Source organism: Cavia porcellus, unplaced genomic scaffold (assembly GCF_034190915.1).
Source record: "Cavia porcellus strain 051 isolate PalLab524CR breed Dunkin Hartley unplaced genomic scaffold, mCavPor4.1 scaffold_4, whole genome shotgun sequence".
NCBI lineage: Eukaryota > Metazoa > Chordata > Mammalia > Rodentia > Caviidae > Cavia > Cavia porcellus.
The window spans coordinates 23,513,872-23,616,074 of record NW_026947487.1 but is presented as its reverse complement, the minus strand read 5'-3'; the positions used below and the strand labels follow the sequence as shown (position 1 = coordinate 23,616,074).

The window sequence follows — 102,203 nt, the reverse complement described above, 5'->3', positions numbered from 1 at the left end:
TTACTCACCGCGTGAGGCCCAAGGAATCCGCCACTTACGCGTGAGCCTGAGGGGAGTCTAAAAGCCCTGTAGGTGCGCGCCACCCAGAGCCCAGGCTTATCCCCAACTCACCTGTCTCGCAGCTCTGTACTGGAGCGTTGTCCACTTCCACGTCTCGGGGGTGATCAGTCCCCGGGCGGGCCTCCAAATGTCGATGTCCGCTCCCGGCCGGCAGGAAGGACACACGACAAAGTCTGGTAGTGGACAACCTTTTCTTTTTATTTTCCTTCTCCGTACAGCCTGCCCTGGGTTCTCCCAGCTGAAGCCTCCTCTGGTCCGCTCCCCGCGGCTCCTTTTGTGCTTCAGTCTGCCCCAAAGCCTCTACCGGTCCGCTCTCCGCGGCTCCTTTTGGGCTTTTACTTCTGGGCTTCTACCTGGCTTCTTCTTCCGCCCAGGGGTGGCACCGGTATATATACGGGTACAGTGTCCAATCATGTTAAAGTAAGCAAGGCAAGCTGATTGGCTAACATCATCAGTTGCCAGGCAGACTATATTGTTGAGCGGGTTGTTTACGCGGTAAGCAGGAAACTAACATATTCGATGGGAGGGGTAATCTACCTCAGGCTTTGCTCTTTACCACAGGCCGCACGTCCGCCGCGCAAGGCGAGCTATCACAGACTCGGCTCCCAACAGATTCCAACCCAGGCAATTTAGAAATTTAACAAGACCATGTCTCAGAAAATAAAAACAGTTATGGATATAGCTCAGTGCAAAGACGCTGGATGCACTCCCCAGCATTGCAAAAAATAAAATAAATGCCCAAGTGATTCTGCACACCCCCACACCCAACTATGAGTTCATCTCTCTTCTTTTCTCAACAAGTGATTTAAAAGAGGATTCTCTACTCCCTGAATCCGTTCACTTCTCTACCCACTACAATGTAATCACCTGTATTTTACTTCTGACTACAATGATATGCGAAGCACTATCCTTGGCTGTGGTCCAATAAATAAATGCTGTGGTCCTTATCCTCTCATGGCTACTACTGAAATTGTACTCAGCTCATGACCAATTTCCTAAATAGTTAATTTCAATGAATACCTTACATTCATTATCAGACAGAAGAACCCAGCTGACCTAAGTCAGATACTGAAACATTTTGCTAAAACTAGAAAACAATGCTACATGTCTTGTGAAAGAAAAAAAGCTATTTTTAAGGAATTCCACTGGAGCCACAGCCCCATTTATTTGAAAAGTCAGAGGTTCATCATATGAAATTATACGTAGCCATTTCCCTCTAACCTGAACAACACTCAAGAAAGACAGTCACACAGTATGCATTTCAGAGGTCTGGAGTTCTGCAAAAAAAGTATTTCAATCATTTCTACTATGTCTATAAAACTAACCCTATAGTTCTATCCAACCTGCACTTACATGAACAGGATTTGTCTGTGGGTTAAACACTAAATATTAAGTAAATTTCCTTGCATAGATTATTCATTTCATCCACCAAAGAGGTAGAGTTAGGTACTACCAATGACCTAGCCAGAATCAGTACTTTTCCCTCATTGCTGGGACAAAATACTCACAAAGTTAAGGAAGGAAAGTTTTATTTAGCTCATAGTTTCTGGAGGCTTCGTCCAAAATCAGTTGGCTCCAAAACCAGGTGACATGGCACAGAGGCAACACTTCAAGGCAGCAGAAGACAGCAAAAGCGAGAGGGGGAAACAATCCTCATTTCTTCCCTTATATTGTAAGCAGGCTATCCCACTGCCAGAGTAGGTGTAGCTTTCACAATCTCTGTGCCCTCTTCTTGCACAGGATGAAGATGTTTACAAAATGAGGACCCTGGCTCCTGGCTGAGTCCCTTAGTTAAACTTCTAAACTTTTCAAGTTGACACAATGTAGGAACCATTACACAAGACTTGAAAAAAAATGCACATGATTCCTTCTTTCTGACCCCATGGAAGAAATTTCTGCATGCGTTTCACTTGGACTCGTGATTACAGGGAAATTTGGGGGCCTTCTTTGAAATGACTTGGCCTTGGCTCTCTTCCATTGCTACAGGGATGCTCATCCATATTTTAGCTCCAAAGTAGATTCACAATACATAACTTTCAGAAAAGAAATCTATGACTCAGTATTTGGGTACCAACTGGAGACAGTTGCAGATATCAGATCAGGGAATTTAGGAGATGCTCAGTAGGTGAACTGCAGCCTGCTGAGTAGCCCAGTTTGTCCACGTTGGGATGGCAGGCCAGCTGTACCATCGGGGTGGCCAACAGAGCAGCAGCACATCATCCACTAGGGAAGGCAGGTGATCCTGGATCATGTTACTATTCACAAAGAGCCGACTGCAGGCCCAACCTGCTGGGACATGGTCCAGAGTGAGCTAGAATTTAGAATGATTGGGATATTGGGCCTGCAGTTCCTCCAGGTTCTCCCATGGGATTATGTCCTTTTTAGTCTTATTGGAAAAAAAGCAGAAAGCACTGGGTTGGAGCTTCAGGGACTTTCAAAATGACCCAGATCAGTTGTGGCATTGGAGTGATTCCTGTCCCTTTAGCAATCAGTCATAGATTTTTTGTTTGGTTGGTTTTTGTTTTTTCCCTGGGGAGAGGTGGTTGTGTGGCATTCAGAACTCATGGGTATTTCTTGTTTGACTGAATATTAAGATACACTTAATGAAAAGATCTATATAGTCTTGGCTTTCATCACTGGTGACAAGTGTGTAGTTCAATGACCAAGCCACAGGCAGCCTTAGAATGTGACTAATAATTTAGTATTGTTCACAGAACAAAGCAGAAGCTTTCGGCATTGTGGTTCACAGTCATCTTTTCTAAGAATTGCAACAAGTTCTCATCAGTGCCAGGAGAAGGACCTACAGCTGGTAGGGTCTTTGGACCAAATTGATGGCTATGGCTAGGCCTAGCAGAATAAGCAGTCCCAACCCCAGTGAGGCCATCAGGACTAGGCTCTGCAGGTAGAGGAGGCAGCATGATGGTCACTCTGGGTAAAAGCTCGGGGCATGGGTAGAGAATGTTCCATAAGACCAGTTACCCCAGGAGTAGAGACCCAGATCCAGAGCTAGAGAGACACAAAGCTGGCCAGGGTCTCCACCTTGGAGGGGTAGCACTGGGACTTCAACATTCAAAGAGGGTCCAGAGCCCTTCAAATTGAGGCCTGTGGTAAGAGTTCCTAGTCCAGAACAGAATGCCTAGAACAAATGGGCTGGGGTCCTGTGTTGCAGCATATGAGATGAAGGTCTCACCAACCATCTTCAGAAAGAACAATTAAAATAATGTTTATGTTAAAAAGAAATGAGATAAAATAAATAAATAAATAAAATGAAATGAGATCAGTTTTCCAGGGAGAACATGATGGATAGATAACAGCAGCTATGGAGGTTCTCTGAGATAGCCAGCTTAGATTCCAGGAATGGTGCAGTGTGGGGAGTCCTAAGCAGGGGGAGATATACCCTGCCAACCCAGCAACGAACTAAGCTGAGAGAAACCAACTGGAAATGCAATCCCAGTTCTACGACGGGAACAGCTAAAATCTCAGTGTCGAAGCTAGAACCCATGCTCTGGAAAGTGCAGCTTGAATTTCCTGCCGCCACTGCTACATCTGAATCAGCACAGCAGGGATAGAGACACGAAAGCTCTGAGAGTGGGAATCAGCGAACTGAATTGAGAGCAGAGCTGGCGGGGAGCCCTGCATCAACCTGCGGTGAGTGAGAGAAACGGGGACCCTTCAATAGACTAGCAGGCTCCAACAGAGGACATTCTGGGACCAGGCAGACTAGCCGGAACAGGATGCTGCAGTGACTTCAATCACATATTCCCTCTCAAGTGGGATTGATGGGGAGCACTTGACCTGGGTGATGCCACTGACTAAGACCCAGTAGGCTAGCCCAAACCAGGTCCCTGCGCCTGGAAGTGCACCCTAATGCAGTGAAGCCTTCAGCAGGTTGACTGACCTGGAGGGGCGGGCCCAGCATAGGCTGCCCAGGTCTGTGTCTCCCTAGTACACTGCAGTGGGCGGAAATAACTAGCCGGCACAATTCAAACAAACTGTAACCGACAAAGAAAGAAACTGGGCCTCCTATATGTGATTGTATGGAAGGAACAAAAAGTATGGGAAGAGGGAACAACAAGAAAGGGTCCTCAGTCCCAATCCTGAGAACACTGATCCAGGAAAGGTAAATGTAAAGAAGAATGAGGACAGAAAACATGCAATATCAGTAACAGCACCAATAGACATAAAGCAATATCTCCAGGACCTCATAGAGGAGTTCAAAAGAGTATTTAACCAAGTAAAGCAAGATATAAGTAGAATAGCTAAAGAAATGTGAAGCACCTCCCAAGAAAAATCAGATGGTGGAATGGAAGAACAGAAAAAAAGAGTAGAATTGTTTGATGGAGAAAATGTAGAATATATGCAGCAGGTTCAAAAAGAGTACCAGGAAACTAAAAACTTTATTGAAAGCTGGCATAATAGCTTGAAAGAAACTAAGGATAGATTATCTTAACTGGAGGACAGATTTGTAATGTGGGAACACGAAAGGAAAAACTTCTTAAAAATAACAAGGAAACAAGTGGTAGTACAAAGGCTAGAAGATGATAAGAGGATCTATAACTTAAGAATTAAGAATGTAAAGGAAGAAGCAGGGATACAAACAAATGAACTGCAAAGGCTATTCACAGAAATAATCAAGGAGAACTCCCTAATATAGGAAAAGGTAAAGATACTCAGATGTATGAGGCATACAGGACCCCAGCCACCTACAACCCAAACAGAACTACACCCAGGCATATAATAATCAAAATTCCAATATAAGAGCAGAATATTAAAAACTGTCAGAGACAAGAAACAGATCATTTACAAGGGAATACCTATCAGAATTACAGCAGACTTCTCAGCACAAACCATCAAATCACAAAAAGTGTGGGGCAAAATAATTCAAGTTTTGAAAGACAATAACCTCCAGCCAAGATTGATATATCCTGCACAACTGTCCTTAGAAATTATTAGAGAAATAAGGTGCTTCCCAGATAAAGAGGAACTAGTGGAATTTGCAACCACCAATTCAACTCTACAGAGAATACCGCAGGACATTCTAAAAGAGAAAAATACCAACATTCCAGAAACAGTGGCAGAGAAGCCACAATGAATGGAGCAGAAAGCAAAATGAAGGAGACAAACTGACAACTAATGACAGAAAAAGAGCTCAACAGAAATGAGGCAGAGAAGGTTGGATGGCATGAACAGCTATTTTGGAGAAAATAAGACATCATAATAGCTAGTGCTGATTTAAAATCATCTTGTTTTAAAGTCCCATCAAGCTTTTGTTCTTCTGTCTCCATCAGTGTTAACATGTTGTATCTTATTGGATTTTATTATATGTGATAATATAAACAAAAACTTTTATAGACAAGGAGATAATACAGAAACCATTTTTCATTTTCTGTTAGTTGGTTCTAAATACCCCGTAATACTGTCATTCTCTTGAATGATTTTGCATTGTCTTAATATATTTGCTGCTACAGTATACGAAGTTATACTCAAAGATTTCAAGGAAAGAGACACTATGGTAACTATTTTTATGTCAGAATATCTTGTGGTGAAACACTATTTTGCTTAAATGGTTGTGTTCTTATCTGTGCTATTTTGTTGTTATGTCCTCTTTTATCTCAATCTTTTTTATTATTTATTTTTTTATTTTTATCTTTTTAATTAAAGGAAAAAATAAATAAAAATTAGCAGGATATATTATAGTAACCCACATTGATTTCCTATTAACTTGATTTGAAACCCTGTATTGCTCTCACCATCTTGTTTTGACTGATTTTATTCTATTCTGTTTTGCTTGATAGTACCAAGTTTGAGAGTATAGGCAACAACTGTGAAGACAATAAGATTCACTATGATGCCCATTCTGGTTTGACTATTATCTTCTTTTGAAATCCTGTAATATCTCCAATGTTTTGGTTTTATTGGTTTTGTTCTTTACAGTTTTGTTCAATTTTATTATAACTGATGATATAGGCAATTCTTTTTAAGATAGCAAGAGGCATTATGGTAACCATTGTTGATCATCTTGTATTCTGTTTTTACATTATGTACTATGTCCATCCTTTTGATTTGACTGATTCTGTTTTGTTATGTCACATTTGGTTTTATTCTCTTAAAAAATAACCTAATAAGAACTGTGGGAGTAATAAAACCCAAAATGTGTAATTGTCGTTGTAAAAAGAGAGGAAAAGAAAGTGCTCTAAAGGGTATAACTGCATGTATATTTAAGCGTATAAGATAGATAACCTTATTATTGAGTTTTGTTGGATCATTGAACATAACTGTTTGCAGTCTCACTGTTTGAATGTCCACTTTATATGCTTTAATTTTGTAACTTGAACAACTATTTCTAAGATGACAGTATGTAATCTATTAACTAGTGATTTCTTACTGTTTATTTTTTTGAAATTCTGTATAACTTGTACCCTCTTTCTGGTTTTTTTTCCTCCCTAAATAAAATTTTTAAAAATTTAAAAAAATGAAATGAGATCCTTCCACTTCCATCATTGGAGAGAGAACTCAAAATCCTCTATATTCGAAGTTCTTCCATGTGTTTATTAGTTCATTAGTTTGTTTCTTTGTCAAAATCTCACTAAATTGCCCAAGTGGGGGTTGAACTTAGTATTCTTTTACTGCAGTCTTCCTCAGTATATTTTTATTTTTTAAATGAACAAGTATTCTTAAAATGTTTTAATCTGTAATACTAATAGGTGAACAGTTCTCTGGGATACTCAATGATTTTGACAAATGTAAGTGGCTTCTGTGACCAAACAAATTAACAATTAGATTTTATTTAGATTAAGCCACAATTGTAGACACCACTGTGGGTTTTGAGGCAGAAAGCATGTGAGTTAGAAACCAATCTGGGCAACCTGAATCTATCTTAAAAATAAAGCAAAGTAAAACACAGGTTTAATTGCTCAGTGTATCCCCAATATCTACCAAGGTATCAATTATATAACATTGGATAGGTTTAGATACATTGATGTGTTTTCTGTCCTATTTAATTTAGCTAAGTCACTTTCCCTAGCCGCTCTTCATGAGGTCCTCAAAAACAAAAACAAAAAAAATCTTTCAAGAAGATACCTAGAAGGGGAAGAGCTGGGTTTAACAGAATTTCTAGATTCAGTTTTTTGAGGAATTTACACATTTATTTCCATCATATTATAATAACAGCAGCACAATTCATAATCTTAAATCTTAGAAGGATACCGTATGTCTGTTAACAGATAAATGGTAAAGGAAATGTGTTATCTATACACAATCGAGTGCTACTCTGTCATAAAGAAAGATAAACATGAGTCACTTATTGGAAAATGAATGCATCTTGAGATCACAGTGTTAAGTGAAATAAACCAGTCACACAAATTTAAATATCACATGGTTTCTCTTATATGAGAAAGCCAAAATAAAGATAAAGAGCAAAATAAAATATAGATAAAATATAGGAAATAGGAAGTAGTACAGAGATACATCATTCTCAAAGGGGAAGGGGAATCAAGACATGGAAGGAGGGGAAAGATCAAGAAGGGATGGGGGTGAAAATAGGAGCTGGTATGTCTATGAATACGTACTAAGTGAACACAATGTAGTCATTATGTACTGCAAACATGTGTAAAACAAAAACAAAAAAGCAAGGGGATCAAGAGATAGCTGGGGGGGGGAGGGAAAGGAAAGGGAATGAATAAAGAAGATGTGTTATGTAAATGAACCAACTTCCCACAAGGAATGTCAACATTATGTACTACACACATGTATTATTAAAATTTTAAAAAAGAATTCTTCACTGGATTATGTGTAGCCACCAAAGTACATGTTTAGTTTTTTTTTTTTTAAGGAGAAAAAGAAAAAAACAGAAAGAGGGTACAAGTAATACAAAATTTAAAAAATAAACAGTAAGAAATCACTAGTTAATAGATTACATATTCTCATCTTAGAAATAGTTGTTCAAGTTACAAAGTTGAAGCATATAAAGTGGACTTTCAAACACTGAGAGTGCAAACAGTTTTGTTCAATGATCCAAAAAACACTCAGTAATATGGTTATCTATCTTATACACTTAAACATATATGCAGTTATATCCTTTAGAGCACTTTCTTTTCTTTTGTACAATGACAATTACACATTTTGGGTTTTATTACTCCCACAGTTCTTATTACTTTTTTTGAAGAGAGTAAAACCAAATGCGACATATCAGAACAGAGTGAATCAAATCAAAAGGATGGACATAATGTAAAAACAAAATACAAGGTGATCAACAATGGTTACCATACTGCCTCTTGCTGTTTTAAGAAGAATTGGCAGTTGTAATAAAATGGAACGAAACAGTAAAGAATAAAACCAAAGCATTGGAGACATTACAGGATTTTAAAAGAAAATTAATAGTCAACTGGAATGGGCGTCATAATGATTCTTATTGTCTTCACAGTTATGCCTATACTTTCAAACATGGTACTATCAAGCAAAACAGAATAGAGGAAAATCAGTCAAAACAAGATGGTGAGGGCAATACAGGATTTCAAATCAAGTTACTAGGAAATCAAAGTAGGTTACTATAATGTATCCTGCTATTTCTTATTTTTCCCTTAATTAAAAAATTAAAAGAAAAAAGTAAATAATTTTTAAAAAGGGGATTGAGATAAAAGAGGGCATAACAACAGAATAGCCCAGGACAAAACATAACCATTTAGGGGGCTGGGGATTTAGCTCAGCAGCATAAGTACCTGCCTTGGAAGCAGGCGGTCGTGATCCACCGGTACCGATAAAAATGAAAAAGACAAAAAAAAAAAAAATAATAACCATTTAAGCAAAATAGTGTTTCACCACAAAATATCCTGACATAAAAATAGTTACCGTAGTGTCTCTTTCCTTGAAATTTTTGAGTATAACTTGGTATACTGTAGCACCAAACATATCAAGACACTATAAAACCATTCAAGAGAATGACATTATTTTTTTTTTTTGTCTTTTTCCTTTTTATCGGTACTGGGGATCGAACTCACGACTGCCTGCTTGCAAGGCAGGCGCTTATGCCTCTGAGCTAAATCCCCAGCCCCTGAGAATGACATTATTACAGGGTATTTAGAACCAATTAACAGAAAATGAACAATGGTTTCTATATAAACTCCTTGTCTATAGAAGTTTTTGCTTATATTATCATATATAATAAAATCCAATAAGATACAACCTTTTAAGACTGATGGAGACAGAAGAATACAAGTTTGATGGGACTTCAAAACAAGATGATACTAAATCAGCACTAGCTATTATGATATCTTGTTTTCTCCAAAATAGCTGTTCCTACCTTCCAATCTTCTCTGCCTCATTTGTGTTGAGCTCTTTTTCTGTTGTTTGTTGTCAGTTTGTCTTCTTCATTTCATTTTCTGCTCCATTCATTGTGGCCTCTCTGCCACTATTTCTGGAATCTTGGTATTTTCCTTTTTTAGACTATCCTGCAGTATTCTCTGTAGAGTTGAATTGGTGGTTGCAAATTCCCCTAGTTCCTCTTTATCCTGGAAGCAGGACATTGTTTTTCCATCAATTTCTAGGGACAGTTGTTCAGGATATATCAATCTTGGCTGGAGGTTATTATCTTTTAAAGCTTGAATTATTTCCCCCCATGCTCTTTGTGATTTGATGGTTTGTGCTGAGAACTCTCCTGTAATTCTGATAGGTGTTCCCTTGTAAGTGATCTGTTTCTTGTCTCCAATGGCTTTTAATATTCTGTTCTTATATTGGATTTCTGGAATTTTGATTATTATATGCCCGGGTATAGCTCTGTTTGGGTGGTAGGTGGCTGGAGTCCTGGTCCTATATGCCTCATATATCTGAGTATCTTTACCATTTGCTAAATTAGGGAAATTCTCTTGGATTATTTCTGTGAATAGCTTTTGTAGTCCATTTGTTTGTGTTCCCACTTCTTCTCTTATGTTCTTAATTCTTAAGTTATAGATCCTCTTATTATCTTCTAGCTTTTGTATTGTTGCTGGTTTTTTTTGTTGTTGTTGTTGTTATTTTTAAGAAGTTTTTCATTTCATGCTCTCATATTACAAATCTGCCCTCCAGTTCAGGTAATCTGTCCTTAGTTTCTTTCAAGCTGTTATGCCAGTTTTCGATAGAGTTTTTAGTTTCCTGGTAATCTCTTTGAACCTGCTTCATGTATTCTATGTTTTCTCTATTTTCTCCTTCAAACAATTCTCCCCTCTTTTTCTGTTCTTCCATTCCACCATCTGTTTTTTCTTGGGTGGTGGTTAGCATTTCTCTAACTATTCTGCTTATATCTTGCTTCAGGTCATTAATAACTTCATTCCTGAACTCGTCTATGAGGCTCTGCAGATAGCGCTTTATGTCTATTGGTGCCAGTCTGCTATTGCATGTTTCTCAGGATTGGGCCCGAGGACCCTTTCTTGTTGCTCCCTCTTCCCATATTCTTTGTTCCTTATATATAAGCATATATAGGAGGCCCAGCTTCCTTCCCTGTTGGCCACAATCTGTTTGAATTGCACCAGCTAGGTGTTCCCACCCACCGCAGTGCACCAGGGAGACACAGACTTGGGCAGTCTATGCCGGGCCGCCCTTCCAGGTCAACCTACTGAAGGCTTCACTGCCAGGGTGCACCTCCAGGTGGACCTGGGTTGGGCTAGCCTACTGGGTCTCAGCCAGCATCGTCTTGCAGGCCAGGCACTCCCCACCAATCCCACTCGAGAGGGGGATATGTGACTGAAGTCACTGCAGCATCTCATTCTGGCAAGTCTGCCCATTCCGAGTATGTCCTCCGCTGAAGCCTCCTTCTCTATGGAAGGGTCCCGATCTGCTCACTCACCATAGGTCGATGCAGAGCACCCGGCCAGTCCTGCTCCCGACTCCATTCAACGCTTCCCACTCTCAGAGCATTCGAGCCTCTCTCCCCACCGTGCCGACTGGGAAGCATCAGCAGCTGCAGGAAATTCAAATCGCAGTTTCCAGTGGTGCGGGTCCGGCTTTCATGCTGAGACCTTATCTGTTCCTGCTGTATCACCGGGATTACATTTCCAGTTGATTTCTCTTAATTTAGTTCGTTCCTGGGTCAGCAAAGAATATTGCCCCTTGCCTAGGGCTTCCTGCCCAGCACCATTCCTGGATATCAAGTGCGGTTTCTCAGAGAGCCTCCGAAGCTGCTGCTATCTCTCCGCCATGTTCCATGTTTAGTTTTCTTAAAATGGAAAAAAGGTAAAAACTAAAACAGTAAGGCGAATAGTTGGCTTCCAGTATTCTTTTCTGTGAGTTTGTTTTGCCAACATGCCATGTTTTCTAAAGTTCTTAAAGTGATATTGTTAGCCATGCATGGTGGCACATACCTGTATTCCCAGCACTTGGGATGCTAAGGCATGAGGATCACTTCAATTTTAAGGGCAGCCTGGGCTACATAGTGAGTTCAAAGCTGGTCTGAATTGTATAGTGCGACTGCCTAAAACCAAACCAAACCAAACCAAACCAAATTGGTAATGTTATGCTCTTATCTTGAATACTTCATGTGTACCTGATTATCAAGCCATATCATAATATTGCTGTTAGAGTGACTATTTGTATCATATTAAAATGAAAAATATTTAAGATATTTACACTTTATTTATAGAAGAGACCAATTCTTTAAGAATGCATCATTTAAATACCACAAAATACCATGCTTTTGACTTGAGGGTAAAAATACTAGCAGTGTAACATTCACATTAACTGTGGGGGCTGTGGTCAGATGTGTATACTTCTTTAGAGGGGTAAAAGAGAGAAAGCCTCTGGCTTTAAATACCTGGCATTCAGGAAGAATAAGGAAAAGTGTCCCTTGTAAACAATTACTTGTATTGCTTATCCCTAGAGGAAAGCTCAGATACAATCTTTTCTCCTTCATCTTCTACCACACATAGTTAAATTCTCAGTAAACAATGCAACTTTTCATCAGACAGGTTTTATTGCATTTTAAAAACACAGTCTAATTTACATCTTTCACCTGTGCCCCAAGTCTTTCTTGCTTAGGCCAAACATAAAGTCTCAAGAAATATGTTTTCATCTTGTAGTCATGTTTTGGACACAGATATGTCATTCTTTAGCTCTTAAAGAAAACATTATTAAACACAACTTATTTTATATCAACTATGTTTACATGTTGATAAAGGTCACAAATTTTAATAAAGCAGTTAAAATGTGTCATTCGTATCACTTGAGATTATTCTTACTCTTTTTTTGGCTTAGTTTGGTTTGGTGCCAGGGATCAAACTCACAACTGCACACTTGCAAGGCAGGCACTTATGCTACTGAGCTAAATCCCTGGCTATTGTTGCTTTTTTTTTTTTTTTTTTTTTTTTTTTTTTTTTTGAGACAAGGCCCTGCAGGCCTTGAACTCACTATGTAGTCCAGGCTGGTCTTGAACACACGGATATTTTCCTACCTTGTCTCCCCAGTGCTAGGATTACAGGTGTGTACCATCATGCCTGGCTACTACTTAGATTCTTATTTTAAAGAATTAAACTTTAGCTCATATCTACCTTGTAGGCTAGAAGGGCTCCATTGTATAGTTCTAAGTAATATATTTGGGGGGGGTACAAGGAACTGAACTCAGGGTCTTGCGCTTGCCAGGTAGGTGCTAATGCCACTGAGCTATATCCTGGGCCCTATTCTAAATAATATTAATTCATTCATTTTGTAAAATATATTTCTGTATACACTGAATACTTTTAGTGCACTTACACCAAGCATTCCCAAACACTTTATCAATTACACAATAAAGGATTGCTTATAATATGCAGCCTGAACTGTCTTTATAGACTCCTGTATCTACCTGTGGCCTACGGAAATAGCATACCCTTACCTGTAAAGTAAGTAGCAGTTCAGAACCATTATAGTGAACAAAGTTGAGAGAAAGATTTAGAGTAATTTTTATTTCAAAGTAAAAACAAGTGAGGATATGCATGAAATCAAAGCAAAATAGATTGGCCTGATTCCCTGGCACCAGGAAAATACATGCCTTAAATTAATGGTGGGGCTGGGGATTTAGCTCAGCGGCATAAGCACCTGCCTTGCAAGCAGGCGGTCGTGAGTTCGATCCCCGTTACGGATAAAAAGTTAAAAAAAAATTAATGGCCAATCTTCTACAATTGTTTTTGTGCACCTTAAGGAGGTTGGATTTAGAAATCAAAACCAAAGGAAATCACAACATATTTTCCATCTGAAAAAAGTGTATTTCACACTTAAGTTTTAGAAATAACTTTGTGATAACATGAAGAACCTCAGGGGCTGGGGGTTTAGCTCAGCGGCATAAGCACCTGCCTTGCAAGCAGGCGGTTGTGAGTTCGATCCCCGGTACCGATAAAAATGAAAAAGACAAAAAAAAAAAAAAAAAAAAACCAAAAAACCATGAAGAACCTCATTTTATAATCTTGCCAAAGAATCCTGTAAGATAAAAATATTTACTATTTGTATATAAATTCCTTTATTTTAAAAAAGTTACTAGTACATGTTTGCACCACATAATTTTTATTTTTTGTGTGGAGGTGGTACATATTCGAAACACATCTTAATTTAGTTTTTCATCCCTTTCCTGTCCTCTTTTTCACCCTTCCCTCCATCTCTTGGTCTCCTTCCCTTTTGAGAAAGATCTATCTCCTTGCTTCCTATTATCTTTTACTATGCTCTTCATTTATAATTTGGGTTTCTCATACAAGACAAAGAATGAAATAGTTAAGCTTGCATGTCTGATTTATTTCACTTAATATCATGGTCTCAAGTTACATCTATTTTCCTAAAAATGACTTGTCTATATATATAGCAGAGTATTACTCCACTATGTATAAATACTACATTTTAAAAAATCTATTCATCTGTTAGTGGACATATAGATTCCTTTAAAGATTTAGCTATTATGAATTGTGCTGCAATAAACATGGACATGTATGTATCACTATAATACTATGTCTTTAACTCTTTGGTGAAGAAACTTAGAAAAAGAATAGAGGGGTCAAATGAAAGTTTTGTGGAATCTCCATATGGGTTGCGTAGTTGACAGTCCCATCAACCATGTAGAAGGGTTTCTTTCCCCCCATAGCCTGGGTAGCATTTATTACTATCTTATATTTTGATGATGGCCATTATTTCTGGGGTAAGACAGAATCTCAGTGGTTTTAATTTTCATTTCTCTGATGTTCAGCAATGTTGACCATTTCTTCATGTATTTATTGACCATTTGTAGTTTTTCTTCTGTAAAGTGTCTATTTATATCATTTGCTCATTTTTTGATTCTTATAATTTGGGGGGGGTCTATTTTTCTTAGTTCATTATATATTCTACATAGTAGTCCTCTGTCTGAAGAATAGCTGGCAACAATTTTTTCCCTTCGTGTAAGCTGTCTTTTCACTCTGTTCCTTGTTTCTTGTGCTGTGCAGAAGATTTTTAATTTGCTGTAATCCTATTTGTTGATTGTTGGTACCATTTCCTGGGAAAAGGGGTTCTGTTCAGAAAGTTCTTGTCTGCACCCATGATTTCAAGAATTTTACTTATTTTATCTTCCAGCAGGTTATTTGTTTTAACATTTAGTTCTCCGATCCATTTTGATTTTAGTTTAGTACATAGTGGGATGTAGGTCAGCTGCTTTGGATAGCCAGTTTTCTCAGCATCAGTTATTAAAGAGGCTATCTTTCCTTCGGCATGTTTTTGGCTCCTTTGGCAAAGATCAAATAGATGATAGTGCCTGGATTTTTTTCTGTTCTGCTCCATTGATTCACATGTCTATTTTGTGCCAGTACCATGTTGCTTTTATCACTCTACCTTTGTAAAATAACTTTTAAGACTGGGAATGTGATACTTTTTGCTTTTCTTTTGTTACCTGAGATTGCTTTTGTTATTCTGAGTTTCTTCTGGTTCCATATGAATTTTTGGATTGTTTTCTGCGTTCTGAATGCTGTTGGTATTTTGATTAAGATTTTGTTAACTCTGTATCAATTTTGGAAGTATGGCCATTTTGGCATTGTTTCTGCTTAGAGAGGAACAAGGGATAATCTGTTCATTTTTTAAAATTTTATTTTAAAGAGGGTAAAATAGAACAGAGCAAAACAGAACATAAGAAAGCAATGTAAGAGACAAATTTCACAGCAAGACAATCAGAGATCTTCACTATCTATCATAGTCTGTTTTCTTCCAAATAGTTGACCATATCCTCACATTCAGAGAATTTACATGAAACAGCATTGTATAGAACTGATCTGAACAAGACGAGGAAGGCATTTTAGGCCATCAAACTCAAACAGGGAGGTCAACAATGGCTGTCATTGTGCTCTCGTTCTCTTCAAAATAGCTGTTCATACCTTCATATATGTTAAGATTAAGCAAAACAAAACAGGCTAAAATCACTTTGAACAAAGAATAATAGTATTTCTGGATTTCACATCATGACACTACGGGATCAGCACTGGGTACTGTTACTGTCTCTTTTTCTTCAAAATAGTTGTTCATCATGGGTTATGTCAGTTCTCATAAACTGTTCATAGGTTCAACGCATGCATGAGTCTCTAAATTATTTCTATCCTTTCTATATTAGAGGGAGAAACAAAATCAAAGCAAGACAAAACAAAACATATTCCTATAAAAGTGTGAAACAAAAAAGCCATATAAAACCACAGTACAAGGTGTTCTACAATGGTTACTGTGTTGTCTCCTGTTATCTTCAATAGAATTGTCTATATCATCAGGTATAGTATACTTGAATATAGCAATACATAATCATATTAATAAAAAAATTGTAGATAGTGTAACACTTCAAAAACATGTAATAATCAAACCAGAATGGGTATCCTAGTTAATCTTGTCATCTTCAGTATAGTTGCCTATATTTTCAAAATTGATACTATCAATCATAATAGATTTGAATAAAATCTATCGATACCAAACAGCAATCTAACAAACCAGATTCAACTAAGATCAGTCACGGTAAAACAGTACAAGTTATACAGGGCTTCAGATTAAGTTAATAGGAAATTAAGGATGATTAGCATACTATATCCTGCTATTTTTGAGATAGCTGTCTATGTCCTCAAATGTAGTGCAAGAAGACAAATTGGGACAATCTCCATTTTTTGAGGTCTTGTTTGACTTTCCTTTCAGAGTATTATAGTCTTCATTGTAGAGGTCTTTCTACTTCCTTAATTCCTATCATGCTATTATGAATAGTATTTCTTAACTTATTTCCAATAATGTGTTCATTATTAATGTACAGAAAAATGCTATTGATTCTTGGGTTGATTGTATCCTAGTTCATTACTGTATCTGGATACTAATTTTAAGAGTATTTTGGTAGAATCTGAGGGTCTTGTATGTTGAGGATTACATCATCTCCAAATACTGATAATTTGACTTATTTACTTTATGTATCTTTTTCTTGTCTGAGTGCTCTTATAAATACTATGAGTAGTATCTTGAATAACAGTGGTGATAGCGGACACCCTTGTCTTGTTCTTGATTTTTAGAGTGAAAGCTTTCAGATTTTAATCATTTTATGATATTGAAAGCAGTTTTGTCATACATGGCTTGTATAAGATTTATATAATGTCCTCATACATATATTTTCCCCAGTAGTTCCATCATGGAAGGATGTTGGATTTTGTTAAAGATTTTTTTTGGTCATAGATTGAGATGATCATGTGATTTTTGTCCTTGCTTTTGTGTGGTGCACTACATTTGTTGATTTGTGTATGTTGAATTATCCTTGCATACTTATGATGAATCCTACTTTGTCATGATGTATGATTTTTGATGATTCTGGCATTGTTTGCCAGTACTTTGTTGGGAATTTTTGCTTCTGTATTTATTAAAGAGATTAGCTCTTTTTTTTTTTTTTTTTTTCTTAGTTAGGTCTCTGGTTTTGGAATCAGGGTAAAGATAGCTTCCAGGAGTTACTTTGGGAGTATGCATTCCATTTCAATTTCATTAAAGATCTCGCTTTGTTCTAAAATCCTTTTGCAATAATTACTCACTTTTTAAAGTGTGCTTATCTAACTTGCTAAGGACTTCAGTTATTTTCAAGATATGAGTGTATGCAAACGTGAATGTATATATTCATTGTCCAGTGTCTACTGGGGATGAGTTAGAGTGCCCATACCAAGGTCAGAGGACGCTTAAGTTTCTTATATAAAATATAACTCACATACATCCTCTTGTATCATTTTTTTTTTTTTTTGGTCTTTTTTCCTTTTTATCAGTACCAGGGATCGAACTCAGGACTGCCTCCTTGCAAGGCAGGTGCTTATGCTGCTGAGCTAAATCCCCAGCCCCTCTTGTATCATTTTGTATCAGATAAATGTCTTAAGTAAATGTAAAAACTATGGAAATAGTCATTGTACATTGTGTAAGGAAAAATGATAAGAAACTTGTATATAAACTTGCATATAAGTGTAATTTTTTCCCAAATATTTTTAATTCACTGTTGGATATGAGGACACAAAACCTACAAAGGGCTAGCTGTAAATAGACATGTATTGCACATAGGTATGCACAAATGTGTATGTATACATACATAATTCTTTTTTTTTTTTTTTTTTTGTACCAGGGATCGAACTCACGACCACATGCTTGCAAGGCAGGCACTTATGCCGCTGAGCTAAATCCCCGGCCCCTAAAAATGTTTTTCTGTAGTTTTTGTAAATACTGAAACTATACGTGTATATAATTTTTACCAGCACCAATAGAGGACTCTGAAGTTTATTGGTGCTTCTTTTGAAAGCTCTATTAGAAGAACATTAATGGCTAAAATCTTATTGAAAAGAATGTAGTATTAACGAAAAAAATGTAATATTCTTTTCATTAAGTAGGTTATATGTTATACATAGCTAAATGATAAAGCTTAATAAGTATTGTACACAAATCAGAGACGCAATAAAATCATTTTAAATTAATTTGCTTAGTTTATAAGGAATTAGAGGTGATTTTCATTTGAGGTATCTTAAAAGTTTGATTCATTACAGAATAGATATTCATAAATGAACACAGAAGAAATCAGAGGTTAATATGTGTTGTAAAAACAATATATATTTAGATAAAGCAAATCATTAAATGTATCTGGTGAAAGATGATGTTTAGCCAATTCCCAAAAGTCCACTAGGCAAAAACATTTAGTTTCAATTAGTATTTTTGTTCCATTTCTGAAATATATCATGGTCATTAATAGCATTATAAAGAAGTTTTCATACAAGTAAACTTCATTTTTTCAACAAGTGCCAGGTCTTAAGAAAATTACTGAAGTACTATAGGAAGCAGATCTGAAGAAGGAATAAAGTTACAGATACAAATCAAAAAAGGAACAAAAGAAAAATTTCAAGTTATTTGTTCCTCAAAGGACAGTTATAAAATTACAGGAGGCCACTGTTTGGACTGAGCTTCTGTACTAAGTTACAAGAGAACAAAACAAAATGGAGTCACTTCTGCTAAATGCCACACAAACTGAAACGTTAAGGAAGCAGACAAAAGCCCAGAAAGGTCAGTTTTTCTTGAAATAAGAGTCCAGTCTACCTTTAGTGAGTTAATGTTGCTAAGGAAATTCCTTCTACTTTGGTCCTCCTAAAAGAGTGACCTGAGGTTTACCAACCAGTTTTTTCCACTGTTCTTTTTCTTGTTTTCACCTTACAAAACCCACTCTTAGGTGTTGCTCAGTGGGTACTCTCATTCTGCCTTTCATATGGAAGCTGCTTTGACTCATAATTCTTGAATAAAAGCATTGTATTTATAACTATTTAATTGTCTTTTGACAGAACTATCACCCTTCAGTGTGACAAAAAAATGGTGGTTCTGTGGTGGTTCTAGTCTTCCTAGTTGCTCATAAAACATTTATGAAATGTTATTTACAGTATAGATTTTTTTTAAAAAAGTGAAGGGATTTGACCCCTCAATGTCTCTAACTGTAAATAATTTAACTTAATGTTTTCAAAACATATTTAGTGTAAGAAAATAGGTGCATCTTGAGATATTAAGGGAAGTAAATCAGATGAATTGAAGTATCTCATAGTTTCTCTTATATAACGAAGTCAATACATAAATGAAGTGCATAATAAGACAGATCATAGGAAAAAAGAGGGAAAAAGTTATTGTAATCCAGCATGGACAATGTATCTAAGAGTGTACCTTGATAGTTTAATTGCCTTATGTGTTTTGTATGCTTTTTAGCCTGTACAGCTAGTTGCTAATACGTTTATATAATAACTTTTTGATATGATAAATAAATGAATCTGAGGCTGGTAAAATGGGATGGAGGGAAAAAGAATCAGACATGTTTCGTGGAAGAACTGATCTGCCACAGTGAATACCATCATGTACTGCAAACATGTACTAAGAAAAAGAACACATACACATCAAAGATATTTGCCTTCATAATCTCTCTAGCCTGTTAATAGCCTGCAAAGCTAGTGTTCTTCATAGGAAGTTCTAAGAAGCTATAAATTCTAAGTAATGTGTCATTACTTTTAGCATCTATTAAGAAATTGTACAATAAATTCAGCACAAGCAGCAGCAGAAAACTTAGAAATATTTAATATACAAGATATGTGTATAAAATGCAAATAACAAAAGTACTTCATTGTTATTAGCATGAGAAAAGCATCATGCATATAATTTTAATTTATCCCTGAGTCACCATTTCATTCGTGCTCATCTCACCACACAATGGTGGTAAATTTAAAAATCTTTCAAAGTGACCTTTTTTTTTTTTTCATTTTTATCAGTACCAAGGATCGAACTCATGACCGCCTGCCTGCAAGGCAGGTGCTTATGCTGCTGAGCTAAATCCCCAGCCCCTCAAAGTGACCTTCTTTATCATGATATATTTTTTCTTATTTATTGTTCCTAAACTCAATAATATGAATCACTCAGGTATTGTGTTTAAATGCAGGTTCTAGGCACAGGGTCTAAAATTAATTTTGAACAGTTTCTCAGGTAACAATGACTCAATCACACTTAGAAAAATGAAAATCAAATTCAGCCCACAAGTAGCATTGCCACATTACTTTTTCTAAGTCACTTCACATTATTGCCATAGCAATCCACATTAACTCAATGAATCATGTATAAATCCAGAATTTCATTGTAGACTATCTAGCTGTTCTACTATAGTTGTTCTAACCCAACCACTTTTGTTTTTCTTGTTTCTGAAGTAAAATGTATATATAGTGTTTTAGGGATTTTAAATGTGGGACCCAATGCATTTTGAGTAAAGCATATACCTGAGAAACCACTATTCCCTAAAAAGGATAAAATATTCCCATTCAAACCATATTCTCTGACCCAACTCTTTCATCTTTCCATTGGCTTCCTGTATGTGTGTTTCTATTTTTGTGGTGGTTCTGGAAATTGAACACAGGGCCTCTGACAAGCTATGCCAGTGATAGCAACTACGTGTCAGTAATTAGGTTTGCTGCCACTGTGCTAAGCAAATGTCTGTAACAGCTATTCCCTCAGCACTTACCTATCCTGTAAGACTGAAGCCCTTTCTTCTTCAATGTACACCCCAAATTCACTAACTTGCATCTAAATGAGTCTTACTTTTAAGATCCTGTCATCAACATCTCTCACTGTACTATAGAGCTCCTCACAAATCCCTCTACCTCTGTTCCTCCATCCCCGCCTCCTGCCATACATTATGCTCAGAGTTGTCAGTGATCTTTCAAAACTATATTTCAAATCAAGCTACTTTCTGCTTAAAACTTTCCAGTGGCTTTCATCACAAGCCTGAGGTAAATTCAAATGATTTTTCCTATATTATTAAGCTCCCCCTTGTCTGACCTCATGTCTTACTACTTTCGCCATTACTTTCTAATTTCTGGTCATATGAACCTTCGTCCCGATCCATAATACAGCAAGATGCTCCTACATCTTGAGGAAAGAAAATCTAAAGCCTCAGCAGTCATTCTTCTTTCTGCTCTTCACTACCACTTTTATGACGCGTACTTTTTGCCACTGAGGGATCAACTTCAAAGTCACCTCTTCACAGAAGCCTTCCCTGATAACAAAATCTAAAGAGTCTACTCAGCCACTAACAGAATTCCTAATTTTCCAAATAGCAATTGTCCTTGGTAATGTATCTTTTTATGTGTATTTGTCATGTGTCTCTTCTTGCAAGAACATAATCTCTGACTACAGAACCTGTCAACAGTGTTCACTACTTTAATTCCTGCACCTAGAAAAGTGCTCGTCTCACTATGAGATGTCTGACATGTATTTCCTAATGAATATGTAAATATGTATGGCAAAGTATTCATATTCTGCAGGTGGAAATTGTGTCTGGTGTTCCAAGACATGATCTCTCATGAGATCTAAAAGGAATACAAAATCTATTGTTAGTAATCAAACAGAATAAAACCTTGACAAAGAAGAAAGGGCAAGAAAGAACTGCAGTTTTAACTTGGGGGGAAAAATAAAACACATGTTAAGTCAAAGTTTAATTCACATAAATTTTAATCAGTCAAGTTAATGAAAATATCAAAATTTTTGAGTTAGTGTATGGCAGCGGAAATTTAACTTCTGTTGCAAATAATACAGTATTTAGTGTTTCCATTGACAATCTATGCTGCAGAAAGAGCAATTGCATTGAATCTTAATTCATCAGGGTCACGTTCCATAAACTTCTTGCAAACTTCTATGGCATCCTATAGGGAGAAACAAGTATAACTTTTCAGTTCATAAATGTCTTTTATTTACAAATGTGATAAATAAGAATTTTATAATTTCTAGTTTATAGTTAATATACTTTTAATCTAAAAATTATGTACTTCGTTGATAAAAAGTCATGTAACTTGTTATATTTTAAAATCTCTAAAATTCAAATCAAGATACAATTAATGATACCACAGATTCAATGACATATGGGGTATAACAACCAATTCTTTCAATACTAATCTTATCTTTTTAAAACGATACCTATTCCATAAAGAACTCTGGAAATTTCATCTTACACAGATTTTTTTTTTTTTTTTTTTTTGGTCTTTTTCCTTTTTATCGGTACCAGGGATCGAACTCACGACTGCCTGCTTGCAAGGCAGGAGCTAATGCCGCTGAACTAAATTCCCAGCCCCTCTTACACAGATTTTTAATGCTTTAAATTTTTATTTTTGGGTTTTCTAAAATGAGCAAGGACAAAAAAAAAAATCCAAATACACAAAACCTTTAGAGATGTTTTAAAGATAATAAAAATATCAATAACATTTAAGCTGGGCCAAGAAATTTTATCGTTACCTCTAGTAAAGTCTCATCACTAGTTTTCCCATGGTTAATTGGAAACGGTTTCCGCCCATCTGTGGAAAAGAGACCAACAGTTAAATGCTTAGCTCTTTTTACAAAATAATGTATTTTTTTCTTCCATTTTCCTCTTCCCAAAGTGAGACCAAAAAAGTAAAAATATTTTTTAAAATTTATTTTTGCAGTGCTGGAGATCAAATTAGGGCCTCCTGGGTGCTAGGCAAGTATTCCACCATTGAGCTACATTATAAGCCCAGAAAATTCTTTTAAATGATATGTCTAAAATATTTTAAATGTACTAATTATGGAATTTTACTATTAAAATTATATAAAATTTGCTTCCATGTTTAAAAGCCTGAATTATGTTTACAAATAGAATTTATTTATTTTTTTAACAAACAGAATTTATTATAAACAAAAATTGGTTTTAGTTTCCTGCAAATATGTAAAATTTGTTAGTAAAATTTTTAAAAGCTATGGCTCTAGTTTTTATCCTTAGAAACATTAAACAAATATGTCTTCCAAGTAAATCAAAAGATCTTAAGACTGTTTTCATTAATGAAAAAAATTATATATTACTACTACTAATTGTATACCAACAGTGCAATCATATAAAACAACTGCTCAGATAACCAGGGATTATTTTACTGACCACCATTATAATTAACAAAGTTCAATTATCTTAAAAAACTCGTACTCTTTCAATATTAAGTCCAAAATTATGTAGACTGGTACTCTGTTTCCAAATCTATAATTGCAGATGTTTCATTACTGGTAGTTCATCAGTTTCAATTCATAAAAACAGCTCTTTCTAAAACTTACATAATTTTTAGGATAGTAAAAATTTCTTAATCAATAAGCCTGTTGATAGACTTGGATTGGTAGATACTTTAAAGAAAAATTGAATGAAAAGAAACATAAATGTCTTCATTTAATGTGACATTAACTTTTATAAATTATACTATCAGAACCTGTGATCTTCATTTTTGGACTAATGCTGAAATAAATATTCAAAATCCTAAAGAAACATATCCCCAAACGACAATGACGTGGATTTAGCTCTTAAAGATTGTAACTTTTAAAGACCCACAAAGAAAATATTTCCCTATAACCAAATATTATAACAAATATTGAGTTATCATACTTCTGTGAACATACTATCTTTTTACACTGCAAAAATAGTATTTGTCAGTAGTATGTCATAAAGCAATTCCTTTAAGATATTCTTTGGTGGAAAACACTCTTTATTAGCCTTTTTTGTTTTATAGTTATAAGAATTTGTTATACCCATTAAAATTATGCTGTTGTATTTTATACTGTTATGTCATTTAATTTCTACATAACAGCAAAAGTATAAATAATATGTTTCTTTTCCTTAACTAAATTATTAATATATTATTGCTTGGTATCATACATTAGATTTCAGTTAAGAGATTATCAGCAGCTGTTGCTTATAAAGTCGCATATAATTAGTTTGAAAAACATTCTTATAGACTAACATAATTAAACAATTGATTTTGAAATGTTAAAAGAATATAAATGAAATGAAATCGTATAGTATTTTGCTACAACATCAATTCAGAGCAAATATTTCTATTGTTTTGTAGTCCTGAGGTTGCCTACCTATAGCCCACAAGCCAAATCCATACATGTTCCTTTCTTGAAAATATTACCAAAACAATACAATCTAAAAGTTGCCCCTCATGTTCCAGTCATGACATTTGCCTAAAACTTTGAGTGTAGTTTAAGTAAATGAGTATCTCAGTGAAAATCCATATAAGTCAGGAAAAAGTTGCACTTTCCAGATGAGTTATGTGACCCTGTAACCTTAATCTAACTGGGCAGTTATGGGATGGCAGAAAAGAAGTTATTACCACACCTCTTTGGCTGTGACTAACCAACTAATTCATTCAGATCTTATTCTTCAGACAGTTTGTATGAAGACCCCAAATACCACAACACTAACAAGAAACTAAAGATAAACCAGGCATGAATGGTGCATGCCTGTAATTACAGGCACTCAGGAGGCTGGGGCAGGAGGATCAGAGAATCCAGGTCTGCATGGACAACTTGACAAGGTATAGTTTCAAAACAAAAACTGAAAAATGGCCAGTAATATAACTCAGCAGTGGATCACTTGCCTAGCATGTAAGAGGTGTAACCTTTCTGGATTTAATATCCATAACCGTATACACACACACAAACATATGCATTAATAGTATGTGTAATTAAGTATCAAAAAATATCATTGGGAATCTGAGAAATGCAAATTAAAAGAGCACTAATTCCATTTTATTCTAGAAAGAATGGCTATTATCAAGAAATCAAGGAACAAATACTGGCCAAGCTACAGGACAAAAGGAGCCTTTCTACACTGTTGGTGGGAGTATAAACTAGTACAGCAACTATGGAAATCAGTATGGAGATTCCTCACCAAACTAAAACCAGAAACTCCATTCGTCCCAGCTATTCCTCTTTCTAGGTAGTACATGCACCACAATTCACAATAGCTAAATTTTGGAAGTGGACTACATGGCCATCAACAGATGAATGGATAAAGAAAATGTGGCATTTATATACTATGGAGTACTATTTTGTCATAAACAAGTGCAAACCTGAGTCTTGTATAGGAAAATGGGTACCTCTTGAGACAATAATCTTAGTGAAATAAATCAGACACACAGCTTAAATATCACATGGTTTCTTTGGATTTCTGAGAAATCCAAAATATAAATAAAGAGAAAAATAAAAGAAATCATAGGAAACAGAGAGACAGATCTTTTGCAAAAGGGAAGGCAGAGTGCAGGGATGAAAAAATAATTGAGATATGTTATATACATGCACCAACTACCTGTAGAAATATAATCTTTATGTACTATAAACAAGTACCAATAAAAATAACAAAAAATCATTGATATCCAACAATAGTCAATGAAACTTAAAAAAATGAAAACTATATAGAAATAAACATTTTCACATGCAATGCTTTGAGTCTGCTCTCCAGTGTTGTATAAAATAAATAAAATTCAGAGAACTGGAGAACCTCTTCAAATTATATATATATATGTTAACAAATTTGTAAAACTTGAAATGAATTTTAAAACAGAGTTAAAGAAAGGTCACAGAGTCCAGAATGAAAGATAGTGATGAAAAATAGTAGAAAAAACTTGTAAGTTTCAACAGAGATATTTCAGAAAGCTAGAACAAAGAAAAACAAAAGAGAAATCCAAAGAAAGAAATTATCCCATACTGAAACTTAGGAGTTTCTAGACTGAAGAATGCCCTAAAACCCAAAATTACTGATAAAAACAGAGCTTAAGAAAGACATATCATTGTAATGTCATCAACTGTAGATAAAAGATGCTATTCAATCCCCAGGAACACCAACAAACAAGACCCAGAATTTTGCAGGATTTTGGAAGATGTAAAAGTATACAAAATATACAAAGGGTCCTATGCAAAGGGTCCTAGGCATAGTAACTTTAAGGCTTGCTTCTTAATAGCAACTCAAGGAAGCTAAAATACAAAAGGCAAGGCCATCTAAAATACAAAGGGCAATGCCATTAATATTTTGAAAAAAAAAATTGTTCTTCAACATGAAATTTTAGAAATTGCAAATTCAGATATTCAAGGTATAAATATTTACTTCCCTTACAACTTTCCTTTAGTAAACTGCTGAAGGAAAATACTAAAATAAAATGAATGAGTAAACAAAAAGAATAAAGAAAGATATTGCATCCAGGAATAGGAACTTTGACAGAGGTGCAGGTCTAGCATAACAAGGAGACACTCCATGAAGATAAATGTATACACGAGAACAGAGTGATAGCTCTAAGAAGATGAAGTTAACAGAATGCCAGATCTTCCAACGTAGTGAGAAATGCAGACCAAAGGAAAAGAGCCTAGAAGAAACTTCGTATTAAGTATATTTTAAACAGTAATAAAACCAAAAAGCCAAATAAGGCCATTATTAACTCTGGAGAAATTTTATAAAATTAAAAAATATGTCACTTATGGCCCACCTGAGAATAATTTTTCTACAGCTGAAATAAAATAAATGCCACTTCTTAACAATACTGGGAAAATAGATAAAAAGTCTATTTTGTGGCTGGAAAAGAAAAGTAAAAAAAGGGCAACAAAGAAAAGCTAAATCCTTCTCTACCATTTGGGGAAATCAAGAAATAACACTTTCCATCCTCAGATATGATGGTACTGCACTAGACTTTTCACTGGAAACAATTAAAAAGCTGGACCAAATATGTGAAACAGTTTTTAGACAGCTGGAAGTCACTCAGTAAAATCCTAACACCACCATTCTGCCAGGAGACATTTTCTTTACTCGGTGTAGAAAAGAGAAACCAGAGAATAGCAAAAGTGTCAAAGAACTGAAGAGAATTCAAGGAAGCTGAGGCTTTAAGAATTCATAAAATACTAGACAGCAAGCTTTGGAGGGTTCTTGCCTTCTCAAGCTGGGTGGAATTGGGGAACACTAAGACTGGGATCAGGACTGAGCTTGAGACTATGTGGCACAGAGAATGAGTGGGCATACTAAAAAAAATACACAAAGATTCACAGTTCATGGAGGCAAGTTTTCCCACTTTCACAGAAAAAGGAGTCATAAATGTAGAAAACCCTACGTTTAATCTGTGGTGTAGACACAGAATCAGTAGTGATTTTGTGTTTTGTTGTTTCTTGTTTTGCAGTGTTGGAGATCAAACCCAAGGCTTCATGTATGCTAGGTAAGTACTCTGCAACTGAATTATATTTTTGGTCCAGAATAAGAACTGATGTAAATTGATGCTTAATATAAAAGCAGAGAAACAGATATAACGTTGTGTGCATGTAAACCCATATTCACATATGTGTGTTCATATACACAATGTAACAATTATTTCTTAGTTCTGTCTTCTGAGAGGGCCTAGAAACACCCATGCCTTAACAGCCACGAGCATATTTAGCAGCACAATCTTGTTCTAAATGTTGTTTTCCATTAATAAGAACAAGGACTCCATGGAGACATGGCTGAACATAGGACAAGGGAACAGAGAATATAAGATGAACCTGAAACATCTTGCTTTACTTAAAAGTACTCAAAGAATGACAATGCCATATCAACAGGTTATAAGAGCTAGCTTAAGAAGTTTCCTTCAAAGGCAAAGTCTGTAATAATTTGAGCATCAAAATATATAGTGCATCAGACTATAACCTTGTAAGCAAAATGAGTCCTTTCTAACATGAATGAATGAGCAAAAGAATAAGAAAGAAAACTTTCTAATGATGAAGGAATTCTTTTTTTTAGTCATTTGTAACCATTATAATGATAATCAAGTCAGTTAAAAATCATAACTGGTTACTAACCACAGTAAATAAAAATTTGATAAGAAACAATATATTCACAGTCTCAAAGTACCTTCTGAAAAAATACGTATTCAGTAATAAGAAGGATGACTTATTAGCTTTGTAGTAGAGAAGTCAGTCAGATGCTATCTAAACTAAAGACAAACTGACATCATGCACTGCAAATAAAATGTCACTTTGCAGTAGTGATGCCAAAAATGCTTAGACTGTGTGGAAATATCAGACAACCCAAACTGAAGGATAATCTCAGAGTAACTACCCTGTATTCTTAAAAATAAATGTCAAAGAATGAAAGATGATAAACAATAGAGAAATTTTTCTGAATTAAAGAAGATGAACATGACAACAAAATTCAATACATGATCCTCAGTTTGCTCCTGAACCTACAGATGATATAACTGTGATAATCAGGAAACACTTAATGATGCCTGTGGACTAGACGTTAATACTGTGTCAGTGTTAATACCCTAGTTTTGATAGTCACGTTGTAATTGTGAAGGAAAGTGTCCACTTGTTTTGAGGAAAAATGCATGCATTAAAGGAGGACAATGGGACATCATGTGTATGATTTATTTTCAAGTGGTTCAAAAATACTAACCAAATCTGGGTAACCTAAGGGAAGAGAGCACTATGTGTTCTTTCTATAATTTCCATAAATGCTTAAAATTACTTCAAAATACAGATTGCAAAAATGTTTCAAAGTATTCCTGTTACTTCAAGTAGACAATAATGTATTAGGTTTTTTTTTTTTTTCCTTTTTCATTTTTATCGGTACGGGGGATTGAACTCATGACTGCCTGCTTGCAAGGCAGGCGCTTATGCCGCTGAGCTAAATCCTCAGCCCCTAATTTATTAGTTTTTTAAAATCTGCTATGCAGCCTGTTCTGAATTCAATCCCACACCACAATACTCCAATTTATCCATAGGAGCCATTATACCTATTTTAAAATACCTACTTTGTACTCTCTCTATATATTAGGAACTAGTGAGACCCCAAAGAAGTGAAGATAAAAACCAGACATAACTCAGTCCTTTTCATCAGTTAACCTTATAGTTTAGTAGGAAATGAATAATTAAAAACCACCACCATCCTCTGTTGAGTATCTGCCCTGAAGAAGTTATCTCAAACCATATCTACAATCAGGTAGCTTTATTTTAAAATGTAAGGTAACTTAGCTATAATATTTTGGGATCAGAGATTTAGCTAAGTGGCATAAGTACCTGCTTGGCAAGTACAAGGCTGTGAGTTCAATCCCCAGTTCCAAAAATAAAATAAGTACCATTAAGATACACTCTACATGAAATATTATTTTCCTTAAAAACTGTTCAGTGTTCTCTTAATCACTATTGACTATTCAGTGGCTCAATCTTGAACTGTTTCACTATTCCATTTTAATTTATTGTACTAACATTGGGACCACTGCTAGTTTCTATAGCAATGAATCAGTATTGTCCATCATCCTTTATTTTGTACCTATCCCTATTCCTTATGACATTTTGAAGATTATGAGTATTCTGTATAACTCTGGAATTCTTTAAACTCATTTCAAGCATCTAATCTCAACTTGCCTCTAATTCTCTAACATCTACATCAATCATTCTACAAGATGTGCCTTTCTTTATTAAAGTCCTTATTTCAAACCAACTTTAAAATTTTTAGTGCTAATCTTGGCAAGCTTTAAAAAAGCACATTTTATTATGTATAGTTCACTTTTGATATATGCCCTTCCACCTGCCCTTTTAGCCTATGAGTTCAGATAGCAATCTGATCAATCATATTGTGTTTTTTAGATAACTCTTTCCTTCCCATTGAAATTAATGATTTTGGTTTTTTTGTGATATCACCGTTCATTGAGCTACCATCATATTTAGAGTCTGGTTATGAATCTCCCTGCTTTTAAAGAACTAAGGATTGAACCCAGGATACTGAACATGCTTCACAAGCCAAGTGCTCTGTCACTGAGCCATAACCCTACAACTCAAGTCTACTTTCCTAAGGTTAACAGAATGCATATGATAAGTCTCAGCAATATCTTTACTTCCTCTTCCACTAACCAGACCTCATCATGCAAAGTTCAGAGTAGAAACTCTGCTTCCAGAAAGAAACATGAATTCTCAGTGACTATGACACCTATCTGTATAGGAATTTTGTAAGCAATAAAGTATATCTTCCAAACTTTTCTGCAGGGCTGTTGTAAACTCCCATAACAATGACTGCATTTTAGTTTGATTCCTACTCAAGTCACTATTGTAGACAACCCTCTACACTGTATATTTCTATAAATACTGTTGCCTTTCTTTTCCGTGTTCCCTTCAATAATTCCTCTTCTTTTAAATAAAGTGTATGATTCTATTTCTGTATTTCAAATACAAAACATCTAAAGTTTATGAGTCACATTTACGTGACAAACTGAGTTCTGTTTTTTTTGTTTTGTCTTTTTTGTTTTTTTATCATTATCAGGGATCAAACTCATGACTGCACACTTGCAAGGCAGGCGCTTATGCCGCTGAGCTAAATCCCCAGCCGCCAAACTGAGTTCTTTTAGAACTTTTCTGACTTTAAGTTCATACATACACAGCAAGTGAAAGGTAAAAGAAATAAGAAATGATAAGTAGAACTACTGAAAAAGATTTTTTCCTTTTTTTGTTTCTTGTATTTTTTAACCAAAGTCATATGGAGAAGGACAAGAAAGACTCATTATTAGTATTGTTCACTAATTATGAAAAATTTCATAAGAAGTTTCTTCTATTTGGATAATTCAGTTGAAATTATGTGGATCTTCTCCAAGATGTTCCAAAATAGTCCACTCACAGAAATTTTCTTAAAAAGAAAAGAAAGGAAGGAAGAAAGTTCAAGTATAGCCTAAAATACCAAGTAATTAACCATGGTACTTTGATACTTGCTAGAGGGAAGCATAAACATCAGACAGCATACATAGATACAGCACAAAAGCCTGAAAACCAGGAGTACTCATTACTGAATATAAAACTTGGTACATAAGATATATTTTAAACATAAAGACAGCATATCCAGATAAAAACTTAACTTAGTACAAACTGCCAAAATGATTTACAGAATTTACTAATGGCTTTTACTTTTTGCTTTGCTAAAATGCAAATATGACATTTAAATGTTCTTGAATATGATGCTTGAGCATCAAAAAAAAAATTTAGTAAAAGAACCCCACAACTTTTATAGAGCAATCAGTTAACTTACATAAACAAATATCAATAATTCTATTATTATTATACTTTCCCATTGTGTTTCCCATATAAATTAATATAGTTCTTACCTAATTCGTAGAGATGCCCATCTACATGAACTAATGCAATAAAATGAAGATCTACTTTTTCATCTATATTTGGTGCCTGGAATAGGAGGGAAAAATACAAATTAAATATAATAGTTGTCAAACAAATGAATCAAGTACACATAAACATCTACAAATAGTATCAAATGATATGAGACATTTATCCAATATAATTCCAGGCTTCATCCTTGATATGGTGGACAAAGTAACCATACCCATGTTTGTAAAAAGTGTGCAAATTGTCCTTAGTCTTAGCTGATCTAAAGAGCCAAGTCTTGCTAACCTTAGAAGTCCCCTGCCTAGTACAATGGCTGGTACATAATAAATACATACATACATATATATATATATAATGTGCAGTTGTGGATGAAAAAATATATATAATGTGCAGTTGTGGATGAAATTAAGGTATGAGTCGATTTAATTTTTAAAATTCAATGTTAAAGCATTTTTAATAATTCATCAAGAGTATTAAAGAAAATTTTCAAATTTGATTAATTGATTGATTTTGTTTTTTGGAGACAAAGTCTTGCTATGAATTCCAGGGTGAACTTGAATTTATAACTCTCCTGCCTCAGCCTCCTAAATCACAGGCATGTACCATCATGCCCAGTGCAAATTAAATTTTTTTTTTGTTTTTTTCGTTTTTATCGGTACCAGGGATCGAACTCACGACTGCCTGCTTGCAAGGCAGGTGCTTATGCCGCTGAGCTAAATCCCCAGCCCCGCAAATTAAATTTTAAGTCATAAGGAAAGTGAGATAGCTCCTTTAATGACTTGAATTTAATCTCATGCTTTCAGTAATACATTGTGAACAATCAGAATAAAACAAGTATGGGCACTAATTTTAGATTCAAAAAGCTTACAAGTGAATACATTTTGGAAAAAGCCCTGAAATCTAAAGGGGGAGAAAAGAGTCAAAACAAATTAAAGTACGGTTAACTACTATAAAGCCCAAGAATTTTTCTTTCTTTCATTTTTAATGAACAGTTTCAACATAGCGAGGTTTTTGTGGCTTACTAAAATCAATTTACATGAACACTATATACATTGTTTAGGCATTCAAATAATTCATGCAAAGTCAATAGATTGATTAGTTAGTACTTTGATATACAGTAAGTACATGGCTAACACTAATGTGTTAGCTGTGTATCAAATCTATGTGGCTTAAAGTGAAGTACAGTAACTAATATACAAGTGAAACATCAATTTTACAAGTAAAAGTTTTCAAGAGGCACAAATCAAATTATATTCCACATTACCTTTTAAGTAAAACGATACACATCCTAACTCAAAAAACTACACTTTTCTTACCCTCAAACAATGTATACATTGTAAAGTGGTTGTAATATATAGTTTTCTGGTACAGTTATTAAAAGGTAAACAATATCACTAGTTTTCTTCATTACTATATTTTATTTTATTTACAGAATGTTTATAAAACACTAATCAATATAGTGACTCATCTAATCTCTCATTATTCTTCTGAGATTATTTTCCTTAAAACTACAAATGGAAGAAATTTAGCATAAATTGATGCAGCAAGTTAATTCTTCCTAATGTCAGTCTAGAACTGAAGAGTTCCACACTGGTAGGAATCAACATCATCTAGCTTCACTATTGCTCCAATACTGGACTCTTGTCTACTACAATCCTTTCTTGTGGAAGCCCCTCCATTAAATGACACTGCCTAAATTTGTGGCAGTCTAGCCCATTGCTAATTTACTTAAGAATATCTCATATTGAGATTAAAATGTCTCGCTGTGTTTTCCATCATCCTGGGAAAAAAGCCCAATCCTTCTTGAATATGGTATTTCTTCAAATATTTTATATCTGTGATAATGAGTTGCCTTACTCTCCTAGTCAGGAAAGCAAAAAATATTAGTGATCATTGAATCCAGTATCCTCAGTTTATCAATGACTTAAACGAGACTTCAATGTTCCAAGGCTAAACCAAGCAGTTTACAAATTATAAGTTAATTCTGTGACAAAGTACTAGAATGAATTCCTCATTTGACTAAAAAAATTTTTATTTTACACATTCTAAGACAATTCTCCAACATAACATCAAGTATTTTAAATCTTTTCAATTACTGTTCTTAATAAATTGCTACTTTAATTTCTCTTAAGAATTAGATGTCATACACCTCCTATGTTTTATATTTTGCCAGTAAACAAACCATACTAGAGTAATAGCAATACCACTGGAGTCAGAAAACTGATTACTCAACTCCTATGAGCTTTGAGTTTCTTCTTTACTTTGAGGTTTACATGAGATGTGTCAAAATAACTTGGTTAAGTGTTGTATAAAGCTTATGTATTTGTACTACTAAAACTACATTTTCACAAATATAAGTAATTACCAAATACAGTGACTCAAAATTGTGTCACTGTACCTTTTCACCAGAAGTAAATACAAAAATTACAAAACTCTAAAGCAGGCATAAAGAGCCTTCAATGTATTATATAAGATAAGCTCAAAACTATTAAGTCTTCTACAAAACTTCAGTATCTATTGTAAGTCACTCACTGCCTTTAATCAAATACACCCAGGGTCTAAAATCTGCAATTACTCAATTATGAAAAATTATCTCACTAAAAATCATAAATAAAAATCAAATACTAGCAAGTCTTCTATTTAAAAAAAAAATGAACAACAAATTACAGAAGGCAAAAAAACAGAAACTCTGGATTCGATAATTTTGCCTGTATATCAATTCCTTATTTTAGAATATAGTATTTCTTAATTACCTTAAAGAACTGAATACTAACCTATCAATTAGAAATTAAATATTAAATAGAAATTTCATTTTTTAAAAAGTCAAATTTAATATATAACACTAAATATATACCAAGCACTGTTCTAAATGCTTTATATATTTTGATTAATTATCTCACAAATGAGGTAATACAATTATACCCATCTTAACTCTCAAGAAGGCTGAGATAGGCATTTAGTAACAGTAAAATGTTCTAGAATAACTGCTAGACGTGATGGACTCTAGAAAAAAACTCAGGTAATATGGTTCCAAAATCCATGCTATTTATACATTATGCTATCAAAATATGAGGCTATCAGGCTGTAGAATTAAAATGAAGCAATATCAACATTACGTTGAAAATATAAAACTGGAAATGTCAAATTTTATGCCGTTCATTTATATTTACAATGCTTTTAAAAGTACAAAAAATTTTCATGTTTATAATTAAAGCAATTGTGCCCTAGTCAGAATTTACAAAATTAGATTTTACTCTATTCATTAACTTCACTTGTATCCCTCACTGTGTCAAAAGGATAACAGCACATTAGAAAAGCAACAAATATCAAATGAATAAATAAAAATGACAAATGAATGCTTTAACTCAACAACAGTAATGAAACAGACACTAGTTTGTTGATACTCAGTACAAATGAAAGGCTATTGGACAATCATATTGATGTTTGGTGGAAGCAAATGTTTAAGAAAACGTGTTGAAACTCAATTCATAGTTTGAATACGGCTCCAGAAAGGCAAATAAAGAGGAGGAAAGAATGTTCAACATCAACTTCTAACTGTTCTAAAGTGTTAAAATGTTTTGTTATAAAATTTCCCGTGGTTTTAACAGTCGAGAATTACAGAAATGTCAAGTTTCTTGACATATGGCACACATCAAAACTTTCAGATACTGCATTTTTAGATAGGCTCTGCCAAACTAGTCAATGCCTTTAACAGTCTAAAATATCAGAAAGACAAGAGTGGTAGTTGCTTAATTCCGCAGTTTATTTTCCTTATGATAATTACTAAAATTCCATAATCCACTTCAACATTTAAAGTAATTAGGATTACAAAAACAAATGTACTTTTTAGTTTTGTGATAATTTCAGATTACAAAAGAGAAATCACAGAATTTGTGGGAAGCTTATATCAATACACAAAGAGAAAATCTTCATCTCCTACTTGGAAAATATCTTCAGAAACCGAATAGGCAGGGAAGATCGGATCAAGATTAAACCAAGTACCTGAGCCACCTCAGGGAATAAAATAGCTTAGAAGAAATACCCTACACCATAAAGGATTTAGATTGAGGATAGAGTAAGTAAAGTGACCCCAGAGCATGGCAAGAGACAAGTCATGCTCAGAAATATGAAAAAAAATTAAATAGATGACAAAGAACTTAGAACGTACACAGCATTTGTTGACCTGAGTCAACTAAATGAAATCAGAAAGCTGAAGGTTAAGAAAACACATACTCACTTTAACAAGACAAGAACTTAAACATTATCACAAATGTTGATCCATACACATCAACAAGCAGGCAACCTTATGTTCGCAGAATATGGAGTGGGAAGATGGATGTTTACTAAGGTACTGGGCTGAAGTCAAGCGAGACTGCAAAGCATAGAGGTATGCTTGCAATCTTACTGTGGAGAAAAAACTAATGATTGAGTGAATCAAGAGAAAGCATTTTGAAGACTGAAGACGTTTAAGGAAAAATAAAAAAAAAAAAAGACTGCCCTTGTCACTGGAAGAAGAGATGGAAGATTGACTACACTTACAACAGAATGGAGACCCAAAGATGGTAGGCGTAAGAAGGGTCGCCAGCGACGAAGACGAAGAGATGGACTGGTAGCCTTTGCAGGGCCTACATGGTTACGTTTGACCCAGGGCAGGGATGCATGGTGACACAATGATGAGGCCTTCGTTCTGCAGTGGCTAGAATGAGGCTGTGATGAAGATGGCGAGGACTACATAATTAAAAAAGAGAATATTTTACTTAGACCACGTTACTGGGTGATCATTTATTCTTAAAAGCAACGTATGGTCATACTTGTATTCATATGGTCTAGTACTTTTAATAATCCTAATCTTTAAAGGTGACATCTGAATATTGGTTAAAAATGTGTAAAGGGGAAATATGTTATATGTTATAACTTCTGTAAGTGTGCATCTGAAATATCAATATAGCCTCATTTGTATAGCAGACTCAGGGAACTGAATATTTAAAAGCCACTAAAATGGAATCAAACTGTATCAAATTGTTTTAAAAATACTAACACACAACTCATGTTACACATGCAAAACACATGAAGAATAATGGACAGAAGAAAACCATATGGTGATAGGTGATGATAAAAAGAATTCCTTAACAGCATAAGCTCTGAGGAGAAAAACAACAACAATAGCCTTTAAAATATAGCAAGGATAAAATTTAACTCCTCTGAAGATGATGAGAATATACTATCCCTTATTTATAGTAGAAAGCTACATGGAATATACCCTGGCCTATTTAAGATCTTTTAATAAACAATATTAAGAATTAAAATGTGTATCATTTATGTAAGTATTCTTTAAACCTTTTAGATATACCAATTCATTTATACTCCCAGTAACTCCTGAGGTAGATTCAACTATTACCACTTTATAAATGGATTAAGTGACACAACCAACATCACACTGCCAGTAAGTGATAGAGCTGGGAATGTATCCCGGAAAGTTCATCCTCTCTTATTTCAGTGCTGGAGAAGGAGCCCATGCCTTAGGCATCCTAAGCAAACTTTTATCACTAAGTTTATATCTGACCCAAGTCCAGTGATTGTAATGACTATGATGTATCATCTAAATGACTTTACTGCTAACTTATCAGATCAGAATCTAATACGCAAAGGAGTAATTCTTGTAAGGTTAGATATTTGGAGAATTACCTATTAGACCACTATCATACTATGAAAGTTAAATCTGGCCCAACAGCTTCCACCAAATATACATTGAGTGAAAAAACTTATTAATGATAATCTAAATGATTTAAACTGTCATTATCAATAAATAATACCAGTATATTAAATAAAAATAATTTAATGCAATAGGACAAAAATGACAATTATGACCATACTGAGAAGAAAGAAAAAGAGACCTAAGTTCTTGCATTATTAATTTCACCAATCAGAATGTAGTCTCTTTAGGAAAATGAGAGGTTTTGCTCTGAAGGATTTTTAAAATTCTTTCAATCTTGAATATTCCAAAATAGTAGTTGATAGTACTTTTGATCTATATAAGCAACACATGAGCCCAAAATAAAACTATGACTTTGATGAGGATTGAAAAAATATGGTTTTGACTATTTCTGTTGCTCATAAATACATAAGTTAATCATAAACTTGGCTCTCTATAGTAATATAGGTAAATATATCCAGGGATATAACTCAGAGGCACAGCACCTGCCTGGTAAGCATGAAGTTGTGAGTCTGGCTGCTGATACCAACAAACAAAGAAACAAATATAGGTATATATAATAAAGTGTCTGCTCTCACATAGTCTAATCTGAAATTTGTTACAGTTGATCTGATTACATTTAAATAAGGGGGAGACGGAGAAAACAGGAAATCAATGCACGAAACAAAGAAATGGAATGTGAAAGGACAGACTATTAAATCAGAGCTGTACACTGATAGAATGTTCATTGTCAGCATAGTTAAAACAGGAGATGTATTCCTGCAAAAAATTCAGAGTGAGAAAAAGAACAAAACTAGGAATGAGTAAAAGATGTTTAGAAGACTAGAGTGTCAAGATTGGGATTTGATTCAAGTATTAATGGTCTTTTACTTTTGGCATTATTAAAGAAAAAATTAAGAACTTTTAGAAAATAATTTCAAATTTATAGTTACGAAAATAGAAATAATAGAAGATCAATCTGACACGTTATCCATATTTATTATCTGTACTTACGTTCTCTTCCTCTCATCACATAGTTTTCCTCCTGAATGACTGACAGTATGTTCATCATGATCCTGTGCCCCTAAATACAACTATCTCTCAGTATCCATAAGGGTCTAAATCCAGGAACCCTAGGATACCAACATCTACAGATGTTCAAGTATCTTATATAAGTATGTTATAAGCCACGCATTATGGCCACATTTGTAGTCCCAACACTCAGGAGGCTAACACAAGAGGATTGCCTTGAGTTCAAAGCCAGCCTCAAGTAACACAGTGAGTTCAAGGGTAATAGAGTGTATAAAGAGATCTAGTCGCAACGAACAAACAAACAAAATAACATGCCAGTACTTCCACATAACCAAACCACATTTTCCCATATTTCAAATCATCTCGAAAGTAAATATAGTACCTAATTGTTACAGCGTATTATTTAGGATATAATGACAAAAAGAAAACTTTGTACATGTTTAACACTGTTACAACTGTAGTATTTTTTAAAATAATATTCTCAAAGTCACTGTTAATTGGATCTACAGATGCAACACTCACTTGTATAAATCAGATTTCCTAATACTAAGATAATTTTCTTACAGCAATAGTAATGCAGTTATCACCCCAAATTTTTATTGTGTGAACTGACAGATTTAAATTTTAAATTATAAATATTTACATTAAAAAAATTTTTAAAGATGCTTTGCCACTAACATCCCTCAAACCAATCCCACTGCTTCCACCACACTTACGTCATCCTTCTTGCCACTTGGTGAACCAGTTCTGGAAGTCCTCTTTTATGAGTGTGTTCAGTTGTACTATCAAGGCTGCCCTGATGTCCTAAACTAAATCAAAATATTTACCTTGGGGACTGGGGATTTAGCTCAGCGGCATAAGCGCCTGCCTTGAAAGCAGGCAGTCGTGAGTTTGATCCCTGGTACCGATAAAAAGACAAAAAAAAAAAAAAAAAAAAATTACCTTTCATATCATTTGACTCTGAGGAAGAGCTAGAAATCCTATGGTGCCAGTTCTGGTGAGTAAAGCTGATGAGGCAGAAATTGTCATGAATACTTTTAACTGATTCAGGTCATCAAGGCAGCCAAAAAAGACACACATGAAAGTAAACTTCCAGATCTGCTTCAACAAGTAATAAGAACAATGAGATAAATATGTTCAAGCAACAGGGAGTATTTTAAGGGAGAATAGTGGCAGTGGGTGGTACCTTGGCTCACAGATTTAATGAATTCCATAGTTCTAAGCTAGATGGCCATGTTGTGTTCATGCAGGAAAGATGGCCAAGGTCATGTTAGTTACCTGAAGCAGAGTTCAAAAACAGAAGCAAAATTTTCCCAAAAGTTTCTGTTCATGTACAGAAGCAGTGGTGAACTGAGGTATTACTGTATTCTTTTACGGTAATCAATTTTTAATTTTTAAAATTTTTCAAATAGACCATTCTCAGAAGAAAAAGATGTACAAATAGACAATAAATACATGAAAAAATGTTTATCATCTTTGGCTATTAGAGATACAAATCAAAACAGCCTTTCAATTCCACCTTATTCCAGTAAGAATGGCTTTCAACAGTCTTAAAAAACAACAAATGCTGGCCGGGTTATAGAGAAAAAGAAACCCTTCAACACTGTTGGGAATACAAATTAGTACAAACACTATGGAAATCAATATGAGGGTATAGGCAACTATTTTGAAGGCAGTTAAGATTCACTGTGATGCCCACTGTGGTTTGACTATTATCTTCTTTTGAAGTTCAGTAAGGTCTCCAATGTATAAGGTTTTATTGCTTTTGTTCTGTTCTGTTATGTTCAATTTTATTGTACCTGATGATATAGGCAATTCTTTTTAAGGTAGCAAGGGGCATTATGGTAACCATTGTTGATTACCTTGTATTCTGTTTTTACATCATGTACTAGGTCCATCCTTTGTTTTGACCGACTCTGCTTTGTTTTGTCACATTTGATTTTATTCTCTTCCAAAAAAAGTAATAAGAACTGTGGGAGTAATAAAACCCAAAATGTTTAAATGTTATTGTAAAAAAGAGAGGAAAAGAAAGTGCTGTAAAGGACACAACTGCAGGTGTTTTTAGGTGTGTAAGATAGATGACCATACTACTAAGTTTTTGTTGGATCATTGTACACAACTGTTTGCAGTTTCACTGTTTGAATGTCCACTTTGTACGCTTAATTTGCTAACTTGATCAACTATTTCTAAGATGACAATATGTAATTGATTAACCAGTGATTTGTTTATTTTTTTTGAAATTCTATATTACTTGTACCCTTTTACTGTTTTGTTTTGCTCTCTTTAAATAAAAAAATCAATATGAAGATTCCTCAAAACATTAAAAATAGAAATGCTACCTGACCTAACCATTCCTCTTCTTTGTACCTTCCCCAAAGAGTTCAAGTTACCCTACTGTAGTGTTACATATATACCCATACTTAACAGAAGTACAACTCACAATAGCTAAATAATAGAAGACACCCATATGTCCACCAACAAATAATAAATAAAGAAAAATTGGTATATATAAATAACAGATAACTACTCAATCACAAAGGAGGGTAAATCTGAGTCACTTGTAGGAAAACGGATGAATTCTGAGAACACAACACAGTGAAATAAATCAGCTGCAGGTTAAATATGGCATGACTTCTCTAATATGAGACCTCAAATTTAAATTATTTAAAGAGCAAAATAAAAGACTCATATTAAGAAAAAGGGAGGTAAACTCTGTAAGGATGGGAAGGGAATCTGAAAAAAGATGGAGAGGGGGCAGTAGGGAGGAAAAAGGAAGTAAAAATGATCAAGTTATAATATGTTGACTTCATAGACCTGAATATAGTCACTAAGTATTCCAAACATATACCAAAATTTTTAAAATTTTATATAAATATTCACCTTTTCACACCCTGTATAATACTTTTGTCTAACACTCCATCCATATTTTAGTACTAGCAGTGGATATGACCGTGTCTTTTATGGTGTTTTTCCCCAGGGTCTAACATACAAGCAGATACTAAACTTACTTATCATGTTTCTCTAGTGTCTTTTAACCTGAAATATTTCCAGCTCATTTTATTTCATTTTGTACTATCTGTGAACAGGAGCAGTTTTACTCTTCACCCCACCCCTCCCATATATCCTTTTATTTCTTTTTTTTCCCACTACTGATTGGCTAGGATTTTCAGTATTATAATGAATTGCACAGATCATTTGCTTTTCTTTATTTCTCCTTTCCTTTGGGTTTAATTTGCTTTTCTTTTGCTACTGTAAGATCAAAATTAATCACTGACTTGAAGTCTTTCTTTTCTATTAATAAACATGTAATGCTAGTTTCCCTCTGCTTTTTGTTACTGTAAGCATTTACAGCTTAGATTTCTCTTTAATTCCTATTCAGCTGAACTTTGTAAATTCTGATATTTTTATTTTCATTCAATTAAAAATATTTTCTAATTTCCATTGTGAATTCTAACCTTGATATACAAGTTACTTAGATGCATGTTAACTTCTAAATATTTTGGTACTTTCCATATATCTTTTTTCTGTTATATATTTTCAACCTCATTCCATTATGGCTACATTATGGCCGATTTAAAATATTTTAAATTTGTTAAGGTTTTTTTTTTTTCTCTGAACCTGAATATAGGCTATCTTGGTGAACAAAATATTTTCTGCATACCTGAAAAGAATGTATATTCACCTGTTGTTGGATGAATGTTTGATAAATATCAAAAGGCCAAGTTGCCTGGTCATCTGCATCCTTGGCAATGTTCTGTGTTTGCTGCTTGCTGATCACTGAGAGGAATACTGAAATATACAACTATAAATACAGATTTGTCTCCATTCAGTTCTATCAGATATTTGCCTCATATATGAAGAGACCCAAAGTTTTAGCTGCACAGACACATTTTGTTGTGTGTATATTATGACTCATCAGTAGGTAACCTGTTTATATAGTGTCTTTTATCATAGGTAATAGTTCTTGTTTTGAGTAGTGCTTGTTTTTAAGTCTGCTTTATCTATTGTTAATACAGGAACTCCAACTTTCTTTTGATTAATATCTATAATGCATTTTCCCATTCTTTTAATTAATTATAGTATTTTTATATCTTTTAAAGTGACTTTTTTGTAGTCATTCTTAATAAAACATTATTTTTCTTTCAGTGTGCATGTTTATATTTAAAGCATTTACATTTTATTTTCATGTAATTTTTTTCCTGAATGAATGGGTTTAATAGTGCTTTTCCTTTTCAAAAGTATTTATGTTTAACTCAAAATAAACTCTTGAATATCTCTAAGTGACTAATGCACATAGAAGCCCTCTATACTCCAGCCCTTTCTAGGTTCTATAATGTCTTTTTCTGTTAACTTACTCCACAGAATACCACAAGTAAATTTAAACATCTTTATAATACATACATACACATTATATTTCTTAAATCTCTATTTCATAAATTAGAGTAACAAAATCTCAAAAGTGGAAGAAACACTAGAGCCCAACCCTATGTTCAACAACAGTCTCTATAATTCTCTACAGTACTCTTAAATATTAGGAGTGAAGGTAACACTTCCCCAGAGAACATGTTCAGAACAATCACAGTTGCTTATATGTGCAGTATTTGATCTATTCAAACATTAATGATTTTAAAAAAGGCACCGAATATCTTTGTCATTAAAATGGGCTGAGTTAATAAATAATAATATTTTTTATCCATCATCCTAATTGTTGTGGAGACAGGGAACTAACTGTTTTAAGAAACTGGTAATTTCCAACTCTTACAATAAAATAAAAAAGTTTGAGTTTGACTTTTTTTCCTGATGATAAAAACTTCTTTGTATCTTAAGTCTCCCTCTCTTCCTTGTAGACCAAACACATTCAGTCCATCAATTCCAACTTCACATGCCCTTGTTGAGGAAACGCCCTCCCAGATCCTGGGGTTTGGACTTGGTCCAGTCCATCAACTTTGCCCTCTGAGTGTGGACTCCACATAGGGTTGTACAGCCTTATGTGGCCAGCAGCTGTCTCTTCCTTTCACTGGATGTCTCTTCCTTTCATGAACACCACTTACAAGTTTTCTTTTCTTTTTTCTTTTTATAGCCACAACATGTTATTCATCTTTAGTTCCTTATCTAGCTTTTTAGTCTCAAACAACAGCTTCTTGTTCCTAATCTGCTATCCCAAACTACTTGCATTTTCCACAATGAAGTGACAAGTGCTCAAACTACAAAGACACAAGATTCAATCAACGAAGGTTAACTCACACATATTTCTATATATGCATCTCCAACAAGCTGTTCTTTCAAGTCTCCCAGACAGCATAGGTGGTGGTAGGGATGTAAGAATGCTGGTCCAGGAAGTTTCCCCACACTGACAACATGAAACCCATCCACATCTTTTGGGGAAGATGGGGAAAATTCTATTTTGGGGAATTTCTATTGCATACTGTTTGCTCATCCACATAGCCAGAAAGGGGTAACTGTACTAATATACCACTGATTTTGGGATCCACACTTACATAATTTTTTAGTACTGGGTTGAGTTAAAAATCTGTACTCATTTTTATATTTTCTCAAACTGCTGTTTGTTTCCTTTCCAGCCTTTTGAGGGATTACTTTTATGATTGTAGCTAGTTTTATTATAGAGTTCTTACTTATATTTTAAACTTTTTTAGCAATTGGTCTGGGATTTGCAATGCGTACCTTTAGTCATGTAATATACCACTTTTCATGGAGTGTAAGAACCTCATAATAGCATTATCACAATTTCTTCTTCCCAACTTTTGTGTCTTCATCAAATACTTTTATATATGTTATACATTTATATTACTATCTAAAATCAGAATAAATTTATCTTACATTTACCTTCATTTGTTCTATTTCTAGCACTTTCTAATTTTCTAGTGTCTCTATTGTAGTTCCGAGTTTCTACTTTATTGTACTTCTGACAAAGAAATTACATTTCCTACAATGTGAGGAGTTTGGTAATGAATTCTCTTAAAGGTTTGATTTCTCTTTTTGTTTTTATTTTTTTGGAACTGGCGATCGAACTCATTACCTTGCACTTGAGAGGCAGGTGCTTATGCCACTAAACTAAATCCCCAGCCTCTTATTTCTCTTTTTGAAAGAAATTTTTGTTCTAGTCAACTCTTTCAGCTCTTAAACATTCCATTGTACTCTTTCTTGCATAATTTCAGAGGCAAAGTCTGTTATAATTCTTGTCTTGTTCCTCTGGATATACCTATTTTCTCTGCCTTAAACATTTTCTAATTAGTCTTCTAGCAGTTTGAATGTGTTTTAGGGTGTATGTGTCTGTGTGTGGTTTATGGTGAGTATATTTATTCTACCTGGTGTCTGAAGTACTGTTCTGAAGATATAGTTTGATGACTTTAAATATTTTTGGAAAAATAGTCATTCTTCAGTATTTTTTTTCTATCCCAAGGCCACTCTCTCAATCTACTCTGTAATCTCTCTCCCTCTCCTAGCATCTTTTGAGATTCCATTTTCCTGCATTAGATCAGTAGAAATAGGTCAACAGTTCTCAGGTGCTGTTTTCTGTTTTTATTTTTTCTCACTATTTTGGGGGGAGGGTCTTTTTGTAGGTAATTTAATCATGTTTAGTAATTCTTTTCTCAACTTTGTTGAATTTCTTGGTAAAAATATTCTTCATCTATGGTACCATGCTTTTTTACTAGCATTTCAATGTAAGCTTAGATAACAGAACAAAGAATGAAAGGAACCCAAAAGTATACCCTGCAGAATAAATTCCATAAATCAAGGATTGCATCTATATATGCACATCTGACTAATGTTCTACATTAAAAAAGATGGTACACTGCTGTATTACAACTGTTTCTCTCTAAAACAACAACTGAAGTACCTTTGGCCCAAAATAGTTGAGATCAGAAATGCCTCAGAGTTCAGAGCTGCTATCAGGATGAAGATGAAGATTATGACTATCATCATTATCAGGATGAAGATCATCATCTGTATAGACTACCAGTTGATCCTTGATCCATTTCAGGTTTTGCATATTTGAGTCTGAATTGCAGCACTGCCACTATAATTATATTTAGTAAATTATTTAATATGCTGACTTTTTAAACATTTGAACTAATGATTCTGATTTTTCAATCTAGCATACTATCCCCACCTCCTAATGCTAAATGAATACTCTCCTACTCACTACTCTATTTCTCTCTCCATTATACGCAATCCTCAACTATATAATTTATAAAGATAATCTGATTCAGAATATAGTCATAACAATATTTTTTAATTTTAAGGAATTTTTAATTTATATAATTCAGGAAAAGATTTTCAAATACTATCATTAATTATTATTTCTATTATTAGTTGCAATGCTGAGAATCAAATCCAGGTTCCAAGCAATATCATTTCAATAGATGAAAGACTTTAAAATGAAGGGTACTATTAAGGAATCTTGCAATTTTTAGGTCTTTTTCTTAGAATCACAAAGATTAAAGATACATAGAGTAACTTTAATATTTATAAAATTAGCTGTGGTATATATGTAACCTATAGGTCTATATGTAACCTAATTTATCTTTGCTTTGAAATATGAAAATTCAAACTCTGTGGTAAACTATCTAATTTTTAAACTATTTTCCATACTAATTGGACAAGATTAAATCTCTACAGTCTACTGTATTCTTGAATCTTTCAGAAAGAAAGATTCTTAATAACAGCTCATTCTCTTAGTAAGCATTCTCCTTATCTAGTAACTTAGTTCTGGTAAGGAGTATGAACATTTAAAATTATTACAATTATTAATGATAACAATTTTTTCCAGGACATCAGTAGTGACATACGCCCCCTTTGTTGACTGTGTGGGTACTGCAATAATATAATGTGACTTCACATATACCACTTTACAAGACATTTTGCAGGTCTGGTTCAAATTACTGCAACAGAATAGGTATTGCAATAAAGTGAGTCATGCAACTTTTTCCTCTAATGTATGTTAAAGTTGAATTCATACTACTGTAGTCTATTAAGTATAAAGAGCATTATATCTAAAAATACAGTTAGCTATTTAAATTTAAAATGCTAAAATATTGCTAAAAATATTAACAATCATCTGAGCTGTTGTAAAAATGGTGCCATTAGATTCTCAAGGCAAAACTGCCACAAACCAATTTGTAAAATATATGTGAAGAGTAACAAAGAGATGAATATTATGAAGATACAGGTATGCCTATAAGCCTCATTATAGTTCAAAAAACCTAGAATAGGCTCTATAGAAACCCTAAGAACTTTAAAAAGCACATGAAATGTTTTATTCTTAAGAAGGGAACACTAGCTAGTTCAATAAATGTTGCATGAAAGAAATAAAGTCATTCATTGAAAAAAATTTTTTTATTTTTAAAATTTTTAAAACATTTTGATTCTAAATTTTAAATCCTCTCAGTTAGAACTAAGACAAGTGTGAACTAAGTAGATATAGCCCATAAATGTGACTTTTAATATTCATAAGCGTAAGAATTTAGCTGACTTTCCCAGAGCCACATAACTAGTGACTGTGAAAGCCAGAGACAGACTCGTATCTGGATGCAATTTCTTTTCTTTTCTTTTTTTTTGTCTTTTTCTTTTTTATCGGTACCAGGGATCTAACTCATGACTACACACTTGCAAGGCAGGCGCTTATGCCGCTGAGCTAAATCCCCAGCCCCTGGATGCAATTTCATTGCTTTCTGTAACATGAAAAGCTACTGCACCCCTCATGTGTCAACTAATTTAACTGATTCATAGGAGGACATCTATCTTTATGCCCCTCAAATAGTTCAGATCTATGAGCCTCTAGTTGTCAAACTTATGAATAGTTCAGGAAGCCCAGTGCAGGGCATACACTTGTATTCCCAGCTACTAAAAGAGACTGAGGCAGGAACCCAAACTCAAGGGCAGCCTAAGTAACTTAGCAAGGCTCTATCTTAAAAAGGGAGAGCGCTGGAAATATAGCTTAGTGATCCTGGATTTAAACCCCAATACCATAAGAAGAAGAAAAAAGAGACAGATAATTATTTCAGGGGAAGAAGGGAGAATCAAAGATTCCAGATCCTAAAAGACTAAATTTTGTTTCTTTCACACCTAATCTACATAGTCTATATGTGTAAAAAAATTAAGAAATCACTCTTTAGACTATAACCAAAGAGCAAAATTGGCATGAAAATTAAAAATAAATGCTAGCTGGGTGTGGCAGTACATGCATGCAATAGGGTGAGGCAGGAGGATCCCTGTAAGCTTGAGACCAGCCTGGGCTACAAAGTGAGCTTAAGGCCAGGCTGAACTGCACAGGGAGACTCTGTTTACAAAAAAAAAAAAAAAAAAAAACCAAAAATAAAAACCAGGGCTGGGGATTTAGCTCAGTGGCATAAGCACCTGCCCTGCAAGCAGGCGGTCATGAGTTTAAGTCCCGGTTTAAAAAAAAAAAAACAGAAACAAAAACAAAAAGCCCAGACCTTTAGGTGGGAGTTGGAGGTAGGTCTGTCTAAAAGCACTTCTCTTAAGAAATCAAGTGTTTTGCAATATCTGAAGTGTTTAAATCTAAACTATGTATTCAAAAATGCTAAAATAAAGTCTGTTTTGGTTTATACTCAAAACAGTTTTTCATTTAAACTGACATTCTGTTATTGTGTCATTATATTCATCTAATTTTATAGACTGGTAAATACTTAAAATTATTACTGTTTTCATAAGCAATAAAAAAGTTCAGTACAACTCCAAACGGTCATTTGTAATTAACCATATTATTTGCATTAAATTATTAGCTATGTAATATAAAATTGTTAAAGCTTTTCTTTGTTTTTGTCTTACCAATTCTTATTTATTTAAGAGTACAGAAATGCTTTCTAGCTATGAGACCTTGGACAAGTTGGTAACTTTAGTTTCCTCATTGGTAACATGAGGCAATTATCTAAGGGAGTTGGGAAAGTAAGACTAGGGAACATAGAGTGCTTAGCCTATCACGTAACAAGCATTCATTAAATGGTAATTATCACTGTGACAAGATGCCAGGCATACTTTCAAAAGTAGTGAGAATTAAGAAGAATATTTAATACCTGGAATATCAGTAAGTTCAAAAAAGCTTTCCACTATAGTTACTCATGAATGATACTTAGGAACAGCTAAGCAAACAAACAAAAAACCTTCTGGATACTGTAGCATCCAGAAATGATGCTCGTTGTTCTTCTCAGTAATCCCAGTTATCTGAGGGTGAGAATCTTTTACAATGGCATGTACAATTTGTATGGATCTCTAGTAAACAACAATGTGCACTGCCTTCACAAGATAGAAACAGGACAATACTGAAGAGAATAAAATTCAACTCCTTTGTTTTTTAAAAAGAATTTTAGCTTATACCATTAGAAATCATAATTTCTTTTATTGACCTTTTGGTAAAATATGCATTTGATAAGGATCATTGAATGTAGCAGCCACTTTCTGAATGTGGTGTTTCTTTTCAGACTTTAAAATACTACTCAGTGCAAAAAATAAAATACAGAAAGGAATATAATTAGGAATGATTCTATGCTATGAAAACATTGTAACACATGTGTACTCATGTAAGCACATATATGTACACATACAGGAGAATGTATAAAATTTTTAACAGTTTAAAATCAAAATTATAAATTAATTCTAAGTGAATTTCTCCAGATTTTCAATTAGATTTCAGATCAATATTCCACATTAAAGTTTAAATTTAAAACAAGAAAGTAAAACTACATTCATACAAAAATTGCAGTCTTTTCCATTTTGAGTTGGCAAAGTCAAACATGGGCTAGATATCAAAATACACAAAATGCTTCCATATATTTCATGGAAAATTTGAATAATGGCAAACTTCTTCATTTTGCTCACTCAATAAATCAAGATGCCCACAGACTTCAAAATACTCTTAACTTTCTTTCTCTATTGGTTTAACAACTGTGTTCTTTCACTTCAGCATAAAATTCTCTATATTAGAAGTCACTGCATGTTACATTAAAATCAAACATACTATTGTTAAGCTACCCAAACTAATTTCCTATAATCTTTTTCTTTATAATTTGATAATAGTGTCCAGGAGGTTTTTTATGTATTGCAAAAGTGTTAAATCCTAAGTTACTCTTTATTCTAGAAAACTTCGGTTTAAAACAAAACTAACAGAAAAAATCTCATCAAACACAATCTCAATTTTTACTATAAAAGACATTTTAAAATATATTATCTAGTCCAATGTGGAAAAAATAATCTGGTATGTCTGGTCTAAGAATTTTCTTTCAAAATAAGGAAACTATTTCTAAAATTTTGAAGCTGAAGAAAAAGAAAAAGCAAAGGAAGGAAAGGAGAGGAGATACAAAGAAAAAAGGAGAGCTCTATCCAGGAAACAGTATACAATGACAAAAACAAAGGGACAGGAGACACAGACAAAAAGTGTAAGGAGCTAGATTAGGCTCTCAGTTTCAGGATGAAATAAAATGAACCTGCCTCCAAAAAACTGACCTTGAATCTGGTTGGAAAATAATTTTTAAAATGAGGTATGAAAAGTAAAGGAAAAAAGAATGATCAGAAATTTATAGTTTAAAATTTTTTGACAAAACTATATTTATATTGCTTAAACTACATGATATTTTCTCATCAGTTACTATTCTCATCTGGTTTTTCCAAGATTATCAGAAACTTAAATTTTATATTATAAAAACTAAGTTCTGAGAGAGAAGAAGGCTACACCAGGAAGCAAGCCCAGTATGGGAACCAGTGTTTTGCGCAGGCCACTGCTGGACTGCAACAGCCAGACCCCTTCCTCTCCCATTGAGTCACCACCATTTGCAGACCAGAGGTAGACAGAAAAAGGCCACATCAGGAAGCAAGCTCAGTCTGGGAACCAGCGCCATGTGCCAGCTGTTGCTGGACTGGAAGAGCCAGAACCCAGCCCCTTCTGGCACGGGGGCTAGCAAACAAGTACCAACTACCATCTCCACTACCACCCTTGCTGTAAGCAACTACCTTATCCAGAAAAACACAGGCTGTGATGATATGGAGGTGAAATACAATTGGATGCTTTGGTGTGTCACTAACATTGCAGGTCCAGGGCCACTGGTCTGATCATAGGTTCAGAGGATAGCAGTATGCAGTGTGGCATCAAGAGGGGATCTCCTTTTGAGGGCTGCAGCAATTGTTGATTCTCTATGGTCTTGTTTTGGAAGTCCTATTATTATTTAAATTGTTTTGTGGGGTTGGATTTTATTTTCTTTTGTTTCAATTATGCCAAATCCAAAAGCAGGAGCAGCTACTTCAAAGATAGCAAGATATAGCATGGTAGCAATTTTGGATTTACTATTGGCTTGCTTTGAAGTCTTTTGTTGCATTCACCATTTTGTTTTTATTGTTTCGTTTCTATTCTGCTCTATTTGATTTTTACTACGTTTAAAGTTCTCTGCAGCTATTTTGAAGACATCAAGAGGCACTGTGGTAACTATTGTTGATTTCTTAATGTTTTGAAGTCCTGTGTCTCTTACATTGATTTGTTTTGATTGGTTTTATTGTTTTATCCTCTTTAAAATAAAAAAAAAAACCTAAGTTCTTCCTAATAGCTTCAATTTCTTTCAAGGTAAAACAAAAGAAAATTAATCTCCAGAGAACAGATAATCAATATGTGAACCCTTTAATTTATATGTGTATAAGTTATTTTTGGCTATTGCATTGATTCCATCTATTTGTAATTCTAAAATAATTAAGCTAATGGAAGACTACAGTCAAATGAAACCATGCAAACTATACTTATATGGCTAATGAAGATGAAACTTTAAATTATTTTCTCTCACTGGCAGTGTTCACTGGATGGGCCAAAAACTGTTTCCTGGGTTCCACACCTGTGGATTCAACCAATCAAGGATCGAAACTGTTTAGAAAAAAAAAAAAATCACATGTACTAAACATTAATAAACATTTTCGTGCATTATTCGCTAAACAACACAGTACATCAACTAGTCATGTTTCATTATAGTAAGTATTATAATTAACCTGGAGATGATTTCAAGTGTGTAGGAGGACCTGCATAGGTTATATGCAAACATGAAGTTATTTTGTACAATGGATCCGTATAAAAGTGGTAATCTGAGTAGAAATTAAGCTTGTATACAAGTGTCTTGGCATCTATGGGGGTCCCTGAATCAATTTTCTACTTCCCCTGACTACCAAGGATACTGAGGGATAATGGTATATGATGCAATTTTGATTATACATACATATTTATGATTTTACCTTAGCCATCAAATCCTCTTTCATAGGTCAACACTACCAAAATTGATAACATGTTCTATTGTAAATTAAATATATTTCATGACTTGAATTCATTTCATAAATTTTTACTGAAGATCTTTGAAATATTATTAAGCAAGCAAACATCACTTCTCTTTATCAAATGAACAAAAATTTAAAAATAAAATTAAATGCTAGCAATGGCTGTTTTTTTGCAGCTGTTATTTCCTTTAGAATAAAAGATCTTTGAAGACAAAAACTATCTCATGTTCATCTTTGTAATGTACAGCTCCTAGTGTAGTGCCTCAGAGAGCAGATGCTCAAATAGGTTGTTTGGTTGACTGATTGGAAGAAAGACAATTTCACATTAGATAGTAATAACATTAAAAATGTTTATCTCTTTGATCCAGTAATTTCATCTAGAAAAAAAGATTTCAAATAAAGAACCAGGAATGAATACTTGGATAAACAAAGACACTCAATGAAATTATAATTTTAAATGACAAATTTAAAATGAACTAAAAATTAAAAGTTAAGGAAACAGAAACTAAACTATGTTCACTCACACAGTGCACAGTCACAAAGAATTATTCATAGAGATTTTATGAAACAAGAAAAGTGCCCATGACAAAAATGTTATGAAAAACTGCTTTACCTCAACAATGTAAAAATGCACTAAAAGAAATTAAACTAGAATTAAATATTGTAAGTGCTATAAGTACAACAATGTTCTATTGGTTTTTAAAGAATATGGTTATTATTATAAATTTACGTGGAGGATTCTGGACAGTATAATAATCTTATTTTATAAAAAGTTAAATCATCAGGAGATATCTATCTCTGTGCTGGCTCATAGAAAAAAATACACAGAAAAAAAATTACAACCTTTACCAATTACTTGTCAGGTAAGTATCAGTGAGTTAAAGGTAAAGCCTGAAGTCAAGTAAAAACACTTTTGCATTTCTTTTTTTGCCTTCACATTTGACTTGCAGATTTTTGCATCACAGATATTTGTTCACAACTTAAAAATGCTCTAGTTATCAAAATCTTCTTTTCTGAATAGAAAAGCCTTAAAATAAAATCTTTAAATCTACTAGCTAATTTAATAGAAGCCCAGACCACAACAACTTGGAAGTTCCAGCCAACCTATTATTGCTACTATTCTAGCTATTCTGGAAAGACTTCACTGGAATGGATACACACTCATTTGTAAATCACTTAACTGAGTATTTATATATCTAACTATAGTAGTTTAATTTCAATATCAGGGATTATTTTTCCATTAAAACATTCAACTGTGTGTGGTACAGAACCCATGTATCACCATAGCATACATGTAGTTTAGTTGATGCAAAGCTTGGCTTAATACAATCTCATTAATTTTTCTAATACAGCAATCTGAAATCACATCATGAAAGTATTTCAAAGAGATGAAAAATTCAAGAGGAACTGAAAAGCTATCAATACATTATTTTTCACAAAGTTTGTTTCCTATCTCAAGCTAAGATAAAAACCACCACTTCAGACTAATACAAAGCACTAGCCTTAACAGAACCACTATATAATCAACTTGCCAGATATTTATTGAAAGTGTTTGGAAGTGATGAGGAAAGAAGAGGAACTGAAATTGGACTCTGCAGCCAGAATGTTTGAGCTCAAAAACTAACTGCCAGGGGCTGGGGATTTAGCTCAGCGGAATAAGCGCCTGCCTTACAAGCAGGCAGTTGTGAGTTCGATCCCCGGTACCGATAAAAAGGAAAAAGACAAAAAAAAAAAAAAAAAACCAAACTAACTGCCACTCAGCAGGTATGTGTCCTTGGGGTAAGCAGCTGAACCTTTCTGGACCTCAAATTCTTTAGTAAAAGACAAACAATAGTAATAATACCTACACTTCATAAGGTTGCCATAGGAATTAAATATGTAATATCAACCACTTTAGCAGAATTATTAAGGAGAAACAAATCCAGTGGTATTCTTTTATTCTATCTAGAACAGAGTATAAAATGATGCTTGTATCAAGTAAAAATCAAAGAAAAAAAAGAACTCTCCTCCACTGTGATTTTCTCATTATTTCTTTACATCTCATTGTGTTCTTTCATTTTTTTAAGCTTAACTGAAAAATAAAAGCAATACCTTTCACTCTAAGTTAATGAAGCGTAAGTCAGGTGGGACTACTGTTTAAATTTCTGCATTAGCCAATGTGTGCTAGACGGTGATGGTGAGATGATGCAATGAGAAAAAACACATAAGCAAACAGGTCTCTTTTAGCAGCACACCACTGCCAATCTTCTGAAAAAAATACTGTGTTTTGATGGTTCAAATTATGGATTTTTCATTTAATCTACAAATCTCAGCAAGCAGTAAGGTTCCTACCTCCTCCATTTTCATGAAAAGGTTGACAGAGGGGCTGGGGATTTAGCTCAGCGGCGTAAGCGCCTGCCTTGAAGCAGGCAGTCGTGAGTTCGATCCCTGGTACCGATAAAAATGAAAAAGACCAAAAAAAGAAAAAAAAAAAAAAAAGAAAAGGTTGACAGAAAACCAATGATGTCAGTGATGACTGCAATTTCTACCATACTGTATTATTACTGGCTCCTATTCTTCCTTTACCATTTCTTCAACACCTAGAAGGCCCAGGGATTTACTGTTGGTATTTATTGCTGGCTCACCACTGTTCTCCCTGTACTGAACACAAACTACTAAAAACAAAAGTACTACTAAAACACGACACAGATCCCCCTGAACTTTACACTCCCAGAGAGATAACCTCAGAGTCTCACCTTAGAGTCAATATGCTAAAGCTAAACACACCATCTCTGGTGGGGCTCGCTGCTGTTTATAAAATCCATGCCTCCCTTCTTATCTGCCATTCAAATTTATTTTACTTAACAACTTGTAAAATAAAATTAGCACAATACTGAATGCCCATTAAAAATGCAGACATTACTTTAAGCAGTTCACTAACCCTCATAGCAATCCCATTAGGTGAATCATATTCTCTGTCTTACACTAAGCAAAATACTTTGTCTAAGGTAACAAGTGAAAACCCTACATCCTATACTCTTATCCCCACACTCTGTAGTTTCTTACTGATGCCTGCCTATGTCCAAGACAGTCCTCGGGATTCAAAGTGAACCTGACAAACAGGGTCCATGTTTCCTGAGTCTTATACACTACACATCAGAATAACCAAAAAAAGAATCTTATAATTATTTTAAAAGATTAGGAAGAAAAATATGGTTTTATGATAGAAAATAAAGAAGGTGAACTGAAGATGTTAACAGGCTTCCCCAAAAAATGACTTCTAAGGTGAGACAATTTCACAAGTAATTTTATAACAAGAAGAAAGATTCAAGAAAGTGCCAACTCCACAAAGAAGAGGGATACACCCAGAAGGCTACTGCCTTGTAAAGAAATACAAAGACAGTATTATGAACTGAACTATCTAAAATTCCTATATTGAGTTCCTAATCTCCACTGTGAATGTATTTGAAATAGGTCATAGAGGAAAGGGCCCTAATCCAATAGGACTGGATTTCCCTTAAGGAGAGAAAGAGACCAGCCTCATGTCTATCCGTCTGTCTCTCTCCACACACACACACACACACACACACACACACACACACACACACACACACACACACAGAAAAAAGCACATAAGGAAATGGTAAGAATGGCTGTCTGCCAGCCAAGAAAATACGCCTTACTAGAAACCAACCCACTGTCACCCTGACTTCTACCTTCCATAGTTGTGAGAAAGTAAATTTCTATTATTTAAGTCACAGTAGTGCTTTGTGATGGCAGCCCAAATAGACTGACCCAGTATTTTGCAGGTACTGACAAAAATCAAGATGCTGTGATATAAAAAGCAATGACAATAATATATCAAAGACTCTTAAGGTCACAAAGAACAAATGAACCTGAAATAAGGTGATCTGAAAAACAGTCCTTGAGAATGATGTTTGAGCTGGTTAATAGATTTGAAAATACATTCTGTGGGCTTTTCTTCAGTAACTAGAAGTCGCTAACATATAGTTAGGAATGCCATCAGAGTCATCTTGGAATCACAAATCAGTTCTACACAATGAAAAACTGCACCAAAATGTTAACAGTATCCTATTGAGAAACAAAAGCTAAGAAATATGTTTTATTTATTCAGGGGACTATAGTGAAACTAAGATTTGGAACTTTCTAAAAAATTTCTTACACAACTGGGAATGTGATTTTGACCTAATTTTGGTGACTAAATATGTATTGTGCCTATATGAAAGGAATGGTACTGGATAATGCAGAGTATGTACAAATGAATTAGACACCAATTCCAAGTTAACAACAATAAGAAGATATAATATCATATGATGCCATATTTAATTAAGTTATAACACTATTCATGAAAAGAATCATCATTTTATGTGCCACTGTGACAGGAATAATAGCAGGCAAATCAATTTTAAAATATATCTTACTTTCAGGGCTGCTAATTTGTGAAAAAAAATAGGTAAAAGAGATATGTAAGAATATGAAAGTAACAGCTAAAATACAAATAGATGGAGGAGTTACATAAAAAGTTCATATGAGATAAAATATATCCAAGTCTGATAATTACTTCATGTAGAAGGTAATTCTCAGGCTGACTTTTCTGTTAGTACATGTGTGCATGTACTGAGAGTGCATGTACATAATGAGTTCTGAAGAATGCAGAGATTGAGCAAAGAAATATGTTCAGAAAGAGGGAACTGTAGAAATAAAGAAGAGCAATAGTAAAATAAGGGATATTTCTAGAGAAATATTTACAGAGCAAAAAGAAAGACCACAGCAAGGAGAATCTTGAAGGCAACTAAACTGAAGAGGCTGAAATTGAGCACAGGCTTGAAGAATGATATTCAAACACTTTTTTCAATCCAATACTACCTTTTTAGAGCTATATCAAAAAATGGTTTATTCTATTAGTAATTCTTACTGTAAGATGAAAGAAACAAAAGAGTTAACTTTTGGGTGAGCACATTTTGAAAAAGTCTACCAAAAATCGTTACTGCTACTCCATCTACCCTATGAATCACTACATTCAGAAAGCCCTAAAAAATTTGAGTAACCAATTAGTTTGGGTTTCATTTTAAGAAAGGTAATCTAATCTTATTAGTTAAAAATGGATGAGAATTAGAATCAAGATTAAGAATCTACATATGAAGCTGACCTTACAAATCAGAAGTTGAAATAAATTTTGTATTTGATCAGCTATATAGGCAAAATGGATATAAGAAAAAGAAAAAAATAATAGCACCAAGAGGCTTACAACAGAGATAAGCTCAAATATGAACAACTGCATTCTAAAATGTTGGTGAGTATTCAGGTGACGTCTAAGGAGCATTCAAGATCGTGAACAATAAAAAAGTTTAAATTGTTAACATGAACATCACCAAAAAGAGGCAGTTAAAGCCAAAATTTGGGCAACGCTCCTAGTACAAGGCAAAGAAAGGTATAAAGATAAATTTCTGAAATGAGTATATGTAAAGCATTTAACTGCTTTATTATAGTATTTTATGTCTTATAATAATCTTATACTGATTCCTTATCATAAAATTTTAACGTAAATTTTCAAACCAAACTGACTTTAGAATCACAAAAGGCAACACACAAAAAAGTATTTCATTAATTTCCAACCTCCCACTTATGTGTGTTTGCAGGTGTAAACTTAGTAAAAAACGGTATTCCACACCTTGGAAAGTAGTGCTCGGGGCTGGGGATTTAGCTCTGTGGCTCAAGTGCTTCCCTGGTAAGTGCAAGGTCATGTGTTCAATCCCCAGTATACTCCCCCCCAACCACCCCCCAAAAAAAGAAAAGAAGGCAGTGCTTGAGACCCAGCAAGAAAGTTTGATGTAATCATTGGGAGAACTAACATTTTGATTCCTAAATGATTTTATAAACTTCCAGTTATCTACCTTGATCTAAGAAAAACTATTTATATCAAAGCATCAAACTATTTTCTCCTTAAAAAGTATTCCTTGAATATAATATATTTAAAATCATTGTTTTAAAATCAGGTAACATTTCAAGTATGTTTAACGCAAAAAGGCAATGTTACCCTGCACATGAGAAAGTGTGTAGAATTCTCTTCTATCAACACTTAAATGTGCTATAAATACACCAAATAGTTTTAATTCTATTCATTTTGACTAAAATATTTTCTGAAAAAATTCCTTCAAGAATGGTACAGTGCAGGTTAAAGAAAAGAAGAAATGGAAAGAAAGAATGAGAAAAACCCACACAATTAAAAAGGAGGCAAGCAGAAAGGAAAAGTAAAGTGGAAGAACAGTCTAAAAGTGTAAAGAGCATCACAGAGTTTGTCTAAATGTACAGGTATTTTTTTCCTCAAAATCATGCAAGGCAAAGGAAGGAGGAGGCTGCTAGCCAAAGCAAGAGCAAATTCCTGTCTAAAGGATTAAACTAAGACACATACCAAAGTAGCATGGTAAAAGCTTGTCCAAGCATTTCTTTAGCTACTATTATGTGACTGCTTTTTAATAAGTAAATTCTCTAAGGAAAAATGATCAAGTAATTTTGTAAAAATACATGCCCTAATAATACTACTTAAATTTACATATTGCAAGAAAAAAATTTTTTAAATGTGAAATACCTCAGTCTGACCTTCATGGGCACTGGTCTCATGAGTAACTCGAATAGCCTGTAAAATAATACAAGGTATTTATAGCAAAAAAATGACCATATCCAACTTTTTAAATGAAAATAACAAAAAAAGCTAAATTTTAACATCTAAAGACTTATTAATAAAAAAATGGAGTAAATTTAGGAATAATTTAATACTAGGTATAGAAGAATGCTACCTATATAACCAAATGAACTGCTGTACTTTCTAAGCTATAAATCTCTGAAAACTGGGAAATACCTACTTATAACATTGTAATATTAGAGGTCATTTAACTTAGTCACTAGAATTAACAACACTTTATTCACTTGAGAATACAATAAAGTGAGCATCCCACAGATAGAGTCTGAGAAGCTTGTCTCATCTGTTTCTCCAAGTTCCATGATGCTTTGCAGCTCTGGCTGTATTTATCCCTTATTCATACATTTTTAGTAGGAAATTTTAGTATTGTAGAGCAAAAAGTATGCACTGATCAGAAGCTAGAGAATTTTTGTTTCCTAAACATTAAAAAAAACCCAAACAGCTCTCTTATAATACCCATTAGAGCAAAGATGAAGACAAATGGACCTAAAGGTAAATTACAGGTGAAAGTACAATTATGAATTGTATTTATGAATTGCTATTATGAATTATGAATTGCTATTTAGCAATAAGTATCAAAGCTTTAAAGACATGCAACTGCTTGATCCAGCAATTTCTCTGCTAAGAGTTTACATCTATTTTAATTATTCACAATTATATATAATTAAGGATATTTGCAAACATTTAGTTAATTATGCATACTGCAGTATTTTTTAAATACTGAAAAGTGAAAGGTATTAAATTTCTAGTAATACTTTTTTGATTAAATAAAACAGTATCTAATGGAAAACTTGTAGTCATCAAATGATAATGTCAAACATAGTTATTGGCACGTAACTAATATTTGTGATAAGTGGGGGCTGAGGATTTAGCTCAGCGGCATAAGCGCCTGCCTTGCAAGCAGGCAGTCGTGAGTTCAATCCCTGGTACCGATAAAAACAAAAAAGACCAAAAAAAAAACTTAAAAAAAAAAATATTTGTGATAAGCAAACATATTACTTATTATAAACATATGCTCCTGAAAAAAACAAGTTATAAAACAGTATTACAGTATGATCGAATTTTTATTTTAAAATATTATGTATAGATATATACATACCCCATAAAGTATTAATGGTAGCTATCTCCTCATTGTTAGAATCACTGATAATTTTCATATTGCTTTTTTATAACATAAAATAAAGGTGTTTTATGAAATTTACAGTTTTTAATTTGAAATAATCAAAGCATAATGGAATGCTAAACAACATGATCATTTATAAGACATAAATTCTGCCTAAAGCATTGTTTTAGCCAAATAATTTATATGTGGACTATAATTTCAAAGAATTTATAAATTTTATAAAATGTTAACAAAAGACAAAAAAAGAATTTTTTTTTGAGACAAGGTCTTACTGTATAGGTCAGGAGTCACTATGAAGCCTAGGATGGTCTTGAACTCACAATGATCCTCCTGCCTCAGCCTCATGAGTGCTGGAATTACAAGCATGTGCCACCTTGCCTGACAAAGAATCAATTTTTTTTTGGTAGTGGGGCTTGAACTCATGATCTTGTGCTTGCCAGGCACCGGTGGGCTAAATCCCCAGCCCAAAGAATCAATTTTTAAGATAGTAGATTTAAAATTTTTTTTTCAAACAGCTCGATAGAAATGCAACTATTTAAAACTAAATTATATGATCTGACTATTACTCTTGAAATAAGAGTATGGTTTAAGGTTGCCTTTAGTCCTTTGGGTTTTTTTGAGGAGGGGGGTCTTTTATTTTTAGTCTTCTTTCAAATTCCCAGTGAAAAACACATAGGATATTGCCATGCCAGGCATATATTTATGATAGGGAATGAGAGGTAAGGAATAGTGTATCATAACGTATTTTCTTAATTTGCAAGTTTTTTATTAGCTCATTCAGCTTTGGACAGAGAAAAGAAGTAGCAATTTGTCAACATTTACATCTACTTCAGTTAACTGAAAGGTAGAAAATATCTTTTTTATCTGATAAGGAAAAATCTAATTTCTCAAAACCACAGTTTCAAGACTCCCACCCCACAAAAGACTCTACAATACACAAAATTTTCCTTATAATTTGATTAGAAAAGGAGGTACCGACGTCATAGTTCTCCAAGTATCTGGCTCGCTCTTCAGGGCTCATTGACACAGATTCCTCCAGGAATTTTTTCAAGGTTGATCCAGATTCTGAGAATATCAAGAGATATAATTAAAACAGCATGCTATCATAGAAACTGACAAGTAAAAATAATACAAGTATGCTACTTGCTCTTTGGAGAAAATCCTATCACTTATAAACTAGGAATATATCTTGATATAAATGATAGAGCTTAAATTATATGTTCATTTTGTGATCTTGTTTATCAACCATAAACAGGAATGGAATGGATGTTATATTTAAAATAAAATATAAAGTATATGACATACCACCTTGAATGCACATAATCTTGTCTAAAATAAAACAGAAAAACAGGACTGGAAAGGCAGCTCAGAAGAAAGGCAGATTACAAAAGAAGATGATGGGAAGGAAATGCTTTATTTTATAGGTTGAAAAAAGGATTAGAGCACCCTCTACCGTTCAATGTAGTTAACATGTTAAGGGGGAAAAAACAGTAATAAGGAAACATTTACCAAAGTGCATTTTGTCTTTATTGTTCGCAATAGCATGGATCAGTCCAATTGTTCCACAGGCATTGCTGATGGTTTGCTTCATGAAATACACTGATGATGTAACATCCTGTCCCTGGGATTTTATTTTTTCCTCCTCTTCTGTTCTGAATACTTCATACTATTAAAAAAAAAGTCAATAGTCTAATATGACACAGGTATATAAGACATATAAAACAGCATATTAAAAAGGACTCAACGCCAGAAATGGCAGCACCCACATCTACAATTTCAACAGCCAGGGAGGCTATTACAAGGAACATACTTGAAATACTAATACCATAACTGACTTCACTGAAAGGGTATTGAAGAATCTGTGATAGTCCCTTTGCTCTTAGTATGTTTAAACCATTCACAACACCACATCAAACTTTAAAATTAGAGCTGGGGATATAGCTTAGTGGCACAGTGTCTGCCTGGAAAGCACAAGGTCCTAAGTTTGATTAATGGAACCCACAAAAAATTAACTTCAAAGTAGAACTTATAAATGAGTATAAATATATGTATAAGTATTTATGCTTACATGTAATATAAATTCTCCACTTATGTAGGTATAAGTACCTACTTTAGAATTGTATTCTGGCTAGCAATAAGGCAACAGGTTTTTTCAGTTTTGATGGGTTAAGGTTAAGAGAATTCCTATTGATGATTATACGCATTGTAAACAAGGATGACTGACTAAATGAAGGAGATAGAAATCTAATTTGGGGGATGGAATATCAAGGATCGAACTCACAACTTTGTACTTGCCAGGCAGGTGCTTGTGCCACTAAACTAAATCCCTGGCCCAAACATCTAATTTTTTTTTTTAACCAAAAAAAAGTCAGTCATGCTGGGCATGGTGACACATGCCTACAATCCCAGTCACCTGAGAATTGAGTTAAGAGGATCACATGTTCACACTTAGCATGGGTAACTTAGTGAAACATTGCCCACTCTCCCTGCCACCCAGATGCTGGAGATGTAACTCAGTGGCAGAGTGCCCCTAAGTCAATCCTCTAGTAGGATGGGACAGGTCAGGAAAATCACTAGATGGAGAAATTTCCAATTCAGATATAGATCATGTTGCACACATATCACATTGGGTAAGAAAGCCTAAGCTGTAAGCAACTGATTTTTTCTCCCTTTCAATTATTTACCACTGTTTACAACTGGAATCTTGGGATAGTTACCTACTGGCTTATTGTCATAATTAAAAACGTAAAAAATAATACTGAAATAAGAATAAACTAAAGTTTTTGTTTTTAAATAATCACAACTTCACCATTAAAATAGTTTGGTCAAATGCTAAATAATTATTAAGAAAAACTCTAAAATGTCTATGACTGTAACAAATAACAAATATGAAGAAATGTAATTTTTTTTTGTTTCTTAGAATCCTTAAGTTGAAGAGACAATTTTTCAATGTTATTTATCTTCAACTTAGTTTAATTAGTTTATGGCACAATGAAAATGACCCTAGAATTTCTAGGTCTGAACAAGCCTAATCCTTAATTCCTACAAGATTTGGTTCCATTTGTTCCAGAAGAATAAGACTCCTTGAATATGCAACATTAAGTCATCAGCACCTCATTTCTCCCATATCTTTCCAAGCATTTATTATTTATTCTCCAGTCTTTACAAACTCTGAACTAATATTAATTACTGTTTCTAAATTTAAAAAGAAAAATCAGGAGACTCAAAAGCAGTTTAAAAGTGCACTTTACAGTCCTCACTCCATTATACACATTCACACCCACGTGCACACACAATCATTCTCGAAGCAAAGACTAATATTTAATGTAGGGATGTAAGGATAGCTATTTATTATCCCCAACATATCCTAAATCTGCCAAAATGTAGTTAAATTTAATGATGCTTACTCAAGTCAAGTTTATTTTGAAAACAATGTAACACATGGCATCAGTTTTCCTACCTTCTATCAATAAAAAGCAGATTTTTATAAATATATTTCATAAAGTACAGTTTTGAAAACTTTGACATTTTTGTTGATATACCTACAATACAAATTTAAGATCATTTTAATACTTACAATTTCCAAAGTGTATATACACACACATACACCACACACACACACACACACACACACACACACATATATATATATACTTTGTTGTAACTCTAGCCCAAACTAACTATAGGTTTTTTTTTTTTTTTTTTGTCTTTTTCGTTTTTACCGGTACCAGGGATCGAACTCACGAATGCCTGCTTGCAAGGCAGGCGCTTATGCCGCTGAGCTAAATCCCCAGCCCCAAACTAACTATAGTTTGTTAAAAAAAGAAACAATCTGACATTAGAAGAGTAATTTATGGCTTTACTGTCAATTATAAATAAAAATCTAAATATCAATTTCTTTAATAAAAATTTAACATTTTCTTGGTTCCTAGATTGTCTAATTTTATGTAATAAGGTACTACCTGTTCTTAAAAATTGTGTTTTAAACTCAACAATAACAACAAACTTTGTATTTACCAGAAAGTTAAATTTTACTTAACAATTACCTTTTCTGTAATAGGGAAAAGAAGTAACACTGCACAGACTGGTCTTGGTACCATGCTAAGGAGCTCAGGATCCATCCCATATACATCAACAAACTGCCAGTTAGGATGTAGACCTAATTGTTTGAGAAACTAGTAAAAGAAAACAAAACAGACAACAACAGAAAACATTATAGTGTTAACAAGAAAATGACCAATATATATGTACTGTTTCTAATGTAAAAAACAAAAAGTAATAAAAATATTACTGATGCTTAGTAACATGCAATAATAAACAAAGCAGTATATATATCAAAACATCAGGTGTATAAAATGAATATATGCAATCTTTGTCAGTTATACCATGATAAATTGGGGGGTTGAGGTAAACGCAGTAAAGCAGTTTTTCCACAAAGTAGAAAGAGGTAATAGTTCATGTATATCACATAAACACTTAAAATTCCTAACATGTAAACTCCCTCTTATCTGTTACTTTGAAGTTGAATGTAATTTGATTTCAGCAAATACAAAATGGCCAAGCGATGTTAAACTTTTTTTTTTTTTTTTTTTACCGGTACCAGGGATCGAACTCACGACCATGCGCTTGCAAGGCAGGCGCTTATGCTGCTGAGCTAAATCCCCAGCCCCTGCTATGTTAAATTTCTACTGAACTCATTTCCAGTTCTTGATTTTTAAGTAAATGAATCTAAATTCTTATAAGTAAGGATAATTTAGTACAGCAGAAGGTGAACACAATCTACCCTATATTTCAAAAATGATGCTTGTTTAAAAACAGACACATATGGTAGTTAAGAATTATATGAATGGGAAAAGGGAAATATAATCAAAAGCAAGAAAAAATCCTGTGACACGTGAATACCAGAAAATGTTGGAAATTGGAAGCAAACAACTGGCCTCCAAATCAAGTTCACTGCCACTCTACATCTGGCAAAACAACTGGTATCTACTGGTCTAGCATTACCTGAAATTTTAAAAACACTGCACTTACGGGTGGTAATGGGGGCAGTGCACAATTTTCATCCTAGTGACTCAGAACTGAGGCAGGAGAATCACAAGGTTAAGCCCAGCCTGGACAATTTAGCAATACCTTGTTTCAAAATAAAAGATAAAAAGCTGTGATATAGTTTAGCACTTTCTGGGTTCAGTCCTCATTACTGCCACAAAACAAACAAACAAACAAATAAAAAAACCTTTAGGCATTTTTCCCAGAATGATCAAATGCATTTAGATTATCAAATGAAATCTTGCAAAACCAGTAGAGGTGATGCCATACTGAGTGTTATTCATCTTCTACATAACCAGAAGCTACTAGGCAGGCTCTGCCTGTTACTTTCCGTATTCTTTCATGTCTCTTGTCTATAGAACAGACTCTACTTTAATGGTCAATATTAGTGGTCAAAACAAGGTCCTAGATATACTTCACCAGAAAAGTCCTCAATTTAAGAACCTCACTTAGCAGAACGTGTTTCGTATCTATTAGGTTTATACCTATGCCAAGTTACATGGCCTACAATAGCTTTAGACAGTGGAAATCAACGGACTCTTCTAACTTATCTATTCCTCATCTGATTCCTACTCATTACTTCAAATTTTAATTAACTACCATTCTTTTTTTTTTTTTGTCTTTTTCCTTTTTATCAGTACCGGGGATCAAACTCACAACTGCCTACTTGCAAGGCAGGTGCTTATGCCGCTGAGCTAAATCCCCAACCCCTTAACTACCATTCTTAACTACTTCCCTTTCCTTTCTCTACTTCCTCGAAATTTCCTATGCTATGCTTTCCCCAATATTTAACTCTATCTAAAAAACAAAAAAGAATAAAAATTGACTGCAGTCAAGGGAAAGAATTCTTATTCCTCTTTTTAATCTCACTGCTTAGCACTGTACCTGGCCAAACTACAGATATCCAAGTCATATTTCTTAACTGAGTACCTCTCTATTTTAATAGATAACCAGCTATTTGTATGTCTACATGCAAACTAAGCCTATCTCACTATGAACATTTGATATACATAAATGTAAGTATATCTTTTTGTATCAATTAAGAAGGTAAGAAAGATGCACTTGGCTGCCAACCTAACATCTGGCATTTATTTAGTCAACTCTCAATACTACGGGCCTGGGACCTTAAATAGTATAATTAAGGAAAAATATCCTAAACCTTGACTAGATTTAAATGTGTTAACTTTATGGACCCACATAATATTCATACTATAAAGTTATACAACAAGATGGTACAAATGATAGCATAATTCCATATTTGTGTTTGCAAACTAAAAGTAATAAACATTTTAGTGAAAAAGCAACTGGGACAAAAATCCATAAGTTATTACATAGGGAATCCCCTACAAATCTACTCTATATTGGCCAAGGCTAACAAGTATAAGTACCAAGAGCCAAAGGCACAGGCCATAGTGAGACTAAAATATCCAACTGAGGACCCAAAGAATGATTACATACTGCATTAAAGTAAGTCATAAAATGACGATATTTTAACAAGAATAAAACTTTTCTTAACTTGTTACTCCTATCACAAATCAAATGATAGTTATAAAGAAGTCTGACTAATATCTATTAAGTAAGTTAGTTACAGCTGCTGGCTCCATACTGCCATGAGTCAAATTTATTGGAAGTCATCATATATAAACAATGAAAGCAGTTATTAAGACTTCTGGGAAGTGGCACAGGTGAGTCTTTCCATTTACTTCACTTTAAAAAGTGACTTACAAAAATGTTTTACTTCTGCAATTATACTTAAAAGATCATATGAAAATCTAAGACAGAAAAAACTTCTCTAAAATGTGAACTGCAATTAAAACTCAACTTTTTGTTTTCTAATATTTTAAAAATATTATTTGTAAAACAGTTGTGTATCACTTTTAAGTTATAAAACAAAACATACATATATAATCTTATTTATATTGATAAAACTGGGAGAAAACTCAAATTGACATTTTTACAGTCTTAAACCTATAAAGTACCCCCACAAAACTCCAGACTATTCATAAAAATATTATGTATGGGTAGTTCTTTTGTAGAGATGGTACACAATTAGGAGCACCCTGTTTATATGAAGCACCTGTAACCTTCAATATCAGTCTTCTGGCTTTTCTAGTTTAAAAACTAGGTAATAGAGTACAGTCACCAAAACATGCTGATTAACTCACTAAATTACATAACGTCTCTAAAATTTTGTCCAGTTAAGAAACATCACTTATAAATTATATGTAGCCATAAAAGAATCTTAATAAACTTAGAAAACTCTGATTCTAAAAGGGGGTATAACTATCAATTCCTTCTAGGCTTTCTTATATACAAACTAGACTTCACCATGCAAAAAAATCTAAGTCCCTACCTTTATCTTACAATAAATTCATTTTTTCAGTTGAATTCAAGAAGGAAAGAAAAGCACAAACTTAACTTTCTTTTCAAATTTGTTCTAAAACCACTTTCTGTGGTTTTTTGTTTTTTTTTGGTACCGGGGATTGATCTCACAACTTCATGTTTGCCAAGCAGGCACGTACGCCGCTGAGCTATAAACCCTTTCTCTCCTCTGTTCTTTTTCTTTTTTTTTTAATTATTTATTATTTTGATAGTTGTTCTTTCAATCAGGTATAGCAAAATCAAGTGAAATACAGAATATAGAATTTATCAAAACAGGGGCTGGGGATTTAGCTCAGCAGCATAAGCACCTGCCTTGCAAGCATGCAGTCATGAGTTCGATCCCCAGTGCCGATAAAGTTAAAAAAAATTTTTTTGAAAAAAAGAATTTATCAAAACAGAACATTGAATAGAGCAATACCATTAATCAGAACAAAGCAAAACAGTGATAAAAATATTTACCTTCAAAGACATGGTAGAAGGAAATCCCCCTTATTTGCTATATTGTATTATGGTCAACTTCTGAAGAGATGATCAGATCTCTGGCTCCCATTTGCGGGGGGGTGGGGGGGTGCGCTCACGGCCATGTACAGGGAGGTGGGCTGGTTGCTTGGTTTCCCAGCACCCTAAGTTCTAACATGGCTCGGATCTCGGGAGACGCTGGGTGGTTCTCGCCCTGGAGCGGCCGCAGCTTGCCCACTTACCCCTCCTCTGGTCTTTTTGTGTTTTTCTTCAGGTTTATTTATTTTTTTCTTCTTTGCATTTGGGGCTAGGGATTGAACCTAGCCAAGCATGCACTCTACCACTGAGCCTACTCTCTCCCCTCCAGCTTCTCTCTGGCCCTTACTGGGCTGCTTGGGGCAGTCATAGATTCTATCTTCTTACTACTTTATTATTTAAATTATGATAGAAATTATACTTATCTATTTTATATTACTATCAGAGGAGTACATTAGTAGTAATTGCGAGGTATAGTAACAGAATAAAAGTTAAATGAGAAACTGTAACTTGGAAACTAGCAAAAATGAATTCTAATAGATTGAATAAAAAATAAGACAAATAAAAATAAAACTAATTGAATCCAGAATGGGGAAACACTAAAAATGTTTTCTGTGTAAATTAAGAAAAAAGGTTTACTTTACTGCAGGTCCAATATGGACTAATGACAAAGTATATCCACAAAGGTGATGCAATGCTACTTTACTTTAAAAGAAGCATCATTCAAGATAACGTAGGAACATTCCACTGGACCCAAAGGAAATGATTCATGATGAATATCAACTCTGGAAGGCATTATTTTATAAAAGCCAATGACAAAGAAATGAGGGTCCCAAGGAAAGTGAACAGAACTGATGAGGTTTTGGAAGACACAGAGCTAAAGATTATGGGCTTATTCAGAGAAGACTTAAATTATTGGGTCCCTGCTCCTAGATATTTTAGAAATATTGAAGTAGAGCAATTAGAGTTACTGTTTTACATGAGAGGACTGACAAACAATTGGAAGAAGTTACAAGAAAACAAATTTAGTTTTAGTAAAAAGAAATTTGTGTATGTAATATTCTCATAATTGTAACTTTTAAAACCATCTTTTGAGATAGGATATTCCTCACTAAAATATTTAGGTAAGGAGCTGGGGGTTTAGCTCAGCAGCATCAGCGCCTGCCTTACAAGCGTGCAGTCATGAGTTCAATCCCTGGTACCAAAAAAAAAAGGTAAAAGATTAATGACCACATTAAAGATAATCTTGGGAAAGGTGTTCTGTAGCAGAAAAGGAGCAGCAGAAGACATATTCATTCTTCAAAAACCAATAGCTTAAAGGCTCCTATAATCCAGGCACTATTCTTTTTTTTTTTTTTTTTTTGTCTTTTTCGTTTATTATCGGTACCAGGGATCGAACTCATGACTGCCTGCTTTCAAGGCAGGCACTTATGCCGCTGAGCTAAATCCCCAGCCCCTAAGCACTATTCTTGACGTGTCCCTATTCTCACAGAAGATACATTTTAGTGATAAGATAAAAAAGTAAACACATAAACTAACAAGATCATTTCACAAGGTAGGAAGTATTATAAAGCAAGTAAGATAGAATAATATAGAGATTTAAAGAGATACTTTAGCTGTGTCATCAAAGAAAGATTCACTAAGCAGATGACTCAAAAGTTGAGCCATAGATGACACAAAAGCAGCAGCTATGAAGCAATCTGGAGTAGAATGATTCAAAGGATAAGTAAATCAGACTTTTAAGTAGGAACACGTGTGGCATTCAAGCCTGCAACACAGCACTAGCAGAAATGAGCAATATACCTCATCTGATCACAGTAAGAAGCTTGCATTGTTTTCTAATGAAAAGGAGTGGAGGACCACTGGTGTGTCTTAAACAGGGAATCACAGATGTGATTTATGTAAGATTGTTTTGGGCATATATGGAGAACAGGTTCTAGGCAGGCAGGGAGAGAAGCAAAACTAGTTGAAAACCTAAAGCCATTGTCCAAACTAAGGGTGACAGTGGCTTGAACTGTAGTAGCTGAAATGACAAGAATGGCCAGAATTAGGCCATATTATGAAAGAAGAATCTAAAAGATTTTCAGGTCAACTGAATATTAGGTAAGAAGAAAAAAACAGCTATATAGTGCATACCTGTTCCAGACATTGTTGTACATATTTTCCATGTGGGAATTTATTTAACCCTTACAATAAGCTCACAAAATTAGGATGGATTATTAGAAGTGAAGAAATTCAGATACGTAAAAAGAGATTAGATAACTGCTCATGGATTCAGAACTAGAATAAAGCACAGCATATATTTTAACCCAAGAAATCATATGTGTATACAACCATGTTCTCTTCAGGGATTTAGCTCAGTGGCATAAGCGCCTGCCTTGCAAGTGTGTGGTTGTGAGTTCAATTCCTGGTACTGGTAAAAAAAAAAAAAAAATAGCATAGTCAGAAGGCTCACTAATACTGACTTGAGAAGTGGATAGGTGGCAAAGCCTTTGAAAGATTGGAAAAGAAATGGGTTTATCTAGGAATAGTGTACCTGTAACTCCAGCACTTTGGTAAGCCAAGTTACAGGAATTGTAATTCCAAGCCCAGCCTAGGCAACTTGCGTGAGACCTTGTCTCAAAAAATGTAAGGAGATGGGGTAGCATGGAGATCAGCTCAGTGAAAAAGCCCTTGGTTTGATTCCCAGTAGTGGGGGTGGTGGTGGGGGGAGAAGGTGGATGAAAAATTCAGATTTGTGTCCATATTAAGTTTAAGGGATCCATGAGGCCTTCTGAAAGAGATACCAAAGAAGTTGTAAAGGTATATAGGTTTCTAATATGGTGAAACCAAAGGTTAGAAAAACACAATGTCAACTTTGTTATGGCTGATGTTATTAAAGCTACATAACAGAAAACACTGCTAGAGTGGGATTGCACACAGAAAACATTAATAGTGGTTCGATCCCCAGCACCACAATTTTAAAAAAACGATTAGTAGTATAGGATAAAACCCTGAGGAACTCCTTAGAGGGTAGAAAGAAAATGACTTAATGAAGACCATCTGAGAAGCAATCAAAGAATTAGGAAAATCAGGATTATCAGAGAAGCCAAAAAAAAGGGGAGGGATTGATGTTTCAAAAAGGAAGGAATAGCTTACAACACCAAATACTACGAGAGATCAAAAAATATGATAGAAAAGTGACCACTGTGTCTGGAAAAGGTCAGTAGTAAGCCTAATAAAAATAGTTATTATGAAATGGTGGGGATCGGAGTAAATTAGACAGAAACAAACACAAGAGAATGGGATACGGTAGTACACTGGCTATGGACAATTCTTTGTGGAAAGTTTACAAAGTGATGAACAGAAACCAAGCAGTAGCTAGAGGACAGGGTACCATGTTTTTCCCCCATGATGTTATCCACTAATTAGAAAATTATTGTATATTGATAATCCAGCAGATGACTTCTCATCCTTTTTCTAACTTTAAACAGCTACACTAAATAGGACACTTACACTAAAGTGTCTTTATTTTTCCTTTGGATATTATGCTAAATAATGTTACCTCCTCAATCAAATCACCCTAAAGAATAATTCTAGGAGGCTTCCATATTAAAAAGCATTTGTTCTAAAACATAATAATACTTAATATATATAAAAGAAAACATCTCACAGAAAATCAAGCATGGTCATAGACATATAACTGTCCGTGTAACAGACCATACAACTAAAATGAATTGTAACTCTTGATATTTAATTACCTGTAACTTTCTATCAGTTGCAAGCTACCTTTACCTTTTTAATTGCACTTATAAGAAAGGGTGAACTTAACATGTTTAATAATTTTTTTCTATCACTTTACTGGTTTTTCTAACTTCAACCTATAGCATGATTGACTTTTACTTATTTCTTTATGATAGAATTTTAAAGAGATTAACAGTAAGACAAAGTCATTGCTTATAACATCTATTGAGACACATCATTATAAGGTAGTATTTAACAATACTAATTTGTATACAGTAAATGTGATGGTCACTCATATAATACTATGCACAATAACAGCAAAAATACTTGTTCAAATGAACAGTAAATGTAATAATGCATGCAACTATATCAGATGGTAACAGAATGAAATCAAGATCAAGAAGGCATTATGGGGCTAGGGATTTAGCTCAACGGCATAAGCGCCTGCCTTGCAAGCAGGCAGTCATGAGTTCAATCCCGGGTACCGATAAAAAAACGAGAAAGACCAAAAGAAGGCATTATGGTCCTGTTAAGTTTTAAAAAGTAAATACATATGGGGATGGATATTGTTATTAAGATTTATTAATTTCCCAATTTCTAAGTCAGTTAATTAAATGTCTACTCATTTTCTATTCTCTGTTGTGCACAGAACACAGAGAATAAAGAAACAAAAACAATAATTTTAGCTAAAACTAACCACTTCTTAGGTACATATATCCCATTCTCTGGCACATTATTTAATAAAAAAAAATTACATTAAAGCATGCCAAAGTCTGCTAGATGTAGTGCACAATCATACACTAAATTATACCTTTTCTGTTTATATCACTTCAGAAAAGCCAACTGTTACTATTCGATCTATGAGATTTCCACCCCCACATCTAAATTTTGCGTGGCACTTACAAAACTGCTAGTGATTTGTCTTCCCACTATATTGAAAAGTAAAAAAAAAAAAAAAAAAAAAAATCAATCATCAAAGCATAACTAGTTCCTTTCAAACAACTAGTATTATAAAAGATGCCCTTAAATTGTTATTTAATTAATGTGAAAGAGTGAATGTCCATTATAATAACAAAATCACCTAGGAACAATAGCTGCTACATAAGCTTGAATTTCATTGAAACAACTAAATATCATTTAGAAAATTATTTTAATTTATTCACATGATTTTAAATACTAACCTGCTTTTGTAATATCATGATAAGCAGCTTTTGTTCATGATGTATTATCCTTTTATATATTTACTGTCATTCTGCATGTGCAAATATTTTGTTGAAGATTTTTGTTTTTGTCCTTTTGAGACAGGGTCTTGCTATTCAGTTCAGGCTGGCCTTGAGCTCACTTTGTAACCCAAGTTGGTCTCAAACTCGCAATGATCTATCTGCCTCAGCTTTCAGAGTGCTGGCGATTATAGGCATGTGCCACCACTCCCAGCTTGTTGAAGATTCTTACAACCATATTCATTAGCAGTTTTTCTTATGATGGCTTGTCTAGTGTTGGTGGCAGGGTAATGCCACTCATATAAAATGAGTTTGTCTTCCCTCTTTCATGTTTATGTACACTTGATATTATTTCTCCTTTAAATGATCATGCCAAATGATGTAGAAAAGTCACTTAGTAAAATTGAACAGAACTTCCTTAGCCTGATTAAAAAGCACAGTATTTACCAAATACCTATATCTAATAGTGAAAGAGTAAATGTTTTCCTTTGAAGGTCAGGAATAAGACAAGGATGTCACTCTCTCATCTTATTCAACTTTCTACTTAAGATCTTAACCAGTCTAATAAGGCAAGAAATGAAATAATCTATTCATAGAGAATATTATCAATACAGTAAATCCCAAAACAGCTATAAAAAGGTTACCAGAGCACTAGAACCAAAAACTAAACTTAGCAAGGCAGCAGCATGCAAAGATACAAAGCCAACATATTTTTAAAAATCAATTAGATTTTCTATATATAACAATGGGTGACTCAAAATTGAATGTATAAAACAATACCACTTACAGAGGCACCAAAAATCTTTACACAGATATATATCTAACAAAACATGTCCATGAGTTACATGCTGAAACTATGGAACATTCATGAAAGAAATCTATGACGACCTAATTAAATGATCACGTGTACCTCCTTTATGGATTACAAGACTCAATACGGTTAAAGACAGTCCTCTTCTTAAAAATGTGACTATAGATACCATTAAAATAATTTGATGGCAGGTTCGCCATCAAATTAAATTTTAAATTATAATTTTTGTACAAATTGACAAGCTAATTGACAAAGTAACTAGGACAGCCTAAACAACTCTGAAAAAGAAAAAAATTAGATTCCCTCTATGTGACTTTTAAGACTGATTACAGTATTAACTACACTAATCAAAACAGTGTGGTACTGGTAAAAGAACTGACACATACATGAATACAACAGAAGAACCCAGATATATGTGGTAAATTGATTTTTCAAAAGGTGTAAAAATAATTTTTAATTAGGTCTGAATGCTTTTTTTTCTATGGCAATAAACGAGAAAATACAAATATAGATTTCCTCGACTTTAAGATTTTTAACTTTGGGGCTGGGAATTTAGCTCAACGGCATAAGCACCCGCTTTGCAAGCAGGCAGTCGTGAGTTTGATCCCCGATAAAAAGGAAAAAGACAAAAAAAAATTTTTTTTTTAACTTTTTACAAAGGGATCAAAATGTGTTGGGGAAAAAATGGACAACAAATTTACAAAGGGGGAAAGAAGATTACTCATACGTACAATTAAAATAATAACTACAATTCTATGGTACTACGACATAAGGGAATGACAGTCATTTCAAAATCATATAATAAAACATGAAACAAAAGGGGTTGCTGCTTACATTAATATAAAGTCTATCTACATTCTTTACATTGGAAATTTGCTACAAACTTTGAAAACAAAAATCAACTCAGTAATGAGAAGAAAGATCTGGAGGAAAAGTGTGTCATATATGATAAAAGCAGGAGGGTAATAAAAAAATAAAAGACCTGTTGAAAACGAAGAAACAGGATAAGACAAGACTAGCCATATCTGAAAATCAAAATACACACCTCATAGCACTTATTGTTTTTTTAATCAAGTGCCTGTAAAATGTTCTCTCTTGCCTCTCCAATTTCAATCTTCACTACTCAAAACGAACTTTAGGAGTTGCAGGCGGTAAAGACTGGCGTGGGAGCTACGAAGCTGAGTTTTCTATGGCGTAAAAAGCAACTAAATGTCCAGTTTTGCCAGACAGAACACGAAAGGGGGCGTGGCAGGGAAAGAGGTGACTTGCTCAAGCAAGAGAGGACGGGAAGATGATTTCACAGTGCAGGCGGTAGACGAAATTACCTGGACTGGGTGGGCGAGTTTACAAAGCTTAGAGCCTTAAGTGCTGGTAAATTAGTCACCCAAAAGGTTCAAGGATAAGGAAATAATGCAATCTGGCACTAACAGGAGGCAAAGCGGACGGGGAAGAACAGAAAGGTAGACAAGGTGGGAGTCCCTCAAACCTCAGACCCGGAGGCCCCGGGAAAGGAGAGCCGCGCACCGGCACCATCGGAGGGGCTGAGGAGGCGGCGAGCATCTCCCGGAGCCAGGTGGCAAGGCGACGGCCTTAAGGGGCGGACCCGCCGGGAGCCCAGCACGAGGGGCTGCCCGAGTTAAATCCCAAAATCCGTGGGCAAGCTGAGGTGAAGGCCTGCATGGGAGCTGGCGGAGAGCACAGAAAGGACTCCGGGGTCCAGGGCTACAGACGCCTCACTCACCTGGTTGGTAACCTGAAACGAAGCAGAAAGCACCATTTAGGGCGATACTGACACGGACCAGCGGCAGCATCCCGGCTCCCTCTCCCCTCCTGCGGCCTCAGAGCTGGACCCGAGCCGGCTCACCTCAGGGTTGGCCTCCAGCGGCAACCAGCGCTGACCCTCCATGGCTACCGCGCACGGCCCCTCTCCAGCTCTGACAGCCGCCGCCGCTTCCGCCCCCGCGCGCCTCGATCTGGGTCCGTCCAACCCGCCGCCCGGCGGGAGGAGTGCAGAAGGGCGAAGCGAACCGCAGCCGTCTCGCTTCTTTTACCTCTCCTTGAAGAGGCACACCTCAGGTTGGATGTTTTAAATTAAGATGCCGTCTAAAAAGAAGAAGAGATAGGGGCCATGTTCCTATTTCAGACTAAATCCACAGAGCACTCTCCCTCAAACTTGGACTCTTCCTAGCCAACCCCAGCGCTCGCATTCTACGCATGCGCCACATGCTTGCCTGGGACCGCGTGGTCTTCACCGACCTCCTGTTCTTGCAGTGTTTGCCAGCGACGTTAGGTGGCGTGCCGATCTGAGTTCTATTCAGTGAGGTTCCTAAACCTGCAGAAGGCACGTAAACCAGAGGAGGACGCTTAGAGTAATGCTCCTGTTACCTCTTTATAAGTGCGCGGAAGTGATGCGTTGGCCTTATCTGTTATCTCAAAATAGGATGTCTCTATTTCTGTTAATAATCTACTGGTCAAAAAAAAATGTAGGTTACTGACATTGTGTTGTGTTGGGACACAAAACTGAGTTTCACTATAGAATAGAGAAGATGGATGCGAGGGTAAGAATCACAATAAATTGTGGTATGTATGTGGTAGTGGTACCATGAGGTATGTTAGATCCACAGGTAGAGAAGCACAGCTGAAGGGGAAGAGAGTATCAAGAGAGCTTTCTGGTGAATGTGCATTTCTGGACTACACCTTTAAGAGACAATAGATGGTAGTCAGAGACTAGGATTCTCCATAGAGGGGTGATTCCGTTGTAGCTACATATACTGGTAGAATAAAGGACATCAAATAAAAGAGATGTTAGAGGGATAAGCAGCAGCAACCCCAAGAGACATCTGAGATTCAGTCTAAAAACAGCAGGAAACCAGGAAGAGATGCTTGAAGTAAGAACCAGGGCTCTCTTGAAAAATACCACAGCCATCCTCATCAAGCACGAGGTACCAAGCTCCTCCAATGATAAGAATAGCCATGTTCTTATCAGGAAAGAAGCTTGACAACTCCTCCAGGAGGAGAACCAATGACAACAGGAGAATCAACGACATCATGGAGAACCAACAACTTCTTCTCCAGTTCTCTTTTATGTTGGTAAAAATCCTTGTGTGGGCCCACCACTCAGCATCATGCTGATTCAGGTCAGCTGGTGTTACACTGACCACCAGTTTTCAATCCATGACAGGATCGTTTAACTTCCTCCATCTAGCAGGGATATACCTACGATGCTGTGAAGGGCAGTATTTCTCAGACTTGAATGTGCACATAAACACCTGAGAAAACCTGAAGTGCAGATTCTGATTCAGTAAGGCTGAGATAGGGCCCAAGATTTGGTGACATTAGACTTAATTTTGAAATTCTATCCACAGATTTTGCCACATAACTTTGGAGTTTTTTTCTAGTACAGAACAATGATCTGGCCTGGTAGATTCCTAATTATTCCTTGATTCTTTCTGCATTTCCAGTTTTCCTACTACTAACATTTATTTGAAACTCCTACATCAACTCTTGCAGAGCTTTCGCAGCTATTTACATACATGGCACAGAGTAGCAAAAGAAAAAAAATTTAAATTCCCAGCTGTGGTTGAAAGGCAATGTTCTGTCTTCTTGTTTCAGCTTTTACAAAAAGTGTCCCTTTGCTATCTATTTAACTACATTCCTCTCATTTTTGAGCCTTTTACCAATTTCACTGTTTTTAAGTGGTCTCCAAGCATAGTGGTCAAGTGATACCTCCTGTTCATAAGTACAAGAAGACTACACTGTACTTTATAGAGAAAATAAGTGTATCTGGATAAACTTTATTGAGGCTTTTAGCTATGAATGCTGTTAGCTGTAGCAGAATATTAGTTAATCAATGATATATATCATGTCTTTAAAGAGAAATGTATATAAAACAAGGTATTGACTAACTAATGAAAAGTTTTGACCAGAAGCTTACAGAAAACTAACCTGCATTTGCCTATTAATGGCAACTTTTGAGACTATCAGTCAAAGACTGTGTGCCCCACTTTTTTTGTATGCATAACATGATAGGAGAAAATTCTATTCCCATATCCTTTTAAAGTTTGACAATTAATATAGCAGCATGCTTATTACAGTACCATGCCACTTGTTTATACCACAGTAAAATTTTGATAATTGTCGAAGACATCAAGATTTATCACTATTATCTTGACTCAACACAGAATTTTAGTTTTTTTTTTTTTGGTCTTTTTCCTTTTTATCGGTACCGGGGATCAAACTCACAACTGCCTGCTTGCAAGGCAGGCACTTATGCCGCTGAGCTAAATTCCCTGCCCCCAGAATTTTAGTTTTTAAGTACCTGATAAATCAAAAATCTTTCGAAAATTACTGAAACAGCAAGTTTTTGATGAATCAATGTTTGATGCCTTAATAAGACAACTCAAAAATTGCTCTCGTTCTTATACATTTTTCTTATTTTCTGAGGGACTTGGTGCCTTTTTCAAACTTAAACTGAAATAAACCACACTTTTGCTTGATTGTATAAAACTGGGATGAGTTAATTTAACAAAATTTATTTGAGCAAGAAAAATTTTTTAGAATCAAGCAGCATTCTGATCCACAACTGGGTTAGAATGACTGGGTTAGAATGCCTCACTCTATCACCTGTGTAGGTTCTGTTATTGTCAGAAAAATGGAAGTGATGTTAAAAACAACATGACTGGCTACACTTGGCATTTGCCTTATAGGTGCATGTGTGGTGAGGCATTTATAGGACATGTACATAGCCTAATCAGTTGGTGACCTGTAATTGGCTGGAATTCAATTACTTGGTTACAAGAGCACACTCCTAAATTAGGTTACATCCAGTTAACACATCAAGTTGGGGTACAATTTACTCTGTATAGCTGCCCACTTTGCGTCAAATAATCATTTAATCAAGCATGAAGACAGACTGAGGTCAAACTTAACTGAGTTTAACATTATTTGAAGCTATCCAATGTTTTAGGAATAGTAAGTTATTTGGATTATTTGCAAGAAAACATGGAATTGTAATCCTTGTTCTAATAACCTATATTTCCCTCACCAATAAAAATTTAAAATTTGTTCTCCGTTCACTCCTATTCCCACAACTGATAACCTTACGCTAAATCACACAGTAATTTTCTTAAAGATATTTTAAATGGCAATTAAATGTAGTAAGTATAGAGCCAGCAGTAGCCATAATTTAATAAAAGTACTGGAGGTCTCTGACCAAGTTTATGCATACACCTGCAAAAACAAGTGAATCACAACTGGTTCTTGAGTAACCATTATGGAAGAAGCTGTCTGATACAATATTCAATATACTTTCTGGGACATTAAGTGTGAAAAAAAGGCTTAAGAATTAATAAAGTTCAGTATTTGGCACCCTAAGAATGTCATCCAGTTGTAACCATCCTAAGGAATTTTCCAAGTTCAGACTTCAGCTGGATGTAATCTTTATACACTGCAACTTGTTCATAACACACTGCCTTGATAGTGAGTACATTACATATCTTAACAGAACTATGTCCCAGCTGGCTTCCTACTTCATGTGTATTTACCCTGTTGTCTATCTTGATGGGTTGTTGCACTGATAAACTACCATCAATTATTCAGCCTTTTGTAACATTTAAAAACACATCAGGACCAGAGATGTAGCTCAGCAGCATAGCACCTGCCTGGCAAGCATGAGGTCCTGAGTTCAAAACCCGGCACTAGAAAACAAACAAACAAAAACCACATCAAACAAAGTCTTGTGTAATTTGGGCCCATCTGACTCAATATGAAATAATATTTTTTCCACTTGATCAAAAATCATGGCTTCCATAATCTAGCTGTATTTCCATAAGCCAGACACTTACCTATTTCAGTCATGCTTTTAAAAAGAGACTCTGAAAGTGGCTTTTAAGCCAAAAGTTGAAAATTATTGCTTCCATTTATCAAGTAAATGTGTCCAGATTTGGCCCAAAAGGCTTAGAATTTTAACCCCTACTTTAAGCTCCGAAATTCCTATGATGCTAAAACTAGAGATCATGCCTATTTCAAGTTCTACACTTTGCTTGACTGCTGCCCATTGATTACCATCACCATCTTGCCTCTATCTTGGTCACCAAAACACACATCAGCATTTACATTCTTGAACAAGTTAGAGTACTCGTACAACTCTAAAGTAACAGAAAGGAGGTGAGGAATTCTAGCATTCATTTCAGCAGACATTCCAGAAATATGGAATCCCTCTGGAGTTCTTTGAAATTATATTGCAGTCTGTAAATTAAATCAGATTGAAGTTTTACCTGTTAGCTAGGTGATATTGCTTGGTATTGTTGAACTTCAGTTCAAGAACTTCAGTTTTCTCATCCTTAAATGATCTGGATAGCATATCTTTAAGGACAATATCATGATGATGAGAGTAGTTGGTATTTTTCAGCACTTACTATATGCTTAGGAACTTTGATATGTGCTGTATGTATTTATGCTCTAATTAAAACTCACAATACAAATATTAGTGTGAATAACCCACATTTACAGACAACAAGCTCATGTTCAGGAATTCTAACTATCGCCAAATAAAAGAGATAAGTAGTGAGAGATTTAGATTTGGGCCTACACAACTGAATCTCCTAGCACTTCATTTATATCATTTACTGTGTTAGTTTCTTATTGCTAGTGTAATAAATCACCACAAATTTTGGTGGTTTAAAACAACCCAAAATTATTTTCTGACAATCTGAGTCAGAGCTTTGAAATGGATCCCAGTATGCTCCAATCAAAGTGCTGACTGAGCTGTGGACCTTCTAGAATGTAGCTAAGTCCATTTTCCTTCCTATTCCAGCTCTTTTGATAGTTGTCTGCATTCCTTGGCCTTTGGTCTTAGTCTATGTCCTTAGCCAGCAAAGGTTGGCTGAATCTTTCTCACATGGTATTACTCTGACACACTGTCTTAACTCTAATTAGTCTGCCTTCATCTTCAATATTTATGGATACTCATTATCACATTGGGCTCACTTGAGTAATCTAGGAACATCTCATTTTAAGGTCAACAGATTAACAATATTAATTTCCCTGTGCTATGCAATATAAAATATGCATAGGTTTTAGGAATGTTATGAAGAGGACAGTATAATGTAACATAGAAATATGTTAAATGAGCATTTGCTGTTTTTGTTTCCTTAGTATCTTTTCATCTAAGATGTGTCACCTCAGTAGCATGTCTCTTACAGAATCCTTTTACCCTGTTGCTGCTAGTGCTTTTATCAGTCTCATAATTCTGTCCTTATAGACATACCAGAAGTCATGGAGTGAAAATAGCAATTGAACGACCTAGACCTGGTATTGATTTAAGGGTGTGAACATGACTGAGGCAAGTTAATCAGTCTTACTCTGAGAACTGAGATTGAAGGGCAGCTTCCTCTTTCCTCCCAAATCATGAGTGATAATGCTATGATCCCAAGATGCTTGTGGTCATGGGTCTAGATGCATGCACACCTCCCTCAACAAAATAGGGAAAAGCCTAAGAGAATGGATCAAATAGACTAAGACCCGGCCACAGCTGAGAAATGGAGATTGGAACATTTTTCTATTCAACTCACATAATTCTCTTGGTTCTGTGGGTGATTCCATACTTGCATTTCAGAATCTACAGCTGTGAGACAATGATTTTGCTATTTTGCTTAGGCTAGCTTGAGTGGGATTTATATCACTTAGCAGGAAAAAGCCCTACCATAAATGTTTAATTATATCTTGAGTTGTATATGCCGATTTTGTTTTCTGTTTTACATTTTTGACATGAAATCAGAGTTCATGCAACAGTTCTGTAGACTTCTTTCTATGCAGATGATAGAACTCTGTATTTTCTGATATAAATTTCCTCCTAAATGTCACTAGATAGAAATATATAAGTAAAGCAAAAGTTATACCTATTATTTTTAATTTTGGCATTCTCTTTAACTCTATTTGTAAAATCCATGTTTTCTGAGTGTGAAGCTTATATAAGTTTCAATCTCTTGAAAGATAGAGGACTTGACACCAACATGTGCCTCAGAAGAGTTTAAGATCATTGCTCCCAGTGGTCAAGGACCTGCCCAGCTTCCAGCCACACTAGACTGGGCTCTGCAGGTTTTGGGGCCTAACTGGGCCACACCCAGCGACCTTCTTCAATTAGGGGAGCTGAAGGCACATGAAGTGAGTTCCAGCGCATCAGTGCTTGCCTAGAGAGAGCTTTGGACCATAATCCACAGTGCTTAGGAGCCTGCCCAGCTTCCTAGAACATTGGAGGTGGCACGGGAGGTCCTGTGGGCCTGACTGGACCATGCTCAGCAACCTCTATTCAGGTCCAGGAGCTGAGGGCACAGGAGGCGATTCCCAACATGCCCCAGGGAAGCTTTGAAACATCACTTGAAACACAGAAATACAGGAAAAATGACAAGATGAAAAACCAAAATGCAATATCAAACCTCCAGCCCATCCCAAGAAAGCCTACGAGCCATGTACATAGAAGAAAATATATGCCATACATCTGAAATACCTGAAACAATAGCAACTGAAATAAAGAAGCAACTCCAGGAAGCTTTAAAGGAATTCAAATTAGAAATAATCTCCCAGGTAAAAGAAGAAATGTTAAAGTAATGAAAGAGATACTAAACACATCTAAAGAAGACAGTTAAAAAATTAGAGGAACAAAGCAAAAAGATAGAATCCATGGATGAACAATATAAGAAACAAACATTACATAAAGCTGATTCAAAGAGAAACACAGGAAATCAAAAATTCCATTGAGAGTTTTCAAAACCAGCTCAATGAATGTGAAGATAGAATTTCAGACCTTGAAGACAAGATTGCAGTTAGTGAACAAAAAGGAAAGATCGTTTAAAAATAACAAGGAATCAGGAAATAACAATTCAACAGCTGCAAGATAATGCAAAGAAAAACAACATAAAATTGATAGGGATAAATGAAAAAGAAAGGGACAACACAAATGATATCAAGAAGCTATTTACCGAAGTAACAGCTAAAAATTTCCCAAACGTGAGAATGGAAACTGACATTCAAAATAGTGAAGCATATAGAACTCTAAATATCCACAACCAAAATAAGACTAGACATAGACATATAGTAATCACCATCCCAGAAATCCAACATAAGAATAGAATATTAAAAGCTGTTAGAAAAGACAGATCATCTATAAAGGAAAACCTATCAGAATTACAGCAGACTTCTCAGCACAAACAATAAAGTCAATAAGAGCATGGAGTGAAGTATTTCAGATCCTAAAGGAAAATGATTTCCAACCTAGACTGATGTACCCTGTAAAACTTCAAAATGGATGGAGAAATAAGACACTTGCATGACAAAGAATAGCTGAAGAACTTTATGATCACCAAGCCAACCCTGCAAAGAATACTGAAAGACAGTCTAGGTACACATAGAAAAAACCCACTAAGCAAGACAGACAATTGAACAGAATGGAAAGGTAAAGATGCAACAGCAGAAAGGCAACATGTCAACAATAAATCAATATATAACAGTTATAACCATTAATGTAAATGGTCTCAATTCACCAATTAAACGAAACAGATTTGCAGAATGAATCAAGAAACAATATCCAACCATATGCTGTCTACAAGAAACCCATTTATCCCAAAAGGAAACTCATACACTAAAAGTCAAAGGATGGAAAACAGTACTTCATGCAACAGGAACCCCTCAAAAAAGCAGGGGTAGCTATTCTATTTGCAGACAATGCGAACTTCAAACCAAGAATGATCTGAAGAAATAAAGAAGGTCACTACCTAGTAGTTAGGGGAAAACTTCAAGAGGAAGAGATAACAAACTTAAATATATATGCACCAAATTCCAGAGCACCTAGCTCTACAAAGCAAGTATTAAGAGAAATAAAAATCAAATAAGCAATAACACCATTATAACAGGAGACCTTAACACACCATTGACACCAAGGGACAGATCAACCAGACAGAAAATCAGCAAAGAAATAACAGAACTGAATCACATCTGTGAACAAATGGACTTGATAGACATACACAGAGTGCTCCATCCAACGACATCAGAATATACCTTCTTCTCAGCAGTACATGGGACATTCTCTAAAATAGATCAGATACTAGCCCATAGAACATATTTAAGTAAATTCAAAAGAGTTGAAATTATTGCATGCATGTTATCAGATCATAGTACCATGAAACTAGAAATTAATGATAAAAGAAACTGCAGAAAACTTACAAACACATGGAAATTGAATAATACACTCAATCAATCAGAGGTTCACAGGGTAAATTAAAGAAGAAATTAAACAATACCTACAAGCAAACAAAAACACAAATACAACTTACCAGAATCTGTGGGATGCAATGAAAGTGGTCCTCAGCGGAGAATTTATTGCACTGAGTTTCCACATCAGGAAAACAGAATGCATACAAATAAACAACCGGATGCTATGCTTCAAACATCTAGAAAAAGAAGAGCAAGTCATACCCAAAGCCAAAAGAAGGGAGGAAATTATAAAAATCTGAGCAGAAATTAATCCAATGGAAACTAAGAAAACAATCCAAGGAATCAATGAATCAAAGAGTTGGTTCTGGGGGCTGGCGATTTAGTTCAGCGGCATAAGAGCCTGCCTTGCAAGCAGGCAGTCGTGAGTTTGATCCCCAGTACCGGTAAAAAGAAAAAAGACAAAAAAAAAAAAAAAAGAGTTGGTTCTTTGAAAGAATAAATGAAGTTTATAAGCCCCTAGCGAACCTTACTAAAAAAGGAAAGGAAAAACTCAAATTGAAAATGTAATGGGCTCTACAAAGAAGAGCCCATGCCCAGATGGATTCACTGCAGAATTCTACAAGAAATACAAAGAAGACTTAATGCCAATACTCCTCAAACTCTTCAATGAAATCAAAAAGGAAGCAATTCTTCCTAAGTCATTCCTGGAAATAAATATTACTCTAGTACCCAAAACTGAGAAAAACCCAACTACAGGCCAATCTCCCTAATGAACACAGATGCAAAAATCCTCAATAAAATATTGGCAAACAGGATGCAGCAAATCATCAAGAAGATTATACACCATGACCAAGTGGGATTCATCCCAGGCATGCAGGGATGGTTTAACATATGTAAATCAATAAATCTAATCCACCATATCAATAAAGCTAAGAGTAAGAATCACATGATCATTTCAATACATGCAGAAAAACTTTTGATAAGGTCCAAAACTAATTCATGATAAGAATCTTACACAAAATTGAAATAGATGGTCTTTATCTCAATATGATAAAGGCCAACAAACCAACAGCCAGAATCCTACTAAATGGCCAAAAACTGAAGGCCTTTACCTTAAAATCAGGCACAAGACAAAGATGTCCCTTATAACTGCTCCTATTAAACATAGTACTGGAAATACTAGTCAGAGAAATTAAACAAAAGAGACAAATAAAAGGAGTAAAGCTAGGAAAAGAGGAAGTTAAATTATCAATATTTGCAGATGACATGATACTCTACATAGAAGAGCCCCAAAACTCCATTGAAAGACTCCTAAATATAATAAATAAATTCAGCAATGTAACTGAATACAAAATCAGTACTCAAAATTCAATAGCATCCCTATACACTAAGAACAAAATCACTGGGAGAGAAATAAGAGAAGCCATATCCTTCACTCTAGCATCCAAAAAAATGAAATACTTAGGAATTAATCTCATGAAAGAAGTAAAAGATCTATACAGGGAAAATTATAATACCCTGAAAAAGAATTTGAAGATGATCTCAGAAAATGGAAAGACATCCTCTGTTCATGGAGAGGAAGAATAAATATTGTGAAAATGGCCATTCTCCCAAAACTGTTATACAGATTCAATCCAATCCAAATGAAAATACCATCAACATACCTCATACATCTAGAGAAATCACTCTTAAAATGTATCTGGAACCAGAAGAGACCTAGAATAGTAAAGGCAATTCTAAGTAGCAAAGACAAGACACAAGGCATCACAATCCCTGACTTGAGGTTATACTACCAAGCTACTGTAATAAAATCAACATGGTACTGGAATAAAAACAGATCTGAAGATCAATGGAATAGATTAGAAGATACAACCACAACTACAAACACACTCAACCACCTTATCTTTGATAAAGGTCCCAAACATGTTCACTGGAAGAATGACAGTCTCTTTAATAAATGGTGCTGGAAAAACTGGCTCTCTATATGCTGAAAACTAAAACTAGACCCATGCCTATCACCATGTACTAAACTAAAATCTAAATGACTCAAAGATCTGAATATTAGGGGTTGGGGATTTAGCTCAGTGGCCTAAGTGCCTGCCTTGCAAGTGTGTGGTCGTGAGTTTGATCCCTGCTACCGATAAAAAAGAAAAAGACAAAAAAAAAGATCTGAATATTAAAACAGATCACTAAATCTGTTGGAAAGACATAGGGGTAGGTAGAGTATTCACTGATAGGAATCAAACCACGTGGGAAATACTTCCCAGAATCAATAACTGGGATCACGACTTATTAAAAAGTTTCTGCATGTCAAAAGAAATCTCCAGCATAGTGAAAAGAAAACCCACAAACTGGGAAAAAAAAATCTTAGTGAAGTGTCCCTCAGACAAAGAACTTCTGTCTAAAACATATAAGGAATTTAAAAAATCAGACCCTCAAATTTCAAATACCCAATCCAAAACTGGACATCTGAGATGAATACAGTTCTCAGATGAAGAAATACAAATGGCAAATAAATACATGAAAAAATGTTCATAATCATTAGGCATTAGAGAAATGCAAATTAAAACCACCCTGAGATCCCATCTCACTCCTGAAAGAATGGCCAGGATCAAGGAAACCAACAACAACAAATGCTGGAGAGTCTGTGGGGAAAAAGGAACTCTCCTACACTGTTGATGGGAGTGTAGACTAGTGCAACCATTGTGGAGGTCAGTCTGGAGATTTCTCAAAAACCTGGGATTGGAAGTCCCATTTGTTCCAGCTATTCCACTTCTAGGCATATTCCCAGAAAAACTGAAAGCATCATACCACAGTGGTATATGTGCACCCATGTTTATAGCACCACAATTTGTATTAGCCATTTCTTGGAAACAACCTAAGTGTCCATCAACTGACGAAGGGATAAAAAAGTTGTGGTATTTTTTACAATGGAGTACTACTCAGCTATAAATAATGATCACATAGAGATATTTTTAAATAAATGGACGCAGCTTGAGACCATACTAATAAGCAAAATAAATCAAACTCACATGTATAAATACCATATAGTCTCCCTAGTGTAATAAATGGTAAGAGTACATAAGATTTTATGGTAATCATGATTCCCCATTACCTTGCTTTGAAGCCTTATAATGTTTACATTCATTAGTTGGAATGGTTTTATTCTGATTTGTTTGATTTTGTTATCTGTGATAGTATGAACAGCTATTTTGAAGAAACCAAGACATAATAGCCATTGCTGATTTAATATCATCTTTCTTTGAAGTCCTACCATGCTTTTGTTTCTGTTTGCATTGGTTCTATCATGTTGTATCTTATTGGATTTTATTATGTGTGATAGTGTAAACAAAATTTTTAATGGAAAATGATATGATATAGTAGCCATTGTTTGTTTTCTGTTATTTGGTTCTGAATGCCCTGTAATACTTTCATTCTCTTGAATGGTTTTATACTATTTTGTTATGTTTGTTACTATTGTATGTGAAGGTATGTTCAGCTACTTCAAGGAAAGAGACATTATGGTAGCTACAGTTCATATCAAGTTGTCTTGTGGTGAAGTACTTACTATGTGGTGAAATGCTTACATTGTTCTGTTATGATCTGCTTTTGCATGTCCTCTTTTGTCTTAATCTCTTTAAAAGAAAAAAAATTTAAAAAAAGATAGAGGACTTAAGCCGAATATCACATGTGTTACAAGACCATCAGGAACATAAGAACAAGAGTTAAAAATTGGCAAAAATTTCTCTAAATGCCACAGATACCTTACTACTCTTAAATTCAATTGACAGATTTTTGAAAAGAGGCACTAACACTGAATAATGATAAAGTTTTGAAAAGATTTATAAAAATATAGAAATCATAAAAATTAATTTAAAACTATGTCATCATTTTAGTGCATTTTTACAAATCCCGTGTGTGTGTGTGTGTGTGTGTGTGTGTGCGCGTGTGTGTGTCTGTCTGTGTGTGTGAGCATGCCCGCTTTCATGCACAGCATAAGTATAATAGCAACAAAGTTAACATGAATGACCTTACAAAAAAACAGAACTGATGGGTGCACATACCAACTGTATGCACAACACAATAGTATCGTATCTTTTAATCAGCTTTCCATAGCCAAGAAAACATTTGATTTGTCCAAGAACTGTTTTCAAGCTAATTGGTACATTTAAACAGCTTCAGTCTCCTTGAGTGGCTTTTTGAGGACTAGATTCTACATGCCCAACTGCTGCCCCAGGGGCAGGTCTAGGTGTTTTACACAGCCCAATCTAATTCTCCAACAGTTCTATGGAAGGTGTTCATGCTAGACAGAATTCTAGAATTCCTCGACCCTGAAAGATTCTTTTTGCCTGATTTTACAACAAAACACTATAATGCAGGGACTTCTCTGTAGGGACTTTGCAAATGTAATTAAAATCATGCATCTTAACATAGGGAAGTTTTTCTGGATTGTTTGAGTATACCTCATCTGACCATCTGAACCGTTAAAACAGAGTTTTGGTAAAAGAAGGCAGAGGAAAAACAATACAGAAGTAGAGATCGGAAAGCAAGTGGAAGATGTACTCTGCCATCATTGGCTTTTAAAATGGAGGTAGGGAGGACAAGAGAAGGATATGGATGGTCTCTAGAAGCTGACAATCTGCATGTAAAACCGGTAAGGAAAAAGAAACTGCACAGACCTGAATTCTGCCAACTATCTGAATGAGTCTAAAAATGTAACCCCACTGTCATCCAGATGCCCTGAGTCTGGAGCCCCAAGTGAGGGGAATCTTTTTGCTAAGACCTCACCAGTGCAACTCTAGGGACTAAGGAGATACCATCACGAAATTGAACCACAGACCATGATTAGATTCGGGTTTTAAGCAGGGCAGAGAATTGTCAAGAGTATTGTAGAAAAGAATGGTAAATTTTAATTTATACTAAGTATTAGATAGTTGTGTTTTATCAGTTAAGTGTCCTGATCTGTGGCTATTTAGGAGCGGTTCTTAGAGGATAGGATACATAGTCAAGTATTAAGAAATGAAGTTTCCTAGTTACCATGTATGTAACATGAAATGAAAAAAAATACAATGAAAAAAAAGTGTAAACTGTCTATAGACAGTTCTTCAATCTTTATGAAGGGAATACAGATGTTCATTTAGCTATATTTGCAACTTCTCTGAAAAGATTTTCAGATTTTTCAAAATAAAAAGTTGACAGTGCAAAAAGCCACTCTATTCTGTGTGGAATGCAGTGGAGGTAAGTAAGCGAAAAGGCTGAGAAGATATTGCCGTCGTTAGATTTAAGATTGGAGTTAAGATAGTGTCAACGGAGACAAGGCATTTCCTTTCCCTTCCTCCCCACACACAGTTAGGTCAGTGAGGTAAATCCCAGTAAGGACAGTTTGTAGCTATAGCTCTCAGAGGCATCTGCCTCGCAGGATAAAATCCCCAGGAGCAGCTGCGGTTGTCCAATCGTTTTCAAATTTGCTAGAACGCTCAATTCCTAGCGCCACACATTTGCGCTTGCGCAGAGCCTTGGCCTCCAAACTGGAAGCGCCACTTGCACAGTTTAAAATAGGGGAGGCAGCGTAATGAATTTAACTATTCCTTCTCTTCGCAAGGTATCCTCCAAGCTTTCTGATTTTTCTCCTACATTATTCTCACTGGCACTGAGTATCGCTTTAGAACTGATGTATAATTGAGGCAAAATCTGAGGTACACAAAGCTATTTGTATTCTTTCTGCCCCCACATTAGTGGCGGGCGCCGGGCCACCAGAGGCCGGAAATGGAAGCAGAAGCGGAAGCGTTTGTCCGGGCGGAGGCTCCGCTAAAGTCCGTGCAGTGACCCTGGACTAGTGCCATGGAGGGGTCTGGCTCTAGGGAGCCTGTGCTGGATGCTAAATCTGAGGTGAGTCCCAGTGGAGAAGGAAAGAGGGCATTGGGGCTCTCACTCTTTCCCTAAATTGTGCTTTCTGCTTGTATTTCAGGTCACCAGCCAGGTGAGTCAGAGACCGCCCCGCCCTGTCCCTACATCACCGCCAGTAGACTCCGGCGGCCGGCAGCACCCGGCCCGCCCCTCTCAGCTAGAGATGCCATTGTGAGTCTTCTCTAGCTTTCACGTTTCATTAGCTGTGTCTGCGAGCCCTTGACTTTCAGCCCTCATCACTGTATTACACTTTTTACCTGTATTACACTGTATTACCTTTTTGACCGCAGATGGTCACTGCCACTGTAATTTCATCTCCAGCCCCAAAAGTACAGACTAAATTGTTTTTCCTTGATTAGGTCTACCTTTCATTAGAAGATGAGAAAACATTATTTTTGAATGCAATGGAAATATAAGGAATTATTAAAATTTATAGAGATAGCACTGCAGACTTTTCTTGCTCTTTAAAAAAAGTTGTCTTAAAGATGGAGTATACCTTTTTAACCTTGCAGACAATAAACTTTTTATGGTATGACTAAAAATTTCACTTCATTAAGTATATCTTAGTTTCTAGTTTAAAGAATTTCTGCAACTATTTTTAGGTACTTAAAACTAGAATTTCTAAATATATTTTAGGTCAGGAGTAAGAAAGTACTGAGATAAAAATAGGAATACAGAGGCCGAGAGAGGTGCCCATTGATTTCTATGTGTCTTCAAACTCATCTTGCTGCTGCTTTGAGGATTCTGGGAGAAAGGGGAACCCAGATAGCAGTCAACCACTTTGCCCAAAGCTCCATGAATTAGTGCATTTTTATTCAGACTCATAAATCATTTTGTCTGTTTACTTACAGGGTACAATCACAAAATACAGTGAATGTTTAGATTTTTAAAATTTGTTAAAGTAAAAGACATTGCCATTTATCTCCCTCAGAACATTTTTTGCAGGAATACTTATCCCATCTTTCTTGCTATCTTCTGAAGGAATTCTGTCTTTCATTGTGCTATTTATGGCTGCCTGGATGTCCTGAAAGTGTTTTTCTTTTATGATCACGCTGCTTTTTGGAAAGAGTGAAAAATTGCATTATGCCAGATCTGATAAATAAAGTGCATGAGGACACACCATAATGGTTTTATTTGACAAAATTGCTGTAAATATTTTGAATTGTTTTTCTGTAGTTCAAACAGAGTTGAAATATATTATTTTAAACAAGATTGTACAACATTAAGAAATAAATTACAATCTATCTTTTAATAAATCTACGATGTTTTAAACATTTATGAAGAAAATTATAAAAAACAGTAAATTTCTAGTTTCTGGTCCAGGTTAGAAGATATTTAGAAGTTTTTGCTTTGTCCTAACAAAAATTGAACAAACTGAAAAATCAGCAATTCTTAAACCTGTCAAAAAATGAGATCACAAGGTAACAGTTTGATTTTCGACTGGAAGATACCTTCCAAAAGGTATCTTTCAATCACTAAGTATTTTTTTAAGTGCCTGCTGTGTACCAGATACCTCCTTAAGTTTTGGAAATAAGAGAGAATTCTTGTACCTACAGTCTTACGTTTTAGAAGAGCTGCATTTATCAAATCCTGTTTTATGCCAAGGCAGCAATGAACAATCACTCACAGAAACTGAGAAGTATTGAAGTAACCTTATGTTCTTTGGAGTTAAACAGACTTTGGCTTTTATTCGCATTCCAGAAATGTGTGACCTTGTGCATATTACCTTAACTCTGACATTGAGATTTGTCATCTACAAAATGGAAATAATAACCTATAATGTGATGACAATTCAGGGAGGCATTTAATGCATGTAAACTGTGTAACACATCACCTGACATGCATGCATCATGAAGAGTGATGAAATCTAAAACCACCTTCGGCTAATATAAAGGTTGAGCTTGAGGTCCATGGTGAGTAAAGAAACTAGAATGGTTCTTTCCTGTGCCTCAACCAATTATGACTATCACTTAACCCATCTTCTGTTCCAGTACTTGGGTTGTGGAATGGGGAAAGACATGTGAACAGGAAGGTGAGATAAGGGACATTCCAAAGCATTTGGAGTCCTCTGAAGTGCCAGAGCAAAATTTAAGCCTGTTAAAAACAGTAGTCACCCTTCTACTTCATTATATATCTGACTCTCTATTAAATATACACGCATATATAAATTAAGTGGAGATATTTTCTTTATCATGACCAGGAATGAACTAAAGTCAAGTGTAAGAGCAGTAAAGTCAAATACGTATTTGCATTCAAGGCAATGAAACTACTAACGTTTTGTTTTGTACTGTTTTATTAAAGCTTATAGATTTTCAGTGGAAACTGGGTATGGCTGTGAGCTCGGACAGTTGCAGATCTCTTAAATATCCTTATGTCACAGTGATGCTAAAAGTGGCAGATCATTCAGGTCAAGTAAAGAACATATCTTTTGAAATGACAGTTCCACAGTTTCAGGTTTGTAGTTTAACTCATTGAATTTTAGTATACTTTTAATACTTCTAGGAAAACTGCATAAAATCTTTTCAAAGGAAAATATTTGTTATTTGTACTTGCAGATGATTGTGTTTTATATGTGTTTGTACGCACAAAAAATCTAAATTTGTTTTATTTTCAGTACAGTAAGAATTTGTGTACTGTGGTGTGTGTTTGCATTAACAGTTGTCTGTGAGAATATTTTCATCTTCTCTGGCAGAATATTGCATTTAACCTATTTTTCCTTTAGGTGTAATCAACACAGATCACCTAACTGAATCTTTTCTTTCAGTAATGTTGACAATGTTTTCTAAATACTGTTTACAAACTGCAGATCAGAGCAACTCTACCTGTTTGTTTTATTAGTTAGAGATTTAAACAACTCAGTAGTTCATATTTAGAGTTACTTATTGTTAGGTCTGAGAGAAGGGAGAGGAGGAGAAAAGGAAGAGAGGGAGAGAGAGAGGTGGAGGTCCGAGGAGGAAGAAGTCCGTGGGAGGAATGGAGTGGATGGCCGTGAAAGTAGTGGGCAGTGGTGACTTTATTTCGGGAATGCCAGGAGAGGTCCCCCTCTGCCGGCCCGGGCGCAGCCTCTCCACTGCACCCAGGCCGTGGTTAACACGAGGAGAGGAGACTGGCGTGCTGGCTGCTAGAATTCGGGGATCTCTCTCTCTCTCTGGCGATCTCTCTCTCTGGGACACGTGGCGTGGGGGAATATAAATGGCCTAAGCTTAGGGCAGTGCCCTAAGGCCATTAGAGATGTACCGGTATTTCATTGGCACACAGGTTTAGCGCCAGAAAGCAGGTTCCTAGGGAGCGGCTATAGGGTTACAGTCAAGTCTATAGGGGGCGGGGGGAGGCAGGAGTTTCTAACTTAGCTGCAGCCTTTCCTGGTTACAGTGTTTGGTCTGGGCCAGCAACTCTTTCACTTATACTATGATTTTACCACTTTTTTGTAATCAAGAAAAGTAAAAAAAGTAGGGAGTAAATTGGATTTTCTTTTGAATGTACATCCCAGAAAGTGTGCTGTTATTAACTAATTTAACAGATTTTGTTGTTAGTTTTAAACCTCTCAGTCTGAGTAGAAAGGAATTCTTAGCGTCAGTTAGTACTCAGAGAGAAGTTGAGTGTTCTAATAAATGGAAACGTCATGAATAAAATGAAAATAAAAAGCTAGTTAATTGTAAAACTTAACTGAAAACATAATTCAGCTCCCTTTTTTTAAAAAAAAGCCTCTCGGGAGCTGGGGATTTAGCTCAGCGGCGTAAGCGCCTGCCTTGCAAGCGGGCAGTCGTGAGTTCGATCCCAGGTACCAATAAAAAAAATAATAATAAAATAAATTAAAAAATGAAAAAAAAGCCTCTCATATACCACTATATTAACTATACCACTCATATACCACTATAATAAATCAGTATTTGAATGCCACATTTTAAGGGATTTCTTTCCCTTTGATTTCTTTATTTTAAAACATCTTTAAAACAAAAATAATGACCACAAAAATAATACTAATGTTGATTAGGTTTTTCTGGAAGGAATTAGAACTCCAGGAAAAAGGAATAAACATAGTATGTTGTAATATATAAATAGCCTTTACTTGCTAAATCACTTTATAAACAGGATATGGGTTTCAGTTCTTTTTTTTTTTTACATTTAAAGCTGCTAGTCTAATTCTTACCTTTCTGTGCAGTATTCATGCTTTCTGATTTCCACCTCTAGAAAAAGTTTTTTCTTGTAGGAAAAAATAGACATGGACAGTCTTATTTTCCCCAGCCTTATTGAGGTGTAATTGACAAAAATTCTATACTTTCAAAGTGTACAATGAGATGATTATATGAAAGTATATGTTATGATTACTACATCAAACTAATACATCTATTATCACACATAGTTAACATGTGTGAGATAAGGACACTTAAAAATCGTTCAGAAATTTATTTTATTAAATTTATTTAGTCTTTTGTGAGACAGTCTCTTGCTATATATAGTTCAGGCTGGCCTTCAGCTCACATTGTAGCCCAGGCTGGTCTTGAACTTGAAAGATTTTCCTGCCTCAGCCTCCAGAGTGCTGGGATTACAAGCGTGTGCCACCATGCCCAGCATTCAGCAATTTCAAATAAGCAATACACTGTTAATTACAATCACCATACTGTTCTTCGATTCTTGGAACTTTTATAGCTGAAAGTTTGTACCTTTTGACCAACATTTCCCCATTTTCCTATTCTGAGTTTCTGATAGGCACTATTCTATTCTTCTGTTGCCTTTGTTTGTTTCGACTGGGGGTTGAACCCAAGGCTTTCAAACTGAGCTGTATCACCAGCACATTTTTTATAATTTTGAGATGGGGTCTCACTGAGACTGACTTGCTCAAGATCAGCTCAACTTGCTATCCACCTGCCTTGGCCTCCTAGAGTGCTGAAGTTACAGGTGGTAGTAAACACTTGACTTCTGCTGTTATGTTTTGGTTTTTTTTTTTTTTTTTTTTTTGATTTCTTATTGTTTATTTTTCTGAAATTCTGTATTATTTCTATACTTTTTCTTTTTTCTCTTTAAATAAACAACATTACAATTCACCAAAAAATATACAATTTAAGTTTTAAAGAAAAATTATTAAGTACATAGACACTATTCATACTTGAAAGTGAAAAGTCCATTTCAGTTTAACATGTTTAATTACAAGATGCCATGTTGAAGCACAAAGACACTTTAAAAAATCTAGAGAGGTACAAGTGATTAACTGAAAATCATACAACATGTGCACTTGAGTAGAGCTCCACCACCTCAGATTTGTCATTTCTGGAATATTTGTGAAGAAATATTGACATCTAACTTCTGTATTGATTATTTCTTAGGTCTCCTTGCGATTTTGAAAGTAAACTTAGATCTAAACTGTCTGAACAGTGACTTTTTCTATGTATTTAACAAGAAACATGGATTGCCATATTTCTCACATTGTTAATCCACATAGGATCTCTGCCCAGTGAGCTCTTTCAGATATGTAACAATGATCAAGTATGATGGGAGTATTCCCATAACACATAGGATTTATCTCTTGTGTGAGTTTTTTCATGTATTTCACTTACAATCTGGCTGCTGAAAGTGTCTCCACTCTCTTACATAGCCAGTGGTTCTTCCCAGTGTGAATTCTTTCATGTGTTTTGCAATGACTGTATGTGGTAAAAGATTTGCCACACTGTTATATAAATAGGGTTTCTCACCAGTGTGAAGTCATTTGACGTATTTTACAATATCCATGTGTGGTGAAAACTTTCCCACATTCTTCCCATACACAGGGTTTCTCAACAGTGTAAATTTTATAATGTATTGGACATTGAGCATTTCTGCTGAAACCTTCCCCACATTCCTTACATATATAAGTTTTCTGCCCAGTGTGAAGAGTTACATGCATTATGCAATATGTACGTGTGTGCAAACCATTCTCACGACTCTTATATACACTAGATTTATCTTGAGTGTGAACTTTCATGTTGCTTACAATGGCCATGTAGGGTAAAAACTTTCCCACATTGCTTACATACAGTGTGCATTCTTTCATATTTCTTACAATCTCACTGCATTTTAAAAGCTTTCCCACATTACTTACATATATAGAGTTTCTCTCCAGTGTGAATTCTTTCATGTTTCTTACAATCTTCCCATGTGCTAAAAGCTTTCCCACATTGCTTACATACATATGGTTTCTCTCCAGTGTGAATACTTTCATGTATCTTACAATCTCCCCATGTGGTAAAAGCTTTCCCACATTGCTTACATACATATGGTTTCTCTCCAGTGTGAATTCTTTCATGTTTCTTACAATATCCATGTGTGGAAAAGCTTTCCCACATTGCTTACATATATGTTTTCTCTTCAGTGTGAATTCTTTCATGTTGCTTACAATGTCCAGAATTGGTAAAACCTTTCCCACATTACTTACATACATAGAGTTTCTCTCCAGTGTGAATTCTTTCATGTTTCTTACAATCTCTCTGTGTTTTAAAAGCTTTCCCACATTGCTCACATACATATGGTTTCTCTCCAGTGTGAATTCTTTCATGTAGCTTACAATGTCCAGAACTGGTGATTCTGCTGTTATGTTAAAAATAAATTTTCTCATGTGCTTGAAAAAGTTTACTCATGTGCTTATTACCTGGTCCTGCAGTACTATTTTTGTTCATAGTACCAAATAGCACCTCTTTGTTTCTCATAGCAACTTTCAGAAGTTAAGGATGTAGCATGAAAACAGTGGGGTATAAAAATACATAGCACCTGGTCAATATAAAGAACTTTATCCTCAAAAAGCAAAATTAATGTTTTTCCTTTTTCTTTCTAGAATTTCTACAGACAGTTCAAGGAAATTGCTGCTGTTATTGAAACTGTGTGAAAACTGGTTACTTGGATTAATAAATGCTATCATTTTAAAATGATGGGCTTTACCTTCTACAAAGAACTGCACTTCCATTTTTCCACTTTTAAAAAATAATTTAAAAATCAGATAAGCAGGAATTAGTGATTGATGCACAATTTTGTGAATGTGCCCTAAATGACTGAACTAAACAACTTTAAATGGTGTATTTTATGTGTGAATTATGTCTTAATAAAAAACATTCAACTGTATGATTGATTTTGAAGACAGTTGTTGTAGTTGGGTTTTCTAGGGAATGCATTTAATACAGGATACATAATTTATAATATCACTCACCTAAAAAGTAAGATGCCGGACTAAGTCTGTCCATGCACTGGAGACCCAAAGAAACCAGCTTGGATCTCACAGCAAAATGCTACATAAATCCAGCTGAAGACCTAGAGCCTTTGACAATGTTCTCCCCAAGTCCACCTGAAGGTTTAGAGCCCATGACAATGTCTCATCAAGGATTTGCACTGGGAAGGCCCAAAGGTAAGTGATGGAAGATAGAGAGTCTGCCAGCAGAATAGAGGATCCATATCAGAGCCAGGAAGCGGTGCTTAAACTAATTTCCATACTGTAGCATTTAGAGAGGGGAGATTTAGAAGGGCAAGAATGTTGCTAAGCGTTCTTACTCTGTTGGTGGAAACAGGAACTATTAAGATTGCTTGCAAAGTAAACAGCAGAGCATCCCCGAAGTGCTTTGCTACCGCACCCTAGCTCCCAAGATAGAATAGCTCAATTCATATCAGGAAACTAGCAATACAAGCTTCTCCAGGAGAATCAGCAGCACACCATTTTCTCCTCTATTGACCACAGTTCTTATAATGGCCTTCCACACCCAGCTCTGTGCTGATTGAGATAGCTGAGTGTTAACAAGATGACCCTTAGTTAATCCACAATTCAGTTTTATGTATTTATTAGAATAATAACGTAATATAACCCAGTTTTAAAAGAACTTTATAGTCATATATGCATAAATATATATGCCAGAAAAAATTGTGTTTGATTGCAGTCACTATACATTTAACTTTAACATTCACTTATAAAGAAGAAGAGGCTTTTCTCAAACCTTTGGAATCAGTTTAAGATTGATGATTGCCCTCTTAAATTACACTAACAATGCCTTCTATTAATTGTGGGAGTCCACTGCTGTGAATCTGGTATTTGTAGCACAAATCAGAACATCACTTGGAAGCCCCTGTGTATACCATGTTTGCCACTTGTGCCTCTGAAGTGTGTTAAATGAGGTAAATGCAGCTCACTTTCTTCACCTTTAAATCTCCCATAAGTGTTTCACATTATTGTAAGTTACCCTAGAACTTCTAGGCACAGGAATTTGGCCGATTTAATTTCCATAGTTTAGCTACAGGGGAGATTCAGAAGAGCAAGAGTGTTACTAAACATTCTTCCTCTGTCGGTACAAACAGGAAATACTTTGGTTTTTTTGCAAAGCAGTTGCAGACATTGAAATTTCATAGTCTAGAAGTTTTAGTCCAGCAGTGTATTTTTCAAAATAAAAGCATGAATATGTAAAGACATACAGCATGTATTGTCTAATGGTATCCATTTCTTTCTTTTTTTTTTGGTCTTTTTCGTTTTTATCGGTACCAGGGATCGAACTCACGACTGCCTGCTTGCAAGGCAGGCGCTTATGCCGCTGAGCTAAATCCCCAGCCCCTATCCATTTCTTTTAAGCAGGCAATTCCAGATGTCTTTGCAGTTGGAGTAGAACTACAGGACTCAGTTCAAGTCAGTGAGATCTTGGTAGAGATGTATTAAGCCATAGCCAGCCTCAGCCATTAATCATATCTTGTCATCTGCCAAGCTCTCTCCTGTCTTTAGAAATGAAGAGCTCTATAATAATCAAAAGATGGGTCCTTGAATTACTGTTGGAGGCAGTTCGCCACAAGAATAGCATGACTTGCATTGAACATTGGAATGAGCTGGAAACCAACATTTATTATGAACTAATGAGGTTTTTGAGTGTTACAAGTAAAATTGGGTAGCATACAATATATATGTAGAGATTGTTGTGCATTTCCAGTTGCAAAAACTACAAATAAATAGATACCTGTCAATATGGAAATCATTGAGACTTTGGTATACCATACAGCTTTTTCTCAAGTATTTCCAATGCATGCATCTTAAAAAATGATGCAAAAATGCACTCATACATATTTGAATAGGTATAAAAGGTAAGGAAGTATGCACTAGTTTGTAAGCACTAGTAGGGAAGGAGAGGAGAAACAAAAGTTTGAAGTTCTTAATGCAGTAAAAAAAATACCAGTTTTAATGCTTGACAATACACGAAAATTTTTGTTTTTAAACTTTAAAAAGGTCATACAGTTTTCTTCTTTTTAAAGAAATGAATGTATAGTGTTTTTGCAACAGGATTTCTTACACAAATTCAAAATACTGTATCAAACTTAAGTCCTGGCTGTGCTATAGAAATAGTAACCCAGCTAGTTTTAACATTTGACTGATAATACAAAGAAACTGTTTCTCTCCTATTTCTTCATATTAGAAATTTACACCCTCCTCAATGCTGTCAGTATTTCTGCTGCTTTCCTGTGTGATTATGCTTTCTTTTTTAGGTAGGTAGCACACTTTGATGGAGTCAGAATCCATTGGCTGCTGCCCAGCTGTGGACTCAGTTCTCACCAGCTTGAAGCATGAGATGACTGCCCATTTGTGTTGATTAACTGCTGCAGACATGTTCTTCCCACCCTGTAGGTAGTGGGGCATGTTTTTGTTTCTAGAATTTGGAGAACCAAAATTCCCATCTCTTTTTCATCTGTAGTATAGTAGCCTCATTTTACTTTTGGAAATAAACTCCCTTTCAGACTTAAGATCTTTTTACCTTCTGCTCTCCTCAGTTTAACATCTTTCCCTGTTCTTCTCCTTTGTCTTTCTGGGTTTAAGGGCACATGTAAAGGACCAAAGTTAGCTTCTGGCTTAAAAACGATGGTTTGAAATAAATTTAAATTGTGTGTATGTTTTGAATTTAAAACAGCCAAATTTTTCATAATATAGTTTTGCAGTGTTTTCATTGTGAATGTCTTTTGCTTTTTAAAAATTTAATCAGCTCACTATGATGGCCAAGGAATTGACCACTGTTTATATCAATGCCCCACTACAAATGTATGTATTATGTATCAAAAACATAGTAATTTTATAAAGGGAAAATTTGACCAGGAAAATGTGTCTCGCGTTTTAAACATTTGATTAAATGTAAATTTTTGTAAAGCTCAAGTTGTAAAATGTATGATGAACTTTTTGTTACCCCTGAATTCATCAAGCAAAATCTATTTTCCATATATTCTACCATGATAAGATTAATATAAACAGCTTTATTTGGAAAGAGGCAGAAGGGTCACGTTTCTTCAAAGGTGATTGAAACCAACATTAGTAAGACTGATTAATGCTGTTTTTAAAAAGAGTACTTAATTATCTCACAATTTTTAAAACATTTTGAACTTGATATTTTTAAATAATCTTTTACAGATTTACAGAAAGATTGTACACAGATAATTTCTATATGCCTCAATCCAGTTTCTTTATTATAGTATTGATGTTTTACCATCATGGTATTTTTTATAATTAATTAACCAATATTGGTATATGTTAAATTTGTTATAGGCCCATCTAGTATGGCATGTTACATCTCCTTCAGTTTCTCTTGACTGTGTCAATGTCTGTTGATAACTCAGTTTCTGATAACTCAGTCTGATGAGTACTGGGGAGTTGTATAATAGGGTGCCCCTCAACTAGAATTTGTTGTTTATCTAGGTTGGAGGTGTGCGGTTTGGGGAGGAAGAGCACGAGGTATAAAGTGCTATTTTATTTATATTCTCTCAAGGTTTAGATCTTACAGGTTTGTAGTTTAGACCTAAAATGTCCCCCAAACTTCTCGTGTATGTGGAAGGTGATTGGGTCATGGAGGCACTATACTCATCAGATTCTTCCATTGATGAATATGTAAATGTATGTGAAGTGGTTAGATCTGACTAGTCTGTTTCCCTGGTCCTTCCTTTTGTTTTCTGCTTCCTAGCTGCCATCATCTTGCAGCAGAAAATCCCACCCAGCCAGTATACTTCAGTTGTGCAAGTGACAGTCCCTGTTGCAGTTCTGGTTGCTTCTGTTTTTTAGAAATGGCCAGTCACTGTGCTGCATAGCTGGTCACTATGATGTGTATTGCAAGAACAGCCAATTGTCAAAGACAGCCAAGTGCTTTACCTCTACACCTCCATAAACCTCTCTCTGAGCCTTTGGAGCCTGACATTTTGAGGGACAACTGATTCTCTATCAGTGCCTGCCTGATGTTAAATCAATCTCCAAATCCTGGGTGTCATGGTGTTTCTGCTGGCTGTAGCAATCTGAGACAGCTTTCTCTGCTTGGGCCCCTCCACCATGCCCATAGAGCCTTGGAGCCAGTCAACCATACACGGAAATGTCTGGAACTGTGAGCCAAAATAAACTTCACCTTTATATTGTGAATGTTGAGTATTTTGTACCAGCAACAAGGAAGTGACTAAGACAGATAGTAGCAACATGATTCCTGACTGCTGACCTTGATAACCTCCCAGAGATAGTATTTGTCAGGCCTGTACTGTACAATCACTTTTTAAAACACCACGTTGAATACATGTGTCTGAATGTACAAACTTAGAGAATGAGAAGCAAAATTGTGGCTAGTGGTTACTGTTATGCTATTAGGTGGGCAGAAGATGTGGGCAGGATAGAACCGTGGCCAATAGTTGCTATGTTACTAGTAATGTTCAAGTCTTGGTTGGGTGATGGTTTTATGGTATTTATTACATCATTAAAAATAAATTCATAAAATACGAGGGCTATGGTTAGACAATGATTAAAATATGCCACACACTAAGGTCCATGATTAAATAATCCAGTATTCAGTTCTGTGCTTCTGAAGTTAAAACAATCATCAAAACTGTTGGTACCATTATAGTTAAGAGAATCCAGTGGGTCTATGTGCCTAGTGTATGCAGTATGGCTATGTAAGTCAGGATACTGAAGGATGCCAAGTAGTCTTGACCAGTAATCCATCCTCACTGTTATGGCTTGTGTTTGGATGTCCCTCCAAAGTTGTATGTCGTCTTAAGTGGGGCTTTTTCACAGGTGTCTGGATTTAGAGTATGAGGTTGGAATTGATTCATGGTGCAATGGTAGGATTAAGGGCACTGAAGTTAAGGATTACCCTGGGGCTGGGGATTTAGCTCAGTGGCATAAGCGCCTGCCTTGGAAGCAGGCAGTCGTGAGTTCAATCCCTGGTACCGGTAAAAACGAAAAAGACCAAAAAAAAAAAAAAAAAAAAAAAAAAACCATACAGGACAGAAAGCTGTGGTTGTCCCTTATTGCTTTGCTGTTTTCCGCATGCAGTGAACTATTTCTCCTCTGTGGTGCCCCTTTGTCATGTGTCACTCTGCTTTGTAGCCACCTTGTAGACTAGAACCTCCATGCATTATAAGCCAAATAGACTTTTCCTACTTTACCTTTGGGTGTTGGGTATTTTGTCTCTAAGGAGAAAAGTAACTAAGACAAATTTGCTAAAGACTGGTACATACCTCAAGATTCCTATTTATTAATTTATATTCAAAAGTACAGTGGCCAATTGGACTATAATGGTTATACTACTCATCAAATATTTACTGAACATTCCTTATGTGCCAAACATTTTGGTAATCATTTGAGGTAGATACAGTGAAAATTTCATAGGACATAAATGTTTTGGGAAAGTCAAACATTTAATAATTTATAATAATGGAGATAGGGGACAGAGATACAGCTTAGTGATACAGCACCTGCCTGGTAAAGTGCAGAGTTGTGAGTGAGATCCTAAGTAAAAAAAACTAACAATGGAGATAGGTTGACCAGCCTGTTAACTTCTTTTGCACATTATAGTAGGGTAGGAAGTTTATCTATCTTGAATATTGAGCAAACTGAGTTAGTTATATACATTTGACAAGATGTCTTCACCATGCCTCCAGAAATTCATCATTGCTATGGATATGTAACTGCTGGGTTTCCCAACTTTCTCTTTCCAAGTGGGAGAATTACTTGTACTATACTATCCTCATGTCCCTGCTCCATAAGTGTTCACTGAGTTGTAAGTGGTGGGCACATACTGATTTTTAGTTCTTTGCTGTACTAAATGGATCTATGTTTGGATTTGCTGTTGTGGGTCAGATATTACTGTGAACACTATCCAGATAAGAGTTTATCAATGATTCCTAACATTGATTACAATGCTGTAGTAATTAAAACTTAAAAATTATTGAGTTTGCCAGGGATTGAGCTCAGCAGCATAAGCACCTGCTTGGCAAGAGTGAAGTTGTGAGTTTGATCCCTGGTACAAAAAAATATTATTGAGTTACAATGATTAAGGAATCTCTAAATTTCATTAGTAACACTTTTATATACCATTTCTTATGTTGGGATGTAAACTAATCCTTAAGTGATTCTTTTTAAAAAGTAGATTAGAGGATTGTGTTGGAGGTCGTGATAGTTGATTGGTTGTGTCAACTTGAGTAATACATGGTTAAATTGACTCAGCATAGACCTGGGTGTGGAAGACCCACCCGGGGAGGATTATCACCATAACGGTTTAAAGAGAAAATGAAGAAAGATTGTTTATGTTTTCTTCGGAGGAGCTCCAGTCTATTTCTTTACTTTGGACTTTGGGTCCTGGCTTCCTGCACACTCTTCAGCTTCCAGGACC

General features: G+C 35.0%; 2 protein-coding genes across 6 annotated transcripts; one reads left to right on the top strand and one right to left on the bottom strand.

The window, feature by feature from the left end:
- Window positions 1–21,495: 21,495 nt before the first annotated feature.
- Window positions 21,496–74,571, bottom strand: Uchl3 (ubiquitin C-terminal hydrolase L3). 2 transcript variants are annotated; one of them, XM_063246851.1, is made up of 9 exons: window positions 74,210–74,571; window positions 62,838–62,966; window positions 60,301–60,457; window positions 59,771–59,856; window positions 57,558–57,605; window positions 35,500–35,688; window positions 30,945–31,020; window positions 22,291–22,349; window positions 21,496–21,704 (listed from the first exon to the last, which is right to left on the bottom strand). In XM_063246851.1, exons 1-9 carry the CDS (start codon window positions 74,243–74,245, stop codon window positions 21,621–21,623), a joined length of 864 nt encoding a protein of 287 aa, XP_063102921.1. In that variant the 5' UTR covers window positions 74,246–74,571; the 3' UTR covers window positions 21,496–21,620. The 2 variants fall into 2 exon arrangements, with proteins under 2 accessions (XP_063102921.1, XP_063102922.1); XM_063246852.1 differs by lacking the exon at window positions 35,500–35,688 and having other exon boundaries at window positions 74,210–74,563.
- Window positions 74,572–88,188: 13,617 nt separating this feature from the next.
- Window positions 88,189–100,311, top strand: Commd6 (COMM domain containing 6). 4 transcript variants are annotated; one of them, XM_063246853.1, is made up of 5 exons: window positions 88,196–88,279; window positions 88,414–88,566; window positions 88,646–88,657; window positions 90,886–91,038; window positions 95,390–95,673. In XM_063246853.1, the coding sequence occupies exons 2-5, from the start codon at window positions 88,519–88,521 to the stop codon at window positions 95,438–95,440; spliced, it is 264 nt and encodes an 87-aa protein (XP_063102923.1). In that variant the 5' UTR covers window positions 88,196–88,279; window positions 88,414–88,518; the 3' UTR covers window positions 95,441–95,673. The 4 variants fall into 4 exon arrangements, 3 of the variants coding, with proteins under 3 accessions (XP_063102924.1, XP_063102923.1, XP_063102925.1); XM_063246854.1 differs by lacking the exon at window positions 90,886–91,038 and having other exon boundaries at window positions 88,189–88,279; window positions 88,646–88,755; XR_010046853.1 differs by lacking the exons at window positions 88,196–88,279; window positions 90,886–91,038 and adding an exon at window positions 98,063–100,311 and having other exon boundaries at window positions 88,421–88,566; window positions 88,646–88,755; window positions 95,390–95,953.
- The last annotated feature ends 1,892 nt before the right edge of the window (window positions 100,312–102,203 follow it).

What these genes read in the sequence shown, in the direction of transcription:
- Uchl3 (XM_063246851.1), bottom strand. Translation starts at nt 74,245, where the DNA reads ATGGTGCTTTCTGCTTCGTTTCAGGTTACCAACCAG. An exon ending in TAAAGACAAAATGCACTTTG is followed by an intron (nt 59,857 to 60,300) that starts GTAAATGTTTCC and finishes TGATATTCTCAG; the next exon opens with AATCTGGATCAACCTTGAAA. An exon ending in GTGATGAGACTTTACTAGAG is followed by an intron (nt 21,705 to 22,290) that starts GTAACGATAAAA and finishes TTCTCCCTATAG; the next exon opens with GATGCCATAGAAGTTTGCAA.
- Commd6 (XM_063246853.1), top strand. Translation starts at nt 88,519, where the DNA reads ATGGAGGGGTCTGGCTCTAGGGAGCCTGTGCTGGATGCTAAATCTGAG. An exon ending in TGACAGTTCCACAGTTTCAG is followed by an intron (nt 91,039 to 95,389) that starts GTTTGTAGTTTA and finishes TTTTCTTTCTAG; the next exon opens with AATTTCTACAGACAGTTCAA.